Consider the following 126465-nt stretch of genomic DNA (forward strand, 5'->3'; position numbering starts at 1 on the left):
CTGTGAAAAGCCCATTTCTGTTGACCCAACTCATGGTTCCAGTCACTGTTAATGCTACAAAGGGGATGGAGACCAGCACTGTAGTGGCAGAAATAGGACCCTCCTGATGGCTGCCTCGTGGTTCTCCATTCCAGGAAAAGCGTTCATCCAAAATTAAGAAGGCATCCAAAATTAGCACAGGCAAAAGTCAGCCACAAACATCTTGTGCTCCAAAGCAACAAGATGTCACTTCAAATTCAGCCCTCTTGATTTTCAGATGAAAAAAACATAAGGCAGGAAAAGAAAAACTCTGCTGTCCATCTCAGACACCATTTGCATGATCCCAACAGACACACAAACTATTTTCTCTGCTGCCAGCTTCTTAGATGTATTTATGTGGAACAAGTGACATCCAGTGGTCGGTGCAGTCAATTACCAGTCAGCTCTCAAGCCAGGTGCTCCAATATCCATATTTTTTCTTCCCTTGTTCTGCTCCCTCTTCACTCCAAGTGCCCAAACCAGTTTTTATGACTGAAAAGAACTTCTTCAAGGCCCTCACTAGAAAAATCACATGGGAGACTGACACAAGGATTAGGCAGGCACAGAGATAGTCCAGACCACATTTAAATGAGGATTTTGATGTTCAGGTTTGCCGTGGAATTTGATTGCAAGGCTGTTTATTTTGCAGCTTGATTTAATCCTCAAAAAGGTAGAATGAAAATTGTTTTCCCAAACGCAGTCTGATGAAATTTGCTATCTGTCTGTGATATTCATCAATTCTCAAAGTGCTGCATAGAATACTCTCAAAAAAAACCCAGCTGAACAGCTGAATTGAGAAGGCATATTAGACATTGTGTCTCAAAATTCCCAGCAAGACTATTCTAGAGCTAGGAAATGGAACACAAAAGGCATTTTTCCTGGGTATTCTGTATTCTGTTATGGTGTATTTTCATACTTATAAACTACATTCAGCCTCATCTTTATGAGCTCAAAAATCAAGCATTTCCATACTAACTTTCCCAGAAGAGACAGTTACATAAAGACCTAGCAAATCATCTCATTAATCTGTTTTCCTGAACACTACTCACGATAGAATCACATAGGCAGAATGTACACACCAGAGAAGATGGGAATGGGCATATTTTCCACATGGACAGTCTGGAGTGATTCCTGTGGCACTCACAAGCACAAGGCCCAGCAGCACAGAAAAGCAGGCCAGTTCCTATGAGAAGGCAGGTCCTGACCATTAGTGCCATGAAAACTACTAGATGTCACTTAGGGACATGGATGAGTGTCAGGTTTATGGTTGGATGCAGCAATCCAGTTAAGTAATGATGAAATGCTACAAGATATGTAATTCTGTAAGAGGCTGAAGTGTTTCAGTTAACTTTAAAGACATATTTAATAAAATCTTCAAATCAAGTACTCTAGTGTGAAAGACATCGAAGGCCAAAAAACACCATACAGTATTGTAATTTTTTTCCCTTTTTCACCTATCTTGAAATATCATCTATACCTTCTTTCCATGCATGCACATACTCTTTTATTTACTGTTGTTTACTTACAAGAACATGATTCATTTTTGCTGTGTCAGTAGAAACATGTGCATTCCATTTCAAATTCTTATTTAAGAATTTTCAATATATCAGGATTTACAATAAGATTAACAAATATATCTGCTAAAGAAAAAGGAAAACAGGCATTCATTTAAGAATAAATACCAGAAAAAAACCACACTAGATATATTTAGTACCATATTAGTGTTCAATAGTTATAGCTCCCACAGCAATAAGGAATTTTATAAAGGTTTGCCTGACATGCCATAGAAAGCAAGTTTTGCAAGAAGAAATAATGTAAGACCTAACAATATATCTTGGAAAAGGACCAGAATATTTCAAGCTAAGCACATTTCAAAGCTAAGTACAAGGCCATTTCTGACTAGAGGAATAAAACAAGAGCAGAAAAAATGTCTATTCTTTTCCCAGCTACAGCAGTTGCCTAATAAAAGATGTCAACTCTCCCTTTCATTTTTAGTCTGTTATGACAACAGCAGACCACCAAACAATAGCAACAACCAACCCACCAAGAGGGAAAGGTCTTTTACAGAGGACAATGCCATAGCTGCTCCATTACACATTCTGCATGAGGTTAATTCTCAGTGGTGATGCAAATACAAGCTAAGACAAAGAGACTTTAACTGATGTTTCTGGAACAAGCTTTTAAAGAAACTCTCTTAATATGCAACCAGACAGCAGCATATTAAAAAACATATTAAACATGTAAGTCTTGGATACCTGAGCAAAATGTGTTTGTAGAGATACATATCTGCTGAAATAGAGGTTTTTGACAACATACTGCAACACACATGCGGAGCACTCTAGCACCACTGTTTGGACCTCAACAGTACTTATTTCTAGAAGATTTTAATAAATTATGGCAAAACACTAGCCTTTAAAGGTCTTATTTTGTGGGAACTCGTGTTCCACACCCTGAACACTGAAGTAGTGGCTGGGGTGACAAAGGTCATGAGACGAACTAGGATTCCCCTGCTCAGAATATCAAACCTGCCCTAGGGCAGAAAGGTGTGTTATTAAGGGCCTCTATTTTCCACCATCCCTTATTTTAGGATCCTGAAAATATTTTCTACACAGAAAATACAATCCAGTAAGGAGATAATGATTTATCTACTAATTAATCAAAAAACATGAATGTCATATATAAGCATCTCAGCATTTACATTTCTTAAATGTATTTTTTTTTGAAAGCTTGTGAATACTGTAATAAATCACAAGTAAATCCTATAAGGAGCACAGAAATTTTTGGATACAGCATCAAATTCAGGCTGGATAAAGTACCACTTCTTTAATTGGAAACTTTATTATAAAAACATTAAAAATTTTTTGGGAAAAAAATGCTTTAGATACCCAGCTCCCATGTGTCTCTGTCCCCTTCCTATTATATTTGTATTCAACACAATTTAATTGCTTGGAAAGCATGGTAATTCTTTCTCATGTTTTTATTCCTACAAACTATGGCCACCTCCTCCAACACAAAATGCGGACAATTAAGAAAATTACCAAAACTAATTTTCACCCACAAAATGAACACATTAAAATTTACACTGCAAGATCATCAGAGTAATTCCCAAGGCAACTACAATTAGTCTTAAAAGTAAAAGACATGAGGGCAGCAATCTTTGGAGCTAGGTTGACAAAAGTTGATATTAACTCTGCTTGGAAATGGAAGAATATTAATGAATTTAAACTGTGGCAGAATGCTTTGGTATTTCCTGCAAAGAACATAATTCTTCAGGTACGGTAAACCTAATGTCAAACTGATCAAAACCTGAGCTACTTGCTTGTCCTAACTTCGTAATATATTAGATAAATCTGGATGAGAGTCAAATCACTATATTTTGAAGATAGAATAAAAAGAAGTTTGGTTGGAAACTAAGGTTCAAATACTAACTTTTGCACCTCACTGGTGTGGGACTTCTTTATGAAAGAAAAGGCATTGTCTGCAGGAACAATTCTAACAAAACAACCTCTCAAATACATGTCTTTCATATACTAGAACTTACTCCTAAATTGGAGAGACAAGCAGGCTAAAAAGCTTTACAGCTATTTGGAGTGAGAAGTTACCTCATCCATGGAAGCCTGTGTTACAGGTTTATTAAGATCTAAGGGTAGAACACCACCTTACAAACACAAGAGCAGCATGGGACCAGTCTGTAGACTATATGTGTTCTGGGTTCTGGCTGGCAAAAGATTCAGCTTTCTTCTTTCTCTTTTTAAGAGCTGACAATTTTGAAGACAATTATTTTGAGAAGAATGCATGCACAGAAACAATGTGTTGCTAGGGCTACTACTTCCTTTATTTAAAAAATGGTTGCTGCTTGTAAGCCATTGTACATTTTCTGAGACGGAAGGATATCATGCCCCTCCAAATGCTGAGATTTAACTGTTCAGCCCAAAGCCACAGAACTGGTCCCTGAATAGAGTGAAAGAGAATTGACTGTTACAAAAGTCAAAATCACCCCCTCTTGAAAATTTTCTCATTTCTCATGTCATCAACAAGACATAAAATTTCAGATGTCTCCATCGTATTCAGAGGGGTGTACTGCAATTCATTAGGGAGATCAACCCAACACATCTGCAGGATAACCAAAGCAAGGCTTTTTATATGCAGTGTTACACCATTTATTACACTAAGGTTTTCAAACTGTATTTTGGTGTTCAGTCACCTCAACTTCATCCCAACATTGTTTTACTTAAACTATAATAAAATTAATTTTAACAAACATGAGGAATTACAACATATGTCTAACATAAAGACTATGTAGTCCCACTAGGGCATGTTTCCACATTAAAACTGAGGCTTTTCCCTCATATCATCTCCCATCCAGGCCGTATTTATTCTCTTCTGTAATGAACATAAGGGGCTTACCTATGCCAGTGGCTCACCACCCTCACTGTAAAGGCAAATGAGTAGCAGGCAAGTAACATTTTAGGAACAACCACAACAGCTGGTCCAGCAGAAATGAGATGTTCCCACTCTTTTCTAAACCTGGCAGCAGAGTTACAGATACAAGACAGTAAGGTGGGGCTACTGTAGGGTTTCCTACAGATCAACTTCGTAAAAAACTTGCAAAGATGACTAGTTCCCAAGGTGGACAACAGGAACTAGATGCCTCAGGAAGAGTTAGCTTTTAAGTACCAAATGTCATGATAGTTTGGCACAAAACACAAAATTGAATGAGTAGGTAAAAAAGCAACAGGTGTTACTTGTTATATATCCTGCAGGAAAAAAAAAGTTGTTCCAAGGTCTACAGCCAAAGTTCAGCAGCTCCATGAACCAGCTTAAAACTTTTCACAGATCAAATTAACCAGGTATAAAGTGTGGCTTATGATATCTCTGAAAATTTAATAAAATAAGTCAGTTTTGCATCAGTAATGTCATTTGAAAATTATAGCAATACATAGCACATTGCATTTGTTGGCATATTTTACTTTTTTTCAGGTTTCAAAACTCAGATATAATTTAATCACATCAAATTATATGGTTCACTAAACTAACATTCAACAGCTGTTTTGGGGGACAAAATGCTGCTGAATAATAAGGATTGTTGATGTTGATTAGAGACTTTCTGTGTTGTGTCCATACATCAACAAATCCACCATATAACTCTTGAAAACTGAAGTTCATTGTTCCACGGTCCATAACAAAAATGAGCTTCTGAGAATGTAAAATCAGAAGATTAAATGGCTTTTCTTACCCACATCTGTAATATTTTAATAGGGGGAATAGGCAACTGCTAGTTATTACTGCATGAGACAGCTTTAACATCTGCTTGAGCTTTTTACATTCATTAGCTGTTAGTTTCCATTCTGTTTGGGATTTTTTTAAATTCTGGGTTAGACTGACCATGTAATAGAATAACTTAATTTCATGCTGTGCTAGAGTTCACCCTCAATCTTCTTTCAGAAGACACTTCTTACTGAGTGTGAAGCCCCTTCAGCCCTTCTGTCTTCCAGTTCTTTTGTTGCTTCTTTTAATAGGGAAATGGTTGGATAATAACCAGTTTTATGAGGTTTTGTCAACAAGGGACAGGAAAAAATGGGGAGGAGACAGACAGGGCCTTTTCACAGTATCAAGTCTCATTGTAAAACATCACACTTAGTGAATGTCATCCTTAGTACATCTAACAGAACTGCTTCATGTATAATCTTATTTAAAGCCATACTTACATGTGAGGTAAAGGTGTGATCTTTACAGCATAACTCCTTTAATTTGCTGACATACAATTCTTTTCCCCCTTTTTGTGGCCCATTTTGACCCTATTATCAAAATGAGTAACGGACATATTTTGTACTTTGTTTACACAATATTCTAAAACAAGTGGTAGTTGGTAAATAAGGTTGAATAGCTATTTTCCATATCCTTTTCCAATTAAAACTGCTTTGCTTTGCAGTCTACAGAGTTCAAAAAAGCATCAAGAGGTGTGAATTTTAAAATTAATGATGTAGAATTTACACAGTTATTTCTGTAATAAGTGTGTAAAAATGGGTATTAACATGTAATTTATATATGCTGTGCAGAAAATTGGACTCTGAAGCGCCAAAGTTTTGAAGCACTAAAGTTTTGGAGACTTCAGTGACCTGAAATGCCAGGTTTTGAAGTGATTAGAGGCCTACATCCAGCCCTGGAGTGTATGGGGTAAAACAAAACCAATGAACTGTCATTAAAGGAAGAACACAAAACTACCTCTACGTAAGTTCAGTTGAAGAATCTGATCCCACTCATTCTCATGAAAAAAATGTCTCCAGGCAAATGTGAAAAGAGAAAGCAGAATAGGTGTTTCCTCTAGCACTTTTTCCTGATCACTCTCTTTCCATTAGCTAACATTCCTCACTGTCTTTGCAACTGGAGAAAACACTATTTCCTTAGAAGCCATTAGGATGATCACCCTGGAGCAAGGGGTATAAATTAGTCCCTTAATGTCTCAAAAAATATTTTAAATTATTGTTTTAGGATTGTTTCTGCCTCTCCAAAACATCACCTTTTTGAGAACTTGGATCTTGAAATATTATTAAGTCCATTTGGAAACGGACTTAATGGAAATGGAAACATCTAAGTATGTATTTTCCTCTTGGGAAGAGCCATGTATCACAACAGCCTAAGACAGCAGTGCAACACCATTCTCTGGGCAGTTGCAGAGCAGTTGGATTCTGCAAGTTATTGCCATTTGTAATTTGTTTATTCGAAAACCATCCCATACAAATCATATTGATGGAACAATACTCATTGCAAGTCTTATGAAATGAGTATTTGAGCTGCATTTCTTAGGTACAGAACAGAGGACTCAGATCTCTTATTACTCAAATCCCCTTCTGTAAAGTTTTCCTGCAGAATTTAAAGCTTACACAAAGGTTCACGTGTTTGTGGTGCAAAATACTCTTAATTTGGTGTGTTTCTTGAATTTAAATGTTAAGTTTACTTACCATAGAAAACTGAGCCTTAGAATGGAAGAAACTGAAACATATCCCTTCATTGTCTCTCATGCACTGCAGATCTGGAAAACTACCTCAGCAGCTATTTTGGCACTCTAGAAACAAACTTAGCAAACAAGGGCTTCTGTGCTGAGGATGTGAAATTCATGCCTATTTGTTTGAGGTTGTGTACTATGGATAACCTCTTATCTAAGTCCTACCGACTAAATGTTCCTTCATGGTGTTAATGTATCTTCTAGCTTAGTTTCAAAAACACCCAGGTTTGTATGCTCCAAGAGTGCTCTGCAACAGAAACCAAAACTTAGCAAGTGGATAAAACTCAAAATGCTGGGGGTTTTACTCAAACTTAAATACAGAAGCAGGTTCAGTCCCAGTTTCTCTCTTTGAATGGACCAGAATTACATGCTTGCTGCATGAAACCAATATAGTGGGATACACAATTCATTAAATTGGAATTTCAGAAACCACACCATAGACTAAAGCAAGAATCTGAGAGACAGATTGACAGATCACACAACAGAAACCTTGTCATTTTGTAAAATTTTGTAAAAAACAGTAAAATTCCCCTCAAAGCCAATTTAACAGCACAAAAATTCTTGTACTTCTCAGTACAGAAAGTAAGAAGTGTGTTTCTTAGAAGTATGATATTTTATAAATTTAATTTCTGATCTAAATAAGTCTCTGGCTCAAGAAAAGTGGAAAAATTATGAAAGATAGTTGGGCTTCAGTTCTGTTTTCAGTCCATCTTCCCCCCACGCATCCCCTCCCTTTCAGCTGCCTCTGATGTTCAATGTGGTTTGTCTAAGATAAGAACACCAGGTGGGTATTGCAGAGGGGACTTCATGCTTGCACAATTAATGCATTCCAGAGATGGGGGAGCATATCAGCCTACTAAAGGGTATGAAGTGCTGCTGGAGACTGGGACAACTGGGAAACTGGTCTCCCAAGATAGCAGGCAATTCCAGTAAAGGAAATTCTAATTACAATTTTTAAAAAATCATTTGTTCCCAACTAGAAGAATTGAACATTGTAAGAACAGGGAGGCTGATCATCTCCATTAAGAAGTTAAAATGAAAACCTGTATCAATCTAACCAAATTGGATCTGTTTCCAGCAGGGAACTGAGCCAAATTAGCAGATCTTTCCAAACTAAATTTCTCTGTAACTTTAGTAATGTAGCAATTTGTATTAAAATAAATAAATAAATAAATAAAACTACAACAAACAAAACAAAACAAAAAAACCCACAGCAAAGATTAAAGTTGTCTCAGTGAGTCATGGACACACACTGCAAACTGCAGAAGCTCCACAGCTGGACTGAGATGAGTGTCCTACACACTTGTTCTTGCTGCACTGCTTTGCCATGACATGATCAGATTTTCATAGCCTGCTTGAGTCATGTAGAGCAAACACCTCTTGGGTGATAATAAGAAGCTAAAGAGAGAGTAGAGAGAGGAAAATCTTCAAAGCAGCAGTCGGATCCACAGGACATAGGCTAGATCTTTACCCTCTGTCACACTACAAACCTACAGGCTCTGTGTATATGTTTCCCTCTTTCCATGAAGAGGGAAGACAGGTTACTTCATGAGCCAATGCCAGGCTCTAGCCTCTGGAAGAGACCTCCAGTCTGGATTTCACCAAAGCTGCATTTCAGTGATATTACTGAACAGACTGTCAGATGGCTAAAATTATTCACTTACCACTCACTTTGAAGGCAGAAATTGGTATCATCACAGCAATCAACAGTCTTGTAGAACTAAAAAACAACTAAAGCAAATTATATGGTACCTGGTTCAAATAGGCTTCATCTCACACCTCAACCACTGGAAAATTAACTGCTCAGATCAGTCAGTTATTGTAGCTTTTCGTCTCTCTTTGTTAATCTCAAAAAAGCAATACATATCTTGTTCAATCACTCTCAGTTGGCTAACCTTTTTCATTTACTAGAAAAGCTAAGTGAAGTTGCTACAGTCAGGTGACAGTCATACCTAGAACAAAAAAATGCAAAGAATCAATGCAATTAAAGAAGAAAAAAGAAAAAATATTCTTTTATTATGATTTCCATTCACTACAGCCTCCAGTCTCAACATCGTTTGGTGGTAGCTTGATTCTCTTAACTTTCAAAAGTAATCTTGGACTAGTTAACTACTCAGGAAAATCAACAGAAGAAAACATAGACAGTGATTAACAGAGAAAAATAACTGACTTTTTATTAGTACTTCAACAATTATCTAGTGTTCCATGGTAAAGTACATATTAGAGAGAACCCTGGTACTACTGATCCAAAGTAACAGAATGGGGTTTTTCTCTGAAATGAAAAGTGTTCCCCCTCCCATTTGCTATTCTTTAAAGAAAAGCTAGATCTTTTATTAGCTACCTATGAGCATACCTATAATATATATATATATACCTATAATATATATATATATACCTATAATGCATACTGCAGCCAGATACCTCAAGTTTGACAAGACAAAAATTAATGCTTTAGCACATCACATCCCTTCAAATCCCCTCTTTCTCTTTTGCTTGGTGGGGAGGGAGAGAGATGGAGAATTAATTCTTTGTCTTCCCTCTTCTCCTATTTCCCTCCTATATTTTACAGACCTGAAGGAAAGGTTGAATACAATTAAATTGGAGGCCATACGTGCTACATTCAAATTTAGCTGACAAAGTGTTTTAAATTAAAATTCAATTACAAGCCTTTTCCTGCAGTATATAACATATTAGTGCTTTTATGATTATAATTTTTATGTCAAATCATAGAAAAGAGATCTGCAAAAATGATAGATCTGCTATGTACTGTTACATTTTTAATGTATTACCTACTGAAAGTCTGTGTTTTAAGTGATCTTCACATAAAAACAGAGGTAGCCAAGAAGAAATGCTGTATATCATATGAGGTCTCTATGCATGGTGTAGTAAAAAAATGTTGTTCTCTCAACCAAGATGGATCAGTTTCAAGACTTTCTTCATAATAATTTGTCTTGTTGTCTTAGGTTGCAATGCAAGATAAAACCAAAAATATGTATTCTATAACCATCTGTTAAAACCAGGTAAGGCAGTGCTCTTTATCTCTTCCACAACCCATCCTCCCCCCCAAAAATTATTTTCTGTTAATAAGCCATTGAGTCTCACTGTATGACTGATAAAATTACATCATCCCATTGTGAGATGCTCCATCCAGGAGGAGGAGCCAAGCATTTCCTACCTAAATATAATCTAAAACTTAGAACACCACAAGCAGGCTTTTCCCACTAAATTCCCGGAACAAAACCAAACCCTTCTACACCACCACTAGACCTTCAGAAAAAACCTACACCTCTCTACAGGACCACTGCTTCAACTGAACCACTTCTGTCACTCCAGGAGGACTGCAGCCACCATTTAATTGGACTGCTACCAACACCCTGGCTAACAGGGTGTCAGATTGCATTCTGAATCTGTCAGTAGTTTTTGTAATTCTCATTTAAGATCTCCCACTGGTTTGCTTTCAAGCTAGCACATATTTTGGTGCCCAATATGGGGCTCAAGGGCATCGAGAGAAAAAAGGTGAAAAAGGAATAACAGTTCTTCAGTAACCTAATTTTTTTTTGTGCTGGGTATAGAAACCTCGTTAGGTGGCACCATCTAGTTTAGCTTAGTCTGGCTCAAGTGGCACGTGGTTGTGGCTGTACTCCCATTTGCAGGTCCTATTCTAAACATGGGTCCTATAACTAAGGCTACTGTGGCTGTTATCCAGTTTGCTTCATATGTTAATAACGTGAGGAATTAATGGATTTTTAACTTCCTCTGGAAGGCAGGCACATGAATTCAGAGCTATTACACACTAACTGTATGTTTTTGGGGTTACTTGGGAGGATAGTCTGTAAGGATAGTGGCAGAAGGCAATTTTCCTCAATGAATTACAGCTGAGACAACTGTGCCTGTCCAATGAGGATGGGTGTTATAAAATAGTGGGTTAGCTGGTTGAGAGTTAGCTGGAGCTTGAGAACCAGAATCTGCTGCAATTTGAGATGGAGTCTGCTGGCTGTGCTGTGAGGAGAAAGGGACATGTGGTTGTGCAAGGGACAGACAGAGTTAGGCAGCTGGGTAAGGGATACCAGCCAGCAGAAGGAAGAAGGAAACTTGCAGAGACAAGGAGTCAGTGATGTGTGGAGCTGCCTGTGAGGAAAGGAGTCAGTATTATGCGGAGTTGCCTGAGAGAAGGCAGGAAAAGTTTTTAATAAGAGACTGGTGATGGTACCAGTCATGTTCGTCTTGACATAATTGCAACAACTATGAGGAAATGACACCAGGAGAAGTTTTCTCCCAGCCTTTCACCCAGCTCTTTGGGTCTACCCCATCAATTTTCAAAGGGTTCAAATCTTCTCTAAATGTTAATGATATCATACAGTGGCTGGTGCTGCTGATATGCCTGTTCTTTTTGGCGTTCAGAGATAAAGGGAGATTGACTTGCACAACAACCCTGATACCTACCCCAGAGAATAGGGATGCTATCCCAGAACCTGACATGGCCCCAGAAACTAGGGATGCTGCCCCAGAGCCAGACCCTGCCCTACAACCTACCTCAGAAATGAACCACCCAGATTGGTGGGTGGGCCAGGTGCTGAAGGAATACACTTCCTCAGCTGGTGGGAAACCCTCCCCCTTCCTTGGACAGGGAGAGTCTGATAGTGCGGCAGTTGAACCCACAGATTTTACATCTGTCCAGGTTCCAGCTGAACCACAAGGGCAGTCATAGCCAACAGAAGTTTCCCCTGAGCAAACAAGTCTAAGATGAAATCAGAGCACGCAGTTAATAATGATGGGAAACAAGGATGCTCACAACCCACAGGGGAGCCAGGGGTTGAGATCATCACTGAGTCCCTGTCATATGAAAGTCTTTGTAATCTGCTAAAAGATACTGTGCAACGGAGGCATGAAGCCTATACAACCTGGTTACTTCGGGTCTGTGACCTTATGGGTACAGGCGTGCAACTGGATGGTGGTGAAGGCTAGGAATTTGGGACACTTGACCCAAGATTCAAGTGTAGATCAGGTGTTCGTAAAGGAGCCAGGGTCCCTTTCCCTCTGGGAGCAGCTTTTAACAAGTGGAAGAGAGAGGCTTGTCCACAGAGAGAGAATGCAGGAGCACCATCATAGAATGTGCTGGAAGACCCTTGAGGAAGGGATCCAACAGCTGAGAGAAGCGGCAGTACTGGAGGTACTCCTTGGGAGGGGCAGACAGTGTGAAAATGACCCTGACAAGGTCAGGTGTACAGGGCAGATGTTGTGGACCCTGGCAAATCTAGAGCCATCTCAATATAAGACTTTCATTGCAATGATTAATTTCAAGGACAGCCAAAAGACAATGGATTCTGTTGCCAACAGGCTCAGAAGTTATGAGAATATGATCAATGGACCGAAGCAGGCTCACGTCTCTGCTGTGGTTAAGGAACTCCAAGAGGAGTTTAAAGAGGAGATGAGGGAGGAGGTGAGGAAGATCAGTGCAGCACCAGTGCGAGTCACCAGCCCCAAAGTCAGAGCCCAATGTCCCCCAGCTAGGGAGAGAGGGTGAACTCCACGAGCTGATCTGTAGTTCTTTTTGCATGACCATGGGGAAGACATGAGAAGGTGGGATGGGAAACCTACTTCTGTCCTGGCACCACAGGTGCGTCAACTCAGGGAGGGAAACACTAACCAAGGGAGTTCTACTAAAGTAAAAGTAGCCTCAGTTTCACATACCGAGGAGCTGACAGGTATTACCTGAGCTGCCAGGTAATACAGAAGGGAGGTTGATCTGCCAGATCCCCTTGAAGGAACCTCTATGCATGCCCAAGAAAGAAATGATAACCAGGGCTAGAGGAACCCTGCCTCTAGTCAGGGAGAGGTATGGGAAAACCTTGTTTTTTGGACTGTGTGGATCCAACGGCCTGGCACATTAGAGCCACAGAAATATGAGGCATTAGTTGATATAGGTTCACAATGTACCCTAACACCATCAGGACATGTGGGGACAGAACCTGTTTACATTGCTAGGGTGATGGAGGGATAGCAGCAATTGACTCTGTAGGAAGCTGAGGTGAGCCTAACTGGGAAGGAGTGGCAGAAACATCCAATTGTGACTGGTCCAGAGGCACCATGTATTCTACGCATAGAATTCCTCAGAAACAGCTCTTAAAAAGACCCAAAGGGACTCGGTGGGGTTTTGGAATAGCTGCTGTAGAGGCAGAGGGCACTAAGCAGTTGAATACCTTGCCTGGACTATCAGAAAACCCATGTGCAGTAGGACTCCTGAAGGGGGAAGAGCAACAGGTACCAGTTGCTACCTTGACAGCGCACCACCGGTAGTACCGGATGAATTGAGATGCCATGATCCCCATACACAAGATGATCCATGAGCTGGAGAGCCAAGGGGTGGTCAGCAAGGCCCATTCACCCTTCAACAGCCCCATCTGGCCTGTGCACAAGTCTGAAGGGGAATGGAGACTGACTGTGGACTATCGTGCATTGAATGAGGTGACTCCACCGCTGAGCGCTGCTGTGCCAGACATGCTGGAACTGCAGTACGAGCTGGAGTCCAAGGCAGCAAAGTGGTACGCCACCATTGACACTGCCAATGCATTTTTCTCCATTCCTCTGGCAGCAGAGTGCAGGCCTCAGTTTGCTTTCACCTGGAGGTGCATGCAATACACCTGGAATCAACTGCCCCAGGGGAGGAAGCACAGTCCCACCATCTGTCATAGACTGATCCAGGCTGCACTGGAAAAGGATGAAGCTCCAGAACATCTGCAATATATCAATAACATCATTGTGTGGGGGAACACGACAATAGAAGTACTTAAGAGAGAAGATTATCCAGATTCTGCTAGGAACCGGCTTCACCATCAAGAAGAGCAAAGTCAAAAGACCTGCCCGAAAAATCCAGTTCCTGGGAGTAAAGTGGCAAGACGGACAGTGCCAGATTCCCACTGAGGTCATCAATAAGATCACTGCAATGTGTCCACAGACCAGCAAGAAGGAAACACAAGCTTTCCTGGCTGTCATAGGTTTTTGGAGGATGCCCATTCCCGAGTACAGCCAGATTGTGAGCCCTCTTTACCTGGTCACCCGCAAGAAGAACAATTTCCACTGGGGCCCTGAACAGCAACAGGACCAAGCAGGATATCGCCCATGCAGTAGCCCTTGGCCCAGTCAGGACAGGACCAGAGGTAAGGAATGTGCTTTACTCTGCAGCTGGGAACAAGGGTTTGCACTGGAGCCTTTGGCAGAAGGTGCCTGGTGAGACTTGAGGCCGACCACGGGGATTCTGGAGCTGAAGTTACAGAGAGTCCGAGGCCAACTACACTCCAACGGAGAGGGAGATCTTGGCGCCTATGAAGGGGTTCAAGCTGCCTTGGAGGTGGTTGGCACAGAAACACAACTCCTGGCACCCCGACTGCCAGTGCTGGGCTGGATGTTTAAAGGAAAGGTTCCCTTGACCCACCATGCTACCTACGCCACATGGAGCAAGTGGATTGCCCTCATCACACAGCATGCCTGTATTAGAAACCCAAATCACCCTGGGATTTTGGAAGCAATTACAAATTTATCGGAAAGTGAAAACTTTAGTCTCACTGACAAAAAAGAACAAAACCAAGCAACATGGGCTGGAGAAGCTCTACACTACAACTAACTACCTGAAGAAGAAACATGCTATGCTCTTTTCACTGACAGTTCCTGTCACATCGTGGGGATGAACCGGAAGTGGAAAGCAGCCATATGGAGCCCCACACGACAGGTTGCACAAGCTACCGAAGGAGAAGGTGGATCGAGTCAACTTGCTGAACTCAAAGCTGTTCAGCTGGCCCTGGACATTGCTGAAAGAGAGAAGTGGCCAAAGCTCTACTTTTATACCAGTTCATAGATGGTAGCCAATAGTGTGTGGGGTTGAGCCAACTAACAGTGTAAGAAAAAGCCAATCTGGGCTGCTGATGAGTGGAAGGACCTTGCCACTTGAGTAGAGAAGAAGCCTGTGAAAGTCTGTAATGTGGATACCCATGTCCCCAAGAGTCGGGCTAATGAGGAACACCAACACAATGAGCAGGTAGACCAGGCTGCACAGATAGAGGTGTTGAAGATAGACCTAGATTGGCAACACAAAGGAAAGTTATTCCTGGCTTGATGGGCCCATGATGCCTCAGGTCATCATGGCAGAGATGCCACCTATAAGTGGGCACGAGACCGAGGGGTGGATCTAACCATGGACAGTATTTCTCAAGTTATCCATGACTGTGAGACGTGCGCTGCCATCAAGCAAGCCAAGCGGGTGAAGCCCCTCTGGCATGGGGGGCGATGGGCCAAATATAAGTATGGAGAGGCCTGGCAGATTGACTACATCACACTGCCTCAAACTTGCCAGGGCAAGCGCTATGTACTGACCATGGTGGAAGCCACCACTGGATGGTTGGAAACCTACCCTGTGTCTCACTCTACTGCTCAGAACACCATCCTGGGCCTGGAAAAGCAAGTCCTGTGAAGACATAGCACTCCTAAGAAAATCAAGTTGGATAATGGGACTTGTTTCAAGAACAGCCCTATAAACACCTGGGCCAGAGAACAAGGGCATTTAGTGAGCGTACCATATCCCTTATCATGCACCTGCCAGAAAAGCTGAATGGTGCAGACCACTTAAAACTACCCTGAAAGCCCTTAGCAGGGAGATCTTCAAAAATTAGGAAAAGAACTTAGCAAAAGCCACCTGAATGGTCAACACCTGAAAGTCATCAATCCAGTTACTCCTACCAGTCTGAACCCTTGCACACAATAAATAAAGTCCCTGTAGTACACATGAAAGGTATTTTGGGAATGGCTGTTTGGATTAGTCCCACCTCAGACAAGGGTAAACCCATCTGTGGGATTGTTTTTGCTCAAGAACCTGGTCACACTTGGTGGGTAATGCAGAAAGACGAAAAAAAAAACATTGTGTACAACAGGGTAACCTAATCTCAAGTGAGAACTGTGCGTAAGGTTTCACTGTGTATAAATATACAAGGTAGGGTTTAAAGAGAGTATTGATTTAGGTATAATGCAGATAGTAATAGAATAAGGGGGGTAATGTCTTAGGTTGCAATGCAAGATAAAACCAAAAATATGTATTCTATAACCATCTGTTAAAACCAGGTAAGGCAGTGCTCTTTATCTCTTCCACAACCCATCCTCCCCCCCAAAAATTATTTTCTGTTAATAAGCCATTGAGTCTCACTGCATGACTGATAAAATTACATCATCCCATTGTGAGATGCTCCATCCAGGAGGAGGAGCCAAGCATTTCCTACCTAAATATAATCTAAAACTTAGAACACCACAAGCAGGCTTTTCCCACTAAATTCCCGGAACAAAACCAAACCCTTCTACACCACCACTAGACCTTCAGAAAAAACCTACACCTCTCTACAGGACCACTGCTTCAACTGAACCACTTCTGTCACTCCAGGAGGACTGCAGCCACCATTTAATTGGACTGCTACCAACACCCTGGCTAACAGGGTGTCAGGTTGTCTTCTGAGTGTTAGTGTTTCTTGTACTACTGCATTTTTTTCAATTTTCCTGTTAAATTGTAATTCTGATTTAAGATCTCCCACTGGTTTGCTTTCAAACCAGCACACTTGTCTAAAAATGAATGCTTTCTAACACAAGGACAGTGATTTCTCTTTTGTCTTTGTCACCATGGACACTTGCTACACCATTATGGAAATATGAAAAATCCATGCTATTAGGCAATTATTCAAATTTCTCTCAAGTATACTTAATAGAATAAAAATGAAACAGCAATGACAAATAATGTCATCATTTAATTTTAATGGACTTTCATTAGTAAATTTGCAGATGATACTAATCTGGGAGCATGTGTCAATCTATTGGAAGGTAGGAGGGCTCTGCAGAGACACCTGGAATGGTTGGATGGATGGGCAGAGTCCAGTAAGATGAAGTTTACTAAGGCCAAGTGCTGAGTCCTGCATTTTGGCCACAATAATCCCGTTTTACAGGCTGGGGACAGTGTGGCTGGACAGTGCCCAGGCAGAAAGGGACCCGGGGGTACTGGCTGACAGCCAATTGAACATGAGCCAGCAGTGTGCCCTGGTGGCCAAGAAGGCCAATGACTCCTAGCCTGTATCAGGAATAGTGTGGCCAGCAGGAGCAGGGAGGTCATCCTTCCCCTGTACGTGGCTCTGGTGAGGCCACACCTTGAGTGCTGCGTCCAGTTCTGTCCCCTCAGTTTGGGAAGGACGTTGAGACACTTGAGCGCGTCCAAAGGAAGGCAAGAAGGCTGGTGAGCCCCATACAGCCTGGTCATGAGAAATTCCAGGGATGGGGAATCCACAACTTCTCTGGGCAACTTGTTCCAGAGCCTCACCACACTCACAAAAAAGAATTTAACATCTAATCTAAACCTGTCCTCTGTTAGTTTGAAGCCATTCCCCTTTGTCCTGTCACTACATGCCCATGTGAACCCACCCTCTTGTGGGCCCCTTTTAGGTACAGGAAGGTGCTACAAGGTGCCACTGACGCCTTCTCTTCTCCCAGCTGAGCAGTCCCAGCTCTTTCAGCCTGTGCCCATAGGAGAGATGTTCAGGCCCTGTGGTCAGCTTAGTGGCCTCCTCTGGACAGGTCAACATCTTTCTTGTGCTAGGGGCCCCAGAGCTGAAAACACAATCCAGGTGAGATCCCACAGGAGCCGAATAGAGAGGCAGAGTTCAAACGTGTTTTTTTAAGAATCACAAGAATATTAATTCAAAAAACATCACTAAAACATCACTAAGCATCACTACTACCAAAGCAGTAAATACAATTAAAAGTCTAAGTGAAAAACTGAAACTTTGTGGTCCAAATTCTGTGAATAGATCAGGTATGTAAGATGTTCTGCCTGTGCAGAACTGGACCATATTTTTTTTCAGACACTTTAAAAGGCAATGACTGGAAGAGATGGAGAATTTAGCAGCTGCTTAAAAAAGGCAAGCAGTGCAAGTAAATGTACATTTCCTTGTCAGACTTGAAGATTACTTGGCAAGTGCCTGATATCCTGTGTTTCATTTAAAATAAGCATGCACCATAAAAAAGTGGAACTATATTTTAAAGAGAAGTTCTTTCCTAAAATGTTCCTGATTCACAGCATCCATACAATCCCCAAAAGAAAAAGAACATTATGCTTAAAACTCAAGTCATGTAAGCATCTATTTCAGAGAATGTCCTGAGTTTGAAGGGACATGCAAGGATTTGCTTCCGCTTGCATCTGTTTGAAATTTATTTTTAAATTTTGATGAAATCAACAGTTGCATTGTCCATACCAGCCAAAAAACAGCTTTGATGATAAGACTGAATACAGTTTTGGCACAGTATTTTTTGGTGAATTTCCATGACAGAAGTACAGACAATAAGGAGGAAGAAGTCAGTAACTACTTAAAGATGGCCATTAGTTATTAGTTCCTTCTTGTATCAGCACAATGTTGACCTTAAAAAGAACATTTTTATTCTTTTATGCATTGTCTCATTGGAGATTTAGTTTGAAAGGCTAATCTGCCCATTTTTTTTATAAAAGTTTATATCCCCTGACCAAACTACATCTCCTAGGAGTCAATGCAGTCTTCTCCAAAAGCCAGCTGCCTTATGACAGTGAGAGATTCTTTCACCTCTCATTTTCTGTGGCCTCTGTGACAAAAAATCTAGTTGGAAATATGAGCAGAATATAAATCAGTATTTAGCTTTGGTACGATTCCCTGACTTTGGCCTGCAGGGCATCACAGGTCTTCTTAGCATCTCCCAACAACATGGCAGTATTGGGCTTGTAGAAGATAGGATTGTCCACCGCTGCATAACCAACTCCCAGAGATCTCTTCATAACAATTACCTGCACATAAAGAATTCATGTTTGAAACAGCATAGCACAGCTACCACCCTTCCTCAAAAAAAGGTAACACAAAACCAGCCTCCAGAAATAAAGAGAAGCCTCTGACCAAAACAGGGTGTTCACAGCAGTGAAACTGTATTTCAAATTATATAGCCGATTAATTGATACCCAGCCCAATTTCAGAAACATTTTGTTGTTAAAAGCAATATTATATTTCAGATTAAGAGACTGTGGACATTACACATGCATTACTTTATTCCATGTATTAAAGTCAAAGCAAGATGTCCACTGATGACCATAACATCAAAGGGTTTTGAGACTTTAATTTCGAAGTGTTCAATTCCCTGATAGCAACAAAATTCAGATGTGTTCGCATAAATACTTGGTGGAACAGTCTCTTTACTACTGATCTGTACTACTTCACACATGAGACATTAAAAAAAAAAAAAAAACAGCTAGTTTTAGCTATTAAGTGTCAAATTAGTTAACCATGGCACCTTCAGCAGAGAAACTGAGAAGCTTTACCTTAACTCTGTCCGTGTTTATTTCTCAAATTGCAATATATAGCTGCACACACTGCTGATAAATGTATATGTCTATGACTGAGTACTTGAACAGGTAACCCACAGAACAACTGAGGCCATGACTGCATTCAGGACAACGTATCAAAGATTTCACACCAAGGAAACACAAATATGTGTACTTTAGATCAGAGCAAAACTGTTAAGGTAACTAAACTGTTGGTTCAACTTGGACAGTCTAAATGCTCTACTTGACTCAGCCAAGAATTTTGTTGGGGTTTTGTTTGGTTTTTTTGGGGGGAGGATATTAGTTGTTTTTCAATTATTATTTTTAACTTTATTCAAGCATATTATCCATTCTTTTGAATAAGATATTTACTTTTAAGGTATTTGAATAAGCTATTTCCACTTCAGTATTGAAGTTGTCTTAACTTTAATAAACTTAACAAAACAGGTATTTGTACAGAAATGTTTCAGGGCTGCAGATGCAAGCAGACCACCATTTATTCTAATCACTTTCTAGTAGAAGCACTCTAATTGATCTTTTCTATTGTAGTTGTCATTCATCTCACTAAAGCACTTGATGATGATTATAAAATCATGAACAGTCCATTACACTTGCAAAGAACTGATCATTTTGTTGGACAACTTGGAGAAAAGCTTCTTGTGGAAACCACAATAGTGGAAGAATCTTATTAGCTTATCCTATAAACCATGTTTTTAAAAGCTTGCTAAAGGTAGGTGATAAGTCTGTTAATCTCACCTGTTTGGACTTCCAGACCTCAAGAACTGGCATTCCAGCTATGATAGAGTTAGGATCTTCCTGAGCTGCTGAATTAACTGTATCATTTGCACCAATCACAAGGACCAAGTCAGTTTCTGAAGCAAGACAAAGAAAATAACACTGATAAAAAATTATCTGAAATCAGAACACTGAGGCTGATGCACATTCTAGGCAGAAGAACCCCTAATATTAAGCATGCACACAAGTATTTTAACAACTTCTCAGGCAAATTATATGTAAGTTAAAATGCGCTGCCAGCTACTTCTAACAAACTGCACACATCTACAACCCAGTTCCAAGGGACTCATTAGACCACCCTGCCACACAAAATTTCAATCCTCTTGATACCTAAATGTGCTTGAATACACACATAGTATCATCGCTTTCAATTTTTTGCCCATCTTTTCTTTTGAATATTCTTCTGAAAAACCGTTTACCAGCAACTTTCTGCCTTTTAAATAAAGATGTAAGTAAAGCAAGAAGTTGCCAGTACAGTGCTGTACACATTTGCAGTACATGACAGGGTCAAGTCAACCTAGTTATTGTTATTAAAGAAGTAACAATAACTCTCTTCTGTGGGGACTGGGCAGTAGCAGACATAATTAAGATACAGCATTTGCCATTTACGTGACAGATACAAGTAATTTTAAAAAAAAGCTCCCCCCACCTTTTCCCCAAAGAAGACCTTTAGTAGTCTACAAAGAGAAACTGAATGGCTTGACTTCTTGACTTTCTGTTGTTGAAAATTCCTGTGCAGTGCAAAAACAGACTCAAATAAATCATCTAATCTACTGGAGACTTATGGCTCATGTGCTAACCTGGGAAGTCTTCATTGATTTCATCCATTTCCAGTACAATATCATAGGGAACGCCAGCCTCTGCCAGCAGCACATTCAGCTGACCAGGCATACGGCCAGCCACAGGGTGAATACCAAACCTAAAAGGGAAGAAACCACTTTAGTAAGTTTGGACCGCTGTGTTTTATACATTAAAATTGTCACCTATGACTTACAAGGCTGAGAAGTTCTTAAGTATAATGGCAATTAATAAAATGAAACTGTTGAACTTTAACAGTTCACCTTCCAAGCAGTACCATATGTCAAGCCTTGTGACAGATGCTTTTGGACTTTTACAAATGCACCTTTTAACTCAAAAACTACCATCCACATTAATATGTTTTTCAGGTCCCTTACATCACTGAAAACACCACAGACTAAATAAAATTGCCATGAAAAAGGTAAGAGACCATGCTACCTTTCTGAAGCAAAACTACTCCAAGACTTAGAGATGCCCTTGGCAAATGACTTTATTCACTCAGGTATGTCTAGAGTATGTATAAGAAACACTTGTATGAACACTTTCAATCCAACAGAAAAATTAACAGGCAATCTACTTCAAGCACAAGAGAATGCCTTGCTGAATTAGGTTAATGTGCCACTTTCTTCTCGAGATTGACCTTAGGAGGAAATTAAAAGGGGACAAAAAAAGGATGGGGAGTGAAAAGGAGAGCTAAGAAATTGTAACAGTTTAAGCATAAACATTTTTAAAAATGTTTTCAGAACAGCTGAAAAACAACTTAGAGAAAATACACTGCTCATGAGTTACTAAAACTTCAGACAGACCAACAGGGTGGCACCTGGGGTGCTCAGGCATGCATGCAGTTCCCTAAGAGTAAAAACCTGAAAAAGCCAGAATGAAGATATTAAACTGGCTTAGCTGCAACTACCAAAGATGTATTTGTTTAGAAGCAAATCTGTTTTCTGTTGGTACTCTTCTGATCTTCTACTGGTCCTTACAAGCAGGGCATATCCATGCCCAGTGTCCTGTGCACTTTCTGTCTTTCCATCTCCGAAGCTATCACGAGATGGAATGCTGACTCACGCACACCAGAAGTGCCTCAGATTAATATTGTATGGGGCTGAAGATAAATGTTTAACTCAGAAGCCTACATATACTTTGGAAGAGAAGGAAAATAGTCAAGAAATAACTTGGATTTTTGAATTCTTGGATCTTGGAAGAGAAATTTCTGAACAGAAATCCAAGTAAGTCAGGAATTAAATGAAAGTAATTCAGAATTCTTCAGAAAGGAGAGAATTACTAATAAATCAAATTGCAATGACAGATGGATTGTCATATACTTCTATTTTCAACTCCACTATGATGGGAACGGATAACACAACACTGACGGACCACAAGTCACAGTCCAATCAACACAGATCACTTGTGAATCTAAGACTGTACAAATACATCCTTAAATGGGCAACTGAGCACTCCATCATCAAGGCAACATTAATACAATAAAAAATAGACAATTGGAACCCCAGTAACAAAATTAAGGACATATGATTAATCTACATAATACTAGATATACTACAACTTTAAGCTCTAGGTCTAACAGTAGGATAAAAGCTAGTTTTGAAAGGAATGATCTTAAAGAACAGGAATAGATTGTATTCAGCTAGTAAACATTTGGGACCCTGTTGCAAAGGCTAATACCTAGAATCTGAAGGGGAGCAAATATACAGCACAAATTACTAACGGCTTATGTTTCACACCATTCACTCAGTAACACAAGCCATGTGTAGTACTGCAGATATATTTTAAGTATATAAATTTGATCACTAACAGTACAGTAGGAGAACTCTTATTCTGAAGTACCCTTGAGAAAACTCATCACTCCCCTGGCAGTGAAAATAGATTTTCCAACAAAATTCTCTTTTGTGTCTAATAAAATTATTTGAGTGCCTTTGTGACCAAAGCTGCTTTGGCAATACACAAAACAAAATACTCGTGAGGTTTCTATTAAGTACTATATACACATACAATCTTATTTCAAGGGCTGGAAAGCCAAAATTTAAGCTGCCAAGAGAATGAATTTCACCTTTGACTTCGCCATTCCTGGCAAGAGGCAAGGAAAGAAGAAAAGAAAGGGACAAATTATCTTCATGCAGGAAGAGTTATGGCATGAACCATCAGTAGACAGACTCTGCTTGAAACCACATACTGTGTATTCACAAAGTTTGAGAAAGCTGCTCATACAAAAGCTTTTTTGGACAAATATTGAAGTGACTCCTAAAAGTCTGCTTGTAAGTCTGGAAACTAAATATGAAAGTAGCTTTCATCAATTCCATCGAAATTGGATGTGCAAGAACTTCAAAAAGAATAATTAAAAATTATAGCTTCTCTAAGGCTCTCATTATATCACAAGGTAACATTTACACATCTCTGGAGTGAAATCAGCCTCTCCAATAAAAAGCACGATTCAGAATTCAGGTAGCCATGCAAAATAGATATGAAAAATCCTTGAGAGCTCATTACATGTCTTGGCTCCAACTCACAACAGCAGCAGTTCTTCCACACTATGTGCATTTCAGCAGGAACATTTTGTTACATATGCTGTCTCAGATATTCATAACATTAATCTCATTCATATCCAAAAATTAAACACAGATATTATTTTTAAAGGGAAACATGTTTATGGCAAAAATGCTTTCAACTGAAAAATTGCAAAGTGTCTTTGATATTCATTTGCCATCAGTAATGCAGGAACTCCCTTAGGTTGGTTGCTTTATTTATAAATCAAGAAGAAGTCTTAAACCACAACACATAGTCACAATCATGTTGTGTGACTTGAAACATTATTCTGGTATTTCACTGAAACACAGAATTCAACAAGAATAATGTGGGGCTTGCTTACCACTAACAGTTGTCAAATACATCACCTTGGTAATCACATTTCAATAGGTAAACAGCTTGAGGCAAGGATATTCAACTTTTTTAACCAGCCTCTACTGGATACCTTCTAATTTTATAAAGACAACACAGCACACAAGTTCACGTTTTGAACTTTTTCAAGTCATACAAAAAATGCAGCATTTTATTTTAAATTTGGATTAAATATCTAAAACTCCTGACATACACATATCTAGCACATTCAGCACAGAAAATACTTCATCTGGAGTTGGGGTGGATAGATAGGACTGAAGGTGGACAAATTAGTATGAAGTTAGTATCAAAAAGACAACTATAGCATGAGAAATGACTGAATAATTTCAGAATAGACATTACTTTTGATACAGCTCATAAAGTCAGTATCTATCTTTATTACAGTTGGCTAAATAACATTATTGTAATCAGTATTGAAAGAGCTGGTTCACAAGAGCAGCACCTAACCCAGTGTAGAAATGTTTCAGGATAACTTCATCATTGTGAAGATAGGGCTACTGTCATTATACCAAAGCTGGGCAGAGCAAAGCAACATGTGGCTGGTGCCTATTTTAGCTTACTTAACACTTTAAATGTTGTATTTGCCCAAGGGTTTTGCCTCACTTACAGCTCCTCACATCTCATTCACTTTATTTAGACACCTCTCTGCAGCTCTGTTTTCAGTACAAACAACAATCCATTATTCTAGGTAACAGGAAGGGAAAAAAACACCAACAAACTAGATGAACTAGAGAAGCAGAGCATTCAGGTATTCCACAGCTTGAATCCTGCCATGCAACAGTTGCAGTGCAGCATCACTCAGAGTATCATGTTTATCACACACATGGATGGATGACTGTAGGTTACAAGCATCAACACACAGAGCTAGCCCAGCTAGCTTAGTCCTGCTGTCATGCTGAAGGCAACAAATGCTCCCAAAACCAAAGTTCGGTGGTTCTGCTGCAGCCAAGACAGTTAAATTTAAATTGAATTAGATAGCTAAATTACACCTACTTAAATGAGAGCTGATACTGGCTCCCTATTTCCAATGACTATGGTTTATGACAGCAGAGGCAAGATCCAGATGGATCTTAGCTCTGTGCAATAGCCTTCCTGAGAACCCAACTACAGGCAAAAAACAAGAGCTTGCCTCCATAAAGCATCATATACTGACCTAGTAAGGTCATCCAGAGGTGAGCTGACCCTTACAGAACCACCAGCACACCTACAATACTCCCTCAGGAACACACAGCTACAGTTGCATCCTTGCATAAGCTAACAGGCACTGCATGGTTTGCAAGTTCTAAGTACAGCAATAAAGCGCTGGAGCTAAACAGACTTGTTGGACTCCAGATGTCCCTTCATCTGCAGCCTTAGTGATTCAGAATCCACACACTAAAGTTGATTGCAACAAACCAAGAACTGACACACAGATACACACTGTGTTTTTGTGCTGTGTAGAACTCAGCTTCCCAGAAACCTGTACCTTATACACATTGTTCTTATGCTGCCACTCATCAGTAACAACAATTTCCATCTTGCACGTGTGAGCTACGCAGTGTGTTAAGGCTGCTTCGGACATCATCTGAACAGCTAATCCTTTAAAATTCTTCTAGATTTTCTTGTAGAGGTGATGGCTTTAAACTGACACCATAAACAGTTGTAAGTAATCAGTCTTATTTATTAATCTGCAGATAAACGTGTAACTAATACTCCTGCACATGTTCTATTACTTTAAAGAAATTAAAGAGTGGAGGAAAAAATCAGAACACTAAAAACATTTGATTAGAGCTCAACCACTAAGGTATCAATAAAAAAAAATTAAAAACACAGGTACAACTAAATCAATACTACCATATTTTCAAAAATGTAGAAAACTCTTGTTTTCATGTGTTCAAAAGTAATTGATTCAAAAGCATCAAAAGAGAGAAATCCAAGTCCTCCAAGATATCTACCTATAAAAAGGTTAAAAAAACCTCAAACCAGAACACTAACTTACTAGCAACTATTTTGAAAGGCTGTTAAAGAGGTGATGTGCATGCCTCTCAACTATGAATTCCCAGAAAGTCAACTTATTAACTATGTAATTATTTAGAAACTCTACATAAAGCACAATTTTAAGAGTCTTTCCATACCAAAATGCATTTTTCTTATCAAGAACGCCTTACCGTGCAGGAGAACAAAACATATTCAAAGAAAATGTCTCAGAAAAGTCATACTGTGGTAAAAACTAGGACAGCTAACTGGATGTAGATATGGAGAGCATCAACAACCCTTGCATATATGAGAACATCCAGAACATTTAGACTGTTCTTTATGAGAACATTTAGACTGTAATTATGTTTCTATATACAAAATTACTACAGAATATAATTTTATTATATAGAAAAAATCAGAATTTCACAACCAGGGCTCTACAAACAACATAACGTGTGGCTGATGAACTTTAGTAAGGCAAGAACTTTCAACAATTAACTTACTTCTAACTCTGCAGAAATACAACACCAGTTGTAGAACAGCCATTTCCTCTCCAAGGGCAATAGATTCTGGGGGCTATGGGATTTAGCCTATAAAAGTTTTGTTGTTTATCCATCCATGACAAGGGAAAGCTATACTCAAGGCTCAGTAATATCCAACTTTCTCTGTGATTTTACTAATGCGTTAAAGATGTGATCTGCTGCAAGACCATCTCAAGTGAGCAATGATGTTAGCTATGCAACTGAGTAACTAAAACAGTCTAAAGTTTCCAGAATCTCTCCTGTATTTCTAAATTTATATCCTAGTCAAAGGTTACGCATCATGTTATATAATCTGCGGTCTTCACTGAGAATGTTATGGCTATAAGCAAAGCAAATTAAAACAACAGCTTCTCTGGATCAGTGGTGAGCTATGAAGCAAAAAAACCAGACCATATGACAGTCACAATTTTTCTTGGCACACAATGGGCATTACAGACTGATGCAATCCTGTGTCCATGCTGGCAGCCCTCCCCAGCGTGTGTGTGAGAGTGTCACTACATCTGGATGGTGAGTGCATTAGGGTCCCGAGGCACTCCAGGCCTACTGAAACTAGAGGACAACAGCTGCACTCAATGAACACCATGGGAGCTCGGCAAAGTGATGAAAGGCCTGAATTACCACAAACTGTAAATACAGATTTATTTCATTAAAATACTAGGTAACCACTGCAGTGATCCCTTCCTGAAATTGACTCATTTCAAGTATAAGCCATTTATTTCAAGGACTCATTCACTTTTCTGCCCTGCAAAGCCAACATAAAAGGCAAAAACAATATTTTTTTTTTAATTTCAGCAAGGTTGGTCAAAAAAAACCTAACCTCCCACAGAAACACTGAAAGGAAAGCCAGAAGTGTACAAGACTGTCATCATTAGCCATGAAAGCGGTTTTTTGTTGCACAACTAAGGCATCTTCAAATGTTTTAATGCAATCTGGACACACACAAAACTGTTGCTAAACATGGAGAAACAAGGTGTGAAGACTGCTCCAGGAAGCAAATACACCACCACACACTCTCATTTCTCATGTATGCACAAAAAAATACATCCGTAAAGCAACTTTATATGCAAAATTGCAAAATCTTGGTTAAACACTAACAAGGTATTTCTGCTAAACCCTAGAACTCTGCTGTTATCCAACACAATGCTGTAATATGCTGCAAAAGCTTACATGCAACTTTTTAATGAGGTTGGAAAAGTAGTGGAAGAAGAAAAACAAAACCAAAAAACGCTAATTACTAGAGGACTGATTCCAAAGGGCGGTCACCATCTTATTGAAATAAACATATGGAAGTCAGAGAATGAGTCTGGCTAACCAGCATCTGCCAAAATACCTTGTTTGAAATGGAAACTGAGCCTCAATTGATTTTAAAAATATTAAATTATCATAATTAGAAAACAAGCAAAATTTCAAACAATCAGCGAGAAAGACATAATGTTTGCTTTCCAGTACTTTTAGAATCTATAAGGTCTACAGAAAAACTGAAGGAGGAAAGTACTTAAGGCCAATACTGGCAACCTAAGAATTATCTCTGCTTTTTGGAGCAGCACTCCAGCAGAATAAATTCTTGAGACTGGAGACATGCACTCCCATAATCCTTTCATGAGATACTCAACTCTAATAGCAGTCTTGCCTGAAATAGCAAAATCTTACGGGAACCTCGTAAGTCTAAGTTGCTTAATGGTTTGGAGTGTATGCCCTAAGATGAGAGGCTGCAAACCAGGATTCTTCTGCCTGCAGAAGAGAATGATCAAGAGCATCTTATCGTTGTGTATGGAGGGCTGTAAAAAAGATAGAGCCAGATTCTTCTCAGGGCTATCCAGGGAATGGGCAAGAGGAAACAGCTGCAAATTGCATCACAGAAAAGACTGGTTTTACCCTAAGGATGACTGAACATCACAAGAAATTACCCAAAAAGGCTGTCAGTCTCCATCTCTGGAGACAAGATATTCAAAGTCCAATTGGACAAGATCCTAGGCAACTTCTGCAGTTGATTCTGGTCTGAGAAAGGGGGCTGGATGAACTAGACAATCTCCGGAGATCTCTTTAACTTTTCTATTGTCTGCCTCTGTCAATGCTGAAGAAAATGTTAGACCAAAACTAAGACTTTTTGGCATTTTAATGGAATGAAAAAAATCAAACCAAACCACCTGTAATACTTTTCATCAAGGAAAGTACTTACCTGACATTTTTCCCTTGTTCTCTCAACATCTTTACCAGATCAGCTATTGGGTACTGAGCTTTTGCTGCACACAAACCATAACCTGAAAGAATTTCAAAATTTTAACTTATTTTCCTGTTTTAGTGCAGAAAGACTACTTGCAGACAATAAGTGTACATTCCACACAGAGATGCTGTCATAATTAAAAATAAATGAAAGAAATAAAAAGACACACATCAGATTCTCATATATTCCCAGCCTGACCACTGTAATTAATCTCTTTGTTCTCCTGACCACTGACAATGCAGAATTTGACAGTCAAACTACAAAACCACTTATTTCACCTTCACAAAAAGACATGCTCCTTTCTCTATCAGAAAAGGATGTTTCAGACAGGTACTTTGAAAAATTGATGAAAGGGCAATTGCCAGGTTACTTCACAACTATTATCCTCAACAGAATTTCAATCTGCCTAATGCAAATCTAGTAGCTGGAGATGGCTTTTAGCAGCAAATAATCTTTTCAGTCTCTCTGAGCTAATTTATCAAAGCAACTATACCCATGAGCAAAATAAAAAGCATATATTATTAATGGTGTCCTCAAGATTGGACCACAGGAGAAAGAGGCAAACTCCTTGAAGATGACTGCAAGCTTCATTAGAAACAAAGGTAGCTTCCCAAATTAGAGCCCTACCTCACTGATGGTCTCATTAAAGTTGAAGCAAAATGAAAGATTACTTTGTATTTTAGCATTCTTCACATTCCTGTGCTAAAATGAGTTTAAGATGATAGTCATGCCATTCAGTTGAAGGAGAAGCCTTGGACTGTCCCCTGCCTGAGACTTCCTTTCAGGGAACGTGCTACTTAATGACATGAACAGCCAACATAATCGTTTCAGACAATTCAGGTTTTGGTTTTCAGGTTGGGTTTTTTTACCTTAATTACAGTATTTATATTAAGTACATGTTGGATGGGTGTTTTTGGCCTTTTATTGGTAAACCAATGCAGAACTGAGCAAGTACATGAGAAGTGTAAATAAAATCCTGTCTTTCGGGATTTAACAGACAGTTATATTGGTACCACTGGTACTGTAGCTGTGCTTGGAAATTCAGTTAATTCTGTGTACAGCTGCTTTGGTGTAAACTTAATATACAAAAGATAAGTCTTTGTTCTGAAGAATTTAAAACGCAAATAAAAAGGACAAACTTTGAAGACAGATACCCAAAGAAAAATGAAGTGGCACACATCTCTGCACTGAGGAATGATAACTGACCAGGGACCAAAAACAAATCACACGGACCCAGTCAACATTTGATATGCTGCTGCCATGCTGCAACCTCAGGCTACATTTTTTTGGTTTGTTTTGTGTTTTTGTTTGCTTGGGGTCCACTTTTTAAAAATTACATCCTCTGAATATATTGCTGTATAAGTCAAGAGAGTCTTACCTGGAGTAATAATAATACTATTGGCTTCTTTTATCATTTCAACTGCATTGTCCACATTGATTTCTGTGTGAGTTCCAGTAATTTCCATGGGTTTCCCACCAGCTGTTGATGCAGTGCCATAGCCCCCAAGAATCACATTTGCAAGGGAACGGTTCATAGCCTGAAAGACAGGGTGGTTTTGATCATATGAAGATGAAATCCAAAAATAAATATGAGAGTCCACAAAGAAAACTTCTGAAAAAGTTATCTGAAAATATTAAAGGCTTCCTGACAATAGTCTTTATAAGTTGGTTTTGCCTTCTTATAACCCAAAGACTTTTAAAACAGGCTCTTTAAAACAGTTTACCACAGCAATCACCAAGCATCAGCTTCAAACACATTATATTACACACGTAGTGAGAGCACCAATATTTCTCCAAAACAAACAAAATTATGCAAATAGCAAATATTGGTCTCTTTTTGTTCTTAAAAGGGAGGAATATGAAAGAATGCATGTTTGATGACAGAGTTTCTAAAAATGTTTTTACATTGGTATAAACACACAGATAGTTTTCAAAGATACTTTCCATAGTTTTTAACCACTTCAACATGTAAACACAGCACTGCTCCATGACAGCATGGAATCCACAAAGCTCTTACAGGTAGTACTGGAGCAAAACTCCTACAGAAACAAGACAGGAAAACACAAAAGCAGCTAATCAGCCACACAAAACCAGACACGTTGTAAAGAACTGAAGGGGGCCATTAACTTACTGGCTGATCACCAAAGGAAAACAAGAGATTTTAACTAGATGGTTTAAGAGAAGAACACACCCTAAAAATCTGGCTCCATTAGACACATAGCCAGGAAAAGCCATTGGCCAAATGCTTTCTTTGGCACATCTATTTGTGACTGTGGTCCCAAAGCAATATCTGTCTATAACTGGAAATAGGCAAAACTTGTAACTGCAGGGGAAAAAAAACTTTAGAAGCAGGAAGGGAAGAGGATAAAATGCTTCTTTAATTACATATATGAGTTATACATCTTCTGTACTCGCTGAAAAACCAGGAGAAAATTTAGGGATGGATCTGGAGATATACACATATAAGTGGGAGGAATCACCCCCACAAAATTGTGCTTCCAGATGTTCATTCTCCACTGGCATTTCAAATCATGCAGTTCCACCGTTTTTTTGCTATTAGCCTCAGAAGATATGTCATTCTTTGAAATTTATAATCTAGCAAATAAGCAGAACGATGATGTTAGAACTTTTGTTTTTCCTGGTAGGTTATCACTGTTTCAGATACTGTAAGGGAGACACACAAAACCACAGCGAAATCAACATCTTTTACTGTCTGCAGCACACAGTAGTTCACATGCCCTAAGAACACACTGCCTTTGGCATCTATCTCAGCATCATAGCAGTTGTGTCAGGTAAGAGAGCCTAGACAGAAGAATACCATCTTCAGATGTTGCACATGCCAAGCTTACAGGAAGCAGAGCAGTTTCTACACATATCTAAACCAAAAGACAACAGTTAGAACAAGTCAAAGGGAAAAATAAATAAATAAAAAATATAAAATGTTATTAGAAATCCAAGAATCAGCTAAAAGCGAGCATGAGATTGAAGCACCCTTGCCTGGCTCCACTGCAAAGAGCCAAGAATTTTGCTTCCAAGAGAAAATGTGAAAGGCACAGAAGAGTCAAGACCTTATCAAGCAACAGTTAACCAATATAGCTGGGACAGTGTGAAAACTCTTCTGTAGCCTCTTCCACCTTCTTTACCACCACAGATCACAAATACAGAGGTATAAAGTGCAGGCTTCATCACTCACTGATAACCCAACAACTGGCAAAAAGCCGTATGTGCTGTGTGTATACAAGTAACAATGGTCAAGAGCCCACAGTCCAGGGAAAATCAAATGCCTGAATCCTGAGAACTACACATGCTTCCACTGTGCCCACAGAAACTACACAGCCAGTACACGTGAGTGGCCAGCATACAATTTGTAAGACTGACAGTTTGTCCCCTCTCTTGCTCTGTTTCATCAACCCAGCTAATGGTTCCTCTTCAATCTTAAGTATCTTCGGCATCCCATAATGATTCTAATACCAAAATTGCCATCATCAAGTACTCCCTCTGGGGAAAAAACAAGTGACAAGGACATGCTAACAATCAAATGTTCTGAAGAAGATGTATTGTGTTGGTGTCTTAGAAGAATCACAATTCTCAGGATGAGCAAACAGTACAAGCCTTTGCTTTTTGAAGTTAAATTCTGTCCTTATCTCAGTTATCAACTGAAGCTTTAAGAGATAGCTGGACTGCCTTTGGATGATTAAGCCACAGTTTCATCACAAAAACTAATTGAAAAATGTTGTAAAAATAAGGTTTCAACCATTAAGATGTTTCCACAAATACCTTTTCACCTGTATTGGTGAGTATCAATATATATACTGGTTTTGACAGAAATCAGTAAAGAGTAGGGGAGAAAAACAAAACAAAACAAATAAACAAAATTCTTTTTTTATTTTTGTAAAAAAGGGGAAGGGAAAAGTGTTGCTTCATTAGCACAGGTTGAAACACCAAAAGCAGAATTTATTGAAACTCTTCAGCATTTCCTTCTCCTGAAATGCAGCTTCAAGACAATGATACTGAATCCCCTGATTATAACAATGCTTTTTAAAGCAATTATTTCCATTAAGAAAGTAAAGCAGAAAGGAAAAATTCTGGGCTAAGAGCATGTTATTCTGCTTATTGTGCAGAAATGATACATAATAATTTTCATTTTACTGGTTGCTGAACTTCGGTTGTCTAAGGTTATAAAAAGCAGCACAAAATTTCTAGACACTACCTCAAAACCTAAACTTCCTGTAATCTGAGAAACATAGGGAAAAGTCACTCTGTGACTGCCTAACTATTTTGCTAACTATTCCCCCAGGCTTCCTATTTACCTGGGTTCCTCCAACCAACTCTGTAAGTATTTCAAAACTCTCTTGTGAGTCCTATGAGAGGTGAGCAATATTTAGAAAGAATGGAGACAGTAGAAGAAAAATGAAGGTATAGATAGATTACTGTTAAATGCATACCAAACAGTTCACATTTTCCCTAAGGTTTACAAGAATTTGATCCTTAAAGAGCAGTTTTCATACCTGTGTTACCCATAAGCACCATTTTTCCACTGATATGGACTAAATTCCTGAATGTATACAACTAAACATACGAGCTACATAATTTGATTTCCTTTTGATAAGGAAACAGAAAATGTTAAATAAAAAACAAGATTCTTTGAAATTCATACCTGAAATTTTTAATTTCAACTCACTTTCATGTAGTTGCACAAAAATAGTTTTTTAAGCTTTTCTAAAATTCTCCCTCAAGAATGATACTGAATATTCCTAACATGGTAACGCTATTATTTATCAGTGGAGATGAAGTAAAAGATGATTGCCAGAGCTGACCAGAGGAAAATATCCAACAGGAAAACAGTGGCACCGATCACACGAGAGCACAAGGGCAGAAATGAAGCAGAATTACACAACAGAGAATGAGGTGGCTGGCAGATGTTGCACTGCAAACAGTTTTCTTTAAGATATTGCCTCTCCACCTCTGAATACAAGACTTTTATACAAATTTTCCAGAGAAGAGGAGGTCATTACTAATGATGCAGTACAGCTCTCATACCGAGCTGAAGCTCAAGCTTGCTGACACATGGGCACATCAGTACTGAACTCATGCAGGCCTGCTGCCACCCCGTGGTACTCCAAATGAGCTGCTCTGAAGAAAACAGCACACCTTCCTTCACTCCAAAAACCAAACTGTAAATCAGTTGGTTTACCAATAGCTTTTTAACTGAACACACTATTTAAGCATCTCCTGCTACATATTAAATCTAGCTTAAATTTAACCACATTTCAGAAGCTGTATAACTAAAAAATAAATAGCTGACCAGAAGTAATCATACTTCTTTGAGCTCAGATTCAAGCCCTTAATATTTAAGTCAATGCAAGGGCTTTTCTCAGTTTTGAGATACGTCTCTCACCAAACCAAGGAAAAATGATCGGACATCTATTCCAACAGTTTCAATTAAGAATTTTCTAGTCTGTAAACATCTAACAGTTTGAGATCCAATGGCTTACCTTCCTAAAAAACATAGTTTAAAAAGTTTTTTCATTACTCAGCAAGCAAACACAGTTTCTGTTGACTTCTTACCACACACATGATGTAAGAGAGGATGGCCCCAGAGGAGCCAATGAGTGCACCAACAATGGTCAGCAAGTTGTTGTTCAGGAGAAAGCCCTCAGCACACAAAGCCCATCCAGAGTAACTGTTCAGGACAGTAATAACTACAGGCATGTCAGCACCTCCAATAGCTGCTGTTAAAGTGACACCCTGGAGAAGGAGAGAAAATACTTCAGTGTCAGCAATGACTAAGGAGAGCACCTAGAGAAGACACACAGCACTGAAAAATAAATATAGAATCATAGAATGTTTTATGTTGGAAGGGACCTTAAAGATCAGCCAGTTCCAATTGCCCTGCCTTGGGCAGGGATGTTACCCACCAAATCATGTTGCTCAAGGCCCCATCCAACCTGGTCTTGGACACTTCCAGGAATGGGATATCCACAATCTTTCTAGGCAACTGTCAAGTTACTTAGAACCTATTCAGGTATTTTCAGTGTAGGTATTCAGGCTGTGGCCTGAGGATTGGACCTACCAAATCTATCTTTCCAGAGAGGACAGAAAGGTACCCCACCATACTCATGCTCTGCTTAGTCACATATTTTTTTACTTACAAAATTATCCTACCAGGTCCATGGAACTGTTCCTATCATTAAGGTATTCATATTGAGCAGTCTTTGCAAGACTCAGTTTATAGAATGGCAATATTCAAGGTAAATTTTGCAACATTGGCGTACACGGGTGTAAATGAATGGGGGAAATTACACGTGAAAGTCATATTAAGAAGTTATCATAATAATCTGTAGATCCAGAGCTCTTTTAAGTATTTTAGGATTAACTTTCCAAAAAGTACTTCTCAAGTACCACTTCTCAAGTATCACTTCTCTAGTATAACTTTGTCATATAAAAAGCTTCATTAATCAATAGCTGCAAAACGTAATTATAAAAATGCATTCCAGTTCTCTGGAACAGTTCTGGTTTACAGCTAGATCTAGGGCAGGCATCAGGCTCACTGTGACTCAGGATGGTAAAATATAATCTGCAAAGAGGAAACTTGCAGAACTGGAGAATAAACTCCTTGTGTAATGTGTTTCACTTTCTACAATTCCTCAGCTTACCATTATGGCTGAGAGTGCTGACACAGAACCCAGGCAAGTAATTCCCGTAGCATAAGAAGGATCAATCATGTAGGGAACCATCCCACCAATGCTGGCAGCCAGCAGTCCTGCATTCAATGCATGTCGACCAGGCAAGAGCAGAGGTGCAGAATTCAGGACACCTGCAATCAAATGCATTTTCAGACATGAACATGCACATTCAGGGAAGCCTGTTTCTTACCTTCAGAGAAGACTGAATAACTCAGTGAAAGAAAAGTTTAAAAAGAAAAAAGGGAGGGGCAGAATAAAACAAGTTAGTTGAAGTTGAGATCTTCTGCTGACTCAGAATTGCAAGACATTCAAACTCCCTCTAGATTCTCAAATACTCTTGTTCAAACTCTGTTTACTTCCTAATTTCATTGAAGTGCTCCAGAATAGTCAGAAAAATCTCTTTTCCTTCCTTTTTATTTTTCATTCAACACAGTCCTTCCACTTTGTCTCCAGTTCTTTGTATGTTGGATATGACACACAGTAGAAGGAAGTTTTAGCTGGAACTTCTATACAACGATTATCTCAGTCTCTCAAAAAACTGTGTGCTTAGAAAAATATGACTACATAGATAACACCAAGTACAAAATACTCCTGTTTTCAAATGCATTAATCACAACTTCCCTCAATCACACAGAACTCCTACAGTTTCCCACACCTGCAGAACTTGAGGGGAAAGGGGGGGTTCAGCATTTGTGTGACTCTGTTTAAAAAGACAGTCACATTTATTCTAGACTAGGGTTTCTTTTTTCCAAACCACATGACAAACAATACAAGTTTCCCAGTAATTACTTACACCATAAATACAGTGTCTCATTTAAATTTAGCTGAATTCAAGGGAAAGAATGAACTGATGGTCTCAGGGGAGTCAAACTGTGTGACTTACTACTCTTTTCCATACCATAGGATCAGTAGTTCACTGGTATAGACAAGCTTCATAGTTCAAATCATGATGATATAAAAATGCAAGGGAGAAAAAAGTAAACAGAAATAGAAGAGCAAGCTTAAACAGGCAGTGAAGTTCACCAGGGACATGCGCACAAATCACTGAGGAGGTACAATGGAGAGAGAAAATATAACCAAGAAGAAATAAATGAATAACTACTTAGCAGAGATACATGAGAAATACATACTACTGACAAATCCTTCAAAAGATTATTAGAGAAGACAGCTTTCCATCCTTGTCATATTTCCTCCTTCAATGGCTGGTCTCATAAACACTGAAGAAAGCAAACAGATGTTTCCCAAAGGAACTATTGCAAAGTTAACAACAGGATTAGTAATAGGAAGCTCTTAGCCTGAAATTCTTAGTATAAGTATTACCTCAGCTTCTCAAAAGCTGTGTGCTTACAAAACGAAAAATAAATTCAATAAAGAAACGTTCACATGCATAAGAATCAGGAATTAGTGAGTATTTAACTTAGAAAGCATATTTGCTAAAACAGCAAGAGGCATGGAGCATGAAGTTTGCACAATAGTTAAATAGACAGTGAACTGAATGGTTTAAAGTGAGGCAGCCTCAATACTGCAAGCTGCCTACCTTAATGAAGTTTGCAGTATTAAGAACAGAATCCTAGAAGTATTACTAGTGCTCACTGAATCCAGCAACATGAGCCTTTCAATTAAAATGTCTGCTCAGAAATACAAAGTTGTAATCATAAAAGTTCAATAAAATTATTTTCAGCAAAAGCATCAGGTAGTGTCTTAATACCAAAGCAACACTTATTTCTAGACAAGATGAATAGTAGTAATATGCCCAAGCACTGAAGACAACCTTTCATAACTAAAGCTGTACAGAATTAGAAACAAAAAAGTACATTCATAAAAACTAAACATCTAAACTTTTACCTGGTGCAAAATACAATGATTTCTTCCAATTACACAGCAGTCTAAAAGTAGAGCTAAATCCCGGGGGAAGAAAAACCCTTTAATAAATATTTAATTCTGAATAGAAGGTCTCACCTTGCAGTTTTCCATATGCAACAAGAGAGCCACTGAAAGTCACTCCACCAATGTAGGTGCCAAGATATGCCACAATCTTGGTGAGGTTTGCAGCAGGATCGGTGGCAAAGTGAGGATATTCAATCATGTACTCTGCTACACAGGTGAGCACAGCAGCCAAACCAACCAAACTGTGGAAAGCAGCCACTAGCTGAGGCAGATCTGTAATCTGGATGCGTTTAGCAATTGTCAGACCTATTGAGAGTTGAAGACAGAAGGGAAATCTTAGAAAATACCACCCACCTGTTCAGCTAGAAATTAGTACAGGATGGTTCAGTGTGCAATGGTTACACAGACACAAGCCTGTTCCAACTAGAAATTGCTATGGCATTGAACTGAAAGTTGCACATTTTGTGCAAGGGGGACATAATGAAAAATAGAAAGATTAAAGCATATCATGTGCTAAGAAGCATCACTAAATATTGAGAAATTCGCTGTTTTCTGTCACAAAGGCACAGTGTGAAAGAGAGAATTTGGCAGTATTCAGTCAGGAACTGAACAGAAGTATGAAGTTGGGCAAGATAATTTACCTCTGGACACACAGTTTCCCTATCAGAGGTGATGTGCTCCCACTTTTCCACAAGTCAGCCCATTGTTTATCACATTCTGAAGCATTAATCAAAACCCTAAAAGTTATGATATTTTGTTCACATATTTGAAAAATAATTTTGCACAAGCTGCAAATGTCAGTTAGTCAATCCACCTGCGAGCTACACAGTATTTTATGTATATATAGATTGCACATATGCATTCATGGAACATAGATTGCTAGTTCATTATACACATACCTATGGTCCCACCAAGTGCCATTGCACCTGACATCTGTGCCAACAGTTCAGGTGAAGGATGAAGGCTTCCAAGAGTTGCGGCTAAACCTCCTGCAACACCAATCATACCCAAAGCATTTCCAAGACGAGCTGTTCCTTGGGTAGACAAACCAGCCAGAGCACCAACACAGCACAGTCCCGAGCCCAGATACATCACCTTTAAAATAAGAAAACCATCAGTATGAAGAAGTGAAAAATTGCATTGCTATAAAAACATCTCTGATTATTACATGAAAGGGCTGATTTCTCCAGAATCTGTTTAATTCACAGTTCTTAACTGAAGTCGAGCAGCTGTCATACAGGACGTTTTTTTGGCCAACTAAAATGTGATACCTATAAAGCTTCTCCCTCACTTGATGACCTTTCTTTGTCTGCAGAATGAATATTAACTAGAGCCAAACCAATTTTCCTCATCATTTTAGAAGCAACCTTTTCTTTAGCACAAACCCAAAGCTATATGGTCCTGTTCATTATAGGAATAGTTTCAGAATTCGTTTATGCCAAATTTGAACTAAGAAATAGTTTAGATAGTTCTGAATGACCAGAAGTAGTGTGGCCAGAAGGAGTAAAACTATGATCATTCCCCTGTAGTCAGCACTGGAGAGGCCACACCTTGAATCCTATGTCCTGTTTTGGACCCTTCACTTCAATAAAGACACTGGAGCAAATCCAGAGAAGGGCAACAGAGCTGGTGAAGCATCTGGAGCACAGGCTGGGGAGGAAGGAGTTTGGGGTTTTCAATCTGGAGAAAAGGAAGCTCAGTGGAGACTTTATTACTCTCTACAACTCCTCAAAAGGAGGTTGCAGCCACATGGGAATTGGTCTAATTTCCCAGGTAACAAGTAAGAGGTCAAGAGGAAATGGCCTCGAGTTGCTCATGCTGAAGGGTATATTAGATATTAAGACTTCTTTTTTTCATGGAAAGCATGGCTGAACTTTGGAACAGGCTGCCCTGGAAAGTGGTAGAGTCACCATCCCTGGAAGTGTTCAAAAAAACCCTGTAGATATGATACTTGAGGACATGGTCTAGTGGTGACCATGGTGGTGGTGGAAGGCTGACAGCTGGACTTGATGATCTTAAAGGTAATTTCCTACATTAATGATTCTGTGGCATTCTGTAACTGTTTGCAAAAAGTAAAAACAAACTTACATGAACTCAGCTATATATGTCCAGATAATTGGAAAACCACAAATATGTTACAAGCCCCTGCCATAACAGTATGTTTGGATTCACTTTTTCCAAATGCACAAGGCAATACAGATTGATTTTTCTTACTATTAAAACAAATGCAAACAAAAGTTTATCATAAAAGGTGCTATAGGTAAAATCCCTGTATATCGTTCTGTGCTGAAAATTGACCCCATCCTTTTTTAACTGTCATGCCATGTTGAACTTTCAGAAATATGTAAAACAAAGACTGATTTCCGTAGTTACTGAATTATTTAAAGCACCTGCTACATTAACACAAAACCAAACAACAAAAGAGCTTTTAAATTATCTTAGTTGTGTGACTGCAAGCTAACAGTTAATCAGCTTCAGACTGGCCTTGTGGGAACATGCAGCTGATGGAAAGACCTTGGATTATTTGTTATTTACTCCTCAACAGAACAGTCATGAAGAAACATAACACTGAGCACTGGGCTAAGAGCCATAAAGTTATCTTCTTACTTGTTCAATGTTATAGCCACTGCTGAGAGCAGCTGCATAACCTCCTACAAACACACCACCAGGGAGCAGGTACAAGTAGTTGTACTCAGGAGGGTCTGTGGGACGTTTGAACATATCCAGCATTCTCTGTGTAACTAAAAAGCCACCTGGACAAAGTAAAGGAGCAATCTTAAAAAAATCAAATCTGAAATCAAGTACATACCACGTTATAAGAGAAATATTTAATAATACCACATTACCACACAATTCAGCAATTTCTTACTAGAAAACCACCAGGAAACAGGCATAATCAGGGTTAGAGCTTGCTGTCTCTTTTAGCCTTTGGAACAAATTCGGAAGAAAAGGAGGACTTGCTCTGGATCCATACTCTACCACTGACTGTAGGATATAGCTTAGTTTATGACTTTGTTCTTTTCCCCACCTATTCTAGAAAAGGCAGTATTTCTAAGTCACACTGCACACTTCCTTGTCCTTTTCATTATTGAAGCTGGGACTTCTGAGACTCAAGGAAATAGAATTCTGTTCTATGCCACTAGTATATATTTCAAGTAGGAAAATTAATACAAGTACAAATCCTCTACAACTACCCTGTCGGCTTATACAGGAAAATATATAATCATCACCCAAAGAATTCTATGAAAGAAAAATGCACATTTAAATATTTCCTAAAAAGGTTACTCCACAGGGTATGCAAAATACCTACAATAACTACTGTGAAAATTGGAGGGGTGATGGGCTTTTATTGATAAATGCTCCCAGATTCTACTCTCAGAATCTGTCTTTCTGAATAGAATTTCTCTAGTATTTCTGGAATTATACAATTAAAAAGCTAGAAGAAATTTTAAAATTACACTAGTGCTTGAAGTTATCCTTGGGAGAAAAACTAGCATTCATACCTGCAATATTGACTGAAGATATAAAAGCTGAAAGCACTGCTAGGCTTTGGGAAATGTTTTCAGGGAAATAGTGTCCTCCCATCAGAACTAGCCCACCAACTGCAGTCAGACCTATTTAAAAGAGAAAAAAGCATTACTGTGTAACCTTAAAAAGCTCTCTACACCTATAGGAAGTTTCCTTTCAACTGTGGACAGTACCAGTCAACTCAAATTTTGACCCCTACTTCACACATTAATGCTTAAAGGAAAACTACCACAGTCTTCTTCAGGAAAACAAACATGTTTCAAAAGAAAAAAAAATATGGCATATGAATGTAGTTTTGAAGAACTGTGCCTTAAGCACAGTTAGCCAAGTACTTGTTCAATTAAAGAAACTTCGTTTTTAACAACAAAGTGGTTCACTTGTGACCTGCCACACATTGCCAAACACAGATACATAAAATCTTATTTACAGGAATTATTAATCTTATGGGTATTTTAGGATTTATTTTCTTTTACCCCCCTCTCCCAAAAGACATCGTTTGAGAAGATGAATAAAAGAATGTAAAAAAAATAGGAAAGATAAGTTACTTTCAGGGCAGTCTTTTGGAGAGATGGGAGGAAAGATGTGATCTATGAAAGAAGACTGCAGCACTCCTAGTAAAACAAACTTTGAAGCAAATAGATCAAGTGTAAAAAATTACTTTTGAAAATTAAAAGGATACAGCATCAAATTTGCCTTCCTTTTGAAAAAATCATACTCTCAGAAACACAACGTTTCAGCTATCCTTACTATTTATGAAAGTAAACTTAAATATGCAGAGTAGTATTAATTAAGGTAAAAGGAGTTGTGCCTACTTCAAGTAGGAAACAAGCAGCTGTGTGACAGCTACTTACCTGAGATCGCATTAGTCACAGACATGAGTGGGGAGTGCAGAGCAGGAGTCACACCCCACACTGTGTGGTAGCCCACTATTCCAGAGAGGCCAAATGTCGTCACCATTTGTGTGAAAGCAGCATTAGGTGCTACAACGCCCAGTCCTAACATACCAGCTAAACCTAGAAGGAAAGCACAGGAAAACCGTAACTTTTCAATTACTTTTTACATTTAAACTCTATACAACAGTTTATAGCCTAGCACTGACACAAAAGCAAAATGGAGTTCTCTGCATGGACTAGTTTCAAAATTAGGGGTATCGTTTTGTCAAATACACAAAGTTCTTTCAGTGCTAGTGTTTCTTTTGTAAGAGAAAATAAAGCCATAAATATAATCCACAAACATTTGTTATGCTGTCGCTCTCCTGTTCTGTAGAAAAAATGTAGAAGTCACAATTATGCTGAGATATTACTTGGAAGTATCAAAGCATATTTATGAAAAGAGGGGATTAAAATTAAGACTACTGAATTCATTAATTGCTTCATGCAGAAGTTCTAATGTACTGAAAGTAACAAATGAAATGAAGAGCCAATACTTATTTGTCAAAGCAAATGTCCTGTTTCCAATACCTCAGTATTGTGGTCATTTAAGTCTCACACAATACAGTAAAATCTGAAGAAAGCAGACATTGAATTGATTCTACTGCAAAGTATGGGTACAGTCCCTGATAGGAATCCTTCAGAATTTTAAGCATTTAACTAATATTTATAGTAGAGCCAAGCACACACGTATGCACAGAGAATGAATCAGCACTTGTTGAAATGTCAAATACTTCCTGTAAAATTCAGAATTTTATTTTCACTCTGAAGCAATTATTACAATACAATGATTTTGCACCAGGATACACCAACCAATCAACTGTTCTCCCAAATAGTTATTCAACTGAATGAGTTAGATGATGGGTCATTCAAAAGTATTAGCCAAATGAGAACTACTCTACACTGACTCTCCAGCTATGGAAGTTGCCTACCTGCTGTGTATACAGATGCAGTAGTCATGGTTTTTCTAAAAGGTGTAATAGTAGCTGCTTTTTCTGCTTCCAGCTCTGCTACAGTCTTCTGTTTTGCTGGTGCTCCTTGAGGAATGTTATTTGGTGGAGGTGCTGGGAAAATCACTTTGCCATCCTGACAAGAGATAGTTACAGTTATACCTAACATGGCAGATGCTTAGTACTTAGAGAAGTATTTTCTTCTTAATCCTGCAATTTAGGCAAGTGCTAACATCCTACAGCCATGCCCAGGAACAGGCTCCTCTTCTGCATCACCAGGAGTTTGCAAGGCATGACCAAGTTAATCATACTGGTTTGCACATTCTTCAGACAAGATCCGATATTAGTGTCCAAGAGCAACTGGTGAAGATACAGCACAAGGCTCCAGACCAGAAACAAGAGAAAAGCAAAGAGATACAAGTTCCTTAACAGGAAAACGCCTATGCAAAATAAAACAGTGTTGGAAATAACAAAATCTGCTACAGATATGAACTGTAATCACAGCCTTTCCAGACCTCAGTGATGATCTCCCACATTTCTTGTTATTCTTCAGGCCTCCGTGGAGCTATCAGCACTGAGCTGTACACACCACTTCAATGGTCTGGAAGAGCTGAAGTCTTGAGTTTTTATGTTATTATTTTCTGATAAAACTTAAAACATACTGCATATTCTAGTTTCATCATTTGTTTCTCTTACTATAAAAGGAACACTTTTTTTTTTAAGAAATAATGTTTTTCAGGAAGAATGTTTCAGTCTGGTAAAGACTCAAATACGTTTTAAGTAGCTATGTTTTTATCAGAGGAAACACGCAAGCTTTATCTTTTCCATATTTTTCATTAGTAAACACATTAGGTTTAACCTTGACAAGACAAGACTAAAAAGAGACAGAGGAATTTTCAGCTGAATAAACACACAGCTACTCACAGGCTCCACCAAGCCACCTCTGAAATCTGTTGGCATGCAGTATCTCTGAATATATTTTGAAGAGACAGAAATGATAAATTTTAGGTCTGTACTCACAAATTAAGAAGAGAGTATTTACTGGCTTACCTTCATTACTACAGTTCCTCTAATAACATGATCCAGAGTCCCATAGTCAAAGTCATCTTTTGGATCAAAGTAGAAGTTCTCTTTGTCAGGACTAATAGCCTTTAGAAGTTTGATAATATTATTAGAATACAGGGTACTGGCCTGAGTAGCCATTCTGCTAGGCAGATCAGTGTACCCAATGTGTGTAACACCCTGAAAAAAAAAATCCAAGTAAAATAATAAGGATTTGTACAATTTCTGAAAAAGCATCATCCCTTCCAGTATATCCTTCTGGAAATATATATCCAAACTGTTTCATTTATCTCTGTTTATAACCCCAACTAAATCGGTTACCTGCAGCTCTGATACTACTACTGAGTCAGGGACAGATCACTCACAATAGCTACAGAATCCAACATGATCAAATCCAAAACCTTAAAATCTATTAGTAACAATACTTCACAGAGAGGAAGACGTATTGGTACAAGAGCTTGTCTTCTCCAAATCCTACATTCTCTCTGAACCTAACTTCTTTAAGCAATCAGGTAACAGATTAATCTGCCTAATGCTTGGCATCTTCTCAGTTTTTCTGGAAGGCAAGAACTGGAGACAAGCTCCTGTACGCCAGCAGAGTGAACGAAGCTTCCTCAGAGCTGTACAAGTAATACCTCTGAGTTCATACGTATGTAAAAATGTAACCTAATATATCCTCACTGCTTAAAGAACTAATGAGAACTAAAAGATATCAGGCTTTAGGAAGGAAAGGGAAGCTGAGGCTGGCATACACTCTTGGGTGTTCAAAAGTAAGCTTGTGTTAAAACACTGCTCCCACAACTTATAGCTAAGATCCATGCATGCTTCCAGAATTCTGGCTTCCTAATGCAATGGTCTGGCACAATCCTAATAGTTCTGCACTGCTGCTATTTTCCATAGCACAGAGCCAGTACACTAAATCCAGGGGTAATACTCCTCTGACTAAAAGTGTTCCATGTAAACTCTTCATGCAAGTATCTGCTTACTTCTCTTCTACATTCTCTAGTTTCAGGTTTTAAGCAATGACATCAAAAGCCCTAGAAAGCCACAAAGACAAATGCAACGTGTGACTCTGATATATAAGAACAGAATTCTGCTTAAGTCAATGATAACCATGGCAGCACTGTCTTACAGGCTTCCCAAAAGAAGGTATTATATCATATCCATTACCAAATTACAGCCCAAGAAATCTGCTACTATAAATCGCATCACCCAAATTTCTGCGATTGTTAGCAGATTTCCCATAAGTACCAAAAACAAAACCCAAAAAGCAGAAAGACAAGTTCTCAGCTGAGCAAAAGAACACTGGAGCAAAACCAAAGTAGTTCAGTCCAGACCAAAACTGCTTGCTTTAATCAACCAATTTATGCTGTTATCTACTTTGGGTTTCAAGTGCTTTGGATACTCTATGGGAGACACACTCATGTTGCTGCAGATAAAGACAAGCAAAGCCAGCAGCCTCCTGAAGGTGAAATAGTACTGAGTAAGCCAGAGACTTTGTACTGAAGTAAACACTGAGAGTCTGAACCTGCTTAGCTTAACTTATGACAGGAATGCTAACCTCCAGTCATGGGAGGTGATAAGCAAGTCAAAGAACCTATTGATACTGCTGCGTTTTTTAGACAGACCAAGAAATAGATATCAAATCCCACCTTCCACTCAGAAGAGACAACCACAAAACTTGTGTGGTGAAGTTTAAGTAGCAAGAATTCCGTCATATCCATTAACAACCAAATTAACACTATACAAAGATGTTAGTTTCTTTAAGACTATTCAAACTGATGGATATAAATAGTGTCCAAATGCAAACCTAAAGATTTACTTCAGCCTAAAGCAGCTAAAAGACTGTTGAAAATTCAGCTGCTCATTTTCAGCATACAGTTTACAAAACACCGTAGAAGTTCAGGTAAATTGAGAATGAACTGCAGATTAAAATGCTCACCTTATGAACATACATTTCTCCAGGCTTTGTAGTCTCAATATTTCCCCCTGCTTCTGCAGCTAAATCCACCACAACTGAACCTTCCTTCATAGATTCAATCATATCTTTCTTAAACAAGATTGGAGCTTTTTTGCCTGACAAAACAAGGCATATCAAGTTAAACACAGCTTTCTAACTGTTGAGGAGATGACTTCTCCTCTTTATACATAAGCTTTAATTTTGTAAGCAAAATTTTCAAGTAGTTAGTACCTAGGATAAAAGAAAATCATAAAAGTTTTTTTATTATGAAGACAGAAGAGGTGCTAGACCATCGTGTTCCAAAAGAATACAAGAAAGTTATGCATGGTAGTCTACCAAAGATAAGTCCAATTCTGCCAGCAAACCAACAGTCTTAACACCCAATCTTACAATTCCAGTCATAACAAAAAAACCCCACCACATTGCAAGTTATTAAAATACAGACATTGTGCTACATGAAGCACTAAAATCCAAGCTCTACCTCACTATGTTTCAATTACAAAGGACAGTACCATTTCAATCAGACTTGTTCCAGTGGACAAGTTGTATACCAGAAGTAGCAGTAATGCAATAGACATTCAAGAGAATTATATATGCTTACTTTATTACTATCTACTCCTTTTTCAGTAAGAAAAATATAATGGTATTTGAATTAGACTGAATAGTCTATGAAAACAAAAGTCGTTTAAAAAAAGGACACACTTGAAAACCAGGCCTTCATCACGGAAGTGTAAAGGTACATGCTCACACAGACATAATTCACTAACCCCTCTGTTTTCATGCAGATGCAACTTCAAAACATGACAACTTACTTAGAAAAATGAAAACTAGCATTTTTAACATAAAGCATACCTGGAATAAGTGCTGTAGTGATGATAATGTCAACATCTTGGCACTGTTTGGCAAAGAGTTTCATTTCAGCTTCAATAAATTCTTTGGACATTTCCTTAGCATAACCACCTTGTCCCTCTCCAGATTCCTTCAAGTCTACTTCCAAAGGCTCAGCCCCAAGAGACTTGAACTGTTCCAGAGCTGCAGCTCTAAAAAAAGAAAATTGTAGGTGAGAGAAAAATCACTATTTTAAAAATACATCAGTATTTTACCAGTGGTTTTAGCAGCAATCTTCAGACAAGAGATGTAAAACTTATTCTAGTATTAAGGAGATCATAATGAAAGTCCTCAGCTTTCTGTATTCACTGCAAAAAGTAATTGCATTGGTAAATTTAGGTTCCAGACAGACTTGAATAAGGAATGAAGGCAGCCTATGGTTTCCTGAATAGCCAGCAGGGTTGCTCCAAGAAAAGCCTCAAAGCTGAGGCTATGCTGATTAACTGTCCTCATGCATTTCTGTTATCATGACTTGGTAAATCTACAGCCCAAACTAAGGTGCCTAACATGGGAGATAAGCACAGAACCTGTAACCTTGTCTTTAAACCGTGAGATAGGAAGTACTAGTAAGTCTTATTTTCACAGGGAAAATTGCCAGGGGGTGGGTGTTTGGACCTGTGGCTTGTTAATATTCTGTAATTTACTTTGCATCATATGACATCACATTAAATAATGAGACTAAATTTCAGTGTTAGGTGAATAGTCACAACATGCAGAGAATTAAATAGAAATGCTCTTGCATCTCAAGATAAAAGTATCCAGAGTGCTTAAGAAGGGAATTAAAATTAAAAGAGAAGTTTAAGACAGATTTTAAAATTAATTCAAAAAAGAAGGACTAATGATGGCATAAAAATGGTGAATTATGACTCAGTGCAGTACAAATTATTTCACTGTAATACAGCCACAAACAATCTTAAAATCATTTCAGATTGATATTACAATTTTCACACCCTTACCTAGTATCAAATCCACGAACCACTGCACCCATTGATTTTGCTGCTCCTGCAGAAGCCAGGCCAGCAACCCCTCCTCCAATGATCAGTACCTAGAATGATAAATCTCATTAACCTGTCGTTTAAACAAGATAACTTAGGATAAAACCAAATTTACTTTGGCAGAGTTGCCCCATACATGCAACAATTTAAAAGCTGTAACTCCTAATTACACATATCTAAGAGCCAACTCCTCTGTAGCTAATAGATTATCTAAGTAAACACAGGTTTTCTCCTTGATTTATCATCCTTTTTTCCTTCCCTAATTCTACTTTCTTTTCTCTTCAATCCAATCCACCTGTAATTCCAATCTAGTAAACCTTTCCATTGCACTCTTCAATGCACCAGAAATACCAATCTCTCTGAATTTTCTTAACTGCTTCCTTACCTTCTCTTATTTTGAAAAAAATAAATCCAACCCCATATAGGTAATCTAATGTTTAAAACTGAGCAAACTTAAATAAAACTCAAATTATTCTATTATTCTCAAAACAAAACCAGAATGGATGTTAACAAAAAGGGGTATGAGAATAATTATAGCAATTCCTAAAGACTCTAGAAACAGCCTAAAGGCAGAAAAAGTCTTTTAACCTAGTTTCAGCAACAGCTACCTCTGCTTAGAAATTCACATATTCTTTTGCCATAGTATGTCTTTAATTGCACACACCTTCGCTGGAGGAACTTTACCAGCAGCTGTGATTTGACCCGTGAAAAATCGACCGAAGTGATTTGCTGCCAGGACCACAGCCTTGTAACTGTCAATCAAGGAATGAACACATATCAGTATTTTCTCAGATTCAGTAAAATTCCATTCATTACATCAACCTAAAAGATGAACATTTGACCAGAGCATGTGTAGGATAAAGAAAGCTTAGTATTTTACCATTGAATACAAGCTTAACAGTCTTTGTTTATATTTCTTACCTCTAATTTTTTTTAATTTTTTTTTTAACCCATGGATTGCATTCCCAGAAATAATTTTTGGACGACAGAATACAGGATGTCTACAACTATTCACTCTCACAAATAAAATTTTACCTGAAAAATAAATGCCTAACTTGCCAAAAGTTACCTCTGTGGTCCTTAAAATTACTTTCCAAGGCTATAAGCTGTGGCTTGTTATGGAAGTGAGCATGAACATGTAATTACAAAACCCAGAGTAATTCTGCAGCGGGCTCATTTAGACCAGCAAGGGCACATTCAAGAAAGGTATTCTGACCCAAAATTCACAGAGCTATATAGCTTAGGGCAAGTAGCTTAACCTTGCTACTTCATTTGACCTATCCAAGAATGGATAGCTAGACACCAGGTTAACACCAGTAGAGCTAACTGAAAATAAAGATTAATGTGTAATTTTGCCTTTTCTTAACAGGCCACATTTTCTTGCATTTTTACTGTTGTGGTTTAACAGTCCCATTCCACTCTTTTTCCTATCTCTAGCAGAGGGATATACAGGTCTATACACTATAAAATTAGCTCAAATTTGGAATACACCTTGTAAATTTTATACCCTCAAATACATTATGAATTTCTGTATTTTAGTAAAATTACACTGAACTAAAACATGGAGAATAAGTTAACATGTGGATGGATGTACACTGTTTGTGTGCACAAAATCTGACAGCCTTTGCAATGGTTTATTATGCCTCAGACATCATTTAAGTTTTTATTTTTCAGACTTTTTACTTAGAAAAAAAATAAAAGAAGCCAATAAAAGAAATATTGTACAATAACATTTTAATTCACTGCAATACCTAAAATGCTAGTTGCAAAGCATGGAGATGGTCTGACGATACTTGATCTTTTGTTTGTAACTGCCAGGGCAATTGCATTCACGCTGAGTGCTGTTTGGGTTAGTTAGCTCATAACAACACCAGATCCCCATGACAGACAATCTGTATTCAAGATAACCTAGTTCAGAGCAAAAAGGTACTAGACAAAACAGTCAAGGAATTACAAGGATTTTGTTCAGTTTTGTTTATTTTAAAAGCATTGTTTTGATCTGCTGCAAGGCTAACCCTAACAAACTTTAATATCACCCTGCTTGAAACAGCTCTGCATGAAAATAGAGACATAGAATCCTTTCAGATATACCTAATATCAAAGCACATGATTTTAAACCAGCTGTACTTATTGAAGCTGAAGAAAAAACCCAAAACATACCCAGCAATGTTGGCCATGGAGCTAAGTGCATCATATCCCTGAGCAATGGTGACCCGTGGAACCTGATCCATAGCCAAGACAGTAGCCTTTTTTTCTGCAAGTTTTTTCAGGAGGTCTGGATTTTGTGCTGGGTAGATAAAGCTAATCAGGGTCGCTGCTGTCTTGAAAAGATCTGCCTCATGTACACCTAGAGATGAGTTATATATAGGAGCTCTCACCTGAAAAAACACAGAAGTTTCTAAGTTAATCAGAGGAAAGAAATCAGAACTCATTCCACTTCCTTTCTCCCTATCCATTCCCATAGAAAAAGGTACAAAAGGAAGAAAGTATATCAAAGGCTATTTACAAAACTGAACTGAGTAACTTCTCAGCTGCAGTCCCTATCACAGAACTGGCTGCAGGTAGATTAGTGACAGGGCAAAAATTGTCAGCACATAACTTCAGAAAGATCAGATATCTTCTAATTAGCAGTCTCTTGCTTTTATAATAGCCACCCTCAAACCCACCATTTTTAAGCAAAATGATTACTGAACAGATATGACAATTAAGCTCTACAAAGTAAGAAACACTAACTAGGTTGCAGTGCATGACTACATACAAGGCATTTCATGCCAGATGTCCAGCAGACACTGATCTTCATCTATATTCACTTCTGAGTTTCTCACTTATCTCCAAAGAAAAGCCTACATAAAAGGGTTGTTCACAAAGCAGCTCACAGAAATTCTATGTTCAATGCTGATGGGATAATTTTAAATTGAGCAACTGAAGGAAGCCTCAATAAGGTAAAGGTCTTTTTTTTTTCCTTTAAGACTCTGCACAACCTAAGACCTCTGAAGTAAGATTGCTTTTAGCTGTTTTCTCAAATTTTTAAACACACTTTTGCTGTGGATTTCAGAAAAGTTACAGAATCATATTTTCAAAATCCCAAACCACTCTATTAAAAGAGTAACTAGAGTTATATGTTACCAATTTTGGATAAAAGATTTCCTAGAGCAGGAATCTCTTCTGATTAGATTTCAGAACTAGTCTACCTCACTCTAGAAAACACAATTCTTATGTAGTTAAAAACTTGCTAAGAAATTATCCACATTTTTTTCAACACCGTCATTTACTATTTTTTTTAGTGTAGGTGCACATCTATTAAAAAAATTAAAAACTTGAATTAGAACTCAAAATTAAAAACACTAATTTAAAGGACCTTATTTACTGAACTTTCCACAGATTATCAGAAAAAAATTACCTATACATTTCTCCATAAACAATGTAATCAGAAATATATTAATAAAGCAATTACTTTCACAATCAAATCAGAAGCCAGAACTTCCTTGGTTCCCTGGATCTTTGCTCCAACTTCTCTGTAATGGTCATCAGAAAATTTGGAAGCTTCTCCAGCACCAGATTCCACCACAACATTAAAGCCTTGCTTAACCAAGGCTTGAACTCCAGCTGGTGACAGAGCCACTCTCTTCTCATTCTCAAATATCTCCTTGGGAACACCTACAGTCAGCTGTTTATAAGGAATTCCTGTAAGAGTGGCAGATAAGACAGCATTAGTTGTACTAAACACTAATTAATGATATAAGGGACACTCTTCAATGTTGTACAGACACATGCAGACATATGTCACAGTTAGCAATTCTCCCCCCTAAGGGAGGAGGAAGCAGAGTGCTATTTTCTAGGAACATCATTTACATTTCCTTAAATTACACCATCTTCCTAGAGATCCTTGTTCTCAGCAATCAGCAAGTGAGCACAATCAGCCACACAAGCAGTAACAAGTGTTTGGTGCAGTTCGTACCCATTTGCATTTACACAGTTCTGATTGCATAACTGGCAATTCTGATTTGCACAATACCTGGTGTACTGATGATAACACATTCTGCCTCAGGCCAGAATTTAAATGGCTTTCTTCAATAACACTTCCAGGTTATTGTGAAGAAAGAAATAAATGAGCTTGAAAGTGGAACTGCATTTTAACTGAATATGTTTGTAATATATATCAAATTACAGTTGTAATATACATTACAGTTTGTAATGTATATCAAATTATACCGAATCACTATTACTAAATGCAACATACGGACCACCAAGTACATTGAAAGGCGTATCTACATCAATAAGCTACTCTAAAAGTTGCCACAGAAATGAAAAATGTGAATTCAGAAGTAGTTGAAAAATAATGGAATATCCAGCTATTAGTTTCTTAAAAATATTTCTCTTCAAAGTTATTTCCTTGTCTCAACTTGTTCAAAGCTCCACTAAGTAACACCAGGAAACTGCAGAAATTTATTAAATCTATATTTTAGTTCAAGTTTTGAAATTACAAACATCTAACTTCATTTGAATACAATTTGGGGGCTTTCAGTCTCATATTTGTGAGGTAAACTTCTCTGATCCAAACAAGTGTTTAAATACATTATTTATGAATACACAGGCTCAAGCAGAATAATCATACATAAAACTATTACACTGCTTCAATTACACCGACAGCATGCAGTCCAACACATAGGCTGAATCCTGTACCAGCTTCCACTGACATCTATCCAGAATTTAAACCTGGATTGTGACATTACTATACAAGACATTGACATAACATGACTATTAATGAGCTATAATTTGAGCAGTCTCAGCAATCACTCATATTAATGATCAAGCAACAACAACAAAATCCACCAAAGGAACCTCAATCTTATAAAGGGGAGGAAGTGCATCACAGGCTCATTTAAAATTATGAATCTCTTTTTAAATTCCAATAATACTATGCTTTGTGCTGCAAAAATTTGTACCTGGCAAAAAAGGCAAATTTTAGGATGGCCTCCATTTGACTTTAAGACAGAAACAAGCAAAAAAAGCTAAAAACATATGTGAGAGCTTTGAGGAACTAGATTTAGATTTAAAATATCAAGATTAATTATCTATGAAATTGAACCTGGACTACAATGTGCTTAAAGTTGACAATTTGAAAATGTTTTCAGCTAGAAACTTTGAAGATACTGTCAACTTAATATGTTCTGAAAAATAAAGCAGTACAGGGTTGCTATAAAGTGGTACTTAAATATCTACTTAAACTTCTCAGCCTATTAACTCATTAAAAAAAGAAACATCCAACAAGACACAACGAAAGCTCACCAGACAAAGAAGTCCATTACTTCTAATTGCTGCACCAGGGGAGGTTTTACTGAGCCACAGGAGGTTCAGGTTGGACATCACGAAGAACTTCACTGAAAGCATGGTTAAGTACTGGAATGGGTTGCTAAATGGAGGTGGTCAAGCCACCATCACTGGAAGTGTTCAAGAAATAACTGGATGTGGCACTTAGGGCTATGGTTTAGTTGACAAGGTGATGGTATCCAGTCAAAGGTTGGATTTGATCTTAGAGGTCTTCTCCAACCTCAATGATTCTATGATTCTAATTACTTTAACGTTTTTTTTTTATTTTAGCTTTGTCTTTGAAATTTGACTAATAAAATAGTAATAAATAATTCGAAGATGGAAGTGTTTTGATGTTCTATATGTTGGAGAACATTTGAAATGTTTTATTCACAAGACAACACTCAAATTCAGAAAAACATACATTAATAGAACATAAAGTCACAACAGGAGCAAAAATGCACATCTAAAACAACAGGTCCACAAAGGTAACAGAGCTTTGCAATGATTTGTTCCACCAGCATACACCAAATCTAAACATCACCGTGCAACTCGGGCCATACCTACCACAGCAGCACTAATCACTTGTTACCAGCTGTGGTAACTGTTGCTGTCTCTCAAATTACCCTTGTCATTTGAAGGGACTTTTCGCCTCATCTCTTCTAATTACTACACAATAAAGTCCTGCTTCTGATTTTCACTAAATCAACTCGGTGGAAATGAGTTCTCTTGTCTTTCAGAAGCAGGAATGAAACCTAGAAGATTGAAATTTGTTAGGATAGCAGAAACCAATCAGAATTTCAGAGAGGAAGTAGCTCTAGTAGGATAGGATGCAAAAAGCTTTTCAAAAAGCACTGAAAAAAGTTAAGAACTAGAGTCCTACCTTCCCTTTCTCATTTTGGAAGTTTTTGTAACACAAGAATGCTGAAGGGGAAGAAAGGAGGGGGGAAAACGCAGGGGAAAACAGGGGAAGGAAAAAAACAACAGGAAAAGGGGGAGGGAAAAGGGGAGGGGAAAGGAGGAGCAAATGGGGGAAGGACTCAATTATAGCATAAAGGAAATAGATAACTTCAAATTTAAAGGCACAAAGGTATTTGGCTAAAGCTTTTATTTTTCTCAAACAAATCTTCTTTTACCTCCTAAGGCTCAAATGACAATAGAATGCTTCTAATTTCCTTTTGCTCATTTGCTTCTGTGTGGAGTACCAGAATAGAAAGGTAAATGGCTAGGAGTAATAGGACAGAAATATATACCACTCACTAGATGCCAGATGTGTTTCTTCATTCCTTACTTCTTTCTTTACTGGTATATCTTGCATGCAATAAAAATTAGTACAGCTTTTTCAGATAGAAGTATTTGCACCTTATTTAGTAAATAGAATGACCACAGACCAGCACTGAGGAACTGCTCTTCTCCAGAGCTTTGGGAGATCAAATCCAAGATAAATATTCAGCAAGTCTCATTTGCCTCACCTACTTTTCTTCTCTGCCCCACTACCAAAACGCCAGTAAGCCATAAATACAAAAGCAAACTAATACATAAGAAAACTGTCAGTTTGCCAGCTTTTAGCTAGAGTAGGTATAGGACATTTTTCAAGTTGGCTGCTCTAAGCTTCCATATGATTCAGCGCCAAAATGGACCAGATATCTACAACTCAGAACCAAAGATCTATCTTAAAACTGCAGAACAGGTCTTGGGAAGAAAAGGTTGAAAAGCAAAACACTGGCAAGGAGGATTGCAAAGCTCCCTTTCAGCTGGAAATAACTCATGATAAGCCCACGTGAACAGAAGGTCTGTGATGATTTACTGGCCTGCATCTCCACTTGTTTTCCTCTTCCCCAGTGCCACTTCAGCAATACCCCGTTAGCGAAGTAATGGAAATAAATTTACCCTTTGGATTCCAGACATGAGTTTGTGGCTGTCCCAGCTGTCTGTCTGTGCTGACACACACAACAGAGTACTAATGATCAGTACTCTGTCTGGAGGAAGCTTTGTAATTAACACAGATTTGGTTTGTTGAATTGAGCAATTTCATCAAAGTCAAGCATTTCAAAAGGTTGAAACCTAGGGTTATAAATTTAGGATCTTGACTTAGGTTTTATTTTGAGGAAGTTCATCTACTATCCATGCCAGGGGTTTAAAGTTACATGAGAGTGTGAAGCCTACAAGTTGTCTCTCTAATCCTTCATGTCAGATAATCTCTTTAAGAACTGCCTTGAGTACGTTTAAGTGACTTACTGATTTACGACATCATGGACATCTTCCAAATACTGACTGATATACGCATACCTGGAGTACCTTTTTGAGTAATGAGGTTTCTTAATATATTGAGTAGAAGATACACAGTACTTAGATTCTGCCACTATCAGAAGCAGAATAATTAGATTTCACAGGACTTAGAATGGAATATACATCCCAGTGAAATGTTGTGGCATATACATAACTTAGAACTCTGAAAAACTAGTAAGAAGCCACTCTCTCATTCCCTTACCATAATCCTAACTTTGTAATGAACACATATTCAAACTTCAAGTAAACAAAACTATAACAGTGACTTTCTCGATGTAACTTCTATCTACAACAATCTTAGAGAAGATTCTAAGTCAAAACTGTAGCATAAAATACAGGCCTTTGATCTCCTTAAACTGACTTTGGGAAGTAGCCTGCAACAAAATAATATCAACCAATAGAGAGTGACTCAGAGAAAACATAAAGGAAAAATTTTGACTATATGCCACAGGTTTTGGGATTGAAAACAAGATGCCTATTTTCCACGTTACTCTAGCAACCTTTAAACAAAACATCTCACCTGTTCTGAAGATGAGGATATATTCCGAAGAACAGCAATATGATGTTGGCAAAAAGAAAAAAAAAATGGTACAGGAGATTAAATGAACACCTAATCCCTCCTATTACAGAAATAAGGAATAAAAAAATTTTTGAAGGAAATTAAAGGAGAATATTTCTTTTTTATAAGTAAAATAAAGCTTACCTAGAGAACTAATTGAAAATGAACTGTTACAGGTTTAAAAAAAAAAAAAACAGGAAATTTTAAGAAATAAGCATCAAAATAAGAAGGATATATAAATCCCAAAATAGAAAGGGGTAAAAGACACAGAGCTGTAGGACAAACTAATCTGGAAGTATGCTGTGAAGCTCAGAGTCAGTCACTCCATATGCACCTTTCCTAGGGCTTCAGAAAGTTTTGTATCTTTTTCTGAAACAGTTAGTCCTAGTGACTATCTGGCATAGATTATAGGAATACTTGTTTACACATGTATGAAAGTTCCTATGTTTCTAATAAGCAAGCAGCAGCTTAACAGCTGGCAGTAAGAAAATTATCCATGCTCCGAGTTTACTTTTCAGCTGACTCCATATTTCTTCTTCTCAAACAGCTATTACTCTTGTACATAACGTAGCCTGGATGGAATGAAAGCTAAACTGAGACAAGGAAAATAATAACTACAGCCTTAGGTAGAATCACTGTGACACTAGTCTCCAGAAAACTTACTCTTCTTAGTGATACAGTGATTTTACCAAGTGTTACTATAATCAAGCTAATTTCTGAAAGAATAAAACACGGTTATTTTGTATCTGTTACATTTTGATTCAAGAGCACTTAGAAAGAAAATACAAGCAATAGCCCTGCTTCTAATTTGTCATTAAATTGCTGTTTTATCCTTGATTTGTCCTCTACTGAATGACAAATCACGTGTTACCAAAGCGTACTACAAGGAGAGCTTAATTATCAACCAAAAGACTATCAAACTTGTAATTCTCTATATCAAATAACTGCATTTCTGAATACTATTAATCCTTAAATAAGGGCTTCCACACAACAGATTTGAAGGGGCAACACTGAATATTTAAACACATGACACTAAACAGAATTCTCCATCCTCACGGGAAGATTTTTCAAAAGTTATCCTGAAAAATGAGAAAATACACACACACAGAGTAGCAAAACAATTTCAGTAAAACAGAAGATATTCTTCAGTTTCATGATGAAATATGTGGTCAAAGTCAATTACAAAATTGATTCCAAACTCAAACAAGGACACTTACCTGGGATATTTGAGAAAGAACTTTGAACCTAGGTTCCTATGTTCCAGTTTATGCTCCCAACCAAGGGACAATCTGCCACATGAAGACTGACAGATGTCTCTTTCATTCATGTATTTAAAACGGAAAAAAAAAAACCGGAAGTATCTCAAATTTATCAAAGAAATTCTGGTTTCACCACACAACTGTGATACAGATTTATCAGGAGCCCTCAGAGTAAAGAAACTTCCTCTCATGACATTTCTTCAAAAGTTCCAAAATCTTCAGTCCTTTCAAGTTGAAAGGACTACAAAATGCACCATCCTTTGTTAGTACTCCCACAAATTCTAGGCAACACAGGCTTCTCAGAGCTACTAGACGCTGCTTTTGTGTCCCATGTTTTCTCAATCAGACACTTCTGTTTCCAACAGCATTACTTTCCTAATACTCTCAAGTACCTAATGCAGTTACCTACTGTCTACATTTGGAAGAACCAAACATCATGTGTGCAATCAGTCCAACATGCCACATTAATCTTTTGCAGACTAAGACCCTACATTTGCACAGAAGCAGTCTCTAAATTCCAAAGGAAACATAACCAACCCATGCAGTAATAATGGGAAAAAATAGCATTAAACCTGCATTAGGTATTCTTCAGTCTTCCAACTGTCAGGTTATGTACAGCATAGAATAGAGGGAAAAAAAATTGTCAGTTTTGATCTTCATATAACAGGCTCATATTAGAAACTGGAAACAAGGGTGCCCTCTTTACCAGTTATTTTCCCTGAAAATACCTGAACTTGTCCATTATCTGCTAAAATGCAAATTATGGAAATTCACTAACAAACCCTACACAGGAAAATACAGATCAATAGTTTTTCAAAGTGATACAATGTACATGTTTCCTAACAAAGTTAAGATTTTTTCTCTTAGATGGGATAATAATGTCTACATATACTTACTCTAGCAGATGCTGTCTTTGTGAGGTCTGTATTTTTTCTCACATGCACATAAAGAGCTGCACTACCAAAACTCATGGGGACCTCAGGTTTTAACTAAGAAAAACATTTATTTAAATAGCTCCTTCGAGCAAAGAAAGTATTAGCAGGAGCTCAGGCCCTCTAACCACAAAAACTATGTGGATCCAAAGGATTCATAATAAACACAAGCACCTTGTGCATAAGCCCTATAAAGCCAGCCTAAAATTGTGCTACAACTGACTCAAGTATGCCGCAGACATGATTTAAGTGTTCTTTCTATTTTAAGTCTTTTCTGTACTAATGCAGATCTGAAAGAAAGAAGAAAAAAGAAAACATTTATATTCATGTTTTAAAATAAAGTATTATTTACAGCACTTTAATCTGTTTACCTGGCTTTGGAGCTGCCTGAGACCCAAGCACCTGGTGGGTTCTAAACATTCGCAAGCACAGCATCTTTGCGGAACGCATCCTCGGTGGGAGCACATTGCCAAAAACAGAAGCTGAGCACCCGCTGACAGCGACACGCAGAAGGCTCGCCATTGCACAACAAAAAACCTCACAACAAATTCCTTGCCACGTATGGAACCCCTACAGCAAATGTGAAAACAAATCAAGAGTTATTAATGACACTGCACAGAAGGCATGTAAACGCAGCAGGTTTAGGACCAGCCAACTGCCAGTAGCCACGAGACAATCATTCCTCACCACCTTTATCTTTCTGGCTAGAAAACAAAATCTCTTTTTTTTCCAAATTAAGTAAGACAGCTCTTAATCACAGCAAGTGGCTTGACCAGCCGACCTGGGGAATCGCATTTCTGCGACTTAGGGCCATTTTCTCTTTACACCGTTGCTTTAAAACAGGAACTGTGGTACGGGAAAACCGCGGTGCCCCAAGGCACCAAACAAACGACTCCAATCCCCGCCACAGCTCCTTCAGGAGTCACCCTGGGTGGGACACAAACTTGCAGGCTGTGAGGCTCAGCAGAGCACCCACTCGGGGCGGGACACGCCGGACAGCGGGCAGGGGAGCCGGGAATGTGCTCTTCGCCCGGAATCCCGCCGGGCCCCCGCGGCAGAGGCCCCTTCTCTCTCCCGCCGCTATTTATAGGCCCGGCCACCGAATGACCTTGGGCGGGAGGCTCGCCCCTCGTCCCCCGCCACGCACTGTCCCGCTCGGGGGACACCCCGCAGCCGCCACCTCCCCGCTCCGCTCCCGCGGGCCCCTTTCCGAGCCACCTGCCTCCTCCCGCGGGTCCGTCCTGCTACGCTCCCTCCCCTTCCTTCCCCCCGGCAGCGGGACACCGCTGCCTGCTCCCCACCAGCAGCTGGCCCCGCACCCACCGGGAGAACGAGGCGGTGCCGGCGCAGCCCCTCACGACGCGGCGCACAACCCCACACAGAGCCCCTCAGACGCTCCTCCCTCAGCCCCGCGCCGAGCTCCGCGCCGAGCCCCGCACACAGCCCCGCACACAGCCCCGCACACAGCCCCGCGCACAGCCCCACGCACAGCCCTGCACACAGTCCCGCACACAGCCCTGCACACGCACCGCCGCAGCCCCACACGACGCCGCGCTCACACCCGCGGTGCCGCCGCCGCGGCTCCGACCGACCTTGGGGCGGGGCGGGGGTGGGCCCGCGCCCGCCAACCCGGAAGGACTGAGGGGCACGCGGGGGTCGGGCGGCCGCGTCACTCGGCGTCTGAGGGGCGGCGGCGCGGGGTGCGCGGTCCCGGCCGAGCCCGCGGCGCCGGCAGCGGCAGAACGCGGTGACCGTGCCGGACCTCCCCTGGCTGGCTCGGCGGAGAGTAGAAGGTCGGGCCGGCGAGGAGACGTGCCGAAACGCGCGTGTTGGACGTGGGGCTAACGCCATAGCGCGTAGGTGATGTCTTCTTCATTATTGTTACTTCTTAAAATGCGTGATAAAGAAGCGAGGTGTCTGGTGGTAGGTGCGGTACGGGAACAGAAAACGGGGAGCTGTGTCAACTTTGGGCATTAGGAGGAATTTCTTCGCAGAAAGGGTGATCATATGCTGGGATGGGCTGCCTGAGTCTCCGTCGCTGGGGGTGTTTAAGGGAAGACTGAACGTGGCACTCGGTGCCATGGTCTGGTTGTCGTGGTGATGTTCGCTCGTAGGCTGGACTCGATGATCTCAGCGGTCTTTCCCAACTTAATCGATGTTGTGCTTCTGTGATTCTATAGCTGTTGAAATAATGCATGGCTGGATGAAGAGCACATGGGGTTGGAGAGGCAATTCCAGAGGGCAGCAGCCACACTGCCCTTTGCCTCCATTATTGTCCTCACACGATCCTGAATGTTGTTTTACTTCACACGATCTGTGGGTTCCATGTATGAGTTAGGAATATTTTGGTTTGGGGTTTTTTTAAATTTACTTAAGTCTGTGTAGCTGCTCATGCAAACTACATGTTGCTGGAGGTGTCACACAGCTTCCAGACTTGTAAATGGTGACTTAGCAAGTCAAGTTAAGCGCTAGAAACACGAGAGTTACCTTGAGAGTAACTAATAAAATACTCCACTACTAAATGTTCATCACTGTGCATTTAAATAAGCTCGTGTGAAAGCTTTAGAGCTAGAGATTATGCCTGTGCTTTATGTTTTGGGCTCAATAACCATTGACTTCTACAACAACATGCCTCATTAGTATGGTAGCAATTGGAATAATTCCAGCTATTAACAATAAATTACACTTCAAAAGCTAGAATCAGCCTTCTCCTTTTTTTCTGATTAGAAATACTTTATCAGCATTAAAAAGAAAAAAAATAGACCATGTAAAAATGCCTGTGTTCTGAATAGTGACAAGGTTATAGTGTGTGACTTCTCGGTACCAGGCACTGAAGGTGTGTGTGGATTTGGTTCTGAACTAAGTTTTAGATTATTAGGTAAGACACTAAGGACAAAGCAGGTATCTCCTAGTGGCTGCCTAGAAGTGTTCATAATTGTATTTGGGGAAGGTTTCAATCCATTTAATCATTGGATCTTTAGGTCTGTCTAGTCTAGTGATCTCATGGGTTCTGCTGTGTGGTCTCAGAAGCTTGAAGTAATTTAAGACTTCAGCTCCTCACGCCAAAACATTCTAAGCATAATGTTAAGCAGTCTAAAGGGGTGCACTGTTGTAGGTAGTATTTGAGGGTTGTCATTTTGGAATTAACTACCTGATTATTTTTCTTAATTTTGTTTTAGGTGTCTACACTAGGAGAGGAAATTTGGTTCTCAAGCAAACACAACTACGTTAATGCAAACTTAAGTAGCTCATCTGTAAGAAAAATATGGATTTGGGATCACATTCTACTTTAAATGGTAAGTAGTTGTCAAATGGTCATTAAATTAATACAATATAAAATGTCTGTGAAGTGAAAAGAATTCACTTTTATGTCCAAAGCTGAAAACTTGTCTTGTTCAGTAACTTAAGGCATTCAATTCCTCTTAGGTGTATGCCTTAAAGAATGAGATTTGCTAACTTGAAAGATTGGCATATTCAAAAGTGATCCCAGTATATAATGATGGAGAATTTAATCTTTCATCTTCACATTAATGTAAGCTTTTCATTCTCCTCCTGGTTAGGCAAAGTCTACAGATGTGGACAGAGGTCACAATATAGGTATTAAAACTGGAGGTGAAATAACACAAGGACACTGAATATTTTTAATGTAGAAATTTAGAAGCTAATTTGTGATCTTTAAAGAACTGGTAATACTACTTAAATTAGTTTTGACAATGGTTTACACAAGTGAAGTATTATAATTTTTTTAAGACTCATTCAAAACATTCTGCATCAGCTCTCATTCCAGTTGCAGAGTATAGATTTATTAGTTTACCATTCTATATTTCCAGAAGGGTTGCCTAGAAACAGTTTCCCCATGAGCCTCATTAATTTTAACTTGTGACACCTTTAATGTCTGGCCACCTTTTTTATCTCGCCAAAAATCTGTCCAATTCATGCCTTGGGGAACTAAGAAATATTTTATACCCTACCCCTCCCCTGTTAATAATTGAAAATGGTAACATGTAATAATAAACCCAATAGGAACTTGACTTTTAAAGGCACCATTCTACAATCCAATTTTTTTTTTTTTAATACAAGACAACACTATTCTGATTTTTTAAAATAATGTTTCATACATATTTTTTCCACTCCTTCATGAGTGGTGAACATTGACCCAAGGCCACACAATCTTTTGATTTTGTCTGTGGCAGGAACAAGTGGCAAGGGCAGCACATACCAGACTGTTCAGGGAGACAAAATATAAACTCCTTCAGCAGATCACACATGCCCTCCTCGTCTTGAAAGCTTATTGTGACACAGAGTTTGCAAAACAAGTAGAGCAAGACTTTGGACTGAAAATGAAGAAGAATAGATGAATTAAATTGTTAATGGACATGTGAGTTGAAGCATTCAGAGTTTATGTGATAAAATTAGGCATTGCATGACCATGTTCTGCAGTTGGTTCCTATTGGCATGGAAGGTGATTGTTAAACATTAAATCGGAAGAGCATTTGTTATGTGTAAATTATACATGAAAATATATCGTTCTGAACAAATATCATTTTATTAAGTAGCCCTAACTGTACAATAATATGGAGGCTTAATTTTATGGGGTTAAATTTAGAATTTCGCCTGCAGCTTTTCCATCCCTTTCTGGTGGAAACAGCTATGTATGCACAGTGTGCCGTGATGCACCTGTGGCTGCAGCTCTTCCATTGTAGCTGAAGCCTTGGCCCTGCCATGGTCACCTCGCCCCGCTCGTTACCGTGGAGATGGAGGCGCAGGGAAGACGGTGCCTTTGGAAACGCTGTTTCCAGGCTGCCGCGGGCTCGGGGCGGGCGCGGCCATCGCGGCGCTGCGCGGGGGTGAAACCGAAAGTGCGGGGCCGGGGCGGGCCCGCGCTCCGCCCGCCCCCCGCGGCCGGCCCGCCCCGCTCCGCTCCGCTCCGCTCCTCCCTCCCATGAGCGCCCGAGCCGCCCGGCCTCAGCATGTCGGAGAGTTTCGACCGAACGCCGGGTGCCGGCCGGGGCCGCGGGTGCGGAGCGCCGGAGAGCGGCGGCGGGGCACGCCCCGTGGGCAGCGCGTCCCGCGGCTCGGGCTCGGCCGAGGAGCAGCAGCACCAGCCGGGCGGCCTCTTCCCGCAGCAGGAACCATTGCGGCCTCCGAAGACGGCGCCCCTGGGCACCGGGATGGCAGGTACGGGCTGCTGTCCCCGCTCTTTCTTTTCGCGGGGCTCCTCGCGGCGCCGCTGGGGCACCGGCAGCTGCCCTCGGGAGCGCGGTCCCGTTCCAGGGTGTGCGGTGCGGGCACCGCGCTGAGGCCGGGTCCGCGTGGTGAGCCCTGGGGGCCGCGGATACCTGGGTGACTGGGGAGGGGTAGGAGGAAGAAAACCAAAGAGAATCATGTGATGCGCGGTGCAGTCGCTCACCACCTGCTGACCGATGCCCAGCCTGTCCTCCAGCAACAATTGGCAACTCCTGGCCAACTCCCTTCCAGTTTATATATTGAACGTCACATTCTTGGTATGGATTATCCCTTTGGCTAGTTCGGGTCAGCTGTCCAGTCTTTGCTGCCTCCCCTCTTCTTATGCAGCTGCTCACCATCAGAGCACGGGAAACCCATGTTATCAACGCTTGCCTCATACTGAATCGGAAACATAGTGCTGTACCAGCTAGCAAGAAGAAAATTAACTCTATCCCAGCTGAAACCAGCATACTGGGTTGTGGGCCTCGACCAGATACAGATGTGATGTATTGGAGCTGCTTACAATACTCTTGGTCCTTTCCTTTCCCCCTCTCATGCCCCCACATCTGAGTATGCTTTTTATCCGTCTGTTAATCTGACTGCAGAAGGTCTCAGGCTTCCCCCTACTGAAGAATTCCATCCTATTTGCAAAAAAAACCACAAAAAACCCCCAAAAAACAAACAAACCAAAAAAAAAAAAAAAAAAAAACCCAAAAAAAACCAACAAAAAAACCCATCACCTAACCCAACAGTAACACAAAGCAATGTTTGTTGGTCAGCTTTTCCAGGTAGGTATCAGGTTCTGTTTTCAATAAACTTACAAGCTACTCTGTAAAGAGAGATTTGGAAAATAGTGTTTTAAAAATACTTAAATTTGATGTTTTGGCAAATAGTATATAAGAACAACAATAGCCAAGTACCCTTGAGCGTTTCATTGAACATAAGTGTTGATAAAAATGAGTGATGCCTGTCATTTATTGACCTTCCAAATGTGTCTTGTATTCGTATCTAAAATCTGTGAAAAAATCTCCAGATTATCAAATGTACTATAAGCAGATAATTACTTAGGCTAACTCTTAGAAAATGTGTTTACATGGAAAAGAAGGTTTTTATCCTTCTTCTGTTCTTTTTTTTTGTCACCTGCACATGAACACAGTTTATTTTCTATCGTGTAGAAAGACATCTAGAGTGTGCTTAAATGAATATTCATACCTAAGAATAAGCAATAAAACCTATGTATTTAGAGGAAGTATATTTATAGTAAAACCATAGTTTAAGTAAAAATATATATATATATATATTCTGTGTTTACTCTGTGTGAATACATGCTAGTTTAGTGATTTCTAAGACAAGCTGTTAATAAAAATTTTTCAGAACACCTGCAAAAGACAGGAATTCCATCTGGATCTCAAGATAAAGTTTCAGTTCTTGATTCTGGACCAGAAATGGCTGAACCTCAGTCAGCTGTGGATCCTGTAGTGACGTCAAACTTGTCTGTTAAAGCACCTGAATTTTATCCACCAGGATACAACCAGAACTTCAATCAGAATTTCACAGTGAGTGTTGTAACTTTGTTCCTTAGTATGTGCCAATTTACTTGTATTCAAGTTAATCATGTTTTCTTGATATCTTTTAAGTCAGATAAAATTTGAATTCTGTATTTGCTGATAGCTTCCAGAGTTGCAGCCAGGATATTAAGTAGTAATGGGTGAATATTATGATATACGTGAGACCCTCTGCTGTGGGATATTTTGCCAAAGCTTGCTGCAGATAACTACATTCCTTTTTGACTACACCAGGCACTGGTTACATCCAACATGAGAATAAACTGTTTTTTTGGTGACTACTTCTGTTGTGGTTATAGCTATACTGTATTTTAAGTGAAAGTGTAGCTTCACTTTTATGCAAAATTCACAGGTTTTTTAATAAAGAATGGGAAAAAGCTTGAACTTTAGCTTTTCTGAGCACAGACTTTGTCTTTCCTGAATTTCCTGTGCCACAGGTACTATTCGTCATGAGTGCCTAAGCTAGTGTACCATCATGTGTCTTAATTCCTTTAGTGGTGGTGTATCACCAAAGGGCAAAAAAGTGTTAGACTCATTCCTAGTAGTTACCTACCCACACACCTAATAAGAAGGTACAGCCATTTGTAGATGCATCATGTAATAAAAGCTGGTACTTCTATTTTCTACTCCATTGTCTTCCATGTTACTGTTTCAGTAACTCTACTCCAGGGAAGATCTCTGTGAATTCTTGGAATATCCTTTTGTTATGCAAGCAGTCAGACTCTGGTACTATATCTAAACAGGTGGGAACTTCTACAAGTATAATCAAGTGATTATAAAAAAGGAATGCTGAATCAAATAGATTCTTAATAACTGGTAGAAAAATACTTCATTAGAATGCTAAATGTGGTGGTTTGGCATTTTGAAATCTTTTCCTGACCAGTAAAATTGATGTTACCTTAGTGTTACCAGCTTTGCCTGTTTACTGAATATAATTATTCTCCTGTGTTATAAAGCCCACAACCAATATACAGCTGTTAACACTGCCAATGTGAACGTGCTTTGGTGAATTGATAATCTTGGGGGAAAAAAACCTTTGACCCAGCACTGGTTACATCTTTTCCATAAATAAAGTGTTTCAGTTTCAAGATTAAGAAGAAAACCCAAACAACCTTCCCAATAGCATACATAGTGCACTCTTAAAACTGCAAAGTTTCAATGCCAACAATGTTGCTTTTCGGCTGTTTTGCAAAAACACACGAGCATGTGGGAGTTCCTGGTTGCTATGTTGTTGGAATCTGCTATGAATGTGACTCATCTATTAATAAAAATACCTCTGAAAACATGTTGCAGAGACTTTAATCAGAATATGATACGCATAAAACAGTGGTATTTTTCTTTTATCCTTCGCTATTGCAAAATCTGTTGTTTTTTTCTAATTTAGTAACTGAAGGAATTTTATAAACAGGGCTCACATGTAATAAAAATAAGAAATTTAGCACACTTTACAGTGACACTGATTTTGACCATGAGTTTTAAAATTTGAATCAAAACAGAGTTTTGAGAAACTTTTTTTTTACTTAAATGAAAGCTGGAAAGTACTAATTTTATTAACATCCCTGAATTTTAGATCTGAAATATGATATTTCTCTCATAAAATGCACAGTTGTTTTGCAATAGCAAAAAACATTTATTATTTTTAAAATAGTGTTGATTTCTTGTTTAATTGTGCACCATTATAATTACTGTGTCTATCCATGTAACACTTGCTATTGGGTCAGTTAATTTCCAGTCTTTCCAGTTTTTGATGCTCAAAACTTTCCATTACCCATGAAGATGGTTTAAGAAGTACAGCTTACAAGGTTTACTAGAATTTTCTGAAAAACTTCACTAGGACTTTGAAGAAAGATTAGAGAAAGAAACAGGAGCTCTGGCTTATTGAAATTAACAGAAAATTTCTAGTTGACTTTTGTGGCTTTAAATTATAACTTTGTAGAGATGTGTAATCTTACACGCTTCTGATAGCCAACTCCTTTTGAAAAATAATCAAGAGCCATTTGCTTTGTTTTTCTTGGGTTGATACATTGCATGGTTTCCCCTTTTTGTTAAATTTTTAAATCTGACAATGAAATATGCAAGTATTTTATGTCTAGAAGCTGTTGGGCTAAATTTATTTAGTTTTTTAAGTATCAAGTATAAATAATTTTAGTAAAGTTGTATATTTCTGAATTTCTAAAGTACTCATTTTTCTCTCCCATTTGTTCTGTTCCCTGGCATAGTTGCTGAAACCTAGACTTCTTCTGAAGCTGCATGTTTAGTACGGGTAGATGAATATGGTACAGAGTTTAGTTCTCTGTGTTTAGAATCTTAATTATAAACTGGAAGTAAGAATACACAACAGGAACACCAGTACACCAAATGGTGTAATTACCAAATTACACCAAATTGCAAATCTCTTGCAAAACAAGGATGTTTTCCAAGACTGGATTCTTGCCAAGTGAGTGTGAGAGGAAGATCCCTTCCTGAACGAGGATCTTGTAACGATCTGATGGCTGTCAGAAGGAGCAGCTTCTTTTACTAGCCTACAGCAATTGCATGCTCTGCAGCCTGGCTGGAGAGTTTTCAGACAGGTTGTTTGGAGAGATGCTAGTTTAGCTGTATGTGATCAAGCTGCAGGAGCTGCACAGTAATGTAATAAATAGTTCTGTGAAACAAACTAGTTTTAAATTTATTGTACAGAACTCCTATTGGGCTGTTTGAAATTGCCTTATAAATGTTGATTTCCTTTAGTGAAGCAGAGTATGTAGGAAGTCATATATAGGCCTTTTAACTTTTGATTTTTCAATTTGTAAGCTCTAAGCCATTAGAATCATAGAAAACTTTATGTTAGAAAGGACCTCTGAAGTGCCCATGCTCCAATCCTCAAGCTGTCAAAGGCTTTATGGACTAATTTGCCTCTATTTCCATAAGCCTATATGGTATTTCCTATTTCTGGTGGGCAATATTGAGTTATATAGACTTTAGTGTTATTAACTGGCATATCTTCTACTTAATTAAACATCATAGGAAATCTTTCTAGTTTTACTTCTGTTACACTGATGTGTGCTCCACCTCACTAACTTATGACATGTCTGAATGATTTTGGAAAGTCTGCATTTTTTATCTGTACAGTCTTCACAAGTAATGAAATTAATATCAGGATGTGATTTTCAACAATGTGTATCTGTCTTTCTCATAGTTCATACCCATCTAGAAAACTTTCACAGATCCATGTTGCTTCTCAGTAGAGGAGAGACAGGCATTTCAAAGTCAAAGTAATGAAAAATCCCTGTTAAGGGAGTAGAAGGGAGATGGGGAGAATATAGTTATAATCCTTGTCAATATATTTATATACACTAAATAAAGAAAAAGTGCTTTATCATTTTAGCTCAGCTTTACTGTAGATACCCTTTAAACATTTTTAAATGGTAGAACAGTTGAGAATTCTGATTTTCTTTGTGTTACGCTTATGTCCTGAATTGGTAACTGTAAGTCATTTTTTTACAACTGCCTCTTCAGGCTCCTTGCATTTCTGAAATCTGTCGAGGTGCTTTATACAAAATCTTTTTTGTAGTGTGACAAAGTGATTTATTTCTACTGTGTTACTACTAGTGGCATCACAAAGTATAATGCTTTTCAGCATTATAATTATCTGGAACAGTATTGGCTTTAGATACTCTCACATAGATTCATTTCTGAATGGACAAAATTAGTGTTCTTCTGTCCCATTGGTGAGAGCATAAATATCAATAAAGTGATACTGAGTAGCCCCTCCTCTCTTTAGAGAGCAAGTGTGTTTACTGTCTTGTCTGGTTTTAAACCTCAGTGGCTGTAAATTTGAATAGTTTCATTTCATTCCTTGTAATCTTTCATCTTTTGCCAAGAGATGCAAATACACTGACTTTAAAATATCATTTTTTCTGATTATACTTCTTACATGGGAACAATACTATGTATTTATTGTATTTCTCTAATTACTCTCCCTTCTGCATATTTTTGGAGCATTATACACACTGTCTAAGCACAAAATACTTTGTTTCAAATTTTCCATTATTTTTCCTTCTTTGGTTCATAAATCCACAGTACAGTTAGTGTCCACACCAGGAATGGATGTTGAGCCTGAGTTTGGTAGTTCTACCCTTAACAGACAAACTTACTTTGCTTGTTAGTTAATCTGGCTACCAACTTGGGAAACTTACTTCTTTTTAATCCATCTTCTTATGTATTTTACTGGGAGACCCTAATATCTGTAAAAATACTTTGCCTGGTTCTTAAGGTGGTTGGACTGCAGGAGGTTTCTGAGGTCTACACTCCAGGAGGTGTTGAGTCTATGCTCTGTAAAAACGTTGACGTGAACTGTGTAATAAAGATCTCTATCAAGTAGTCAGAGACTCCAAACTAAGGGCTGTGTGGTTCTTTCTGGACACAGAAGGTGTACCAATTATTCAAGGTTGTTTTTAAGTAGTTGGTATATTCTTTCACTTCTACAGGATTCCTCCTTTGACGATAGATGCGATGGCTATCTGACTCTGGCAGAATATGTACAAGACTTCCTAAATCACCTCACGGAGCAACCAGGTTGTTTTGAAACAGAAATAGAGCAGTTTGCTGAAACACTGAATGGCTGGGTTATTGCAGATGAAGCTTTGCAAGAGCTTGTTGAGCTCATCTATCAGCAGGTAATGTATTCTGTCTTACAAGGTGGACATTATGCCTCTCTTACACAGTGTCCTAGATAGGCATTCTAGTATTCGTTACGTAATTGTATTAATGTAGTATTTTAATGATTTGGGTTTTTTTTCCTTTTAGACTAAAATATATAGGGAAGGATTTTGCTCAGTAAATTGAAATGGTAGCTCAGATTTGGGATGCCTGAATTGTAGACATTTTCCCAATTTGCTCTGTTTCCTTTGTTGTGTGTTTGTATCTCCTGGGTAACATACTACCATTGAAATTAGGGTACTTAATTAAAGGAAGTTCTATTTTAATTTCTGTATTTATATACTAAAGACTGAAGAAATTTATACAATGTTGAACACTTTCATTCTCTTGTGCAAAAAATTTTCTTTATAGTCCTAAGATAATTTTAATTCATAGGTGTTTAAAAAGTTAAATTCATACCTACTATACACACCACCCTTTGTGAAATGCTTCTTTGTTGCCAGTTTTTTTCTTTATTTGAAATATACCTATTTCAGAACAGCATAATTGGAGAAAAGGAAAGCTCCTCCAAGGGTAACTAAGTCCAGTCCCATTGATGGCCATGGTAATGAGGACAGAGACCTTGAGCTGAACTCTGCACTAATTGGGGGAGCCATTGGAAAGAATAGCTTGATATGTGTTGCTTAGCAAATGAGCTGCTGTTACTGTCTTTTGGGCTCACTGCAGAGAATGAAGCCATGCTTCTGGCTTACTCTTTATTATCTTGGGTGTTTCACCCTTTCACAGGTTTGTTGCTTTCAAATTCTACCTTGAATGCAGACTTTTACTCAAGTGCAGATACCTACAGAATATTTTAATCCCGTGTATGTAGAAGTAGAATGACTGGTTGGTCATTGTACAAGACTGTAGAGTCTCAGGTTTCTCATTATTATACAGAATTAATGCAAATTTAATTGAGTTTAGTTAGACATGATGATCACCTGTGCTGCATTTGGCAGCATCATTTTCCCATTCTTTATTTGAACCCATGGAGGATAGATATTCCACATAACTTTATTGGAAGGAAAAAAAGAGGATTTTATGCTATTTTTAACTTCCTCTATTTTAAATACTTTGATTCTCATTTAATAGAAGTCTTTAATGTTGCCTCTTCCTCTCTGCTCCCCTTTAAAAACAAGTTCAGCATTAGGGTGTACTGTGATTTCCTCAACTGAGAAGCTCAGTGCTTGTCTGAAACTACATGAAAAATAAAGCTTAATACCAAAAAGCTACACTACTATCCAAAAGCATCTAATTTTAGATATGTTGTATCAGGCTAGCATAGTGTTTAAGCACAGCCTTATTATTTTTCTGTCTTGAGCAGAGGCTCAAATATTTGTCTCCCAGCCTTTCATGAAACAATTAAAATTGCTGAAATTTATAAGCACCTGCTTCAGTGATACAAATTTGACCCAACTAAGCAGATTTACAGTTGCTAGGTTTGCAAAGAAAATATAGTGAAATGACAAAAACCCACGTCCTGGAGGGTCCTCCCTTCACCTCTCTGTAAGGTATCTTAGCCTGTCTATAAATATCAATTAGATATTTATGTTCTTATTTATGTCTGAACAGAGTTCTTTTGTCTTCCAAAAGCTGGACACTGACTTCATAGTTTAAGAACCTTTACTGTTGTCTAGTTAATGCAGTGGATTGTTCCTGTTAGAGCAACTAGAGTTTCTCAAGATATGTGTTGGTAGATTAGCCTTCATGCTTAGATTGTGACTTTTTTGAATTGGAGATAAAGTGGTGTTACCAGCAATAATTGTTCCAAGCATATGATTTTGCAATGTAATGATTTATTATTAGGAAGATAAAGGGTGGTTTTGTTGTGTTTTTTTTTTTTTGCCTGTGTGTCCTACACCAGATCATAATAACTAAAATTTAATTATTCCAATGTTTGGTGCAACCACAAGTACAAACCAACTAAGAAGGAAGATAATGTTTAAAAAGTACAGATGAGGTTTGAAGAGTTTGTGTAGGTGTTTGGGTGTTAAAGTTTTTGTTTGCTGGGAGTTTGTTGAGTTGGGGTTTTTTGGTTAGGAAGAGGTATTAAAAAGGGTCACCTTATAAAAAACGGGTACCTCTTCTAGTCAGAGCAACTGATTGAACCAAAGCACCAATCGTTCTAAGTAGTTCACATGCCTCTTACTGGAAAGTGAATTCCATTTGTCTATCTTAATTACTTAGACTTGTTGTATCTTCCAAAGACACTTAATTTTTTTCCTAGCAACTCTGTGCACATAGTAGAGTTACATATTTTTCTCTACCTGTAAGAGCATTAGCAAGACTTTTTTTTTTTCAAGCATGTGGGAACAGTTCAAACATGTAAACATATCTATAGCACTGATTGATGATCAGGATGTCAAACAAAAATTCAAAGATGATAAAGCCAAAGGAGAAGTTTGCTGAGTTATTATCCTCATTTTCTTTTGGGCTGAGCTGGTGAAGTTATTTGCAGTGGAACCTGTTTTCACTGGAACTGCATCTAAGAAATAATCTGAAATTCAGGCACTATTAGAGAGACTTGAAAATGAGTGAACAGTAATAAATTGCCACCTCTTTAAATTTTGAATTATCAGATTAAAGCAAAAGTTTTTTTAGACAACATCATTCCTACCACCTTTTTTCAGGTGACAAAGATGTAGATGTTTAGTACAGGACTTGCTCTTAAAAAAAAAGAATCCATCAAGAGCTGTTCATTGTAATGGTGTAGTTTCTGCAAAGTGTTGGAGCATGTATGGGAGAAAGTATTTCTCTTTACTTGCCATGTTCTTACACTCTTTCTTTGGATATTAACCACTGCAAAAAAGATTATGGAATAAATAGCTTATAGACTGAAAGAAGACAACTTTTTATGATTTAGTTTGAATGTACTCATTGTTCATTGAGGGAGTATGTGTACTTGAAAAGGTGTCTTAATGTCCAGTGTTGATTTTTTTGTATGAGCAGTCTGTAAGTGACTTTGAGACACTCTTTAGTTGTAAATCACAGTGCAGAAGTAGAGTTACATGAAGACACATGGCATAATGGTGGTTGTTTCCTTCGAGCCACAGAATCACAGTATAATGAACTTTTAAGTTCTGCTGAAATCCATATAGCAAAATGTTGAAGCAATAGAAAATTGAACATGGATAGCAATTATTAATCATTAATTTTCTGCTCTTGAGTTGTCTAATCAACATAAAGCATGGATTTAAAAAAATTTAAAAATTTAACTTTTAAAACTTTTTCCTGATAACCTAATCATTAGTTTCAGAAATAATTTATTTTTCCATTTTTATTTTGGAAGGCCACATCTGTCCCAAATTTTTCATACATGGGAGCACGGTTGTGTAACTATCTCTCTCACCATCTAACCATTAGTCCACAAAGTGGGAACTTCCGTCAACTTCTGCTTCAAAGGTCAGTATCAGTCACTTTAAGCCTATTACTCTCTTCAGTTACATCTTTCTGGTTTGTATGTTAACTCAAAATACACAAACTTGTTGCATACAAAGAGGTACTTATTTAAAATAGTAGTAGAGATTGAAGAGTATCAAAACATAGGTACGTGTTGAGTATTGAACAGATGCATTTTAAAATATTTTAATATTTTTAGATATAAAAATAGGACTCCATTTGAAGTTCTGTGGGATCTTTTGAACTGAGTATATTAGACTGATCCCCAAAATAGTGCAAATTGGAAAGTTAATCTACTTCAAAAGTATACTAAATGCACATATAAGTACTGTCCTTGTCCTTTGACACTTGGCTTTACATTGTGGATTTTTTTCTTTAGTGCTTTTTCTTTTTTTTTGCCTGGAATTGCTGTGTAAGGTTTATTCACTGATTGGCTAACTGCCTTTGTATCTATGAAATAGATGTGTAAAATCCAGAAGGATAAATTTCTTCAGTTTCAATTACTGCAGATTTCTTAGCTTTTTAATGGTTAGACTTTGTAGTTGACAAAAATGCAACATTTTGAAATTGTTATATATCCTTTCAAATATTACTACATGACATTTGAAGAAGTGCTGTACTTGGACACTTCAGAATTCTTTAGAAATTTGCAGGGTTTTTTTGTTTAAAGATATTTGGCTTTCTAATCATCTGGTTTGCCTCTTATTTGAAAAGTTTTTACTCTAGTCCAGCAGAAGTGTGATAAACTTTTACCGTAGTGCATTCCAAAGGTCTTTTATCATGAGTGTAATGTTGTGGTTTAGCTTGGCAGGTAGCTAAACAGCTTGCAGCCCCTCACTCACTTCCTCCACCTTCCCAATGAAATAGGCAAGAGAACTGGAGGCAGAAAAACTAAAATTCATGGGCTGAGACAAAGATACTATATTAGGACAGAAAAGGGTGGGAAATATAAAAACAGTGATGAAAGAATTAGCATATGCAAAACAAGAGACACACCATGCGATTGCTCACCACCCACGATGCCCAGCTCCTGAGCGTGGCCCCCAGGCAGCTTTCTCCCTGGTTTGTATGCTGAGCATAAGGCCACATGCCATGGAATACCTGTGTGGTCAGCGTGGGTCAGCTGCATCTCCCCTCATCCTCACCCCAGCCTCCTCGCTGGCAGGGTGAGAAGCAGAAGACTCCTTAATGTAGTGCAAACACTGTGAAGCAGCAGCTAAAGCCAGGGCATGCAGAAGCTGAAAATACTAATTTTTCTCCTTTTTTTGTGTGTTTTTCTTTTGTTTTTTTTTTTGGGGGGGGGGGGTTCTTTTGTTTTTGTTGAGGTTTTTTGTTTGTTTGTTTGGGCTTTTTTTTTTTTCAAAGTTATTGCAGGGGCTTTTTTTTAACTGTGTGTTACTTGAACATGAAAGGAAATCTCTGTTAATGTTGCAATTTCTAGTTCTTGGTTTTGAAGCAAATCCAATAGATAACATTAATGTTAACATCCTGAAGCCATTAACTTAAGGTTGGTTATGTTTTGCTTGCTAATATAGAATGAAATTGGAAGTAGGGAAGGTGTGTGCAGACAAACAACCTAATAATGTGACCACAGAGAAGTTCCTACCTGAAGTTTTGTATTTCAGCTCTTAAGATTTTTAAGTTTCTCCACTATTTCTCAATCCATTACACAATCATTCAGAATACATTAAAATTTGTCTGGGTTTCCTTTTATCTCAAATATTTTTTAATTTTTTTTTCGTACTGTTATGTAAACTTGTGTATCTTTGGCACAGTTGCTAAATACTAGAAAAATTACTTCACAGCCATAGTATGTTAATCGTATTTTTAGTATTTATATTTAAATTACAGAATCATATAATTATTTGGGTTGGAAAGGACCTTAAGAATCATCTAGTTCCAAACTCCTCTGCCCTGGGCAGGGAAATTTCTGCTAGACCAGGTTGCTCAGAGCCCCATACAGCCTGGCTTTAAACACAGGGATGGGGCATCCACAGCTTCTATGGGCAATCTGCTCCGTGCCTCACCACACTCACAGTTAAAAATTTCGTCCTCATATCTAATCTAAACCTGTCCTCTGTTAGTTTGAAGCCATTCCCCTTTGTCCTGTCACTACACGCCCATGTGAACCCACCCTCTTGTGGGCCCCTTTTAGGTACAGGAAGGTGCTACAAGGTGTCACTGACGCCTTCTCTTCTCCCAGCTGAGCAGTCCCAGCTCTTTCAGCCTGTGCCCATAGGGAAGATGTTCAGGCCCTGTGGTCAGCTTAGTGGCCTCCTCTGGTCTCATTCAATATGTCTGTGTTCTCCCTGTTCAGAGGACCCCAGCTCTGGATGCAGTGCTCCAGGTGGGTCTCAGCAGAGCAGAGGGGCATCATCACCTGCTGCCACACTGCTCTGGTTGCAGGATACAACTGGCTTTCTGGGCTTCAAGCATGCACTGTCACATTGATCTCATCACCCAACACCCCAAGCCCTTCTTGGCAGGACTGTTCTCAACCTGCCTAAGCTGTTCTTAATGCTTGGGATTGCCCTGATTCGTATGCAGAACCTTACACTAGGCCTTGTTGAACTTCATGAGTTGCACAGGGCCACCTCTCAAGCCTGTCAGGGTCCCTCTTGTGTATCCCTTCCCTCTAGAGTGTCACATAACACTGCTCAGCTCTGTGTCATGAATTATGTATCACTGTCACTTAACATGGCAAGACAAAGAATTTATCAAATAAGTGCAAAGGCATCTAAGACAATGTGGTAAGCACCCTGAAGAGGGGTACATGTCTACTTCATTTCTTTGGGCATCGGCTGCCTCTGTTACTGTTGCATATTCTGGACCCTCATTCAATTGCAAAATTGTGTAACTGTATCGTTTCTACATGTTTTAAGTTGTTTTATTTAATTTTGCTGCATCAGCTATCTCAGTGCTTAAAGACATAATCATGTAATCATATGTGTTCGTCTAAAAGAATGCAAATCCACTGTTTCTTTGTGAAGGCCTCTCATTCCCTTCACACATCATACATCCCAGCATTCAGCATGTAACAGTTTTCATGCAGTTTGTAAGTTCTCAGCATTCTAAATGAGTAGCATGTTATGTATGTTGGAACGGTTACAGGTGGTATAATTGTGTTTTAATTTTTTCAGGTGTCGAACAGAGTATGAAAACAAAGATGAAGCTACCAAAGGGGATGAGACTACTAGAAAACAATTTCATGCCTTTGTGCTGTTCTTAGCTGAACTTTATCTTAACCTAGAGGTAAGAAGAAAGTTGGGTATCACATGGCTCTTCATAAATTTTTTGTTGTGTGTAGGTAAACATTGAAATGGACTATAATTTGAAGTGTTCTTCTAAAGGCAGAGGGTAGTAAAGTAAAAGAATTTTAGAACAGTTTCATTGTAATGCATATGTCCAAGAAACATAAAAACAAAAAAGGACAAGATCATTAGAAGAGAAATGTGTAAAACTGAAGTGTAAGAATTTGTGGGAAGAATCAACCACAAACATCTTTGAAATTAAGCTTTTGGCATTTTCTTTTACTGGCAAAACCTCCAGATGACTATACTTAACCAACATATTAAATGTTATTAAATGCCTAGCAGAACCAGATCAGGATCAATAACACATGTAATTCAGTATTCAGGTACTAATAAGAGGTGTTAACAAACCCTTGAGACAGATGTGAAAATCCTCACAATGAGGAATTAAAAATGCAGACTTTTAAAGATATTTTTTCTGATGGTTGAGTCATTGGCTTATGCATGAAGTATGCAACCTTGATTTAGATTTGTTTTCTGTATCTGTGATATGTACAAAAATGTGTAATTTTTTTTTATTTTTATGCCAGTGCATTCACCAAGTTCACTTCCTGCTGTGGTGTAGTTAAAAATATACGTTTGACTTGATTATTTCAGTGGTTTGATTTAAACAAACACTATAAAAATGTTCTGCTGGCATGAGGAAAATCCTTCTCTGACTCTTCCATTTCTGGACCATAAGTGGTCCTTGAAATCTACTTTTCACTTGCTAGAAGAAAAAAGGAAGATTTTCAACAACTTTGGAACAGGGGAAGTTGTCCATTTATAGAGTATACCATATTCCTTGGAGTATACCATTTGGTTTTAAATAATTTTCTGTAATTTTTTAATTATATAAAGACTGCCTTCTAGAAGTAAGCTACCACTGCTGTAGAGAATATGTAATGCAGTGTGGAAAAGAGAATGGGGAATCTATTGTTTTTTTGACCATTAGGCAGGTGTTTGGTAGCTTTTCTTTTCTGTTAGCAGCTAAACAAAACTCTAGATATGCATTGTTATGCCGGAATTGTAAGGACATTACTCAGAGTAAGTTTTCTGCTGACACCAAGCTGTGTGGTGCAGTCACTGTGCTGGAGGGTAGGCAGGCCACCCAGAGGGACCAAGAGAGGCTTGGGAGGTGGGACCATGCAAACAAGGCCAAGTGCAAGGTGTTCATCTGGGCCAGATACCAGCTGGGTGAAGAATCAGACAGGAGCAGCTCTGCTGAGAAGGGTTTTGGGTGTTGGTGGATGAGGACCTCAACATAACATGCAGGAGATGTATGGTCAGCAGATTGAGGTAGATGATGACCTAGATGATGTTTAATCTCCCTTCCAACCCAAACCATTCTATGATTCCATGGAAGTCTGTGTTTTAAAATTATTACAGTATATGGCATGTAGAGCTCAACTATATTGATCACAAACCAAATAATACAGCACTCAAGGGAGAAAATGTACCTAAATTAATTTCTAAAACTTCAGTCTTTTAAATGTTGGGGGGGTTTGTGTATGTTTTGCAGATTAAAGGAACAAAGGGACAGGTTACACGGGCAGAAATTCTTCAAGAAGGCCTTCGGGAATTACTGAATGCACTCTTCTCTAATCCTGTGGACAGTAATTTGATATGTGCAGTGAAACTGCTGAAGGTGAGATAGTAGTTTTACAAGAAAAAAATAATTAAATTTTTTTAAACTGCCTCGGTTTAATGTAGGGAATAGTAGGGTAAATTGCAAATGAGGAACTATTTATAGGGGTTTATGCATTACAGTATTAGCAGAGCAAGCTACTTTTTTTTTTTCCTTAGTGCCATTAGGAAATTGAGCCAGTAAAAAAAGGAACAAGATGCTCTAAAAAAAAAATTCAAGGCCATTTGTGTACAAATGAGCAATAAAACTGAAGTTAAGGTGCAAAGGAGTAAATGCTTCCTTTAGATCTCATTTTGCTGCCTCTGGTGTGGGACAAAACTGTAACCAATCTGAATGAATTGTGAGATCTTAGGTACAGTCTGTGCTCTGAAGGATGCTTGGCCATTGGGGTCCACCACTTTCTGTGGCAAAAGGTTCTTAATATCTGTTACTTCATTCTCTGTTGTCTGTGTCATTACTACTGCCCAAATATATAGATTTCTCTTTCATGTTGAAAATAAACCTCTTTGCTCATAACCCATACATTTTCTTATAAAATGGTTAGCCTCTATGTAGGAGAAGCTCTTCTAGGCATCATTATGCTTGTAGTTGAGAAAACAGTTTAAATTGGGAATGAAGGTTAAGTACTAAACAGTATTTTTCTGAAGATTTTTGGTTTGCTTGTTTGTTTTTCTTCATTCTTTACCCTTCCTCATACTCCACTGCTTCTCAGACTGTTCTATCTTGAATTTCATTTCTGACATCTTCTTTTGGTATCATAAACAGAGAGCAGGGAAGAGAGATTTTTTTAAATTTAAAACCTTCAAATGAAGTTTGGAAGTCTAAGGAGGTTGCTTCTCACACAGCAAGTGTGAGATTGTGCTCAATGAGCACATTCAGTCCTGTGGTCTGTCCTTATGTTGGCAGTTCTTCCCTGAGGCAAGGCCCACTGAAGAACCTTTTTAAGCAGCAATACACAAATCAGGAAGCTTTACAGTGCAGTAAAGAAGAAGAGAAGAAGAAAATCTGTAAAAATAAAAGAAGAAAACCTAAATTGTTTTATGATGTACTGCTGTATCTAAAAGTTACAGAACAAACATGCAAGTGTTTTCTGATGTTTTCCAGTATCTGCAAATGTTGAGTATATGTCTAGCTAGACTGGGCTACCTCATAAAGCCTTCAGTAGTTTCACTACTGAAGCAATAAGGGTCTCATTTTATCTTTTCCGTTTAATACATGATATAGCTTTTTCTCTGTTTGCTGTGCAATATGTTTAATTTTAATTAATCTTGATGCTATTACCTAATTATCCAGGATTACAGTAAAACCACTTTGGAATACTATGAATGGCAGGCAAATGCTGACCAATATACTTGCTTTTCTCTTGGGACTTTATCCCTTTCTATCATCTAGTACCATTCCATTTTTGATCATGTAGTATTTATGATGAGGAGATTGCTATTAGTGGCAAACTATTTTTTTTCTGATTTAACTCCTCCTGTGCAACTATTGGGCAATGAAGTACCTATTATTGTAGTAAAAGGCTTTCATGCATAGCTGCTCTAGACTGACTGCTGCTAAAGCTTTCCTGGCAGCAGCTTTAGCCTCATAAACTTTTGTGTATTAAAGTTCAGGTTGGCTTCTTCAGATAATTCTGGTCTTCTTTATATATACCCAGATGAAATTCTCTGGCATGTGTGATGCTGACCAAGTTGACTGAAATGTTTCTAAAGTTCAATTAAGTATTTACTGTTGTCATGTAAACTGGTGGAATCAGCTGCAAAAATAAGACGTAATGGAAATAGAGGATGGTAGTATGTACTTAAATCAAGTAAGATCCAACCAGTGTCACTGAAGAGTTGTTTCGAACTAATTTCAAAACGGAAACAAGTGACTGTGAACTTCTAGGTAACATAAATATTGGACATAGAGCTCCTATACTGTCTGTAGTTTAAAATAAACTATTTATGAGGTCTATTAATCTGTTTAGCAAAGAGATACAGGCAGCTGGGACCATCAGCCATCAGGTAGTCCAATTGTCATGAATTGTTACAGAATTTCTTAAGGTGAATGTTTATTAAGAATTTCTAATTTTCTTTTAAAAAATATTAATCCCTTGTCTTTAGTTGACAGGTTCTGTTTTAGAAGATGCTTGGAAAGAAAAAGGAAAGAATGATATGGAAGAAATTATTCAGAGAATTGAAAATGTTGTGTTGGATGCCAACTGTAGCAGGTGAGAAGATAAATTTATGTGCAGTGGTTTTTTTATACAAAAAGAACACCTTGAAAAATCTTCAACTATACTGAACAGGTCCAAAAAACTATCTTTGAAACTTATATTTATGAAAATTAATGTGATGTGTAGGTCATTTTCCATGTTAAAAAAAAAAAGGAAAGGTGTTTTTCAGTTGAAGGGTAACATGGCTTTTTTGGCAGCTGGGTTGGTTTTGTTTTAGGGTGGGTTTTGGTATTTTAGTTTTTAATAGAGATTCAAATGCCACTGTTTGGTTGGGTTTTTTTAAGCTATTAGGTCTTCATATCTTCAATAAGTGCTTTAGGCTCTTAAAGCAAGTATATACAAAAAGAAAATAGGAGTAGTATCTCAAAGTTTATACTTTTAATTTTGAATTGAGTACAGAATTAAGTGCATACAAACAGCAAACAGTACTAAATATGTAGCAGTATTAAATACGTACAAATTATTATAAATGTAAAGGCAAAATGAAATATACTTTGTGGTTTGATTTTTGGTTGGTTTTTTTTTTTTTTTTTCTGGAGAGCACACCTTTTTGGCAAGGTCTGAGCTTTAATCTGGATAAAAATGAGTGGTTGACTAATGCATTACTAATATATTAGTGGTTGACTAATTATAACATTTTCATAAAACTACTTGTGTGCATGAGGTTATCTGATTCTCCTGTGCTTCATCCTCATCTTCCTGTAAAATTACTAAAAACCTGTAGAGGGCTCAGACACTGATCTCTTGTCATATGGAGGGAGGCCAAGAGTAGCTCATAACATCTGTGGGTTGTAACTGAGCTGCCCCCAAGGAGGATGAGGAAATTTCTGTTTCAGGAACCAAAACAGATGGCACAAGCTGAGGCTTCAAAGACATAGAACAACAAACTAATTTTGATGCCTTTTCACTGGTCCTAAAATCACGAGCCAGACACAGCTGGGTGACAAAAAGGGGTTATCCTTCTAAGGATCCTTAGATGCACAGCTCAGTAGGTGGAAAAGCACTGAAGATGAACACTCAGCATAAGGCGTATACAATTTCTGTGTTTAGCAAATTAGCATAACTGACAGGGATCCCCAGGTAGAGACATAAGTGGTGAGCTAATATCCCCCCCAGAGAAACCCTTTCTGAATTCCTCCCCCCGTCTTAGATAGCAACTAAACTTCGTTTATGAAAATGTGTCTGGGAGAGCTAGTTTTAGCCTTGGCTTCCCAGAGAATCTAACCTTGGACGGCTAAGGAATTTCTTTTGTCTTGCTGTCTAATAGAGTAGATAAAATGCTATCTGCAAATACTGGAGTAGGCTACAGAACTACAAATACACGTGTAAATAACATAGAGAATATATAAAAGAAAAAAGGGCAAAAATCAATTCGGCATCAATTTCAGCTGGGAAAATAACTGAAAATTTTATTTATTTATGTATTCTTTCATGATACACTTCTCCATAGACTAGCTTAAAAGAAGAAGGCATTTTCTCTTACTTTCAGCATGAAATGGGTGTTGGTATCTAATGTACTGTGGGCATTGTTTGTTACTTTTGACTAAAACATTTCAGTATGATGAAGAGGACTAAAGTTAGGAGCATAGAACAGATAATTAAAATAAAATTTGAAGATCATCTCCCTTTTTTCCCGGTATTACCCTTTTATCAAAAAGGAATTTGTTCTTCAACTTGTACCACAAGGTGTGGCAGCTCAATAAAAACTACAGCAATTTCCTTTCTCATATGAGCTCCTTACTTAAAGCAGAGGAAGTAGAGAGGGTGAATATCTCATAACTGACACATAAAAAGTAGGCTTTCAGTTGTAAAATTGAATTCAAAATCATCTGCACACTGGACCAAATTTTGTCCTTGAACTTGCTTTTTGAATGGATTTAACTATCTTTTATTTGCGCAATAAGATAAGCCAAGTTTCTTGCTTGGCACAAAACATTCTAACTTTTGTTGTGCTTCTCTGTTTCAGAGATGTGAAACATATGCTTCTGAAACTAGTAGAACTGCGATCTAGTAACTGGGGAAGAGTTCATGGAACAACTCCACATGCAGAAGCTACCCCTGAAAATGACCCGAACTATTTTATGGTAAGAATAAATGGACATTTCAGTCTTTAATGTAATGTGAATTTGGTTTGACTCACAGACAATTGTATTACTCAACACTACAACTCTTTCTCTCTGAAAACGTATAACTTTGTGTATGTCTTCATTTTTAGAATGAACCAACATTTTACACTTCTGATGGTGTTCCTTTCACTGCAGCAGACCCAGGTATGGCACAAGTTTAGCTTACCTGCCTCTCAATCTTCTTTAAAAAGTTGTAGTTAAGTTTATGGCCTGTTGAATAACATAAAATGTTATTCTTCAAGAATCTGAAACTTATGCAACTTAAAAGACAAAATTCTACTTGAATTCCTGGTTTGGTGGAGTACATGATTTATTCTGTGTTAAAGAAGGTAGATGTTTGAAATGGAGAATATGCATTTGAGTTAATATAAGTCAGAAGAATTTGTTCAGTAGTCCACAGCATTTGGTCTCTAGAAAGCCAAATTCAAGTCTTCTTTTGTTTGTCCATTGTTCGTATCAAAATCAAATCAAAATCCTTGATTTCTTTATCTGTGATCTAAGCACAAGGTGGCATAACATCATTTGAGGTAAAGATATCTGTCACTACCTTTACAGTTCTGTGAGAATTTAGGCATCATTCCTAGATATTCATTCATGTCCGGAGAAAACACTGTAGAACGAGCTTTTCCTATTAATATGTTTCCTGCATTTTATGGTTTCGTTAACAGCCAATTTTCAAATTTCATATATTTCTGTTTATCTAGAGGACTAATCTGTTACTCATTTTTACTTTGCCAGATTATCAAGAAAAATACCAAGAGCTGCTTGAAAGAGAGGATTTGTTTCCATATTATGAAGAAAATGGAGCAGATCTCTCAGGACCTGGAGAGCTGTATGTTTTCTTTTTTAGTGATGTAATTTTTAAATAATATTTTTACTGTGATAGTGTAGACTTAGGATTCCAATGTTGACAAAAGTGAAACTAAATAATGTAATTGTTACTTAGTTCTACAGTGGATGTATTTGGGTTTAAATTGATTTTTAATCACACAAGTTTGAAACCTATTTCATGTTTATTCTACTGAGTATGGTAGTTACATTTCAGATGTTTATGCACATGTGCATACATACTTCTGTATTTTAAAAAAATTGGCAAGCAAAATGAAGCACCAAGCCTTCAAGTGTTTGTAGTGAGGCAACCTAAATTTGTTTGATTGATGTGCATGAACATCCCAGCAAGAGATGATTACTGAATTTCCAGTGTCTTTCAAAGGGAGAAAGTGTTAACTTTCTCTCCTAAGCTTAAGTACTATTCCCTTCAATTAGAGGGCTACTCAGTATTCCTGTACAGCAAGAAAAGCAACCTAATGGCAAAAGGAAAAGCAATAGGTGAGAATATAGTCTAACTTTTTGGCGCCAGTTTATAAGTAAGAAATATATTAAATAAGTAGAAGAAATATGAGTTAATATAAATCGCTCTGAGCTTTATGCTCACAAAGGAGGACTTCCGGACCATGATTTGGCACACAAGAACATTTTCAGTGTTGTATTTATGTGTGATAAGTGTGCAGACCTGGATCAGTATTTTTTTAGTAAATTAGAAAACTTTCAGTTTGTACCTAGCTGAGGGGAATGTCAAGACCTTTGGAAGATATATTAGATATGTCATCAGAAATCAACAAGCTCATACTGAAGGGAAAAAAAAGACCCATGTGAACCTCTGCTTAGAAGAAAAATGCACATTGGAGACAGACAGTAGTTAAAAAACAAAGCAAATACTAAGAGTGACATGTAGAACACTGAGTCAACCTTCAAGCAAGGTGACTATAACCTTCTTTGTTGAGGGTTTAAGAAAAGCTTAGACAAATGTCTGCTGATTCTCTGTCAGCCATTTCTCGTGACTGACATGAGGGAGGAGGGTTCTGTGTGAGGGCTCTTTCTTCTGAAGACTACACTTCTACAAGGACAGAGGAACAAATGAGAAATACATAGATTGCTCCCTCGATGCACAACACTTTGAAGCAAAAAAACTTTTCTTACATATTTTCTATGGCCTTCTTTTACATACCAACAAACAGGAATGTAGCATTTCTGTATTTGATGTATTCTGTCTTTGAATGAGGATGTCGACCAATCAAAATTACACTGATATAATAGTAGTTATGTTTTTTCTAAATGGATCAGTACAGATGCATTATTAAATTTTAGGAAGCTTGGATGTCATGATTGCATTTTCTATCATCTTGGGAACTATTTCTGTCTTTTAAACTGGGCAGCATAAGATCTAAAAAAGGTGGCAAACACTGTAGGTATTTGTACATATCTGTGCTGCTTTGAGGTTTCTGTTTATTTGTTTTTCTAGTACCCTTTACTTTTTACTTTTCAGTCTCGTTACAAAAATGTCATAAATAACAATTATTTTTAAAGCTTCTTGACATCTACACAGATTCTAAAAATCTGTTGACTCTGAAAATCTGTATGTAAACTGAACACCTTTGGTGAATTTTTTTTTCTTTTTTCCCCTGCAGGTATTTTGATGAGATTGATGATGAGATGGATCCAGAAATTGAAGAAGCGTATGAAAAATTCTGTCTAGAATCAGAACATAAGAGAAAACAGTGAGATGTTATGTATTAATGTTAGTTTATTTAACTACTTTAGGTATGCTTAGAGTGAAGGGGGACACAAAACATTTGTACCAAAATGAGAAACTTGAGTTTCTCCAAGTACTAAAGTTACACAATTTCCATTTTGTTTAACAGAATCTGCCAAAAATTGTAAACTTATGCCCTGTAACTTAAAATGTTGTGTATATATATCATAGTTTATTTTGTGAAAAAATGTTTTTTGAACAATGTTTTGGCTGCAATAAAAAATATTTAAAAGTTATAATTGAAATTAAAACTTAATGGGGATATGTCCCATAAAACTTCCCTTGTGGAAGAAAGGGAGACAATAATCTGAATTTGCTTGCTTGTTTGCTTTAGTATATATTGGGATTTTCTCATCCTATTTACCATATACGATATATCTTGCATTTACTTCCTCCACTTACCCCCAAGAAGAGTATGATCCAAATAAGCACGAAAATTTTTTTCTGTATATCACAATCATGAAAAGTGGCTTGTGAAAGTTTTGTGTGTGAGTTTTTGTTTTGTTCATTTCCTTTTCCTTCTTCTTTCAAAACACACATCAGTGAGGTCGGGACTTTTCTTTTTTCCTGGAATAAATATGTTACATGTTGATATGTGAAAAAGCAAGCAGTATTTTGGAAGTGAGGTGCTTTCAAGATCTTTGGTTCAGATAAGCTTATTTTCGAATCTACAAGAAAAAGCTATTCTGTGATTTGTTGTGTTCTTCAAGGCAATAGTAATACAGTTATGTTCTAAACCATGCTTCTCAAGAGTATGTGCAGTGCTTTTTTTTGTTGTTTTTTTTCCGGTAATGTATCTAACATGTCTAACCTTTCACAACTCTTGTAACTTTCTTTTATTCTTCTAATTTTATGTAGTTTGATTTAATTTTGTAGTTGGAGTAAATTCACATATTTCATAAAGGTTAACATTCTGAAGCCAACTGCTTTTTTTTTTGACTCCATATAATCATGTTAGTTTTCCTAGGATACTCCATTGTTGTTGTTGCCAAACTTGGTTGAATTATTTCCTGTTACCTGTTGCTGGTTAGACTTGAGTAGAAATCCTTACCAAAAACAAACACAAGTATTCCCAACATTTAGCTACTCTAAAGAACACGCATTGTAAATATGCATGTAAATAATTCTGATAATATTTCACTGTTATTTGTTTAGTTAAATAAGTTGTGCATCTGCTAGTAGAGTAAGCAGTGTCTGTTTTCTGGTGTTTATTTAACATACCTATTTAGGTCGGAGTTTTGGAAAATAAAATTTAACTAGCTTAATTTCCTTTGGTATAATATCACTACCTTGTCTTCTTGCTTTAAAACAAAAACGATTTTTTATCTTCTATCTCTCCTTCACTGAGCATTCCTTTCTCTTCAAAATACACAGTTGCAGAGACGATTATCTTTTGATTCTTGCTGGAATAATAAGATGTATCAAGATGCATTATGTTCATAAAGACTGTTTTAGCATTCCAAAATCTTTAGACTAAAATTCAGAAACTAGAAATGTGAAAGCTAGATGACTTTCAAATACATATTCTCTAAGTTGAGCATAATTTTCCTACAAAGCTTTTAATCTGAATATAGGTCAGACTTTCTGCTGGCTTTACAAGCAGATGTCTTGTGGAAATAATATTTATTCAAAACTTAAAGTCCCAAGGAACAAGCATTTATATATGCTTTACAGTAAAGTAACAGTGACTCAAAGGGACTGCACTTTATATGTTTTAGTTTTGCATGATTTGAGGTAAGCCTTCTTTTTCTGTAAGGTAGCCGTCAGCTCCAGATGTACTGTCAGCTTGTGGAAACAGTAATTTTATGAGTAGATAAGAAGCATGCCAAATCATTGGATAAAAAAAATTCAGAAACTAGGAATTGTATATAGAGAGCAGCTCAGGTCAAGTTTTCAATACAAGTTTTTTCCTCCACTGAAAATACTAAAAAATCATAAAGTAAGACTTTTGTTCAAATGCTCAAACTAGTGTAGAGGTTTATCGTCTGTACACATGAACTTTGTAAGTGCTTTCAGTCTTTACTGCAGGAGGGGAAAATTGGTTTTAACTCTGTCCTGCTGCATAAGGAAAACAGGATAATCTTTTTGTTAAACACTTAAGTCTTTCCCACTTGTCTTGAATCTCACAGAACCTCAGTACAAGTTAGTGAATGTGAGAGAGCAAAAGCAAGCAGCAAGTGTGTCAGGATGCCCATTATTCTGTGTATGATAGAGATGAGTCATGAGAAGTTTGAAGGTTATTTCACCTGAATGTTAGCATTTACAAATTTCAAATGCACTGTGTAAAAGTGTTTTTCATCTACAAGTTTCTGAATAATGCCTTGAAAATGTACAACCTTTTAAAAGGACATATTTTCTTAATGGCATAATGGTAAATCAGTGAAGGCACATATGAAGTGAGGCTCTATAGGTCTAGTTCTGAAAAGAAACAGGCTTCATATTTGAATTTGATCATGAAACCCAGGCTTTGCAGATCAGTAAACTTATGCACACCATTTCCCACTTTTGACAAATTATGATTTAGCAAAAATGTTTAGTATTTGAAAATCACACTTTGTTTAAAGTAATTTCAAAATTGCTGCTTTGCATGTGCTTTGCTGTTGAGTGATATTCATGTCCAGAAATGAAGTCAGCTTGCTCTCAGTATTTTCCTTTAGCCTCTTTTTCTAAACAGATGAGGTCGCTGGGTTTTAACTGTTGGGTTTTAGAATAATTGTACCAGTAGAGAGAAGCAAGTCTGGCCCAATCAAGTATCACAGGTATCAGAAACTGTACATAGCTAGGATTTGTTTTTCAACACAATAATCTGTTGTGGCACTGAATGTTAGTGACACTCAATCTGGTTTGTACTAGTAAGCTTTATTTCTCACTAGGACATTACTTCCTTATGATATTCTGCCTTTCCTTCCTACTATACACAACTCATTGAATTACAGACTGCTCAGGTTTGCAACTTGTCTCTGCCTGAATTATAGTTCTAATCATACAGTTGATGCCTGTGGATCATTAGTTGATACAGGAACAGAAAATGACATTTCGACCAAAACTCAAGGAAGATGCTACACTATGCCCTGAACTGCTGATTTGCCACCTTTACTTCAGCCTGTGTGACCTACTTCCAGAGTTCCTATGCTGAGGGTCCCAACCAGAGCAGTGAGATTGACAGCAAAATACAATGTATCATCCATATATAATATTCATAACTCATTAATAATCCCAATATATACTTTGAAACTTGCTTCAGGCAAGTACTGAACACAATGATACTAATTTAAAAGTGGTATTGTGAATAGAATCAGGTTATTTTGATGCATGGCTGTGTCAGCAGCCACTTTACTTGGTGTTGATCTACTGTCTGGCAAGACAACAGCTGTCGAGAATGGAAAGTTGAACTGAATGCACTCATCCATGATGGCACTGATATGAGAAACCTGTTCTTCCCTAAGCAGGGAAGGGACAATCCTTGCAGCTAAGAGAGACCATATGGACTAGTGCGGATCTTCAACTGCTAGGGGGTGGGGGTCAATAATAATTGTCACTTAGCTGTGAACTGCCAATCCACTTAAAACAGCTTTGATTAAACTGTAAGTATTGGTGGAGCGTGGAGGGTGCATATAGTAGTCAGAAAAACGCAACTAGGCATCATAAAATTGTCCTTTGGCATCTTGGTCTTTCTATCTGTTCAGAGAGGGCTTCTACTGCCCAGTTCTAGGTACAGAGCTGTGTGTTGGCTCACCCTGCCCCGTGAATGAGTGAATGAAAAGGAGCTGTCACCAGAGAATTATTTATCTGTAGTCTTTCCCGTGGCTATGTTGCAGATGGGCAGTCTGCCTCCTGGTTTTTCAGAGGTGCTACTGTGGGGAGGTGAAGAATGAATGCCCAGTTGCTGAGCTGTGGAACAAGCAGTTCCGTGGGGAGCCCTGCTCTGCAAGGGGCACCTGCTGACGAGGTCTCCTGGAGAGGCTCAGTTACAGGTAAGTGCAGGGAGGCCTTTGTACTGGTAATTTTTATTTCCGGAGCAGCAAAAAAACTCTCCTCGGTTTTCAGCAACTAAATACTTATTTTAAAACTTATTTAAAAAAAAAAAAAAAAAAAAGAAAAAAAGAAGGACGTAGACACGGTGTGCAGCGTAGACACGGTGCCCAATTTCCTTTTATTATTTTACAGGTGTGCGTATCCAATGCGCTCACCTTCCGTGAGAGAGCACGAAGGCCCGGTTACCTCACCGACGTATGCAGCTGGGGAGGAGCTCGAGAGCGGGTCGGGAACGCAGCCGAGAAGCTCGGGCGGAGCTCCGGCTGGAGTTCAGGCGGGAGTTCGGGCGGAGCTCGGCGGGAGCTCGGCAGTGAACTCGGGCGGAGCTTGGGCGGCAGTTCGGGCGGGAGTTCGCTCCTCTCGCCCCGCGGTTCCCGCCGTGCGGCGGCGCGGCCGCCTCGGCCCGAGCGCCCTCCGCGATTCTGGCTCGGTCTCCGGTGCAATGGAGGCGGAAAGGCTGATGGTGCTGTTCGGGGACGATTCGGTGGAGGTGCACTACGCGGGGGGGTCCCGCTTGCTGCTGTCTCCTTGCGGCTCCGAGTATCTGTACGAAGCGGCGCTGCCCGCGGCCGCCCACCCGCTCCAGCCGGCGGAGACCACCCGCCAGCGGGTCGCCTTCGCCGTCAGTGCCTACCGGGTATGCGGAGGGCACTGTCTTTGGGTACGGGAGCGTTGTCCCTCGGCCCTGGGAGCATCCATCCCTTGGGCAGTGCCAGGGCTGCCTCCGTGCTCGGCAGCGGCGCGGCCCAGGGATCACGGCCCCAACAGGAGTTCTTGTTTTCTCTGTACAAAAAGGAGAGGGTTTCATGAAATCAGCATAAAATTTTATCACTGCATGTAAAAACTCTTAATAGGGTTTGTACTTCTCTGCACTTCAACAGGAACAACTTCTACGAGCGCTAGATTTCCGGAACGCGTTTTCTTCTCGCCCGTACTTGCCTTCACGTGTTATACCTCCAGAAAGAAAAAAGGTGGGATTACACATTAAGCGTGTAATGCTTTCGTGAAACAAACTTCTATAGGTGATTTAGTATAATTTCACATGCATTTGCGTGAGTACTGGTGGTGGAGATCTATGTAGTGCAGTTTGGCTTTCTTAAACTACTGCCATTTTAAATTACAGTTTTAACTGTTACTCAGACCTCTGTTAATGCATTTTGTTTTTAGAAACACTTAAGCTAATTTATTGCTAGCAAGGGTAAAACCTAGCATTTTGTACGTAGTTACATTTTGACAGCAGAAACTTTTCAGGGAGGTCACAGTGCAGCAGGAGAGTGTTTTCTGAGCTGTCAAGATCTCCCCATTGAAGTACTCTTGTGAAAATGCTGCTAGGGTCTGTGAGAGGAATGGAGCCAAGTATCTTCTGTGGGAATGGCCACTCCAGGTCAGACTGAACATCCATGCAGAGACCAATTTAGCATCTCTGGAAGCTTTGCTCCAGATCAGCATCCCTCTGGGTGTTCCCACTGAGTATGAGTGTCTGCACTGCATGGTAGGAATCTTAAGCCAACTGATAAATCAAGTGAATTTTAAAGCTTTTAGACTGACCCTTCATTAGTAACACCCTTCATGGTGATGTTTAGCTACCTAAAACACTGTCACTCAGTGTCACTATATACTAAATTAAAAGACATCGGTCCTTACCAGTCATGCATTCAGTGCAAAGTACAGCAGCAAAGAGTTGATGCTCTGTTCTTAGCACTGAGGAAGAGTAAGTTCCACCTTCTCTCAAGCCTTGAAAGGTCTTGCTCTTTTGGAGATTGGTTGGGTTTATAGACTGTTTTTAACTTACAGCATCCCTTGTGACTACCTGCTTCAGGATGCTGAAGGATAACATTCCTAGGCCACAGCAAGCATCTTACCATGTTGTTTGGATTCTCCCCCACACCCCTTTTTTGTTGCTTTGATTTCTTCCACCTCAGTTTGAAGAAAACTCCTGCTTTTCTTAAAGCCAAAATAGTATTTTTAGAACTCCTGAGATTCTCTGTCCCCAGCAGTTTACTATCTCTGTATTGTTCTGTGGCCTGTTACCAAACAGTGCCCATGTTTTCTAGGCCCTTTCTGTTTCCCACACTCCAGCATAATAAAGTAAGAGTTACTAAGCTTCAGCTCTCATAACAAATTGTTGATGAGCCTGACAAGCCAGCCTGGGGCCTTGCAGAGTTGACCTGAGGCCTATTACTACCGGTGACAATGACAATAACCAGTGACAATACTTTGATGGGCACAAAAACACTTAGACTGCATTACTTGTGTGATAATTGATAAAAGATTCGTGTTAATCACAAAAGTATTAGGGTTTGTATAAACCGGAATACTAAGGTCTGAAGTGAAGCATGGACACTAGATAAAGGAAAATATATGATTAAATAATTCTGTTTTAAATCACCTTGTTATGTTATGTTACGTTATGTTTTCCAAGTAAGTTGTATCTACTACCAGCTTGCAAAATCAGACTTCCCAATAGCCCTTCCTGCCTTTGTTTGATCAATGCTGCCTATCTCAAGGACCAGACTTCCAGATTTCACTGGTGGTTACCTACAAAGGCCAGATGGTTATCTGTGACTGACTATTGCCCAGAGACTTTGTGAATACAGATGTTTATTCGACCACCACTGCTTACCTGGCAAAATGATGACAGCAAAAAATCCAAAATTATTGATTACAGTGAGAAACCACAGTATAAGAAGAGGCTGCAAACCAAAGTTCAGTGGAGCATGGAGTGGGTGGTGACTCCTCGTGTTCCCCAGCGCTGCTTGCTATCTCAAATAAAGCAATCTAAATTTTGCTGAATATCGAGATTTTTGTTTCTCATTTATAACAATAGTCTTATGCTTGAATTCAAAACAACCCATTCCTGTGGTGTGCTCAGGCTCTCTTTTGGCCACTCCAACCACCCACATGTCTAGACAGCTCCATAAGGGGGATCTTGTCAGTGGTCTGGCCTGTTCAGAACTGCAGCTAGTATTCAAAATGCAGGTTAACTGTGAGTATATATTCAGTGGTGTTGCTAGATGTTTGCCCTTACTCAGTTCCTTGAACTTTCAAACATTTCATTCTGATTAAACTGCTGGTGAGCATTGAGTGTGTTTTCATGGGACTGAGAATTACAACACCAGGATCCTAGTTGGTGGCAGTCAGCTTGGAGCCCATCCTCCTATATAGAAATATACATACATAACTATATATTGTTAGGATTCCCATTGCCTTTCCCCATTGGGATCATAACTGAAGTTTTACCTGCAGCCTTGTTGTCTGGTATTGATTATATTATTGACTATATTTTAGTGTCCTTTTGCAATTCTTTATTAAATTCACTGATAATTGCTATGAACAAGATAATTTGGCTGTTCTCTCCCTTGTTTCTGAAGAAGCCATTGGAAATACAAACGTGCAGTTGTGCCTAGTCATGTTGCCCATGTACTTTACTAATTTATGACTGGATTAAATTAAAACATTATTGCTAGATAGAACTCTGTTAATACAGGAGGAAGCAGATATGAAGATTAGATGTTTTGCATCCTCTGAGTTCCTACATGTAGATAAATACAGTGCAACATATCTTGCAACATGTCATACATCACCTTGCAGAAGATGTATTTTAAATGTAATTTAAATGTAAATGCTCTGCTGCAGTTTCTGGGAAGCTGGTCATTTTTATCTTGCTGAACATTCCAATCCTTTTTCTTTTACTAGATTCTTCTCAGTGATATCTTAGAAATTAAATGGCCTGACCGTGCGACTCCTGATCTGACAAGATGTTTAGACAATGGCAGTGTGAAGATCTCATCTGTAGATGGGTATGCTCACCTTTACTTGTCAGAATTGCAGCAAGAATTTACAGTGGAGTTCTTATGCAAAGTCAGCCAGTCATCTGCAGCATCCTCATGCTCCTCTGAAAAGAACAGCAACTATGAAAGTGGAGATCAGCATGGAAAACCAAGTAAAAATTTTGCTGCAGAAGTCTCCTCAAAACAAAGAAGAATAGAGAACAGGAATAAAGGTTGTGCTGAAGGTAAATACAGGGAACCAATCAAACCAAAGGACCAAAGAGATGGAGTTCCTTTGTTCCACACAAATTGTTCTTCTGAATACACATGGGTTACACAGCATTGGACTGTTTCCTTGTGCCCAGAAGAATGGAAATACCCTTTGTTCTTGGCACTAAAATGTTGTAACTTACATACTGTGGAAAATGTAATGAAGACATATGAGAAAAACAGCTGTACAGCTATTGAAGGTGATGTTTTAGCAGACTCTGAAACATATGAAACAGTTTCTTGTTTACCTACAGCTTTGCCGCTCAGCTGCAGAGCCCCACATCTACACAGGTAATTTAAACTCTTTACTTTGTGGTTGTTAACATATGCTTTACGATTCTGCAGTTTGGAACTTCAACTTCTAGAGAAATAATTGAATCCTAGCTATTAAAAATAAAGTTTTAAATTACTACCTTTTTTTTAGGAACTTCTTGAAACGTGACATTGCACCCAAGCCAACATTCTGTAACCCAGCATTCTGTAACCCACTGTAATGAAGCTATAGTAATTAGTTCCAATTAAAAAAAAAAATTTTGTGACATGCTGCATGAATATGTAAATGGAAAAGAACATTGAAAATAGAACACAGGTTTTGTACTGGGGTGGGTTGGTTTTTCCTCTTCAGTTTTGAAAAGATAGTATTTCTGAGGTGGGCCAGTGGCATATGTTGTCTATCAGCATCACTAAAAATAATAATAAAAACATTTGTGGAATTGAGAAATTTAATTTGGTAACTAAAGTGGATCACTAAGGAATTGGAGGACTCTGAAAATATCCATCACATCTTTTGAATAAGTGTGCATGCATCAGTTCTAGTTTGATTCAACAGGAATTATTACCAGCAAACACGCATAGACAGAACAACCAACATACTTAGTGAGGCTTTCATCATATTTTACACACAGGTGGACATTCTGTGACTTCTTTCAGAATGAAGATATGGAGAAGTATTCATTCCCTCAGCTAATTCAAGTTGTGTGGTGCCAGGGTGTTTTCTACAGGTATGTAGGAGATCATCTGTGTTATCTGAAGACTTCATTTGTATAGGAATTAAAAATCTAAGATGAAATGTCTTATTTTGTCTCTTTCTCACTCTTCAAGAAATGCAACACAATCTTCATGTCAGAGTTTCTTTGTTTCTGCTGTTTTTTCATTGGACTTCACATCTAGCAGGTGTATTATCAGGTCTGAACTTGAAATCATGTTTAAGTGATCTGATTATCTGATTTCTTAAAGGTTTACTGGACAGCCGGAGTTCCCACAGATTTCACTTACAATAATGGTACTTTGTTTTTTTGCTAACTTTTCTCCTTTTGCTGCTGAAGATTTCATAGTTCGGAAATATTTGTCTTGGTGACCTACATAATTCACATGCTCAGCTGTGGATTTTCCTGGCAAGTCACCTTGTTCATATGGTTAACGAAAGATCAAAACAGACAAACAAACCAAAAAACACCCCAAGAAAAACCCAACAACAAGACTTGCAAATCAAAATTGCTACAACTGGTATTAGCACCTAAAGTCTTCAATAAAAGCATCACTGGTGTTTAAACCTTTACTCTTTCTGCTGAATGTTCTTCATTTTTCCTCAGTGTAATTCCTAAATTTTAATCTAATTGAAACAAAATGTTTAGCGGTGCTTCAGAATTTTTTTAGAGCTTTTCTTCTCAGTTAAGACCTTCAGATTGTTCAGGAATTGTTCAGTCTGACAGTTTTCTATGTACACTACGTATGGCTGGTCTACTAAAAAAAATGGATTTTTCTTTTCAGGATCACTGTGTTTTGTGGTCAGTGGAATGAGCAGCTCTTGAGAGATGTTTACCTCGACACGAAAAAACCTTTCCTTAGCTTATTTAAATCCCACCCTCATGCATATGTGCAAACAAAGAGCCTAGTAATGTTAATATTCTGTGTTAAAAGAGATTATTGATACATTCTGCTGTTTGTGAAACAGTAGAAATTTTTCACATGTGAATTGCTGAAAATGTGTCTCTGCTTATTGTTTTCTTCAGGTCTAATAACCTGTTTTGCTTGTCCAGTGACATAGCATTTTAAATATTTGTTTAAAACCTTGTTATTTTTCTTAGATTTATCCATGGTAGGACAAACATCATAGAAATTTATCCTGGTGATGACTCATTTTTCAAGTCAGAGGGAGCATTTTTGGGAAAATATTTCATGCGTTATGCAATCCAAAAAGGAACAAAAAAGGTACAAAACTATTTTTAAACTAAAACTAATTAAAAGGATGTTCAGATTCCTTCAAGGTAGCAGGTTCTTTAAGACATTTTGCTGTGCAGCGTGTAGTGAAGTCCCTACACTGGTAATTACTATAATGCCTCGATCAAGCCATCAGTCTTACAAAAAGATGAGATTATTCCTTCTGTTTCAGAAGGTATTTTTGTAAATTTTACACAATAGGGAAATTCTTCCTTATTGTAATACTTATTTTATCAAACTCAAGAGTAAGATTCTAAAACAACCATTTCTCACTAATTTAGAAGTTTAGTCTTGAAGCTAATGTATTGATTAGAGTTTAATCTCTTTGTACTTGGAAGTGTTTCCTACTGTATGAAGACAGATGCAGGTTTTGTTCTGGCTTTGCTGCAGACCAGCTGTTCAGTGTTGGAGAAAGGATTTTGCCTTTATGTCTGCCTGTTAAGTTTCCCCAGAGGAGAGGTCCTTTCAAGTGCTAATGCAGCATCTTGTGTTTTTAAAGCAGAATTAAGGATCAGATTTGTACTCTTGGAACCCAGCCTTTAACTTGTAGTCAAACATTGCCATTCAGCAATGACCTGTAATCTGCTGTCTGACAAGAGAACTTCCTGGTTCTTACTGAGTGTAAAGAAACTGAATGGAATATTTCTTCACGCAGACATAGGCTTAAGAATACACTTTTCAATGAGATATTTGTCTGTGTTCTGTTGCAGATTTAAATGTGATTATAGTTGGCTTCTGGGAGGTTAGAAATTTTTTAACTTGCTCTTAATTCTGTTTTCATGCTGCAGTACCTGTAACTAACTCATTTTCTTTCTGCTCTTTATTCAGGTGGAAGAAAAGATGTATTCAGTGAGCAGCCTACCCCCAGATGTGCCAGGACATCCATACTCTATATCCTCCATTATTACTCAGGCAACCAAGTAACTTTAACTTTGTTACATTAATTCTGCTGATTTAGAAAGGACAGGAGTTAAAATTATACAAAACGCTTATTATTCTAAGTCCAAAATTAAAAGAAGCTATCGTAGCACTGAGGACATACTAAACTTACAAAACAAAATTTGCAAATGCTTAGAAGACATAGTAGGAATTAAATGCTTAATACTTTGGGTTTTTTTTCTCTCCTCAGAATACTTCAGTATTGCTGCAAAACAAAACTGTCATTAAGTCATAATTACTATCTCTGCTGCTGGAAAGTGGTATGTAGCTGAAAATTTATAAATCTTTCAGTGTTATAAGGATGATTATACAGGCTATAGGGAATCGGACTTAATCTAGAGGGAAGAATGGTGTGTGCATCCACAGAGATTGGAAGGCCAAAAGCATGCATTTTAAAATATTTAAAAATATTTAAGCAGCAATTGCCTGATGAAGAGAGCAGGTTGTGATCTGGAAAAACAAGTGAATTAAAAATCTGGAACGGATGCAGACGGTTTGAATTATGTAGATAGCCTTTCTTCAAGTTTTTTAATGTATTTGTTTTTTTCTAGGTATCTGAGACTGATGGACAAGAAATGTTACCAGTTTTGCTACATGAAAAGGTTATTCCTGGCATAGGAAGACTGGCTGTGTACTCAGATCATAAAGTCCATGCTGTTTTTTGGGATAGGATGACCCTGACTATGGTTTGGGATTGCAGCTCTTCCTGTAGTGAAATCCAGGTAATGTGTGACTTACAGGAAGGACTATTCCTAAAACTTTGTTACTAGGAAACTAATGAGAATACCAAACAAAAGTTCTGATAAATACAATACAGTACAAAATAAAATAAAATACAAAACCAAAAAAGAATTGAAAATTCTCCTGGTTTGGAAACATTTTTATGAACTTTTAGAAATACTTTATTCTTGAATAGCATAAAGCAAGACTTGGGGCTTTGCCAGGTGTTTTTCCTCTGCATTTGTCATAGCAGACTATAGCAGATTCTATCACTAGCAAAACACAGACTTGTAAGTTTTGAAGGTGGATTGTTCATAGATATTTGATTCTTAAATTGGCATATTGCTGTTTTTTTTTCCTTTGGACTGCAGCAGAAAATTAATATTTGGTGTTTTGGGGTTTTTTTGTTTGTTTTTTTTTCCTTCTAAGATAAATGAAGATCTAGGCTGGTGTAAGTTAACTACTCCTGATGGGCTACAGCAGCTAATACAAATAAGTCATCCTGGAGTCTATGAAAGGTAATTGAAATTAATTGTATAATTTAAACAATTTAACTATAAAAATTATTCTCTGTAAATCCTCTTATATGAAGAAACAGTATTTACTGACAATATACTGGTAGGGATGGACCAAATATGTAATGATAAAATCTCCATCTTACATCTGGCAAAGATTCAACTCAAGTTGCATACTGTGATTCCATTATAACTGTTACGGCAATGTCTTTTTAGAAAAATAACTAGAGCTGCAATTTGGCATTTACTTCAGTGGATATTAAAAAAAAAAGTGTATATAGAGCTGAACAGCACTTTATCCAATTTTTGCTTTATTACAGATACTGACCTCTGCCTGCAGATTGCTTTTTCTAATCTGCTTGCTCTAATTACAGCCTCATTATGGGACTCATCAGAAGTTTTCTGTGCTGCATTTTAGCAAGCAGATATTCACAAACAAAAATTAACATTTGTACACTATTCATTGCAAATCATACAGCTTTGTTATAATTTACAGTAACTGTATAGATCTAAATATGAAGAAGATTCTAGACAAAAAATGGCAAGGCAAGCTTGCAGAAAAAGCTAGACTTTGAACCATAGCTTTTTCTTTCAGATCCAGGTGTATTCCGTAGTGCCTTCAGATTCTTGCCTGAAAATGGAGTTTATTTCTCATATAAATAACTACATTTTAAATTTTTCATATTAACACAGGTACATCAGAACAGCAATAGAATGGTGCAGAAGTTTGAATGAAGGGAAAGAGATTGCTGAATATACTGCACACTCTGTAACTGAAGAAAATTGGTATTCATCTTTATCCTAAATAATTGATAAATAAATAATGTTGAAAACAAAACTCAAAAATATTATAAGCCTTGAATTTCATATCTTGCATTTCCTAATGGTCAAAAATGAAAAATTATTTTAAAAGTCCAGTTATTTTGTATATGCTTTCATATTTTTCGTTCAGTGAGTTTCAGATAAAGGTTGTTTCATTGAGCTTTGCCTGTCTTACTTAAAAATCAGAATTATGGTGACTTTGTCAAAGGACAATTAATGTTACAAAGATAGTGTCTTGCAGTGAAAAGATACCAAACTAAGAAAGATGGCTTTTAACAGAACATCAAGCAGTCCAAAACAGTACTTCGAACTGCCTATGACACCTGTATCTCTTGCTGAGATTTGTCCTTTTTAATACGTGCTACTGACCAAAAATCTACTGACATCATCTGCAAACATATTGGGATATTTAAAATGTGCTAATTGAAATCAATTAGAGTTGTGCTTGTTACTTAAATTAGAGCAGATTCAGCTGATACATTTTATAGCTGATGAAATGGAAATTCTATCTATATTTATACATACTTACAGCAAAGAGACTATTCTTCAAGCGGAGACGCAATTTTTGGAAACACAAATGATTGACAAATGTCAGCCATTGAATAGTGGTATCAAAGACAGAGAAAATGCTTTCATTTCCACTTGGATTTTGCTGATCTAATTCTCAATATTGCTGAAAACTGTTAAAAATTAAAATCTGAAGTAGAAAATATCCTTGAGAACCTTTTATGATACTAAATCCGTGTAATAACCTTTATTTTGTTGGACAGGTCTGCTGATGCTGAGCTTGAAAAAATACAGAGATTTAACTGTATCCTTTTAAAAGCTGTAAAGATTTTTTTTTCACTTTTATATTCTGCTGTTTATCTGCATGTTCAAATCCATACTTTAGATCATCAAAGGCTCTGTATCCTGGTTTAACCTTCTTCTACTGTCTCACTTCTTAAGACAACCTCATTTTCTAATTTATTTTTTTATCACTTAATTTGTAGTAAAGATTAAAAAAAAAAAAAAGGTGTCAAAGTACAAAACTAAAATGAAAAGTCACCAGAAAACATAGCCCTTTAATATGTATTGCATCAGTTTTGCTAAGAGTCATCTGCTGATCTGTTCTTGAAAGAACAATACATTTGCCTTTGGGCTTGTTGTTGCAGTACAGTATCTTTCTGTTTATCAGATACCTTAGTATTGTTCTATTGTGTTTAGACAGCTCAAAATGTGCACTGTGCTGAATCTGCTTAAAGCCACTCTATAATTGTTTTTAAGCCAGTGTTCAATTCTATTAGTATGAAAAGTGCATGCTGTTAAACTGAAGTATAAAACTGTTTTCTTTTCAAAGTAACTTTTGGATAAATTTAAGTCTAAAAGACATTTTTTGTATAAATGTCGTAGACGTTTTAAGTAAATCAGTCTTTTTCTTTTTTTAGCTGAATGTCATTACCATGCTACAAAATGTGAGACTTTGCAAGGCAGCATGATGAATACAAATGCAGAGACTAATTTTTCTCTTTAAGAGGAAGAGTCTGAATTTTTTTCTTAACAAACTGACACTAGTTTTATTAGACAACAGCAACATTCTGAAAAGGACATGTGCTGCAAAATCCAGTCCATCTGATATCACTGACAGAAAAAAAGGAAACAGGGATGAGACGGAAGAACTTAGTGAATGTTGCGTCTTGGAGGCTTTGGAAAAAACTTCTAAAGTCATTCAGGATATTGAATCTCTTCTTGGTGCCTCTGGGAAGTGAAGCCCTGTGTTCCATGTCCTCCTAGGAGCTGTCCCAGCTGTGTCTGAGAGGGCTCTCAGGGCAGAGAAGGCTGAAGCCAGAGGGACAAGCTGCTGGTATATTCCTGGTAAAGTCTGTCAGGTGCCAGTGTAGTATCAATAATAACACCAGTGCTGTATTTGGTGTAGGCAAACAGAACAGTTGAGATAGGGGAGCACTGCTGTATAAATGGATCAGGTCTGACCTGACAGTGCTGCTTTCAAGTATGAATATATGTTCGAATCACTTTGATTGATGGATCGCTGCTGTCCAGGGTAGACACGGAAAGTTTTCACTGTCAAAACGTGCTTTTATTCAAATGCTTACACCAAGAAGCCTTGAAACCGAATAAAATGTTTCCCAAATGCTTTCTGTAGTGCTGTGAGTAAATAAGTAATCATTTCAGTGCAGAAGACACTTCTGTGGTCTATGAGTGGTGCACAATGTCTTTAGTGACAAAACACTAAAATCTCATCATAGATATCCCTCCCAGCACTTCGAGGAGCCAAAGCACTTACACCTAAATCCTGTATATAATAATCCCGGAAACATTTCTCCGTTACGACCAAGCCCTTCTGGCCGTGCCGGGCGGGGCTGGGAGGAAACGAGGCGGGCCCGGGTCCCAGCCTGCTCCGCGGCCACGCATGCTTCCTCAGCGGCTCCCTGAGGCGCTTTCCAGCCCGCGGCCTCAGGGCTGCCCAGCCAGCTGCGGCCGGGATCGGGGGCCGAGCCCCATGGGGTGAAGGGCGGATGGCGGCGGCCGCGCTCCAGGTGGGCTCCCGGGCGGGACGGCGGTGGCGGCTCCAGCGTTCCTCACCCCGCCCGAGCTCCGCGCCGCCCCTCACACTCCGCCGGAGCTCCGCGCCTCCCCTCACACCCCGTCCGAGCTCCGCGCCGCCCCCCACACCCCGTCCGAGCTCCGCGCCGCCCCTCACACCCCGCCGGGGCCCCGCGTCTGCCCTCACACCCCGCCCGAGCTCCGCGTCTCCCCTCACACTCCACCCGAGCTCCGCGCCGCCGCTCACACCCCGCCCGGGCCCCGCGTCCGCCGTCACACCCCGCCCGAGCTCCGCGTCTCCCCTCACGCTCCTGCCGATCTCCGGTTTCCAGGATGATTCCCTGCTCGGTTTAATTTTGTTTGTTCTTTAGCGTCTTGGTAAAATCCGACCGCTTCCTTCTGGGTTCTTGCCCTCTCCATACCCAAAAATGCGTTATTATCTGGCGCAAAAATATTAGCTAGATCACCACAATAATGCGTTGTAACTATCTGGCCCAAAAATACTTGCATGATCACTCCAATAATGTGTTATAATTGTCTGACCCAAAAATGCTGGCATTTTGGCAGTTCTTCACCGAAAGTTTTAGGCTAGGATCTCCTTTTCCACGAGATTGTGCACTAAAGGTTCGAGCTGGTGTCTTAATTCTGCTTCATGCAGTTTTTAATATAGATTAGCATCCAATATCAAATGAGGGATTTAGGAGACTATGGAATTGTAAGGGATTACAGTCTTTTAACTTCTTGTGTAGAATGCATAATTCTATTACTCATCAGGATGTTTTTCTGTTGTAGGTTGGACTTGATGATCTCAGATGTCTTGCCCAGCATAATTCATTCTGTGATTCTGTATCTTCATGCATTAAATTCCTATATGTATTCGCATATCTGATAGCATCATGCAAAACTGGGGCAAAAATTATGCTGAGCAATATTTCTAAGTGGCAGTTTTAGCCATCGTGGTTTTGTTTTGCTCGTACACAATGGCCTCTTAGTGTCAGCCATTTTCCTAAAAGTATATTTACAGTTTTGATCTAAATATCTTCTTGATTCGGTAATTTAATGTGTTCATTAAAATTACTTCGGTAATTTCCTTAAATTAAATTAAGCATATCTGCAAAATTCCATTTTGAGACTATAGACAGAGATTATGTTTAGTGGCTTATCTCATGTAAAAATATCATAGGAAACCACAACTCAAAGCTGGGTTACTCTGTCAGCTGTTGTGTTTTATGTAAATCCAACCTAGAACTTCCCTTCAGGTTGTTAACTGGACTAACCACACAGAAGTTTTTAAGCATTCGTAAATGTGTGAATTATTCCCCACTTTTCTATTTTAGCAAGAATGTAAACTGCGCAACTGCTTTATGAGATTACTAGGCTGGAAAAATTGACTCCTTATTGTGGTATTTTGTAAAGAGTCTGAAAAGCATCATTTTTCAGGGAGAAAAAAAAATCAGTTTATCATTTCAGAGGTTATTTTGGTTGACCAGAGTTTTGCTTTTTCTGGTCTGATTTCTCTATTGATCTGCAGAATATTTCTGGGAAATTCTGTTGTACCTGGGTATGTGAGTTGATTTTTACACAGGTGGCACTCATTTTTGTCTCCAAAGGAGGCTGAAACAACTGGTTTAAAAAGAACAGTTGGCTCTTGACTATAGTCAGCCTATAGTCATCCTGTTCTTCATTTTCGCCCAAAGAGCACATGCTAATACTTAGCATAGCAAAAGTGTAAGCCTAACACAGAACTGACCCAGACCTCTGTTGTTAGATGAATTTCTAGATCTCTCTTTATCTACTCCAAGGTCACTAAGTGATGGGGTGGAATATAAAACGAGATCCCTGAATGGGACTCATGAATGTTCCATTAGGTGGGAGTCTTCCAGGCACAAGAAGAAATCTGTAAAAATGCATTGCTCTATCCCTTGAAATGCAATTATGTAGAAGACCGGAACTGTTCTTTTTGAACTTTGTGTTTTATTATTTTTTAGTTACTATCATGCTCTGTTTTTATTTCTGCTCTTCTCTTGGTTTATGATCTTTTTTCTGCTTTCTTTTACAGAGCTTCAAAGCTTAGCTGAAGTTGCTTTTAGCTGAATTATATTTGTTTACAAATTAGTTAAATATATATTTATTCTTTCTGGATTTTTTTACTGTTGTTTATATTTCATGTACGCTGTTTTGCCTAATACTGGTACTTACTGGTGCCTGGTTTGGTTTTTTTTAGGATGGAGCACATGGTGTGTGGTATTTCGTGCACTGGACTGGGCAGACTGGATTCAGAAAGCACAGAGGCTCAACATTGAGGCATAGCCCATAGACTTTTCCTACCGGCGTAGGGCACCTGTGATGGAAAAAAAAATGTTTTCCTAGTCCCAGGGGAAGTTTGATTCTGCATACCAGTGTGCTTTTTAAAGGTATCATCAACTCTTCACAAATTGGATTCTTTCACAGCTTTTATGGTAATTTTAAATGAAATCCAATCTGACATGATGTCCACATAGAGAAAACATTTGTGAGGAGACTGCCATTTTTTCCCTTAACATGGAATTTATTCAGCAATATCCTGTGTATCATAAGGTCACGCAACAGAAAACAGCATTTCCATTGTTTCAGGAAATACTTTGTGTCTATACATTCATTCAGAAGAGGCACAGTCGTGGTTAACAGACTAAACTTGACCCACTTTTTTCATCTCTGTGCAAAGTCCATGTATTATTCATGCTTTCTTCTCTTTTACTTTTTAAAATGTTTTCTAAATAAATTATTCAGTAGGCTTTTTCTTTTCCTACAGAGATGCCAGTAGTTCTGTCTTGTGGATAATTCTACAACAGGCAGGCATGTTAATAATCTGGAAGAAACATTTATATCTTGTAAGACTTGTAATATGTTTAAAATCATAAATTGTGTCAGCTTAGGAAGTTTAATACACTCACTAAGGTCCGTCACAATAAGAATTTACCTAATAAAGAAGGGTTGTCAAGATTTAATGCATTGCACAAAAATGGTGAATTCATGGGAAGAATCATTTTTAGGCAGGATATAGACTTTAAAACTGTGGTCTGTCCCTACAGCTCCCCAAAAAGACTAGCATAACAGCTAGGAAAGTTAGAACTTCACTTGCAAAAAGTGGACTTATGAAGGTAATGTGGCAGACAATAGGTAAGTACTGAAAGTAACAGCCAACTTTCCTGCTGGAGCACGTGCTGAGGAAAAGCTTAGGTAATTTTGTTCTCTAAGGAGGTGGTTTTGATTACTTTGTTTGACAAAATGATTGTTGTCTTTGTGTTTATTACAAATAATGAAGATATTTTAGTGAGTTTGGTTTTCTTACGTTCCAGTCTCCAAACTAAACAAGGAAAGGGATCAGGAAAGGATTCCAGGGGAATACTACATATGTTAGCAAAGAATGTAAATTAAAGCAGTGGTTTAGATTATAGATTGGCAGTTTTAACAGTTGTTGTATAGAGAAATGTGGGATTTTGAGAATCACTCCTAAGAATCCTCCAAACTGAATCTTTTTTTGTTACTACAGTGTAAAGTATTTCATTGGATTAAATCATGTATTTAAGAACAGAAGGAATCTTGAAACATATTCTCAGTGTATTATGTATTAGATAATGTTTCAAGTTGTTTTGTAATTTTGTAATACTTAACATTTCAATAAGTGGAATTAGAGCTCTCCATGTTACTTGTGCTGGTTCTAATTAAAACAGGGCGGGGGTTTTAATTCAGAGCTGTAGTTTTTAAGTCAATGAATTAATTGAAATTAAAAATTCCCTCGGAATGTTAAATGCAAACACTGAATTTGGGATCTTAATACTAGCCGTAGCTGTGGTAACAAATGTTTTGTGCAAACAGATTTTCTTCGTTTAATAGTTTTCTTTCTGATCTCTGACATATACAGAACAACTGACGATTCAAAGGACAATGCACAGTGTGTATCCTGATGACATTTGGTGTGCTGCAACATGGTTTTTGTCATGGCATCTGAGACTGAAAAGGCCCACGCTCTTCTCCAGACTTTCAGCACAGCGTCAGTCATTTCCAGTCTAGGTCTGGGGATATTCTGCTTTGTAGCAGACAGACTTCTGCAGTTTTCCTTCATTCAGCAAAATGACTGGCTCCGAGCCTTATCTGATAATGCAGTGCATGGTATACTGGGGATGTGGTCCTGGGCGATAGTGATTGGACTCAGGAAGAAAAGTGACTTCACTGAGGTCACTCTGGCTGGCTTCCTTGCCTCTGTCATTGATGTGGACCACTTCTTTCATGCTGGATCTCTGTCATTAAAGGTAAGTCAATAGATCAGTAAGCTGTTAATTTATAACTATTTACTTTATTGTTCTTCTACAGTGCCCTAGACAAAAAAAAAATTCCAGTGATAATTTAATTAAATACATTTAATAGACATACAGGAATTGTTTATATGCAGTTGTTACTATTTTAAAAGCCATAAAAATATTTTACATCTACCGTTCAGTTTCTGCTACTTAGAAGGAAATAAAGACAGTTTTGCACATGTGCATACTATTCTACATGTATCACATAATTGCTTTGTTATCCAATTTAAGGAGTTAAGTGCTGCTTTGCACACTTCTATGGGTGAAGTGGATTATTCCACTTCTTTTTACAGTAAGGGTTAGAAATACCTGAAATGTGGGGTAGAAATATCTGAAACATGGATGTTAGAGCTTCTGTTTAAATTAATTCAGTATTTATGAATAATACATTGGTTTTAGCCAGCACTCAATATTTCTCCCACGAACAAGCTATATGTGAGCTGTCACCTTTAAGAAGGCAGTCTGAGTTCATTTAAATGTAGTTCATTTAAAAAAAAAAGTAGGAAAGCAAGCATCAGCTTATTAGTAAAAGTAAAAAGGTAAATTGGCTCCTGTTAAGCAGTGAATAGATCATCATCTATTTGCAGAAGTGCTTGTTAGGACAGAGTTTCTCAGTAGGATTAGTACCACCAGATTATGGCACTCTTTCCCAGTTTTCCTCCTCTAGTTAGCTCATAATACTGTTACACTGTTCATAGGGAAATAGCTAGAAGGCAGGAAGGAAGAAAGGAAATCCTGTTCCTTACATTCATGTAAGTAAAGAAGAACAATGGTTTACCAATTTTTAAAAAATATTTAGCTAAGCGCAAGAGGAAAACATTGCTTATAATTGAGATGTAAAAATCCGATTTACAATGGAAAAATAGTTTTTGTTTAGGTACAGTATAACTAGAGAAAAAATGCCTTTTATTTGTGCATTTGGTCAGTTTCCCCGTCTTGGCTTTACCAATGTTGAGGAGAAAGGGAAGAATCAGGTCCCTCTACCTGCTGGCCACATTCCCAGTGCACCCCAGGATACCACTGACTACCGTTTTGCCACGTGGACAGTCAAGCTCCAGCATTGTCCTGGTGCCTGGCATCGTTCTTCCCTAAGTAGTCCCTAGTGTTTCCCTTTTCTGTACTTCTTGCATGTGGAAATGTTGAACAGTTATAAAACTACGTTAAGGAAAGGAAAGTTAGTTTGGTTGACTAATGGGTCATACAATATTATTACTGAAATAACAATATGGAATAGATTTTAAATCTCGAATTATTCTCTGTTTTTTTAAATTTCTAATTATCTGGTTTTTCTTACTTTAAAATCAGTGATTGCAAGTAAATAAATGGCTAGCTATTAGAAAGTATTAAAATTGTATTGCTGCTTTTTCATGCATTTGAGATGGTTACCAGTATTTTTCTTAATTACAACCACTAGATGTCACACTTCACCGATGTCTGTTTGAGAAGCTGACTGTCGAATTGTTTCAATGAATTGAGAGGTGACCTGCCGTCAGGTCACCCGGCAGTGAGGCAAGGTTAAATATACTTATGCCTTCCATGATGGGGAACGTTTGTGTAGCCTAGCCTATCCCTACTCTGTGAAACCAAGTAAATTTTTGTAATTTTGTGACTTAATTTCTTCCTGTGTTGTTTCAGTTCCCAGGCAGATAGCAGTTCATTTTCTAATCCAGCCTGAAGTATTAGTGATGAAGATCTAGTTCTCTCGTTCTTTAAGTTTTTGGGTTTTTTTGCAAAAGACAGCTGATTTCTGTGCTCTCCCCCAAAACGTTTTTCAGATCAGAAACACAAAACATAGCAGGTAGAATCATAGCCCTTTTAGTAGCACTGAGTTGAGGAGATGACAAGATGCCCAAAGGCTTTTTCAAAGTGATTTGCCTACTCTTTTCCATATGGTAACTGGGCTAATAAAGGAAATAATCCAGTGTAGGTCTCTTGACTCTTAGAGTAAAAACATCATTACAGCTTGCAAAGCCAGTATGCTTTAAAAAACTCTCTTCTCAACTAAATAACTTTTTTAAAAAAAAAATCTGAAGGGAATAAATTTATGTTTCCTAAACCTCATACTATTTTTATCCTCTGTACTGCTTTTTTGCCTAAATTACTTCTGAAGGGTCCTGTCCAAAACCATGAGTAGTATCTTAGCCAAATATTTGAGCCAAATATTGTAGTTTAATTCCTTTCAATGGCACAAAAGTACAGTGATTCTGTCCTTTTAAAGGAAAAATAATAATCTGTTTTAGCTTTTGTCTTCTTGCTGTGCCACCAGGATCCCTTTGGTTTGTGATGTAACGTAATCCCCATAAACTTTTCTGTGTGCTGTCTGGCCAGCTAGATCTGATTGTAGTATGTAATTTTTCTTTCCTCGGCTTAATATGATGTGCCTCTCAGTTTCTTGGTGTAATTTCAGGCTGTCGTCTATATAATTTATTATTACACGGGATACTTTTTTACTATGTGTTTGTTAGATACTTTTTTACTACATATTTGGTAGTTACAGTCCCACTCTTAGTCTTTAAATTGCATGGTTGAGAGTACCTGCTTTAAGAGACTAACATGTTTACTGCTTTTGCAACACATTACTAAATAGCTAATAAATTAGTAACTCTAATTAACTAACCACACCACTAATTTGTACCAGTAGTATATTTCACATTACTGTACACAATCACCTATAAAGCTCGTCATCATCCCTCTTAAATCTGATGACAATTTACTTTTTCTGGAGTAACCTTTTTACGCAGCACAAGGCAGTCCTGCCTTCCACCTCCAGTTGCTACCTTCACACAACTCTAGTCACCTACTTCTGTTCCTGCTGACGCCACTCAGCGCTGGGATTGTTTGGGCATTGGCCTGTTTTTCATGATGATTTTTCTGCAGTATTCAGGGTAAATAGTCATCTGTGGTATTTATATGTTTGCTCTGATAAATACTTGTGTACCAAGTACCATGTGATCTGACCTTTTGCCCACATTATTTTTGCAACAGGTATGAAGTTTACAATGACTTCAGTACTTGGAATTTGTAGTTCTTTGTGTTCCATGTGGTTTTAACTGTGCACACAGTTAAGTACAGAAGAACCTGTCTCATTCACTACTCCAAAGGCGGTAGCTCCTGCAGCCTGTCGTCAGTCAGGAGTGCTGGTAGGACATGATGGGCTGCTCCCAGACTCCACCGGGATTGTAGTCCAGACACTCATGTTGCAGAAGAGACATGCAGAAATTGGTGTCTTGCTGCTAATGACTCACCAGATTTTAGAAGTGTAGAACATGCTGTCAGTGGCAAGCATACATAATACTGCTGGGAAATGTGCTGCCCATGGCTGACCTGGGCTGTACAGGAGCATTTCTGGAGCTGGAGAGTGGGCTTTGCACAAGCACAATTAATATGGCATTGAATATGTTACTATATTGTTAATACTACTACTATATGTTACATTAAGTATGTTACTATGAACTAAAGACTTCAGGCTTATGAAGCACCACAGAAAATCAGCGAGCATCTTTTGTTACATAACCATCCATGGTGTCACCATGAGCACTAAAGCAGATCATTTGCGTGGGTTCTCCTGCATGTAGTTATTGTCTCCTGTCTCCAGCTGCTCATCGTAGTGAGAGAGGCCAGAGGAGCAGCAATTGCCAGATGATTTGCATCTGACTGAACATGCAGGCAAATGGAAAAGGTCGTTTCCAAATAAATTCTGTTTGCAACTTTTTCCAGGAGGTTTAAGATGGAAAAGTCTTGATTTTTTGGTTTTTTGTGGTGGTTTGTTTTTTGTTTTTGTTTGTTTGTTTGTTTGTTTGTTTGTTTGTTTGCTTCTTTTTTTTTTTTTTAAGATCTAGTGCTTCCCAAAGGCAAACAAATTTGCCTGTTAGGAGAAAGCAGCTTATACGAGCAAACAGAGCTACTTGTCTGTCTCCAGGGCTTAGCAACTTGAGGATGTAAGTGTTAGTCACAAAATGTAAGAGAAAACAGACTGTTCTTCTCTCAGACCTTGGGCAGCAGCATCTCCGAAGCTTGATGGCTGTCCTGCAGTTACAGAATAGGACTTTCTCGTGCTAAAATTGAACATGCAGGTTTGCTATATGAACAACCTTGCCATCTGAGATTTACATGAAAAGAATTTAAGCATCACCTTGGCACCAATACTGATAAACTCTGTACATAAATAACATTAAAATTTTCCTTACTCACTGTGTTGCTGTTGGCACCTAACCTTAATAGGCCAGAGGGAAAAGACTAATTTAGACTTTGCTACTGTTTTTTTTTTTCGAAGTGCCAAAGTAGAGGCCAGTCGATAGATTATCTGCCAAAACATATAATTATTCAGACTTTTTCAAAATTAGGTTGGTATGCATTTTTGAGGCTCTTGTTGACAATAACAAAAATCTGACTCTTTGTAAGGCAGGTGATAAACAATCTGCTTGTGTGAAACAACTGAAGGTGAAGAAAATACAGCTTTTGCTCCAACTTAAAGGAATTGGTTCCACAACATTAGAGTTAAAAATCGTTGAGACAGTTCGTGAGCTTTTTAATCCCATTACCTGATCAGGAGAGTCACTGACAAGAATGTGGTGGTAAGCTAATAGAGCAAAGCTTTCTGCAGGTCTTTTAATGTTGGCTGTGGTTTAAAACATGAACTGTTACATTTCAAGGTAGTTCGTAACTTCCCGTCTCTCTATTATCTGGCTAGGGCTACATCACAATTCCCTTGCAGAGAAGATAGTGTTCCATGCAATTATCTAAATTATGCATGAACTTGATGAACCTATTCCAGAGTACCACTGCCAGACAGTCTAGCTGTTGAATCCTGCAAGGATTAACACAACTGAAGAATGCACGAGTTAGAGATGCTTTCTTTGCCTTCTGCAGTAGGTGCAGTGAGGGATGTGCTCAACACAGCAAGATACATTGGCACATTACATCTCTGGTGCCTTGTTACAGATTTTCTGTGTCTTCAACGGTATCAAAATTGAGCCAGTGAATATCAGCGGTTCTGTAGATCTTTTAGTAATGTGCTGTTGTTTCTCCTGTGCTTACAGACACTTGTCAAATAGAAATGCAAAATGCCATTACGTTTTTTTTTATTGTGCTTGAATTTCTGGTGATGGTTGTAGATGTTGTTACTGAGTGCACTCAGAGAATATCTTCTCAAACATGTATATTAAATGACATTATCACTTCTTAAAATGTCTAAATCTAGTCTCACTAGCTGGGCATTCACCTTACTAAAACCAAATACCAGGCTTTCAACTGAGTTACTGTTAAACAAGTTGTTGATACAAAAAGCCCAGTCACAAATGTGTTAGATCTTGGCTTATGAACTTTGTTTTGCTGTCCGTGAAGAGTACTGTCTCATCGAGGTGATCAAAATACGTGTAACTTTGATCATATTTTTGTCCTATTGAAAATTGTTGTTCTGTTTTAAGAACTGTGCAACTGAACCAACTTTACAGGTGACAACTGTAATGAAGTACAAGATGTATTTTTGGATGTAAATGCCATTAAAGCACATGATTTATTTCAAGTAAAACGTATTAAATATTTCAAGTGTATTGCATTGCTGTTTTCCTTTTAATTATCTTGAAGTTAAATACATATAATCAGTGCAGCAGATTATACAAGTTCGTGTGTATCACATGACTATGTGACAAACAGGATTCCTCATCCCTCTCCCTCCCTGTTTTGCTGATGATAGTACTTAGTAAGATGCATGATTCATATCACACAATAGAGAGACAGGGCAGCACACAAGTCTCATGCATAAAATTGGCTTTAAATTAATTGCAATGGAAAGGAACAGTGTGTTTTTCTTTCTGCTTCCACTTAGTCACCTGACAATGCACCTGTAGACTCTCATGAAACTTTTCTTGTCTTGTCACAATCGTGGCCATTGCCAGTAATCTTTTTCTCTTTTGCAGGCTGCTCTGACTCTTCCACGGAGACCACTTCTTCACTGTTCTACTGTGATTCCTGTGGTGGCTCTGACATTAAAGTTTATCATGCAGCTTTTCAGGCTTAAGGACTCATGGTGCTTTCTTCCCTGGATGTTGTTCATATCCTGGACTTCTCATCATGTCCGTGATGGAATTCGTCATGGCCTCTGGATCTGCCCGTTTGGAAAAACTCCTCCCTTGCCGTATTGGCTGTATGTGGCAATTACAGCATCTTTACCTCATCTATGTTCATTTATTATGTATTTAACGGGCACTAGAGAATTAATGTCTATAAAACATGGAATCCACATTGATGTATAGGAATAATGGCTTTTAAAGGTGGTTTGTGCTAGCACTTGAAATAACCTGCCTGTCTGTCACTGAAGGGTTTCCTTATGTTTCCCACACCTTCTGAGTTAGGCACTTTAAGGTTGTGGAGCCAATTACAGCTCTTGTGTCAATTCCTTGTGATCATAAAACCTATTTAATGAATGATGATAATTTTATATCTGTACATTTCCCTTGCACAGTGTGTGGTCTTCCATGATAGTTCATGCATAGCAAGCTGATTATAAAGTACTTAGTTCATCTCTGTAGTAATTATATTACATTTTACTGTCACAGTGCCATTCATCTGGTCACCGTTCACTTGGGATTTGTATTCTGCCTTTGGAGAATACATTTCGTCCAGATAGTATTTGTATAGCACTTTGAAAGTGTGAAGTTCTATATAAATGCTAGGTATTACTGAGGGTTTAATAGTGTATGGCACTTCTAAAAAATCCTCAATTAACCTTCCAAATTTATTTATATGTTAGGAGTCCTGCTGGACTCTTGTATTGAACCATCTTAAAAGAAATACTGCCTATATTTCACACTGTCTATCCACACTTCTTTAAATCTGTAGTTACAGAGTGTTTTACTAAATTCTATATCCCCCTGTGATTGGTTAGTACTAAATTTGCAGATAATTAGTAGCTTCAAAATTAGAAACGAGTAGACAGTTTGATTATAGTATTATGGTGTGTTGGCCAATTAGTTGAATTTTTAAAAATACACTAATTATGAATACTATTTAATTTGGAACCAAGGAATTTTAGTATATATATAAGAATTGTGTGAAGATTCAGGGAGACACAAGAAAATAAAAATTGCTTATAACACAAATTTGCTTAAAGACATTACTACTCAGTAAAGCATTTTCCATTAAGTGCAATATCATCCTCATAATTGTAAAATAAAATACATTATTATTATTATTATACAGAAATAGAAATTTCCTCATAAAGAAGTTCCATAAGGAAAAGTGTTGTTATGCTGCAGTTTATGAGGTAGTAATTTGCACTATGGACTATTCAGTTTTTATTTACAGACATGTCTCAGAAAGAGTCCCAAATTAAAAGTTGTCTGGTCTTGTCTAACTAGACAAGACTGTCTAGACTTCAGTAGTTTATTATGTACAAGCTAAGAATGTCTATTAATGATTTTTAGATTTTTTATTCACCTCCCATTAAAGAGATGGGGCCTTAACTACTCCAGCTTGTGATGAATAGCTGTCAAAGGGGATCATTTTTATGGAACTGCATGTATAAGGTAGCATGTGCTTAACTTACCAAGGGGTTACCAAGGGGTGTAAGGACTTGCGTGATGTGTACATTTACATTATTAAATGTATATTAGAATAAATTAAAAAAAAATATTGACTGGGATGCCTGTCTTAATGAGTACCAGAAACTTTCTGTGGCTGCAGAATACTTAAGGTTCTTTGCAGCACTCTATACTAATCATGGAAATTGTTGCACCTCTTTAAAATGTGTCTTTGCACCAAAAGTATAGTCCCTGTCCTGTCTTTGCTTCCTGTTAGAAATGTATGCCAATGCAGACTTGTCTGATAGTACAGTGGGCCTGTCTAGCCTTTATTATAAAATGAATAAAGTGTTTCTTTCTTAGAAAGAAGACTGGAAGATTTTTTAGAGGGTTATCTTCATGCTGTGGATTTCTGTCCTTTAGAGTTCTCCAGAAACAGTGTAAGAAATGTCTTGCTTTAGAGCCCTCAGATCAAAACTGTCCTTTTTCCAAAGGTATGATGGTTTACTAGAGGAGCATTGCTCATTCATTTACTTCTATCCTGTATTTTAAACTACAGGCTACGAAATGCCAATAATGAATGCATTTTGTGCAAAGGGTGAACACTGAAGCCCGTGTAGAAAGTTTTCTGTATTATTGTTTCATGGCATAATATTTGTATAATTTTGTGCTTTATCCAGATTTTTTGCAAAGGGAAATGTATATAGGAGCAAAGCATAGCATTACATTTTCTCACTTTCAGACTGTAGCTGTAGCACTTCTGGTAACTGTATGTCTACCCACAGTCCTTAAGATCAGTACTGTACTGTTCTAGCTATGTTTAAGGATCAGTTCATGAGTACATCTTCAGTAGTTTAAAACTACATATTATAATTCTCTATGTCTAGGTATTTTTGTGTCAGCTTTCACAGTAACTTTGAGCTGTATTTCAAAACACTGTTTTTCCCTTCTGTGTTCTTAACACCAGTTCTACCGCAGCAATAGGTGAACCCCACTCAGACACACATTAAGGAAAGCAGCAAGTACTTTGTACCATGACTTCTTTCCCTCCAGACAGACATGGCAGTCTCACACCTCAGCCTGACATTTAGGCAGCTTTAGCCGACCATCAGCAGCTTTTCAAAGTCAACTGACACATGGCATGTACTGCTGTAATTTGTGGGTAGCCGGAGTAGGGTACAAAGGGGAGGTTAGGTGTTTGTTTCAGCCTGTGTGTTGTGGGCAGAGTGGGAGCTACAGAGATTATAGAGAAGCCCTCCCGTTGAGTCACAGGGCATAGAAAGGACCCTCTTGCTTTCTAAACTCACAGAGGCCTCTGGGTGCAGCTGGATCAAGCCTTAGCCTTGGGCTCTGTCAGTGGTTTATGTTAATGGATTAAATTAGTGAACCTTTTCACAGCTTTGTCCCACAGGATTAAGGAGTTATTTATATGAAAATAAATTCATTATTATGATAATGATGAGACTAAAAGATCTTAATCAAAATTATTTTCTACACAGTATAAGTAACTGTAACTACTAGTCTAGTTCAGTCCACTATTTTTGAAGCAATATTGAAGCAATAATATCGAAGATAGCAAATGAAATTAGGACGTAGATATTTATTTTACCATACCAATGATTGTGGGCAAATCTCTTTCTCTCAGCTTCGAGGGGTAACCTTGAGGCAAATCCCACCTCAAGGAAGGAATCTCCACACAAGCTCCAGAAAGGGGATTGATGGAAGATCCTCCCCATTCATGAAAAAGTGGACGTGGATCCTATGTTTCCAGGCCAGCTGTGTCAGCTCAGCATCTTTAGATAAGTTAGTAGTAGTAGTAGTACCACTACTTACTTGTTGCTTTATCCTGTACTTTACCAGGTCTGGCCACAGCTTCACCTTTCTATCAGGTATGTTTGACTCTGGGATTGATGTGTCAGGCGGGTTTCAGCATTATTCAGCACCAAAAGCACCAGGACAATCCCCTCCTTCGTTCACCACTGATAGTTTTGCAAACAGGGCATTACATTATTTGAGCTGTTCTATTCCCATCCAGGCAGAGCATCCTGCTACACCCAACACCTGTCTACTACAGGTGGATTGCCCAACAATTCCTTACCAGTATTTCAAGTGCATTTCAAATCGCTGGTGTATCAACTATACATTGATACCTGCCATGTGTAGCAAAATCGTAACAAAAATAAACCAAGATACTAAACGTATAATGACTTCGTGCTTTACTGCATGCATTATTATAAAGGGTAAATGTAAAACACAGAAAGTGTGTGAATTACACAAAACATGGCCTGCAAAGTCAAGCTAATTCTGTTGGGCACAACGCGTCATAGATATCACTAAAATATTAGGTCTTCCAGTGATTCTTTTAGTATGTCAATCTAAACATTTTCCATGTATTTTCATTTTGAACTTTAAAAGTTGAAGAAAGTGTAGGGTTTTTCTATCTGTTAGAACTGCGCTGCTTTTTTTTTTCTTGCTTTGACAGATTGGTGCTGCAAAAAGTAGGTACTAATAGCCCAAGTTAAAAATGTTAGGCTGTTTTTTCTCCCCAGTCCTGGAGAAATAAGATAAAATTTCTTCTAATTGCCTAGTGGCCTTAACAGAATGTGTGAACATGTTTCCTATAACTATGTATTCTACTTTAATCTGTCTTTTCACCTGACTGCTGGTATCACCTTTTACTACAGCGCAGTATATATTATATCATGTGCCCTTAATAAGGTATTGATAAGTGAATTATTCATAATTGATCCCTTGTGCACAAGGAAAATGATTCTAAGTTTGAATTGGACTGAAGTAATTTTTACGGCAGGCCACTGATACTGACTTATTATGAGAAGAACATTTCCTTTGCTAATGGAAATAAAGTTCCAGAAAGAGAGAGAAGGGGTTAAAATTCAGTCTGAAGGAAATGTTAGTACACAGTAAATTTTGGACCCATACATTTTTGTTCCATCATTGTCAGTATGAAGCTAAGTGATGAAATGCATCAGAAGAGTACATGTCTGTTTGAGTAATTGAGCCAATCTAAATTCTGTCAATTATGCAAATTTATTCAGGGCAGAAGAAATTTTGTATTCTCAGTGTTACACATCGTGAGCTTTGATCAGCTGGTAATTTTGAGCCCACAAATTAGGTTTTGTTTCCCTGCTCCAGGCAGACCTTGCATTGGAAGTGAAGGAAGTTGTCAAGTTGAAGTACCCTTTGCGTTCATCCCAAAAAAACAATAGTAATGCTTTTCCTCAAAATTATAAGTTGGTGCATTCAGTTCTTTCTTAAAATTTCCCAGATTTTTAAACCCTCTGCACTGAATTTTTGAATTCATCTTTTCAAATTGTATCTTTGAATGCTGTATTGTAGAACTATTTCCTGTTATTTAAACTCTCTATGAAAGTTAAGCAGTAATTATATGTATATGTATATGTATATGTATATGTATATGTATATGTATATGTATATGTATATGTATATGTATATGTATATGTATATGTATATGTATATATGACACACTGATCTTCCCTTCTATGTTCATGTAATTTTTTTGCATTTGTTTAGCTAATTTTGTATTGATTTTTCCTGGAGTGAGGAGAGGTGTTTGTCTCAGTGACTGAGGAAATCAGGCATCCGGCAACTTAGCAGAAACATTTTAGTGCAAGGAAATCTTCAGAATATTGAAAACAAGAGATTATACTGTCCTTTAGATGGAAGCATTCAGAGGTTTCTAGGCAGTTTTTAAAAACAGATTTGTTTAATCAAAACTAATAGACTGAAAACATTTCTCTAAGTAAACAAGAGTGAACAATCCGCATAAAATTGGATTTATATTATGAAACTGTTGCAGGGATAATCGGCCAAGTTGCTGTTGCTATATTCACCACAGAAACAACTCTTTTGGCCTAGGATTATCAGTAATATCCCTGGAGCTTTCCTCATGTTACCAAGGGAATTCAGTCTTATTTTGATCTCGTTTTTCCCTTTAAAAATTACATTAAGCAAGGGCTCCTTGGCTGGTGTGGGGTAATTTCCTTCAACTGCTTTCCAGTCATTCACATCAGTTTTTACAACTGAGCCAAAGAAGCTCAGTATAAAGGTATGTCTACAGTGTGCAAAGTATTTGCACAGTAACTGTGCAAAAGAAAGGAAATCAGAGGTAATGGACATAATAATGTCATAAGGAATTTAGAAGGTAGAATGTTTCTGGTTTCACATTTCCATTCAAATTGCTGATAACCAAAACTGCCTCATTTTTATGTATTACTGACAGCAATTTAGAAGCGAGGTTTGTAGTGACAGCTCTAAAAATTTAAGGTGTTTCTGGGCCAAGTGAATACAGTAAGATTCAAGTAGTTGGGCTTTATGAGCCTCTTTCCAACAAAATCATCTGGGTCATCTTGTTCCTGTAGCTGTATACAGTATGTAGATACAAACACACAGTTATTTCCTAGTCTTACTGTGAAAACATGGTTGTGACTGGGGGAGTTTTGGCACAAAATGCTCTAGCTAGCATAACCTTTTAACACAAGTAATTTTTGTTTCATTAGTCCATGTGGAGATAGATCTTCTCTTCTACTTGATGTGTTTTGTTAAGGTGAAAGTTTGAGTGCTTTGCCAGCATCTTTTGTGTGAGTGTTCTTGTACGACATAAATAAACAAAGCAGAGGCACTCAGAACTTTATACTATAAAAATGTGTGCATATGATTTATTTGTCGTTTTCCCCCATGGTGAAAATAATTCCACATGATTTAGCATCATGCATCTTGCATTTAAATGTCTATATAATTGTTGACCAAGTGGTATTATTGTAATTTTATAGGGCTACAGAGACACTGTTAGTGTTTCATGTGCTCTCCTAGTGCTTGACTTAACTCAGGTTGGATGATAAGCATGATCCTCCTGCCTCAGTGTATCAGATTCCTCTGCTGGGTGTAGAAAATATAAGTGATAGACATCTGTCTGGTAGTAAACAGTCACAGAGACCCTTTCTATTCAGTATGTGACTGCTCAGTCTATTCAGTGGTGTTCAAAATGTGTTTTATCTCTTCCTAAGAGAGATGTATGCTCCTGGTGTACTGAATTGCATTCCAGTTATCACAGATTGTTCTAACTAGTTGGTCCATGACTATAATTGGGATTGCAGATTGGGCTTGTCTTCCTGTCCTTCATGTGATTTCCCCTTGCTGGAGAAGGAAACTATCTCTTTAAAGGCTGTTTTATCCAGGGGTTCTTTGACGTGTAACTTAATGATGTAAACATTTAAAAAGTGAAACAACTAGAGGCAGTTCTCAAGAGGCACTGATGCTATTGTTGCTTCTAGACTGGCATATTTCAGTAAAGAGATGACCAGCGTTTTAAAATTAATTTTAACTTTTAAAACACAGATGAAACATTTGTGGTAGTGTCACGATCCTCTATTAATGCAGAGCGGGGGTCGTGATGGTTCTTTTGATCTCAAAGGTGCAAACAGGCAAAAATGCAGGGGACAAAATCAGTTTATTCAACAACAGAAAATCAGTTTATTCAACAACAGCAATGCATTTCATCAAATGCCAACAATTCAGTTACGGTAAAGGGGACAGGTATAGGATAGGGAAAGGGGAAGGAAAGGAAGGGATGGGAGAATAGCTACCAACAGACGAGACGGGCGTCCTCGCGGGTCATCCGATAGACGAGTCCTCGTCCGTGGGGAGATCTCAGGGGTCTTCATCAGTGGTGAGATCTCAAAGGGTTCTTTCCAGAGGGTCGCTCTTTTATAGTCCTTCTCCAAAGCGAGTGGCTTCTGGCCAAAAGGTGGGAAGATTTATGGACCATTGTGTGGTGCTGCAGGAGACAGGTATGGACAAGCAGTCCTCAGTTGATACAACACAGTCTCTGGTTGGTGCCACGACAGCACGGTCCAGTGAACACAATACACCAGCACACAGTCATGAGCATCCACCTTGGCCCAGCCAGTAAACCATTGTCCAGAGTCAGCCTGGGTGGGGTCCTCGAGGTCTCCTTGCAACGGTCGGGAGGCAAAATCGAGGGGAACTTCGGACCGACCCTTACAGGTAGTTAGACAATTTTGTCAAAATCTGTCCAAACACGGGAGTTTCTCTTTGAAAGATTTCTCAGTTTCAGTGAGAATATTCATCATGGCTGAAGTTTTCAGTGCTAAATCTTTGCTTCAGTTTACAATTTGTTCCAGATTCAGTGTATGGAGACTTAGACTAGGAACATGAAATCTGTTAAAAGTTTGCACCTTTTTCTCCCTTGAAACTTGACGCAGAAGAGGCTCTTAAACTCTGTTTAAGTTTCCTAAAGTAGAGCTTGTATAATGTAGTCTAGCTTGCAAGTCTCTGTGGTGATGTAGAAAAGCTGATACTGTCATGATATGTATTTATTGCAGTTAGAAACCCCTGCTCTGCTCTGCAGCACTACCAGGGAGGTGTGGGCTGTATTTGCTGCTGCTGTCTGCAGACTCAAGTGCAAAGAACGAGTGCTGCAGTGTCAGTGAAGGGAAACCATGGCTTGAGGATGTGCTGTACGGAGCTCCATGCTTCAGTGGTTTCTGTGAGTGTTAAAACCTGCTTCTGTTACAAAGAAAATAATGAGTTTCCAAAAAAAAGAGGGGTTTTTCCCCAATGAATTTCAGCCACTGAAAGTCTTGTTGAATGATCAAATTTCTTGAAAACTCATTTCAGAGACGAAAACCAGTTTGGCAGTGACTTGATTTACAAGTAAGTATGTTCCTGCTGTCTGTTTCAAAGTGAGGAATGTTGGCACATTTCTGTAGTTCTCTGTTGCCTGGATTAGCTTTGCAGAAAAAGGACATATTTTCTTAGTCACCAAGTGTGAGCATTTCCCCTCTTTTTAGTGAACAGATAGAAAGCTTTGGAAGTGTTGAGAACAACTTTTTTTGCCTTTGGCACATATTCACAAGCAGTCACCTGTCACGGTTATGAAAGGTGTTCAACAAAAGATGGAAAATGCCTTGGACTAGGCATGCACCGAATACTTAATCAGAATGTGTCCAAACTGCTTACAAAACACTCCAGGTGAATCTCCTCTGCAAGAAAGTAACTGATAGTGTGAAAAAGTCTATTGGGAAACAAAGCATTGAAGAGAATTGCTTTTTTCTTCACCCAGTTGTTCTATCTCCCTGCCTTGCAGGAGGAGACTGGCCTTTGAGTGAGTTTTTTCTCATTGCCACACAATGTGCAGTATGCCAAGCTTATTTGAAAGGGGAAAGGTTTCAAATGCAGAGATGAAGGTGAGTAGCTTGACTGTAGCAGAATGCTGTGTTCCTCGGTGGTAGGTGATACCAAGAGGGGGTGGGGGAAGCACCTCTCAAAAGGATTACTATTTATTGAAAGTAGAGACCACATTATTTCCCTGGCTTTGATGATATTCTGGGGAACCTGGGAAGAGTTACCTTACTGCTGGAGATAGAAGCTTTATGTTTCGATTGAGATTCCATACTGACATAATTACATCTACAGAGGTAATAAACACGATGTTCTCAGTGTAATGAGAATAGGAGAATAGTTTCTACTAAAATTTTCCAAGCTTGTGCTATATCTAGACTTGCAAAAAAGCACCAAAACAAAACAAACAAAAAAAACCCAAAGAAACCAGAATACTTTGCATTGAAGATGTTGTTTGAAAACACTCACATCCTGCCATGTTTCCTGCTTCTGCTTCCTTTCTATCCCAAAGTTAACCATACTTGCCAGCCTTTAGCTGCTTCAGCAGAAGGAAAAAACTTGTACAGTTAAATGCAGAAGAAAATTTGGTTTGCCAGTATTCTGAAGGCTTTTCACTAGGCATTCAAAGTCAAAACAATTCAGCAGAGGTGTTATGGGGCACAGAGAAAATACATTTTAATGCAATTGAATGTTTATTCATGTATATTTTATCAAAATAAAACTTCACTGCCACTTGTTTTCTTTCTTCCAGTCCATGGCTAGTCCTTTCTTTGCTCTGTCTCCATGAGTCTCCTGGTGGTAGCATTTTACATTTGTATCCAATGTGCTTTGCAAGAATTACCCAATCTCACTAGGTCTCTAATTAGTTTACAGGAGGAAAAAAAGCTTATGGTCTAATAAGAAAGAATGGTGTAGCTGAGCCAGTAACTGTGTTTAAAGATAAACTCTTTGAAGCTGAAGAAGGAGAGCTGAATGGAGAATGTTATGATGAAATGTAGTTCTTCAAGACTAGAGAGGAGCTTGTTTCAAACTCTGTAAGGAATAGCTTGGAGTTTCATGGTTAAATGGTATGTACCAGTCACTTCCTGCTAGCTGACTTAAAGTGATGCAATAGTTTGGGTTTTAAAACTACAAAAACAGAGCAGGTTTTGCAAACAACTTTCCAGTGACAGGAAATGGGATCTGGAATAGTGATTAGGAGCTAAGATATCAAATTCACTTGCCAAAGTAAATCAACTCTATGCCCCAGGTTAGTCAATAAGTATAAATGTGCAAGACTCTTTCCATCTAACTATTTGGTGGACTGGAAATCATTGGATAATTTAAAAAACAACAGGTATTGAAAGAGATTACAGGGAGACAGTGTGTGTCATGTCTTTTGGAGGGCACAGAACCACCCCTGGGCAGGACAGTCAGCATTTACTTGAAAGATTTGTCTCTTATTCTTGTTTGATTTCTGTTGCAACCCAAAGACTGGATCTCTGAAGAAGTGGACAGTTCGGAGTGGTCCATCCTTAACTGGAAATATACAGTCAGTGGTATTAGAATGTAAATGAGATTAAACAAAAAATTTACCTGGCCAACTTCAAGTAGCTAACATAACCCAAAAAGCATTTAAAGTGCAGATTTATACCTGTGTATCTTCATGAATCAAATTAATTCTGTGACATCTATGCAGCCTCTATCTGCTGGCTGTGAGATGAGTTTTGTTTGCTCTGGTAGTTCTATGATGTAACCTTTACTGTAAATGATGAATATTTGGTTACCACATTTCTTTAACTGGAATTCAAAAGAAAAGCAGACCAAATCCATCAACCAAAGCCCTTCTGGTATTAATGAGCAAGGACTGTAGAACGTATTATTTCATATTATTAATAACATCCTTATTAATAATTTATTTGTCTGGGTTAGTGCAGGGAGGTTTCAGTCACTCATTGTGTTAGATGTTGTGTAACAGTAGGACAATCTGTGCTCAAGTCTTACAATGTAAATAGTTGGTTTATATCATGTGAGTAACATTTAACTGTAAAAATATGAAAATAGAGGAAGCGATTGTAATCTTGTTTAAGTTCAAGTAACAGACTTTATAAATGTAAAACTAAAACTAATTAATGCAAATGAGTAGTTCTTTTTGATTAGTTCTTTTCTCAAATTGCTGGCATTCCCATATCCCAGGGACTTGTGAAATTCATGCTTCTGATATTCCAAAAAGAGCATGGCCAGGAATACTCCCAGATTTTTTGTGCTTTTTCTTTAAATTCATGTTTGAAAAAAATTCATAAGTATGTTTTCCTGAGACAAAGACCTCATGGAGAATGATGGGGAGGATCTAAATCCAATTCATACATAATTTTACTGTTTGAAAATTTACTCTGTCTGTGTCCTGTTGTTGCTAGAGTCTTTTAAAAGCATGGCATATCTGATTTTTTTCTAAATGAGACAGCAGAAATTAAACCAAGTGCAGTCCTGTCTACTGTGTTTCACCATAACACATGATGGAATTGTACATTAAAGTTATTTGTTCCACTCTGTGGGAAAAAATGAACCAAAAAAATTAAAATGGCATGGGGAAGAAGCTTTTTGGAAGACTTCTCCTTGCATAGTAAGTTTTCCCTCTTGTGCCAAGCTACTTAACAGCCCCAGAGACAGAATGGAAATTGATAGGAAATTTATGCAAAGAGACAGAGTAAAAACAGAGCGTGGCCCCTTTTACAGTGGGCCACAAGGCCTGTTCAGGAAGAAGAGAGCCTTCCTTAGTGTCACCCTCACATTTCTTAGCCTGGGCTGTAGAAAACATAAAAGAAGTCCTGGTCTACACTGGTCTTACTGTGTGAATTCAGCTCTGAAGGAAGAGCCAAGTATGCTGTGTGAGACTGACAAGTGCAGCATAGCCTCAGAGCTGTGAGGGGACAGCTGCCTGTTACCTGGCAGACCTGGGGTCATGTGAAGTTGTATAAAAGCCTCTGTGCTAGCTAAGCAACAAACATGTAACATGAGGGCATGATGGTTTATAAGACAAAATTTAATTTCCCGGTATAAACAAGGGTTGCAAGAGCTCATAGTTCAGGGTTGGTGATGACTTCACAAGCTACTGTCAGAGTCAAAGAATTTGGGTCAGGAAAAGAGTTGGGATCCCATTTGTTCCCTGCAGAACTGGTGCAAGGCTGTGTTCCCCACGTGCTGTGCAATGTGCTGCTCGTGCCCTGCACACAGTGTTGGTATAACCTTGTCTGTGGTTATGTTTGCGCTCGTCCTGCGCAAGCCTCTGACCGTAAACACGTGTTCACACAAACTCTAAGACCAGAACATTTCGGTGTTTATTTATGTTGGTAGAAAACAGCACCAACCTTTTTAAAAAACTTGACTTAATGCATTTTTGAACATTTGTCACTCTTTGTTATCCTCCTATGTGTACAATGTTGCTTTAAAAGATAGGGAGATCAGAATAGATACTCAGGATACATCTTGTCCAGAAAGACAACTTCAAATATTTTAGGACTCAGGAGAAGCAGTTTAGAAACAGAACATCCTGCTGATCCAGACCACTAACCTGTGTGGTCAGATACTGCCTGTGTAGGGCATGAGCTTTCACATGTTTGTGAGTAGATCTTCTGTCATTTTGGTTTCTGCCTTTTGGAATCAAAATCCTCATTCAAAAAGTCAGTTAAGGCCTAGGACAAAAAAAAATCCTAAACTTAGGGGTACCTGGTCTTTGGCACTCAGCTTTGTCATGACAAAAAGTAAAGTCTCTTGGGAGGTAGAGTTGGAAAGAGTCTATGTGGACACTGATGTAAATGTCATATTTTTATCTGGTTTCAAGAACAATTCAGCTATGTAGTCAAGAAGATAGGTTTATTTTTAAAATAATAAAGAAGCATGCAGAATTACTGTCTTTGCTCTATTCAAAAACACAATTCTCAGTTTACTTATTTCCTGCTTGTGCGTTTCAGCATCAGGTTTTCTCCTGAACCAATCAGCCACGGAAAACATCTGCCATTCTTTCTCTTCAGCATCTACCTTGGTGTCCTCTAAATTATGATTATTTTTTTTAAACAGAGATGGAGAAGGAAAGAGCCTTCAGTTTCTCCTTTTGCTCACTGCCTCAATAAATTAGATCCTTCTCCTAATGCTGCAAAATAGTGTGTCAGCCTCAAATGTCATACTGGATGTATGGAAAGGTTGTAATTTGACTATCTCAATTGATGAGAACATGCCATTGGAAGCCAAGATTTTCAGTTCACCAGAAATAATGTACTCTTTGGCAGTCTTGAAGCATGTTTTTGAGGTGAATCCTGGGGCTCTGCTCAGGGCTGACTTCCCAGAATGGTTCAACATCTGCAACATGATGCTAATACAGTATTCTATCAAATGATAGTCCTTGTTTCTTCAGTAATTGTTTTCCAGGTGTCTGCCTTTCTAGTCTGCAGTATTTTCATGGCCATCTTCTCTTCAGCCTGTTTCATTCCTTCAGAGGGGAAAGAATCACAGAACTTGTATCAGCCTCAGTTTTCCCATAGTTCTCACTTCAGAGAGATTTTCACTTCTCTTCTGAATGCCAGTCATCTTCTCTTTTCTGTTAGCATAGTGCCACAGTATTCTCTCCTCCTCCTCCTATGGTTTGGCCTCCAAAGCACTGCCCTGTGAGGAACAATCCCTTTTGCTGTCTGCTAGTGATTCCTCTGTGCTGCTTGCATTGGTGATGATAATTGCTGCCACAAGAGGAAGAGCTTAAGTCCATAAAGCCACCTCCAGGTAAAATGCCTGGGGGTGTATATATGTCTGTCTGTCTGTACTGGATTTTGTGTGTCAGCTGCTCCAGATGGAATTCAAAATACCCATAATAAACAGTATGCAAAAATGGACAATGGGAATACTAGGTATTTCTCTGAAATTTTAGCATTGCAGCCAGAGCTGGCACCTTTGCCTACTTGGTCTGTAAAGCCCAAAATGCCATTTCAGGACAAAAACCTGCATCTTCTTCCAAAGAACTCAATTTTCATCCTATTCTGTCAAAGTTTAGTAATCAGAGAATGGAAAGTCCATGCCTTGAGTGCCAGGCAACAGCACATACAGAGACAAGCCTTTCAGCAACTCTGCAAGTTCTGCACCTCTGTGCACCAGAGTCCTGGGGAGGCTGAGCACATCAGGAGCGTGTGAACATCATCTGTGGGGACATTAATCTGGTGCAAAGGGAACAAGTGGTCCAGTCCTTCCTCAAGTTTCTTCCCTGTTTTATATACCCATAAGATGTAGTGCTGCTGAGTGTAAGGTAGATGGCCGCTGGAGAGCTGTCCAGGTATGTGGATGTATCCATACCCTCCCTCTTGGGCAGAGGACTGAATCTGGCTTGCATATTGGAACTTGCATATTGAGCACTAATAATTTTCATAGCTCAAAGTTTTCTTCTGGACTCTTACTTTTTCCCAAAAATAAATTACCCACAGATAAAATTTCTCATATGGAGAAGGCTGAATGAGAGTTATGCAAACTATTTTAGTCAGAGGTTTATGGTAGGCATAGGGCCAGCCTATGCAGTCTGGAATAGGGGACATCTGAGGATGCCACAGTTTTGGGATTTGATACCCATATAAACAATTGAGATATTGCTAGGAAGTCCAAAGTATATTTGTAAATCATTGTGAAATCTGTCCATTTGTTATTTAAGCCAAATTAGAAAAAAATTTATTGATTATTATGATCATTTACAGAATAGTAAGTACTGTGATAAGCATATTGCATCTATAAATGTGTTAGAAGCCTTCATCAAATTAAGTCTTGCTGGAAATAGTAAAGATCCAAAGTTGTTTTAACATGAATTATCCTGCTTTAGCAGGACTTAATCTTCCTCAGCAATCAGCACTCCTGTGCAGAAGAACATTGACTGCAAGGAATAAGTGAAGGAAGGAGCATTTACTCTTGCCTCTGCTTGAGTAATTGGAGAAAGGTTTATATAACTGAGGGCATTATATTACGGTGCACACTGACGTAGAAGAAGTTGCAATCATTAACCTCTGCTCAAAAACTGAAGGCTCAGATTAAAAGATCTGTCAGTTTTAGCCTTGCTAGCTGTTCTACTTTCACAATTAAAAGGTAGATCTTCAATAAGGATTTTAAGAAACGTTTACTTTGTTTCTCAGGATAGAAGACTGACTAGCTTCTCATTTACAGCAATTTCTGCCTGCAGGTTAGTGCTTTGATTTGAGCTTTGAATGCAATCCAACTCAATATGTCAATAAAACTCTTTGCCTTCTTTCAGCTATATTTGTAACTAATGCCACTGTCAACTCTTGTCAGTCCAATTCCTGGAAAAGAATTTCTGGCTACTTCCTTTGTAAATTGGATGACTGCCTGCACATTCGTGTGGAGCCATCGCACAGTATTTGCTATTGTTCTCTGACTTTGTTTTTATTTTTAATTTCTCAGTCTCATAAATCAGTGTTGTTTCCTCAGTTTACATTTTGTCCTGTTCCAATAGGTTTAGCATTTAAATTTATTGACAAATTATATAGCCTCCATAAAATGGGAAGCATTTTCCGGGTCTGATACAATCCTAGTTTCCTTGCTGCACTTTTATGTTGAAGTAAATGGCCATTTACTTTATTCTGCACCTATAAATGACACCATGTACATAAGAGAGAGGAACACAGGATATAAAACTTGAGCTAAAGCTGAAAGAAATTAGTTTGATTCAGTTTGTTGCCAGCAGCAGAGAAAATAATGCCTAGATACCTGTATTTATTCCATGGTTCTGAGAACATAGGAGGTGTACATGTCTGAGTTACCTCTGGGGACCACTTTGAACTTGTCACACAGAAACAGGTCTTAAGAAACACAGAATGCTCTAGTTCTTCCTCCATCTCCATCACTGCCACAGCTCCCTGTACTCCATACACTGTGGAAAGACCCTTGTAATCTGTATCAGATCTTTAAAACTATATCATCCCAATTGGAGCATATGCCAGAACAAACTAATTCATTATCTTCAAGGAAACAAAGCAT

The 126465-nt window shown here is 38.3% G+C and overlaps 4 protein-coding genes across 9 annotated transcripts; 3 read left to right on the plus strand and 1 right to left on the minus strand.

The window, feature by feature from the left end:
• Nucleotides 1–18230: 18230 nt before the first annotated feature.
• On the minus strand, nucleotides 18231–59477 carry NNT (nicotinamide nucleotide transhydrogenase). Of its 3 annotated transcripts, none has more exons than XM_014884270.2 (22): nucleotides 59374–59477; nucleotides 58216–58414; nucleotides 50950–51179; nucleotides 49656–49873; nucleotides 48160–48247; nucleotides 47457–47545; nucleotides 46465–46652; nucleotides 45595–45728; nucleotides 43641–43832; nucleotides 42573–42726; nucleotides 41563–41724; nucleotides 40687–40797; nucleotides 39791–39936; nucleotides 38083–38278; nucleotides 37256–37489; nucleotides 35267–35427; nucleotides 34179–34358; nucleotides 29989–30148; nucleotides 28566–28647; nucleotides 20981–21099; nucleotides 20142–20257; nucleotides 18231–18857 (listed from the first exon to the last, which is right to left on the minus strand). In XM_014884270.2, the coding sequence occupies exons 2-22, from the start codon at nucleotides 58364–58366 to the stop codon at nucleotides 18708–18710; spliced, it is 3261 nt and encodes a 1086-aa protein (XP_014739756.1). In that variant the 5' UTR covers nucleotides 58367–58414; nucleotides 59374–59477; the 3' UTR covers nucleotides 18231–18707. The 3 variants fall into 3 exon arrangements, with proteins under 3 accessions (XP_014739756.1, XP_088012669.1, XP_088012670.1); XM_088156543.1 differs by lacking the exon at nucleotides 59374–59477 and adding an exon at nucleotides 53432–53560 and having other exon boundaries at nucleotides 58216–58354; XM_088156544.1 differs by lacking the exons at nucleotides 58216–58414; nucleotides 59374–59477 and adding exons at nucleotides 53432–53560; nucleotides 55615–55629.
• Nucleotides 59456–85854, plus strand: PAIP1 (poly(A) binding protein interacting protein 1). 3 transcript variants are annotated; one of them, XM_014884272.2, is made up of 12 exons: nucleotides 59456–59700; nucleotides 61024–61140; nucleotides 64445–64626; nucleotides 69105–69293; nucleotides 72605–72717; nucleotides 75855–75966; nucleotides 77527–77652; nucleotides 79758–79864; nucleotides 81837–81954; nucleotides 82086–82140; nucleotides 82735–82828; nucleotides 84465–85854. In XM_014884272.2, the coding sequence occupies exons 2-12, from the start codon at nucleotides 61110–61112 to the stop codon at nucleotides 84556–84558; spliced, it is 1221 nt and encodes a 406-aa protein (XP_014739758.1). In that variant the 5' UTR covers nucleotides 59456–59700; nucleotides 61024–61109; the 3' UTR covers nucleotides 84559–85854. The 3 variants fall into 3 exon arrangements, with proteins under 3 accessions (XP_014739758.1, XP_014739759.1, XP_014739757.1); XM_014884273.2 differs by having other exon boundaries at nucleotides 59489–59704; XM_014884271.2 differs by lacking the exons at nucleotides 59456–59700; nucleotides 61024–61140 and adding an exon at nucleotides 62784–63022.
• Nucleotides 85855–88938: 3084 nt separating this feature from the next.
• CZH5orf34 (chromosome Z C5orf34 homolog) lies at nucleotides 88939–100014 on the plus strand. Its single transcript, XM_014884287.2, has 12 exons — nucleotides 88939–89261; nucleotides 89506–89595; nucleotides 92321–92955; nucleotides 93570–93665; nucleotides 94752–94875; nucleotides 95713–95804; nucleotides 96014–96083; nucleotides 96375–96545; nucleotides 96973–97061; nucleotides 97752–97844; nucleotides 98651–98691; nucleotides 99435–100014. Exons 1-12 carry the CDS (start codon nucleotides 89067–89069, stop codon nucleotides 99626–99628), a joined length of 1890 nt encoding a protein of 629 aa, XP_014739773.2. The 5' UTR covers nucleotides 88939–89066; the 3' UTR covers nucleotides 99629–100014.
• A 272-nt stretch (nucleotides 100015–100286) lies between these two features.
• TMEM267 (transmembrane protein 267) lies at nucleotides 100287–112653 on the plus strand. 2 transcript variants are annotated; one of them, XM_088156546.1, is made up of 4 exons: nucleotides 100287–100417; nucleotides 102649–102838; nucleotides 104329–104716; nucleotides 110683–112653. In XM_088156546.1, the coding sequence occupies exons 3-4, from the start codon at nucleotides 104393–104395 to the stop codon at nucleotides 111016–111018; spliced, it is 660 nt and encodes a 219-aa protein (XP_088012672.1). In that variant the 5' UTR covers nucleotides 100287–100417; nucleotides 102649–102838; nucleotides 104329–104392; the 3' UTR covers nucleotides 111019–112653. The 2 variants fall into 2 exon arrangements, with proteins under 2 accessions (XP_088012672.1, XP_014739764.1); XM_014884278.2 differs by lacking the exon at nucleotides 100287–100417 and having other exon boundaries at nucleotides 102743–102883.
• Nucleotides 112654–126465: the final 13812 nt, after the last annotated feature.

This window comes from Sturnus vulgaris, chromosome Z (assembly GCF_052056855.1).
Source record: "Sturnus vulgaris isolate bStuVul1 chromosome Z, bStuVul1.hap1, whole genome shotgun sequence".
NCBI classification, from domain to species: domain Eukaryota; kingdom Metazoa; phylum Chordata; class Aves; order Passeriformes; family Sturnidae; genus Sturnus; species Sturnus vulgaris.

Excerpts from the sequence above, each read along its gene's own strand:
- CZH5orf34 (XM_014884287.2), top strand. The coding sequence starts at position 89,067 with ATGGAGGCGGAAAGGCTGATGGTGCTGTTCGGGGACGATTCGGTGGAG. Across the intron at positions 94,876-95,712 it reads TCCAAAAAGGAACAAAAAAG|GTGGAAGAAAAGATGTATTC; the intron begins GTACAAAACTAT and ends CTCTTTATTCAG. Across the intron at positions 96,546-96,972 it reads CTTCCTGTAGTGAAATCCAG|ATAAATGAAGATCTAGGCTG; the intron begins GTAATGTGTGAC and ends TTTCCTTCTAAG.
- PAIP1 (XM_014884271.2), top strand. The coding sequence starts at position 62,815 with ATGTCGGAGAGTTTCGACCGAACGCCGGGTGCCGGCCGGGGCCGCGGG. Across the intron at positions 63,023-64,444 it reads CCTGGGCACCGGGATGGCAG|AACACCTGCAAAAGACAGGA; the intron begins GTACGGGCTGCT and ends AAAATTTTTCAG. Across the intron at positions 79,865-81,836 it reads TTGGATGCCAACTGTAGCAG|AGATGTGAAACATATGCTTC; the intron begins GTGAGAAGATAA and ends TCTCTGTTTCAG.
- NNT (XM_014884270.2), bottom strand. The coding sequence starts at position 58,366 with ATGGCGAGCCTTCTGCGTGTCGCTGTCAGCGGGTGCTCAGCTTCTGTT. Across the intron at positions 51,180-58,215 it reads TCAGGCAGCTCCAAAGCCAG|GAATTCCTTATAAACAGCTG; the intron begins GTAAACAGATTA and ends CCACTCTTACAG. Across the intron at positions 20,258-20,980 it reads AATCAATGAAGACTTCCCAG|AAACTGACTTGGTCCTTGTG; the intron begins GTTAGCACATGA and ends GTCTTGCTTCAG.
- TMEM267 (XM_088156546.1), top strand. The coding sequence starts at position 104,393 with ATGGTTTTTGTCATGGCATCTGAGACTGAAAAGGCCCACGCTCTTCTC. Across the intron at positions 104,717-110,682 it reads CTGGATCTCTGTCATTAAAG|GCTGCTCTGACTCTTCCACG; the intron begins GTAAGTCAATAG and ends TCTCTTTTGCAG.